Source organism: Mustela erminea, chromosome X (genome assembly GCF_009829155.1).
Source record: "Mustela erminea isolate mMusErm1 chromosome X, mMusErm1.Pri, whole genome shotgun sequence".
NCBI lineage: Eukaryota > Metazoa > Chordata > Mammalia > Carnivora > Mustelidae > Mustela > Mustela erminea.
This window is the reverse complement of record NC_045635.1, coordinates 110,859,154-111,003,332: the sequence shown is the minus strand read 5'-3', so window position 1 is coordinate 111,003,332 and position 144,179 is coordinate 110,859,154. Positions and strand designations below refer to the sequence as shown.

The 144,179-nt window shown below is 38.3% G+C and overlaps 1 long non-coding RNA gene and 1 pseudogene across 1 annotated transcript; both read right to left on the bottom strand.

Moving 5' to 3' along the window:
• Positions 1 to 34,975: 34,975 nt before the first annotated feature.
• LOC116583046 lies at positions 34,976 to 44,107 on the bottom strand. Its single transcript, XR_004282597.1, has 3 exons — positions 43,992 to 44,107; positions 41,867 to 41,954; positions 34,976 to 35,505 (listed from the first exon to the last, which is right to left on the bottom strand). It is a non-coding gene; the product is annotated as an uncharacterized LOC116583046 (long non-coding RNA).
• A 21,528-nt stretch (positions 44,108 to 65,635) lies between these two features.
• LOC116582362 lies at positions 65,636 to 129,866 on the bottom strand (annotated as a pseudogene).
• Between the last annotated feature and the right edge of the window lie 14,313 nt (positions 129,867 to 144,179).

Here is a 144,179-nt window from a genome sequence, read left to right as displayed (position 1 = left end):
ACCGCATCTCTAAAACAAAGTGATCTTATATTCTCTGCAAAAATGGCTTTTAAAACATTTGCAAGGAATATGCAAAATAATCTTCTTTAACCCTTATTCCATCCCTGACCTGTTCCCCTTTTTTGACACTCTTCATAGCTATTACTTATCACACCACTCCATTGACAAAAACCCTCAATCTCATCTCATCTCTACTCATAAACTCTTTTTTTAAAAATAAAGATTTTATTTATTTGTCGGGGGGGGGGGGGGCAGGCAGAGGGAGAGGGTGAGGCAGGCTCCCCTCTGAGCAAGGAGCCTGAGGTGGGACTCGATCCCAGGATTCTGGGATCATAACTGGAGCTGAAGGTAGATACTTAACTGACTGAGCCACCCAGGTGCCCCACCTACTCATAAACTCTTAATGAAATCCTCTACACAATAGCTTATCCTATTTAAAAATTACTGCTCTTAGTTACCAAGCAATTTGGGAAGTCAGTCTTGATACACAATTAATCCCAGAACTTCACTGTACTGCCCACCCTCTTACCTTGGAATATTTGTTTTTGAGAATGAAAATAAACGTGAGAAAGAGAAACCTGTCATTCTGTGAAAAATTCTGGGATCATTACCAAGCAATATGCATAATAGTTCAGAGACCAAAAAGGGGGTTGTAACACTGGGCCTGTTAAGTGAATGGATATGAATGGACAACTTCATTTATAAAATGGTCAATTTCAGCCCCTGGAGTCAAAGGTGGCACTTTCTGTAGACTTCTCTGTTCACATTGGGGATTGTTGGTAGATATAAGGTAGTTCCATAAATACAAATCGGGGAAAAAAAGAAAACATTTTGGGAGAATTAAGTTGGAGGTGTTAATGAATGTGGGTCTGTGTGTGTGTGACTGAATGTACGCGGGGGTGTGTGTTGTGGGGGGGGGAGTTGACTTCTTTTTTATTGTTTTACGGGGTTTTTTGCTGTTTGTTGTTGTTGTTTTTTTAATTGAAGTAGAGTTGATACCCAGTGTTGCATTGGTTCCAAGTGGATGCCTCTTTCTTCCCTCTTCCTCTCTCCTTCTGCCCTCTTCACTCTTATCTTCCCTGTAACTACATTTTACCTTCAATCATATCTTCCAAAACCTGGATGCAAACAGAGGTGTAATAGCCACTGCCCACTCCTCCCTCCCCTGGTACCCCAGATGACCAGCACCCATACAACTTTTATTTTTAAAGATTTTATTTGTTTATTTGAGAGAGAGAGAGAGAGAGAGAGAGAGCGCACACATGGGGAGGAGCAGAGGAAGAGGGACAAGTAGGCTCTGTGCTGAGGGTGGAACCTGACGTGGGGCTCCATCTCAGGACCCTGAGCTGAAATCAAGAGTCAGAGGCCCAGCTGACGGAGCCACCCAGGTGCCCCCAGACAACTCTTATTTTAAAGATACAACTATTGACCATGCTGGGAAACATCCAAGGCATAGCAGGGCTATTCCTCACAGAAAGAAGAGATTTCAAAGAACCTAACAGAGCTCTCAACATCAACGCTTTGGTTCTGTAGTTCTCAGCTGCATTTAACTCCATGGTGTCCCCAAACCAAGATCCCAGTGATCTTTTGTATTCTGCTTTGTTTTCTCGTCCTCTCAGCTTGTCTTTTGAGAGACAAATACCGGAAGAGAGAAAGTAGTTAGAACTCCAGGAGGTGTCCCCTTGATTCTGTGTGACAGTGAACTGAGAAGCTCTCCAGAAAGTGTGACCACCTACCCCCAATTCTCTATGCCTCCGCCTTTCATTCAGGAATAAATTCTGTTGCTTTCATATAAGATTATATCATAAGTTATATCTTATGTCTAGAGGTTATTCTATTATACTCCTGGGGCCTGGTCTAACATAAACTCTAGCCTGGACGATCATATGATTACTTCAGTGATGCCATCCTCATGAAGAAAAGGTGCACATTTGGCCACAGGGAGGTTTCTAGAAAATGCCCTTTCTCTAAGTAGGAAACAATGTAGATGAAGATATATTCAGTCCTAGGTGCAGCGAATAGCAAACTCTTTCTGTAAAGGGCCATATATTAAATAATTTAAGCTTTACAGGCCATATATAGTCTCTGTCACAAATTCTTTATTTTTTTTAATCAACGCTTTAAAAATTTAAAAACTGTTCTTAGCTTTCAGGCCTTATAGATACAGGTGACTGGTCAGACTAATTTGGTGGGCCATAGTTTCCCAACCCCTATATAGAGAGTCAGTCTTACCTCATAAATCCATCAAGGCCCTCCACCATTTTGTGGACTTTCCACATTATCGGCAGAGGTTTATGATGAATTTACCTTTTCTGACTATCTGAAAAGGGACCGTGGAATTGAGCTTTGTGTATAGTGTGTGGGAGGCATAAAGTTTCATTTGTACACATGCAAACCTTCAATAGCTCTGAGACCACGTATTGAAAAAGCAGTCCTTTCCCCACAGACTTGAAATGCTACCACTGTCATATATTACATGCCTCATTCAGATAGCTATGGATTTCTCATCAGTAAGTACAGAGGCTGGAAGACAATGGAAGATCCTCTGGAAAGTGTTGATGGGGGAAAAAAATCAACTCAGAATTCTGTTACCTGGTGAAAGTATCCTTCACAAATAAAGGTGAAATAAATGTTTTCAGTCAAAATGAAACTAGGATTATTTGTCGCCACCAGACACAAAATAAATGCTCTAGGACATTCTTCAGGCCGAGGAAGAATGACACCAGCAGGTTACACAGCTCTTCAGGAGCCAATAAAGAACATTAGAAATTTTCAGGATTCCTGTGTGGCTCAGTTGTTTAAGCGTGTGCCTTCAGCTCAGGTCATGTGGGATCAAGCCCTGCCTTGGACTTCCTGCTCAGTGGGGAGTCTGCTTCTCCCTCTCCCTCTGCCCCTACCCCGACTCATGGTTTCTCTTTCTCTCTCTCTCTCTCTGTCCTCTCTCAAATAAATAAATAAAATCTTCAAAAAAATTCTGAATATTTGGGTAAATACAAAACAATTTCTACTTAGTTCCTTTAAAATACAAATTAATAAAACAAATATTCTAATATTATTTTGTGGGGTTTATAATGCATATAGATGAATTACATGTGACAATTACAGCATAAAGGACACTGGGAAACGGCACATGGACCATTATTGCTGTAGGGATTCTCTATTCTGCATGAAGTGGTAAAATTTGGACTCTAGGTACATTATGAAAACTTAAGGATACATATTATAATTTTATTAATTTTTTCTATTGTTTTTCCATTTTCTAATTTATTAATTTTGGCTCTTATATTTGTTATTTCTTTTCTTTTGCTTTCGTTGGGGTTAATTTGCTCTTGCTTTTTGAGCTCCTTAAGGTGAAAGCTTCAGTCACTGGTTTTAAAACCTGTTTTGCTAATATAACCATTTTAGAGCTGTACATTTATACCTGTGTATTGCTTTACTTACATCCTACAAATTTGGATATAGTTTCATCATTTACAGTTCAAAATATTTAAAATTTCCATTATATTTCTTTTCTTAACCCATGAGTTACTTGGAAATGGGTTGTGTAGCTTCAAAATATTTGGAGATTTTTCATATATCTTTGGTTTTTTATTTCTAATTTATTTTTGTTGTAGTCAGAAAACATATTCTGAATAATTTCAGTCCTTTCAAAATTTGACACTTTTTATTCCCAAGAAAGTAGTCTTTACTTGTGATTGTTCCATGTGCATTTAAAGAGAACATGTATTTTTCCACTGTTGTGTGCAGTGTTTCTTTAAGTCAATTATATTGATTTGGTTGATACTATTATTCAAGCCTCCTCTATCCTTACTGATTTTCTGTCTACTTGCTTTTATAATTACTGGGAGAGGAGTATGAAACTGAAATTGCCAACTATAATTGTGGATTTGTAGATTTCTTACTTTAGTTCTGTCAGTATTTGCTTAGTCAAACATGTTTAAGAATGTCCAATTTCCTTGATGAATTAAGCTTTCATTATTGTGAAATATCTCTCTTCCTCTCTGAAAATATGTTTTGTTCTGAAATCTACTTTCATGATATTTATATAGCTACTTTAGCTTTCTTATGATTAGTGTTCCTATGATTTAACTTTTCCTTTTGTTTAATTTCACCCTGCTTGTGTTCAGCAGATTTAACATCTATTAAACATCAATCATATTGATGTGTTTTCCTTACTTACCCACATTGCCAGTTTCTGCCTTTTAAATATGATTGGAGTTTAGTCCATCTATATTTAATATTCATATGGTTGGGTTTGCATCTGCCATTTTGCAGTCTTGTCTATTAGTCTCATCTGGTCTTTCTTCCATCTTTTGAGTTATTTAGGTGCTGTTTAACATTCCATCTTATTCTCTTTCTTGACTTACTCGATATACCACAATTTGTGGTAAATGCTAGAGATAAAATTACAAAAATTTTATTATATTCTACTGTCAAATATTTTACTGGTTTTGGTATAAAATGATGCAGCAAAGTTATAAGAGGATGCTTTCCTACTCATGTAATCTGGTTTTATTTACAAACATTTACTGCTGCCTGTTTTATTTCTTTATTTATTCTTAAAAAAGACTTTACTCATTTGAGAGAGAGGGAAAGCATGAGTAGGGGGAGGGGCAGAGGGAGAGGGAGAAGTAGACCCCTCTGAGTGGGGAGCCCCATGTGACACGGGGCTCAATTCCAGGACTCCAAGATCATGACCTGAGCTGAAGGCAGATGCTTAACTAACTGAGCCACCCAGGTGCCCCCTGCTACATGTTTCAAATACTACAATGTATTGCTATTACTTTTATTTTATGCAGCCAATTTCCTTTAAAGAAATTAAGAATATATAAAACCTGTTTTATAATTTATCCATATATTTACTTTTTCCCAAACCCTTCATCTCTTCTTGTAGTCCAGAGTTTCCATATGTTATTATCAAACTTCAGCCTGAAGCACTTCATTTAACATTTATTCTAGAGCAGGTGGGCTGGTGATGAATTCTATCAGCTTCTGTTTGATTGAAAATGTTTTTATTTTGCGTTAACTTTTTTTTTTTTTTGCGTTAACTTTCGAAGGCTGTTTTTTTTTCTTCTGGATAGAAAATTATAGATTGACAGCTTGTTCTAATAGCAATTTATAGATGGTATTCCTTTGACTACTTTGAATCAAATTTAATGAGAAATCATCTGTGACTCTTAACAGCTGTCCTCTGTATTCAATTTTTTAATTCAGCCTACTGTTAGGATTTTCTCTTTATCAGTGGTATTCAGAAATGTGACTGTATTTTTCCTTATTTTAGTCTCCTTTGTGTTACTTGGGTTATTTGACCTGCCTCAATCAGGACATTTACCATTTTTACTGAATCTGATAAATTACTTTTATTTCTGCAGGGTTTTTTTTCTGCCCTTTATTCTTACCGTTTCTCCCTCTTCCTTCGCAAACTCAAGTGCACGAATGTTGGTTTGATATTATCTCAAGGGCCACGGAGACTCTTTTCATCTTTTTAGCCTCATTTATCTTTGTGCTTAAGATTGGATGATTACTGTTATGTTTCGTATTCACTGATACTCTTTCTGCGGTGTTGAATATGCTAGTCAGCATCCAGTGAATTTTTCATTTCGTGTAATCTTTTCTTTTTAGAATTCCATTTGGCACTGATTTTTAGTTTCTTTTTTCTAAAAGATTTTACTTATTTATTTGAGAGAGAGAGAGAGAGAGAGCGCCCGTGTGTGCGCAGAGTCCAGGGAGAAAGGGAGAGGGAGAAGCAGGCTCCCCGCTGAGCAGGGAGCCTGACAGGAGGGCTCCAGCCCAGGACCCTGGCATCATAACCTGAGCAGGAAGGCAGACATTTAACCAACTGAGCCACCCAGGCGTCCCTGCTTTTCAGTTTCTATTTGTTTATTTTTCTGTTTAGCTCCCTTGTTGTTGTCAGATTTCCCTTTAAATTGGTGAATGTAGTTATAAGAGCTGTTTTGTAATCCCTGTTTGTTCATTCAATTTACTTGGCTATATCTGGGCCAGGTTCTACTGACTAATTTTTCTCTTGGTTATGGGTCACATTTTCATGCTTCTTTGTATATCTAAAGTTTCGGATTGCACATATTCCTGTAAACATATAAGGAAATCTTCTTCAGACTTCATACAGACTAAATTGTCATCTTTATATCTCATGTCATTGATTCGGAGGAGTAAATCAAATTATTGGACCTTTGAGATCAAACCTCTCAGTTTGCCATGGAAAAGAAACAAAAACCAAAAGACTGTTTCCTCTGCTCTATGATCGCCTGCAACTTTAAACACATTTGGATTCTAACGAGTGAATATGCACAAAACAAAGGCTCTGGCAGGCTTCTAAGCAAACCACTGCTAGGAGCTACCTCTCAAGAATGCAAGGTAGATTATGTGTTAATTGTATCTCAGCAAAGCTGGGCGGAAAAAGGAATACAAAGTAGAATCTACATGTTTTAATTAAGCCTGTGTCAAGCATTGAAATTTTGAACACAAATAAGAATTACTTTTGAAATTTATAGAAAACAAGGAGAAATGGTCCCAATATAAATTTAATGAAACTGCAAGTTTTAAAGGACATTTATTGCAAGATGCTGTTTTTCTATAAAAATAGACACAGTTCTGTGTACATGCTGGAATGATTACATGTCCTATCTTTAACAATCGTGCATCCAAAGCTTTGGGCAAATTATTATTTAACATAAAATCCAGTTTTCTTAGGTATATTTAATAACATTTGAAGTGGCCTTGCCATAAGAGATTTGAGAAAAGCATGACAAAAGGAAAAATTTCAAACCACAAGAAAATCCCATATATCGATCATGTTGGTTGAAATTTCAGCAAAAAAACTCCAGTGTACAAGCATGGTAATACACACACACACACACACACACACACACACACACACAATACAATGTGTATAGAAGAAAGGGCACAATGGAATAGATTGCAATATCAATTGAGTTTATGTAATTGAAGGTATCCTCTTTTTCTTGTTTTATAATTGCTCAATCTATCATGTCCTTGCTGGATGCATATATTATCATTAGAATTTGATATAACGAACAAAGGAAATTTATGAGTATCCATTATCCAATGCTGAGTGAAGAAGCAGTGTCACAAAACTCTGCCTACACTGTAACCACAATGCAATTGAAGAAAATAAATAATGATATGTTAATCTGTGGGTGGATGTTTGTGTGTTTCAGAAACCTTGTGAGCAAATAAGGAGAGTTTATTGATGAACGGTAGGCAATATTTATTTGATTAAATAATACCACCTGTCATGAATGGTTGTACATCTTGTTTACAACATTTGAACACATGTACCCATTCAGCTGTTCATAGTGGTTCCCTTGGGATAGCTTGATTTGGGATGAAGCGTTTCCATATGTCTTTCAGAGATTTGTGTGTTCTGCAAGATTCTTCACAATGTTTATAATTCAATAGCATATCCAGAACAAATATGTACAGAAAAAGTTATTGGTGACAATTTGCTGCATTGACCACCTAAGACCTAAGGAATCTGTATGAGCACACACAACAGGATTGGGGATACACCGTATTTTACAAGTCCTTTTCTGTTTGAGATGGCATTACCTGTGAATTCCTTGCACTTCTTTATAAATGGCTGTTGTACCTGGGCTTATTGTTAAGAAGCATTTCTAATTTTGAGGTGCGCCTGGGTGGCTCAGTGAGTTAGGTGGGTGACTCTTAATTTTGGCTGAGGTCATGATCTCAGGGCCCTGGGATTGAGTCCTGTGTTGGACTCTGTGCAGGGAGTCTTCTTGTCTCCCTCTTTCTCTGGCCCTCCCCCCACAACTTGCTCATGCTCTCTCTTTCAAATAAATAAATCTTATTTAAAAAACAAGCATGTTTAATTTTGAGAAATTCTAAACATACGAGCCTACTCTTTTTAAAAATACCACTATTTCAAAGAATATTTAATGGTGTTTGGAAAGTACTCCAGTTACAGTAAGTGCAGAAAATAAACTTGAATACCAGCAGTATGAAGGAATTTTAATTTTACTTTTTAAAAGTTATTAGTATATTGTATAAGTTAGAGGTGAGAATGACATTTTAAGTCTTTATTCTTCTTGGGATTGCACTACCTTTACTTTTGGTTTTAGACTTATCAAAATTTAAACAGTTTGCCTGCAGCAACTGTTCCTTTTGTAACTCTCTTGGATAATAAGGCTCTTCTGACAAAAGAATAAAGAAATTCTAAGTTCTCTAAATATATAGGTATATGAGCATATGAAAATTGTATCAAATGATGAGGTTTTTTTTCAAGAGTATCTTCAGCATGCAATCAATTATGTTTAAAGAGAAACAAACACACCCGTTAGAACATTTGTACATATTTGCCCATATATGTACACTTGTGTAAAGATGATGTATTTTTAATCATGGTGGTTATTATAATAAGAATGCAATTAAACTTCACCCAAATTTCACCTGCTGTGTCCATATACACATGGGTGTGAGTCTGGGTTTAAGTATGTGTCTATACATGTGTGTGAGGTATATACAGGCCTATCTGATTTTATTGTGCTACCCTCTATTGAGTTTCATAGATACCTTTTGCAAATTGAAGGTCTGTGGCAACCCCGCATAGAGCAAGTCTGTAGGCTGCACTTTGCCAACAGCATTGGCTCACTTGTGTCTCACTTGTGCACATTTTGGTAATTCTTGCGCTATTTCAGACCTTTTCATTATTATCTTTGTTATGGCCATCTGTGATCAGTAGGCCAGTTCATTCAGATGATAGTTAGCACTTCTTAGCAATAATGTATTTTTAAATTACGGTGTGTCCTTTTTTTAAGACATACTGCTATTGCATATAGAACAGACTACAATATCGTGTAAATGTAACTTTTATGTGCAGTGGGAATCCAAAAAAATTGTTTGACTCACTTTGTTGTGATATTTGCTTTATTGTGGTGGTCTGGAACCAAAATCCACGATATCTCTGACGTACACCTGTGTATGTATATATATATACAAACTCATATTTAGCTTCATACACAGCAATAAGTTTATATTAACATTGAATTATTCATATATCATGTTTTGGATCATAGTTTCCTTTCTGTTTCCTAGACAGTTTGCCATTATCATGAAAAATTTGCAAGACCTAACTTTTAGTAAATAAATAACTATAAAGGGAAATATTGATGAAAGATTATTAATAACTAAAAAATGCAAATGCTTTCACCTTGGAGCTTTAATAGAATACAAGGGTTTGTGGTTGATAGAATACATCTGGATCTCAATGTTAGAATGATGTACACACAAACTTTATTTATTTATTCAGTAATGTAATCTGTTATATTTTTATAATAAAATGTTAAGATTAAATTTTATTTTATTTTGTTTTATTTTATTTTATTTGGGGGTTGGGGAAAAGGAGAGGCAGAGGGACAGAGAGAATCTTAAGCAGGCTCCATGCCCAGCTCAGAGCTCAACACAGGGCTTGATCTCATGACCCTGCGGTCATGACCTGAGCCACAATTCAAGATCTGGATGCCTAACTGACTGAGCCACCTAGGTGCCCCAAGATGAAATTTCAAATAAAAATGTAGGTTAAATTTTTGAGAAGGGGAAAAATCCTATATTTTCTGAGACACACTTGTGTAGTTGTGATTCAATGTTTGTTTAAGAATATATATATTCTTGGGGCGCCTGGGTGGCTCAGTGGGTTAAGCCGCTGCCTTCGGCTCAGGTCATGATCTCAGGGTCCTGGGATCGAGCCCCACGTCGGGCTCTCTGCTCAGCAGGGAGCCTGCTTCCCTCTCTCTCTCTCTTTCTCTCTGCCTGCCTCTCTGCCTACTTGTGATCTCTGTCTGTCAAATAAATAAATAAAATCTTAAAAAAAAAAAAGAATATATATATTCTTATATATTTAAGGGTGCCTGGGTGACTCAGTGGGTTAAGCCTCTGTCTTTGGTCATGATCTCAGGGTCCTGGGATCAAGCCCTACATGGAGCTCTCTGCTCAGCAGGGAGCCTGTCCCCCCCCCCCCCCCCCCCCCCCGCCTAGCTCTCTCCCTACTTGTGGTCTCTGTCAAATAAGTAAATAAAATTAAAAAAAAAAAAAGAATGTATGTGTATATGGGGCACCTGGGTGTCTCCGTCGGTTAAGCATCTGCCTTCGGCTCAGGTCACAATCCCAGGGTCCTGGAATGGAGCCCTGTGGTGGGCTCCCTGCTCTGTGGGGAGCCTGCCTCTCCCTCTCCCTCTGCCTGTTCTGCCTACTTGTGATTTCTTTCTCTGTCAAATAAATATATAAAACCTTAAAAAGTATATATGTTATATGGATTATAAATATATGTTAGCATAATAAAGATTAAAAATGTAGATCTTCAAATCATGATACCTGAGGGGTGGCATCATAGGGATTAAATTTCACGTTGTTAAATAAGTGTTTTAGGAACTGCACATTTCTTCACTGAAGTCCTAATATTTTTAGTGAATGTGGCAACCCACAAACACTTTGGCAGTGTTTTATTTACTAAAACTGAGGTCTTGAAAAGTTTTAATGAAAATATCCAAACCAGGACGTACAAATACATCTCATTTTAATGTAAAGTTATTGTTGTGTATGAAGCTAATATACCCGTTTTTGTGTGTATATTCAAGTGGATGCATGAGTATATGGAAACTGAGTTTTTATTTGTGTACTGAAACAAAATCCAAATGTTTATCAGTGGTAGTAACAGGTACTGTTTCTGACAGCAATTTACTCTTGATCAGCATGCGGTTATTGTCTGAATCCTTTGGAAGCACTGTGTCTTGTTACTTATGAGAAAATGATGTATAACTGATCCCGGAGACACAGTAACCTCATAGGGAAGCCACTGAAGACCATACAATAACATAGAAACTTGCCTGTGTTCCAGTGTTGAATGATGAAAGCATCAAGCTAAATCATGTCCCCTCTGACTGGAATGTATACATATTTGAGTAGGTGTATCATTCCAGGTGTAGCATGCAGTCTTGAGAACCATCTAGATACTTTTCTTAGGGTTCCAGACAAAGAATTGCTTCTCCCTAAATAAACCAAGGACTAGTGCCCTTGCCAGAAAATGGAGGAGGGCTCCTAGGGAACTTGGTAAACTAGTCCGGTCAAGAACCACTTGTATTGGTGCCTAGATTTGCTCTTCTCTAAGCCATTAGATGCAACCATCCCCCCCCCCCCCGCCCCCGCCGCCCTTAGGTCTGGATCCCTGAGGTTTGCCCCCTGATATCCCAAGACAATTTGGTACCAAGAGAAAACAGTGGGGATATAGTGCTGAGTGAAGAAGAAGTAGAAAGACAAAGACTAGGGAAGTGGAAATTGAGTTCTTGAGCGTAAAAGAGGCCAGATGAGAATGTAGGTTTAGGCCCCAGTGTGACTGCAGGTGGAACTCAAAAACAAAATCAGGATAGTGTGAGCAGGTTTCTTCAAACTGGCCAAAAAGCAAGAAAGCCATAGTTCCCGACGCCTTTGTCACTGGTCATATTTTTTTTTCACACAGGTCGGGCGGGGGAAGAGGGCATGTGGGCAGTTTTATATAGAATTTCCGGGACGACACTGCCATCGTGAGGAAATCTCTGGAAGAAGCCCCAAGGCTGCTTCTCTGAAATGACTTTTACTTTGGAGAAGTCCATTCGGGGGGGAGGGGGAGGGGCTGGGCCCCGATCCTAAGCTCAGTGCTCCTCCCGAGGCCTACCTGGAGCTCTGAATAAAGGTGGGGTCCAGGTGTAGGAGGTGGCCGGTGGGAAGGCGAGGCTGCCAGCAGCCGCCAGGAAGTCAGGGCACAGGAAGTCGTGGGGTGGGGTCTTGATATTCGCCTTGTGTGGGCGGGACCAGAGGAAACCACTAACAGATAAAGTACGGGGCATGTGAATTTCTCAGCCCCTCTGACCACGTGGCGTTTCCTGGCCCTAGGACCTGGGCTCTTTTTGGTAGCAGAGTCTGAGCGCCAAGGAGCCCACAATTTCTGGTGGCTTATAGCATGACCCAGGGTGCTTGCTGGAGGTCTCAGGTGCACCCAATTTGGAGCTGGGAGAGTCTGGCGACAAATGAAACTACCTGGCCAAGCCAAGAACTGTTACCACTCCTGATACAAGATCAGACTTTGCACAGACTGATGGAAACCAAAAACAAGTGAAGAGGATTGAAGATGAACCCACATTTCCAAAAGTCCTTGTCTGCTGGAGGTGGCACTACCTGTGACCTCGCTTCACATCTTCATACATGGCTGTTGGAGCAGGTACATTGTAAAAGAAGCATGATTGTTTCTAGAAATGCAAAAACATTTTTGCAAAATTTTAAAACATGTCGAAATTCCAAAGAATATTGATGATGTTTTAAAAAGCTTTCAAGATACGTGGCAGGAAAACTTGTTTTAATGCTTAAAGTAGAAGGGAATTTGAACATGATTTTTTAAAAGTATGTGCAAAGAGAAGAGATAATGCATGGCAAGGATATTTTTTAAGCGGTTATTTTTTCTTATCGAGGTACCATTTGTTTTCTACTTTATAATTTCTCAAAATTTGAATGCTTTGCCAATAGCAGATAAAACTTTTGTAAATTCTTGGAGTAAAAAGGTCTTCTAGGGTAAAACAAAAACGTTTTCAAGCACTCAAATACATACTGATAGGCAAGTATGCAAGAAGAGGTTTAAGAAAGTGCTCAAGACTGCAAAACTGTACCCAGTGTGCATCCAATTATGTCTAACGAGAAGCATACCTCTGTGTGTAACATTTATATATATATGCATGTACTTATATATCACGTGTATATGTATACATTTTTAAAAAGCAGTATATCCACGATTGTCAGTTTTATAGGAAGCATGCTTTTCAACGTGATATTCTCAGTCAACATATTTATATCCATATTTACATTTATATAAAAGAAGACATTAATGAAAAAATTATAGTTGCATGTAAAGGGTGTGAATGTGTCCACCTTAAAGTTTTCTTAGGCTGCACATCTGGGTGACTGAATTTAAGAGACAACCAATTTCAACCTTCATTTATTGAAGAATATTTTTCTTTACAGTTTTTGAAGAAAATTTTAAGGTAAAAAATTTGGTGTAAATTTTGAGAGGTCTTAAAAAAAGAAACCCTCTTATGTTCTGGGAAATGAATATTTAGTGTCTGTTCCAGTGTTAGTTTTAGAGCATACATATGGCATCATATTAATGATTATATGGGGCAGATCTCAAAATAAGATTCCTGAATGGTCACATTATAGGCATTCGATGTCCTGTGTATGAATAAAACCAGATTAAGTGAGAATCTTATTAATATTTTAAAATAACGCGTCAATCAAGTAGTTCTTTGCAAGTATTTATGTCGCATATCCACGTTTTTGCAAATGTTTCCTGATAATTTCAAAGTATCAGGAATCAGAAGTGAAAATTTTGAATCTAAAACATATTGCCTATGTAAACCCAATTTAAATTTATTGTAGTTTATTGCATAAATACAGAACTGTCTGTGTGTGTGTGTTGACATAATGGAAGTAAATGTGTAAAAGATTATCAGTGCTCAATACAAGATTTTATGACAGTACTTTTACTCAGTTATTTTTCTGAATTTTTTGCAAGCACCATGTTTTAGTTATGTATGAGAAAACACTACAAGATGGATGCCTAACAATTAGTGGCATGTACATACGTAATAATAATAATTTAAAAACCATAGGAAGCCATTGAAAGTCATATAATCACATGCATTGGCATGTGGTTGTGTTCCATTGTTAGATGATGAAACCATGAGACAAAAGTATGTCTCTTCTGACTGGAATTTATATATATTCCAGTGTTTGTGTCACTCCAAGTGGAACACTGTGTGGAAATCAGACTGTAGAGTGCTCTGGACCCTACTCGTAGGGTTCCAGCCAGATGGCTCCCTCTCACTCCACAGGCAAGGCCTGGTGCCCTCAGAGAAAATGGAGGATTCCCAGGGAATCTGGCCGTGAGATGAGTTGAGAACCACGTGGCCGGGTGCGTAGATTTGCTCTTCTCCATGCCCTTATTCTCATCATTTTCTTCACTGTCTTACCCCTGGCTAAGAGCTGAACCAACTGAAGCAAACAGCATGGGGAAACGGAGTTCGAAGCTGAGCGAAGAGCAGACCTATAAAGCCTTGGTAGAATGGAAATGGAATTCTTGAAAACATGGTTTATGAGGGTAGGTGGTTTAGGCTGCTGATTTTTGAGGGAAACCAGGAGCTAAAGTTCATCTGGTCCAATAGATTTCCCCCAACTGGGCAAATGGCTCGAGAACTTTGTTTCCTGACTCCTTTCTTTGTCTTTTGGTGACTTTTTTTTTTTTTTTTTTTTTTCCTATTGAAAGGGCAGGAGTGGAGGGCCCAGGAAACTGGGTTAATTGGCTTTTCCAGAGTAATACTGCCCCCAAGAGGAGGTTTCACAAAACCCAGTAGTGTTAGAACCATGAGGCCTAGCATTTGAGGTTTGGTCTTTTAAGTGGTTGGGTGGACTCTGGCCTTCAGGTGGGCTTTCTTCTCTTTAGATCTGAAGCAGCTGATCTAGTTGTCCTTGAGGTTGTTCTTGGTGAAGAGCAGCCAAGGGGGATTTGGAGATACTGCGAAAACGTGCCTCAGTGGTCAGGTATTCTATGAAGGTGTAAGGTGCCCTCTGACCTCATTACTCTGCTTCAGTTAAGGAGATAGTTGGGAAATCCTGCATCAGATAACTACGCTGCCTGTTTGGAGTTAATAGTTTGGCTTGCCCATAGGCTAGATGGGGGAAGCTAGACGTGTGAAGGCTGGGCTCTGTATCTGAAGCTAGAACTGTGGGGACGGGGCACCTGGGTGGCTCAGTGGATTAAGCCTTCTGCCTTTGGCTCAGGTCATGATCTCAGGTGCTGGGATCGAGCCCCGCATCGGGCTCTCTGCTCAGCAGGTGGGGCGGGGGGCGCTGCTTCTCTCTCTCTACCTGCCTCTCTGCCTACTTGTGATCTCTCTCTGTGTGTCTAATAAATGAATAAAAATCTTGAAAAAAAAAGAATTGGGGGTGACAGGTGTGGTAATCCTAGCCCTGGAATTCCTCAAACTCAAGAATTTTGTGTTTACATATTTCGGTTTACGTGAAGAGAAAATATTTGGCTAGGGCATGGAAGCCTAAAGCAACAGCACCTTTCTGAGCCCCAGGAACAGGAGCCTGACACTGAGACCAGTAGCGGGAGATTGATTGTACCTATTGCCAAGCCTAACTACCGCTCAGCTATTGACACTCATTTCAAATCAAAAGCTGTTTCAGGGGCACCTGGGTGGCTCGGTGGGTTAAAGCCTCTGCCTTGGGCTCGAGTCATGATCTCAGGGTCCTGGGATCGAGCCCTGCATCGGGCTCTCTGCTCAGCAGGGAGCCTGCTTCCTCCTCTCTCTCTTCCTGCCTCTCTGACTACTTGTGATCTCTCTGTCTCTGTCAAGTAAATAAATAAAATCTTAAAAAAAAAAAAAAAAAAGCTGTTTTAACCTGAAAAGCTAAAAAAAAAATAAAAAGAAACACCCAGTAGGAAAAGCGGCAGTGACAATAGCAAGCACTTCCCAGACAATAAAAGGCATGCAACACAGAAGTCTTAGCAGAGATTTTCAAACTCTTAAGTACCACATTTCAATTGTAATCCGTCTCCCATAATGCCCTTCTTCATCATACCCTAAGCAAGCCACTGAAGATGAAGCCATTATCACCCAGTCTGTGTAATGATTTCTAGAATTGGACAAGCTCCTACCAGGTGAGAAGCATTGTCAATTGGCTCAACTCTTTGGAGATCAGCTGGTGGACATCAGTTAATCTTTAACATGGGAATATCGTTTGTCCAGAGACTTTGAGTCTCAAAAGTGGTCACAGAGCCACAGTCCCACAGGAGAGCAGAGAGCTGGGGCCAAGGAGGATCACTGAGGTTTCCTTTGCAAGAGTGGATAGCAGGGAGGGGCAAAGGGTCCATTTTCTGGGTTCAGCTACAATAGGTAGTCTTTGTAAGTCCTTGGAGAGATTAAAATCCATTCTCTGAGTCTTCATCAGGAGAGATGTTCATAACTTTGATTCCAGGAAGAAAAAGCTAAGTGTTGGAACTTTGGGATCAAATCATCCTAGGTGTCTAATACAAATGCAATGGAAAAAGACTGTCTTTCTCTGCTTATCTACATGTTAATTCAAGTTGAAAATATAAACACATGAGGATTTTATTTATTTATTTTTAAAAGATTTTATTTATTTATTTGACAGATAGAGATCACAAGTAGGCAAAGAGGCAGGCAGAGAGAGAGGAGGAAGCAGGCTCCTTGCTGAGTAGAGAGGATGCGGGGCTCGATCCCAGGACCCTGGGATCACGACCGAGCCAAAGGCAGAGGCTTTAACCCACTGAGCCACCCAGGTGCCCCAACACATGAGGATTTTAAAAAGCGAATAGGCACAAGGGAAGTATTTGGAAAGCATACAAACAGCTAACAGTGATTAACTTTCTAGAGTGATGTTTCCAATGGCTTGCCTTCAAGTTTTAGTTTTACACTTGTCTAAAATCTCCAAATGCTGAAAGTGGGAAAAGCTGATAATCAAAACAAATTTTTTAAATCAAGAAACCAACATTATACCAATAAGCAGTTAAGAAAAGAGGGTATCAAAAGATCTATTTTTCTTTTTAAAATGTGCACAAGTCTACGTCCATGCAAGATTTAAAGACCTCAGACTTCATTGTTATGCGGATGGAATGGTATTTTCAAATTCTGCTTAACAGAAAATAATACAATTTTTTTTAAAGTTTCTTTTTTTAAATTTATTTATTTGTTTGTCGGAGAGAGACGGAGAAGGAGTATGAACAAGGGGAGCAGCAGGCAGAGGGAGAAGCAGGTTCCTCACTGAGCAAGGAGCCCGATGCGGGACTCAATCCCAGGACTCCGGGATCATGCCCTGAGCCCAAGGCAGTTGCTTAACTAACTGAGCCACCCAGGTGGCCCTCTGAAGCATATTTGATGTCATATGGAGAGGCTTTTGTGATGTAAGATCTGAGAAAACATTAATAAAAGGAAGCAACTTAAACTGCAAGGATATTCCGTATGTATTATGAAGTCCAAATACCAGGAAATCCTGACAGTCTGCACACATGTGCCCACACATAGCCAATTATGTAATAAATATAACATAAGAGAGTAAAATGTAATAGATCCAATATCAGAGACATAAATAATGAGTTTCTGTGAGTTAGCGTATCATTTCTTTGTTTTCTGTTCACTCAATTTACTGAATCTTTTTCGGATGCACGTTATTCTTATAATTTGATCAACAATGAAGGAATACTATGTAATTTAACCATACAACATCATCAGGTTTTTCATGAATAGTAAATGCTGTTGGCAAGTACCCGCTGTCCAATGTTGAGTCAAAAATTCATGCCACCAAACTCCATATACAGTGTGAACATGATGGATTTGAAGACATAGAAACATTTAGAGCTTGTGTGTATGAGTGCGTGTGTGTACAGCATTGTGCTGAGGAATGTAGGGTATAATGATTTTAGTCATGTTTAGTGCACCAGCTTTGCCAGTAAATACGCTGATCGTGAGATGTAGGCTAAATCTGTTTCGCTCTCATGAACAATTGTATATCACTTAGAATATTTAAACCAACGTATTCATTAAGTTGCTTATTTATAGCGGTTCCCTTGTGAAAGATGGATCTAGGATAAAGTGTTTCCATTTGTTCTTGACAGACTGTATATTCTAAGAGATTTTTTAAGAAGTCGATAATATATCTGTAATTTGAGAACCAATCCAGAACAAATGTGTACGGAAGTTACTGATGTAAACCTGATTTGTTGGCCATTTGAGACCCAATCTGTTTATATCTCTAATTGCTCACAGAAATCAAGAGGATTCAGGACGCCCTGTTTAGAAAACCCTTGTCTGCTTGTGAGATTACTTGTGATTTCACTGCACTTTATACATGGCTAATGTTATCTGGCACTTTTGTAAGCAGGAATGCTTAATTCTAAGAAATGCAAAACGATGAGAGGCAACATTAGAAATTGGAAGTATTCCAAGGAGTATTTAATGATATTTGCAAAGAACTCTATAATTGGTGAAGAAAGTATGTTTGAACACTTGAAGTATACCAGGGAACTGAGATTTTAGGTTAAAAAATATATGAGCACAGGAAGGATGTGAGAATGTATGCAAAAAGTTTAGAAGTTGTTTCTTCTAGTTTTGATTGGTGCCATTGATTTTGGCTTTATAATTTATCAAAATGTTAACAGGTTGCCAACAGCAGGTGTCACTCTTCTAATTTCTTGGGAGACCTCTTTCTAGAATAAAATGTAAAGAAATTTCAAATTGAGGAAAATATATATTGATATGGGCTATGTGATTTATATTAGTTATGCAGAAGATTTTGTGCAAAACAACACCCAGTCTGAGTCAAATTATAATCAAAGAGAAATGTGTGTCTGTGTGTATGTCTATTAAGTAAGTGGGGTGGTAAAAAGCATTTTTTATAATTTACTTTCTAAACTGAAGACTTGAAAATTTCATATAATATCCTCAAAATGCCAGGAGTCAGGAGGGAAATTTTCTTATGCAAACAATAATATAGTAAAATCCAACTTTAATATAAATTTATTGTTGTTTATGAATGTAAACAGAACTCTGTATTGCAAGGACTGGAAAGACATCATCTAAAAAGTTATTATTGGTTGTAGTAAGTTTTATGGCAGTGCTTTTTACTTGATTGACAAAGGATTATTTTTGAATCCTTGGCAAGGATGTCTTTGTCACTGATGAAAATGGTTTTCTGCCTGATCTCTAAGGGATAAATGGTAACATACACACTTTCAATAAAGTCATAGGAGAACAACTGAAGGCCATTTAGTGACATGGGCAAATGCTTGTGGTCAAATGGTAAATGGGAGCATGAGACTAAATTCTCAGTAACCTCTGATTGGAATATATATCCTGACATGTGGCACAGTGTAGGTGTGGCAGATAGTAATGAAAGTGATATTGGCCACCCCTCTTACCGCACCAAATGGCTGCCAACCATTCATTCAACACATGCCTACATCTATAATCAGAAAATGTAGAATTCCTTAAGAGCAGTAGAGAAGAGCCAGGCAAGGAAACATGGATTGATACCTAGAGATGCACTCCTGGTTGAATTTCCAGCATTTTCTTTTTCTGTTTAGGCCTGGATCCTTGAAAATTGCCCCCAGAACTAGACTAGACAATGGAAAAATACTGTAGATGTAATGCAGAGTGAAGGAGAATGAAACTATGACCACTAGGCTTAGTGGAAGCTGAATTCTTGGAAGAAGAGTCCTGGTAAGAGTGGTTAGTTTTAGGCCCCAGTTTTATTTTAGGTGAAAACCAAAGCAAAAGTGCCTCCTTGTGAGCAGGATTTCTTAAACTGGGCAAGATACTAGGTAACTGCGTTTCTGAGCGCCTTTGCCACTGAGTAGCGTTTTTTCAGAAAAGAACGGGCGGGTGAAGATGACTTGAGGTAAGGAGGTGGCCTGTTTGTTGCCAAAGCTGGTGCACTACTGCCATCCTGAGGAAATCGTTTAAAAACGACCCCCGCCATTATGGCCATTTGCGTGAGGACTTTCGGTTTAGATAGGTGCGTTCAGTGGAGAGGCAAAGCAGGCCGTGACCTCAGATTGGACCTCTCTAGTTTCTCTCAGTTACTCCAGGAGTTCTGACCGAAGGTCTGATAACCATATGACAAAAGTGAGGCCAGGAGTAAGAGCTGATCAGTGGGGAGGCAAGCCCGAACCCGCCGCTACCCGGAAGTCCCGGCACCGGAAGTTGTGGGGGCAGGGCTTTGGTTTCCCCTGAGCCTAAATGAACAGAGAAAGAGGGCCTGGGATCTTAGTGTGGGCGTTGTTGACGTTTGTCTCCTGTCCCTGCTCTTCAGAGGGTCAGGCAAGCCTGTTCAGTATCCTGGAGCTTTAGAATCTGAGCTCCCTGTGCTAGGAGCACCGCAGTGTAAAAGCAGTCTAATTTGAGGCAGATGTGCTTGCTGGGAAATCTCAGATACAGGATTCCAGAACCTACTGCTTGAGCAAGGGGGACAAATAAATGGAGGAGCATTAGAAGCCATCCTACCAAGCCAAGAAGACCCCAGACTTCTGCTAGGGGATCGGAAGCATATGCACAGTGGGCAAAAACAGGAATTCTCTGAGCCCAGAGGCAGCAAAGGCAGTTGCTTCGTTCTGACTTCTCAAATCTCAGGCAAAGGCCTGCCAACAGAGCTCTGCTCTGATCTCAGTTCTCTTGCTGGGTTTGGAGGAGAGGGAGGACTTACAGCTTTAGTTGTCTCAGAGGATGCTGAGGTCCTTGATATCCTAGCTTTCTCCTCATACTTGTTCTTCTCTGTCACTGCTTCGTAAGTTCCAGATGAAGATGCCTAATAAACTTGACAAGACTCTTAAGGTGTTGAACACTCTCAGACCCATGCTTCTTGTTTCCAAAATAGTGATGGATGCCTAGAATTTCTTGGGATTCTGCCCTAATTGAGGACCTGCCTAGTACCCTTCTTCCTTCCTTACTCTGTCTTCATTTGACCTTTTAGAATAGTTGAAGGTGCTTTTGTCTTGTGCTTGGGTGGTAGCTTCCTGTGACTGAAAATATTCATTTCTGTTCCTACTCCATTTAAACCAATGGCAAATGGGTAAAGAATTAAAGAGACAGTTTACAAAAGAAGAAATCCAACTATTCATAAGTGAAAAGACACTCAAATTTACTAGTGTTCAGGAAGCTGCAGTGGTCAACAAACATCGTGTTTATGTGTATACCATTAGTTTATAAATATATGTGCCAATGCTTGCATATATTTATTTAGCTATACATACATATGCATGTTACACATATATTATGTGTGTGTGCATATTAGTTTATTTCTTACTGCATATAGGTATGTATATGTACATGTATGTGTACATATGTGTATGTGTATATATGTACATAAACACACACAAATAAATTCTGTTAAATCTTTTTTTTCCCCAAGGCCTAAAGCAAAGTCTGGAAGTTGGCAGGAACTAGTTATATATTTTCTGGATGAATATATGATTGCCTGTACATATTGAGAGATCTGGAATGAAAAGCATCAAAGTGCAAGTAGTACTTACCATACTACCATATACTGTTTAGGAAGGGGTGATCATGTCCCTTTTTTATTTCTATTATTTCGGTTACTTTTTTTTTTTTTTTTTACAAGAAAATGTGCTTTAAAAAAAATTAAGGAACATTTATTTCAATGTACTTAAAAATAAAATCCCAGGTTATTAAATATCATCAGTAATAAGTCATTTTTAAATGCATATCTACTTTATGCCTGTCTGTTTCTCTTACAGGTATTTTAATAGTTTTAAAAATTAAGTTTCGCATTTAAAAAATTGTCTTCTGAAGTTTGACATTATGAAAAGTTAATGATGTCAAGGGACTGTGAAATTGAAATTCAAGTTTTCCCCACGAATAATAATACACATCTAACCCACCCATACAGATAATATATAAGAAAAGAATAGAACAAAACAAAACCTATCAGTGCCTGTATTAAGATGATACGATCACAGGTGCTCCTTAAATGCTCCCTGGTAATAACTTATTTTCATGGTGCCTATATTACATGTGAAATTGAGACCAAATGTAAAGTGATTTCCAAAATAAAGGGCTAAAAGAATTATTAAGCTTACAAAGGGTATTACATTACAGAAGGTATTCATGATATGATATAAGATGCAACCGAGGTAAGATTTCTAGGTAATGTGACAAGTTGAACACTGGCATGTAATTTTTTTCTCCTAATTCCCCTCCAAAGTAGATACAGAGATTTTTCTAAAAGGTATAAACTCTGTACAAAGTAAGAGAAGAGACATCAGAAATATTTAGAAGGTGAAAGCAGATGGAAAATGGTAAATGAATAGTAGACAAGAGAAAAATCAATCCTGATATAGAAGAGAAAGTAGTGAACTAACCTGATTTAAACCAAACCAGATTTTCACCGTGTTCAAATTATTTCTCAACAAACCTGACAGTGCCTCCCAAAGAAGGAGGAGGAGGAAAAGAGAGATGAAGAGGAGGAGTAAGGAGAGAAGGCAACTGTGACATATAATGAGAAGATTCTTATATAATGAGAAGATCAGAGTGCCTCCCTACCTAAAGAAAATACTGGTGATTATTCTCTAAAAAGGCTAAAATAAGGATTCTCTGGACTGAGGACCAGTACACACAGTGGCAACCTGGGTCACCTTACTGGAAACAGCATGAGTAAGTGACGATGGTGGTGTGCTAGATGCTGATGAGCATATCTTCTTCTCTATTTGGTTTCTAGAACACGACCAACAAAGCTTTTCCCCTCTAGAGGGAAGGATGGTCAAAGCCTTCTCTGGCGAATTAAACTTCCAAGCCAGATCACTCTAAAATGAAGTCCAGAAGCACCAAACGACATTTAAATCAGTCTAGGATTGAGTAGAAAACTGAGGACTCTCAGATACCTAAAAGGAGGCATAACAGAAAAGATACAGACCAAAACATAGAAGAACTATCTTGGAGAAGACCAACTTAAAGGAAGAAGAGAACTTCAAAAATTCATTATTATCAGTATGGTCAAACAGGCCTGAGGTAATACTGCAGCTGTGATAGAAGAAAAGGATACAATGAAAAAGATAAAGTTACATTGAAAAGGAACACCACAAGTAAAAATAACATAACAGAAATACAAAACATAATAAGGAGGTTGGAAAAAGACTTGTAATATCAATAACAAGAAAAAAGAAAAACTAAGAGAATTAGAGTATATCTGTAAATGCGTTTGATTATCTCAGTAATAGGAGTTCCCAAAAATTTCACAGGAATGTGGAATATGATATCCCATATTGAAAGGGGCCATCAGGTTGCCAACACCATTGGTGAAAATATGAGGACATATTGGGAAATTTCAGAACCCTGGTAACAGAGGGAAGATCATATAATTAACACACAAATATGAAGAATCAGAATGACTGAAATTCTGAATATCAACCCTGGAATCTGGAATGTAGTGTTATCTTCAAAACTCAGGGGGAAAAAACCACATTATTTCCAACTTAGAATTTTATACACAGAGAAATTTTTCACTGAAATGTAAGGGTAAAGGTATTCTCAAATATGCAAGGCCTTAAAGATTTACTTCCCACAGAGTTTTTTTTTTTTTTTAAATGCTGCTGTAGCTTGTGCTTAGAAAGAGGAAAAAAAGATTTAGAAACAGGAAAATACAGGTTTTATGAAACCAGAGATCCAGTAGAGAAGATATAAGAAGGGAATCCTCAGAATGTTGATGAAAGGAGTATCAGAATGATGGTTAAGCACCAGATACTGGCAAAAGCAGAACACATTGGAGGTGGTCAGAAAATTTTGGCAAGAAAATCAAATTGATACAAATATTTAAGATGAGTGAAACCCTTGAGATATTTTAGATAGCTTGTATACTTTCGTAGAATATGAAAAAAATTTATTATCATTATGCATGAGTGAAATAGAATTTTGAATAACCTGTTTTCATGATCATATATATGAAATATGTGGATTTTTTTTTTTTATTTTTGATGTAGGCTTCACACCCATGATGGGGTTCAAACTCAAGCATGAGATGAAGAGTTGCATACTCTACCAACTAAGCCAGCCAGATACCCCATGGATATTTCTTAAATAACCATGATAAATTAATTAAATAGGCGGAATTATTTGTTTAATGTCTGGAAGACAAAACTCTGAGACTAGGAAAAGATTTTGGCAAGATGTTAGTTATACAATATGTGAACAAAAAAAACCATTAAAATACATATTAAATAGAAACCCATTTTATAAATAAAAGCTTCAGGTTATATTTGCAGGGAAAAAAGCCATGAAATTTTTAAAATTCTGCATAAAAAATAGAATCATGACGATTGATTTCTTATTCAAAACTAAGTAGTTTTAAAGTGGCCACTATCTTCTTTGTATATGTGGGGAAATAAAGCTATTCTCATCATAAAAAAGTAAGAAATTTGAAATTATGTAAAAATATGGATTCATATAAAATAATGAATACATTAAAGATGGCACAAAATTAGTTTCAGTATGATCCAACACATATTTTTAAAAGTTCACACATAGACACACAAATATATCCACCAAATGAATACATTTCTATTGACGGAGTTATTAAAAAATATGCTAATGTGTGTAAACACATTAAGCAAATATGTATGAAAAATATTAAGACTGTATATAAAAGAGAATGTATTAGTTCCACTTGAAAAGTGGAACTTTTGTGGAATGTCCAACTTCCACATTGGAAACAACATGAAAATTCAAAATGTAGACATGACTGCAGTTGAAATCTTAAAGTCTAAGGTATGTTCCCAAGATTCACTAGAAACAGAATAATCTTTGATCTATTCTAAGATGGAGAAGCAGAAGTTAGCTCCTGCTTGGGATACCTGGATGGCCCAGTCAATTAAGCATCTGATTCTTGATTCTGGCTCAGGCCATGATCTCAGGATCCTGGGATTGGGGTCTGTGTCAGGCCCGCTGCTCAGTGCAGAGTTTGCCTGAGATTCTTCACTCTCTCTCCCTCGCTGCCCCCCCACCAACATATGTACTGTTACTCTCTCTCTCAAGGAATAAATTAATTCTTACTATAGAAGTGATAGAAACATGGGAAAAATCATCAATACACACATTTTTCTTCATTAAAAAATAAATAAAGTTACATTTGGTATCCCACATAGGACATGTCACAAATCAGTTAAGAGTTATATAGGCCTTCAGAGAAGAATCTTTGGATCTGAGCCAAACAATAGCCTTCCACTAAGCATAGAAGGACTAGTGTGTCCTAAGATTCCCTGGGAAACAAAGAAACCAAATAAAGGCCTGAAGAACAAGTGACAAGAGAAGGCTTCCTCTCAGCATGGAATTCCAGCATCTTCTTCCATTCAGTCCTGATTGCCTGAGACTTGTCTCTAGAAAACACCTTGATAATTCGGAAAATGCTAGAGAACAAACGTTGAGTGAAGAGTTGAACTCTTCTGAAAAGGTGAGAAAAGGTAACCCCTGACATAAGATGTCTGATGATACCAGTGGTTTAGGCTTCAGTTCGATTATAGATAGAAATTGAAAGCGAAACACAGTAGCGTAAGAAGGATCCTCCAACCTGCCAATATATAAGGTAGATCTGCTTTCCAGTACCTTTGTCTTTTGTAGGCGTTTTTTCAGACTGGATGGGAGGGAGAAGGTGGCCTGGGGGAGGGGGAGGGCAGGGCTGGGTGACGTTTCTGGAGCACTACTGCCATCATGCGGAAATTGTTTGCTGACTTCCCAAGTCACGGTATTTCTTCCAGGGAAGACCCAGAAGGATGTTGGACCTGGAGGGAGGTTGAGCATCCCCTGGCTCCAAGCATTGCATTCTTGCATTCATTTCTAAGGCCTTCCAGGATATGTGGACAAAGGTGTGCTATAATTCTAAGAGCCGGCTAGTGAGACACCAGGACCATACGAACAGCTACCAGGAAGTCCAGGTACAGGAAGCTGTGGGGAGGAGCTTTGGTGTCCACCCAGTGTGTGGGCGGGATTAGAGGAAGTGACTCACGACTGAGTGCCTGGCGTGTGAGCCTTGGCCTCCTTTCCTTGCCCCTTGCACAGGAGTGAGGCACATGAGGCAGACAGTGTGGGTCATAGAACTCCAGCACAATCCATCTGGTAGCACTATTATAGAGCTCGCAGGGGGCAGGGTGAGGTGTGGGGGATAATCTTACAGATCATCAACTGTTAGAAAATTAAAATCCAAAGGAAAGGGAGAAAGAATGGAGCATGAACTTCCCAGGTGAAAAAATGCCATGAAACTGAAGTCTGTTGGCATAGATTCTCTCAAATCACCAATACCCAAGTATATTTAGAATTTAAGAAGTTCTCAAATATCTCCTCCTCTCCCCCATCCCTCACCCACCCACCGATATATCCTGAGCAAACTGCTGAAAATGAAGCCATCAGTATTGTACAGTTTATATGATCATTTGTAGAAACGGACAAGCTCCTTTGTGTGGGAAGCATTGTCGGTTCATTTAACTTGTTGGAGGGTTATGACTGTGCCCCAGTTAACTTTTGACGTGAGCATACCCTTTGTCCAGAGACTGCCTTTCAAAAGTGATCACATAGACACATTCCCAAAGGAGACATGCAAGCGTTCACATGAAATAGAGGAGGAAAACAGAGTGGAAGAAAGAAGATAAAAAATGCCCAAGCTTGTTTCTATGGATTGCTCAGCCTTTCTCAAAGTTGTATATTGAGATCATCTCAGATACGGAAGAGTGAGTGGCTCTTAAAAAAGCAAGGGTTCGGGGCTCCTGATACGTTCAACTCCACAGGGGAGGGTATCTTGTCAAGTCTATAAGGAATGTCCATTGGTAAAAGGCTAAGAAGCAGCCATAGAATAATACTTGCAGACCTGAAGGGCCTCATCTTCCTTAGGGGAAAACCAACTGTGAAAGGAACTGGTTCTGTCCTTTGTGAGAAATGAGATGAGGTCTCTGTAAGTGGGTAGGCCCTCACACTGAGCCCTAGGAAAAAGCTGAAAAGCCATTACCTCCTGGGTTCAGAAAATACCTGCAGGCCTTCTCCATTCTTGGTTTGCATCCGGTTGTTTACTGACACCTAACACGAACTGGAGGGTAACCAGTTCACTCCTACTGATGTTCTGGAGTTTATTGGTTTGGCATGGCGGAGGGACCGGCACTCCTGGTCAGGCTGGCCTTGCTTCAGGCAATGGGAGCATTTGACTTCTGTGTGAACCTGAGAACTTCAGGTTGCAGACTGGCTGTTGTTAGATGTCACATGGAATGACATTCCTATCCCCCATCCCAACTCTATGTTCATACAGAGAGGGCCCAGGCCCCAGAGTACAGGGACACATTGTGCCAGCCCAACTGCCTCACTTTCTTGGGGGCAGGGCCAGGAGACAAATGCTCACAGACAAAGGCTCTGAGTGGTTTCCTTTAGTCCTAACCACTGGGAAGAAACGAAGGCCCTGCTATATACAGTCCTTGCCCCTCACTCAGAAGCTTTTCTACCAACGTTCTAACTTTTTTCCAGAGTTTCTGGAAAGCCTCAGCATTCAAGTAAAGGATGCCTAGGTTGGTCACGATGAATTCAGTCGTTTAATTAGCCAGACTTGTTAACTGCTAGATCGCAACAGGAATGCGCACTAACAGCTTTGGCTTTTGTAAAACCACTTCCTCGTGATGGCAGTATGGCTCCAAAGGAACCAACCAACCCTGCCCCCAGGGCCTCTTCTCCCGCCCATCCGGTTTGAAAAAAATGCCGCCTAGCGACAAAGGCAGCAGCAAACATGGCTGCCTTGAATTAAATCCAATTTGGGGAAACTGCTGACAGTGTTGCACTTTTGCTTTTGGTTTCTATTTGAAATTGAAATCCACCCAGTTCCAGCTGTCCTGTCAGGGTGTTCCTGGAACATAGTACTGTGGAGCTCCGGGCCTGTGCCTTCACCAGCTCCAGCTAGTCCACCAGGGTGACCCTGGGGTAGAGTGCCCCATGACCCTCAGCCCACGCCAGCCACAGCTTCAGCCAGACAGCTTAATTGTCCGGCACATGCGGTATACATGGACGATACTACATAAGGCCATTCTTTCAAGACTGGAGAGGTAGTTGGTTCATTTACTTTATAGAAACACAGAAGGTGAAACAAAATGAGACAAAAATATGCTCCAAACAACAGGACAAGAAAAATCTTCAGAAAAAGAACTAAACAAAACAGAGTAAGCAATCTACCTGACAACGAGTTCAAAGTAATGGTTATGAAGATGACAGGAATGGATGAGCTCAGTGAGAACATCAACAAAGAGATAAAAAAAAAGAACTAATCAGAGTTGAAGAATAAAATAACTGAAATAAAAAATACACTTGCGGAAATGAATATCAGATCAGAGGATGAAGAATAACAGTCTGGAAGACTGAGTTAGGGAAAACACCCAAGCTTTACCAGTAAAGAAAAATTAAAAAGTAAAAGAAATTAGGATAGGTTAGGTTAAGGGGCCTTTGGGACAACACCAAGTATACTAAAATTATCATTACATGGGGTCCCAGAAGAAGAAGAAAGTGGTGGAAGACTTATCTGAATAAATAATAGCTGATAATTACCTTAACTGGGGGAAAGAAACAGATATCCAAGTCGTGAAAGCACAAAGAGCCCCAAATAAGAGGAACCCATGGAGGGCCACACCAAGACACCTAACAAGTAAAATGTCCAAAGTTAAAGATAGAGAATCTGAAAAGCAGCAAGAGAAATGCAATTAGTTACATACAAGGGGAACCCACCCCCCATAAGGCTATCAGATTATTTTTCAGCAGAGGTTTTGCAGACTAGAAGGGAGTGGCATGACCTATTCAAAGTGCTGAAAGGAAAAATCAACAACCACGGCTATCCTATCCTGTGAGGATATCATTCAGGATTCCAGACAAACAAAAGTTAAAGACCAGTAAACTGGCTTTACAGGAAATGTTAAAGGGACTTTAAGCATAAAAATAAAGGCCATAATGAGAAGAAAATTTTGGAAGGAAAAAATTTCCCTGGTAGAAGCAAATATTTACTAAGGTAACAAGTACATCAATCTTTTATAAATTGATATGAGGGAGTTAAAAGTACTAAAGTCAATTATATCTTTTTTTTTTTTTTTAAAGATGTATTTATTTCAGAGAGTGTGAGGGGGTAGAGGTAGAGGGAGAGAGAGAACCTCGGACTCTGCTGAGTGGGGAGCCTGAAGCAGGACTCTATCCCATGACCATGAGGTCATGACCTGAGCAGAAATCAAGAGTCAGATAGATGCTTAACCAACTGGGCTACCCAAGTGCTCCAAATCAATTATATCTTAATTAGTTAAGGCATTCACACAATAAAAAGATGTAAAATCCATGGGACACCTGGGTGGCTCAGACAGTTAAGCGTCTGTCTTCGGCAGAGGTCTTGATCCCAGGGTCTTGGGATCAAGTCTTGCATTGGGCTTCATGCTCAGCGGGGAGCCTGCCTTTCCCTGCGTCTGCTTCTCTCTCTGCCTGCTGCTCCCTGTGTTTGTGCTCTTTCTCTCTCTCTCTCTGCAAAATAAATAAATAAAAAGGTTTAAAATTCAGTATCCTATATGTAAAACATGAAGAAAGGAATAAAAAGGTAGTGCTTTTAGAGTGAGTTCAAACTTAAATGAACATCAGTGAAATATAAACCACTGTATACATAGTATGTTATATATGAGCTTCATGGTAACTACAAACCAAAACCTATAATGGGTATTATTTTTCAATATACTATTCAGTATATTATTTTTCAGTATACACAAAAAATAGAAAATAATCCAAGCATAACACTAAAATTCATCAGTTATGAGGGAAGAGAGCCAGAGAGGAAAGGAACAGAGAAGAACTGCAAAAGCAATGAAGAAAACATTTTTAAAAAGTCAATAAGTACATACCTGTCAATTACTTTAAATGCAAATGGCCTACATGCTCCAATCAAAAGACACAGAGTGATGGCATAGATTTAAAAAAAAAAAAAAAAAACAAGGCCCATCTAATATGCTGCCTAGAAGGCACTACAGACCTAGACATACAGATTTAAAGTGAAAAGATGGTATCCATGAAAATGGGTACAGAAAAAAACTGGGGTAGCTGTACTTACATCATGCAAAAAGACTGTAACAAGAGACAAAGAAGGGCATTACATAATGATACAGGGATCAATTCAGCCAGAGGAGAGCATTATAAATACCTATGCATCCAACATAGGAGCACCTATAGATAAAGCAAATCGTAACAGATGTAAAGGGAGAAATTGGCAGTGATACAATAATAGAAGATCATCTAGATGGAAAATCAATAAGGAAAGAGTGGCTTTAGATGACACAATAAACCAAATGGACTTAACAGATAAATACAGAACATTCCATCCCAAAATAGCAGAACACACACTTTTCTTTTTCTTTCCTTCTTTTTTTTCTTTTTTTAAGATTTTATTTATTTATTTCACAGAGAGAGATCACAAATAGTCAGAGAGGCAGGCGAGGTTTGGGGGGGAAGCAGGCTCCCTGCTGAGCAGAGAGCCTGATGCAGGGCTCAATCCCAGGACTTTGAGATCACGACCTGAGCCAAAGGCAGAAGCTTTAACCCACTGAGCCACCTAGGCGCCCCAGAACACATACTTTTCGAGTGCACACAGAACATTCTCCAGGGTAGATCACATGTTAGACCACAAAACAAGTCACAGTAAATTTAAGAAGATTGATATAATATGAAGCATCTTTTCCAACCACAATGATATGAACCTAGAAATCAATTAAAAGAAAAAAAAACCTGGAAAAAAAAATCTGTGGAGGCTAAACAGCACGGTACCAAACAACCGAAGGGTCAAAGAAGAAATCAAAGAGGAAATCACAGAATTCCCAGACACAAATGAAAATGGAAACACAGTGGTTAAAAATCATGGGGAGGCAGCAAAGCAGTTCTAAAAGGGAAGTTTATACAATATAGTCCTGTCTTCAAAAACAGAAATCTGAAATAAACAATCTAAACTCACACAAAGGAACTAGAGAAAGAACACATAAAGCCCAAAATTAGAAGGAAGAAAAAAAATAATAAAGATTAGAGAGGAAATAAATGAAATGGAGTCTAAAAAAAACTTTAGAAGCAGTTCTTTGAAAGGATAAATGAAATTGAAAAACCTTTAGCCAGACTCCTCAAGTACAAGAGAAGATTTGAATAAATAAAATCAGAAATGAAAGAGAAATTAAAACCAACAGCACAGAGCGCCTGGGTGGTTCAGTTGGTTGAGCGACTGCCTTCAGCCCAGGTCATGATCCTTGAGTCCCAGGATCATGGGCTCCCAGCTCCATGGGGGAGTCTGCTTCTCCCTCTTACCTTCTCCCCTCTCATGCTCTCTCTCTCAAATAAATAAATAAAATATTAAAAAAAAAAAGCCCAACAGCACAGAAATACAAAGGATTATAAGGGACTACTGTGAAAAATTATGCCAACAAACTAACTGGACAACCTGAAATAAATGGGTGGATTCCTAGAAACATACTCTTTCAAGACGGAGTCAGAAGGATATAGAAAATCTAAACAGAGCAATTACTAGTAACAGAATTGAATCAGTAATTTAAAAAAAACGATTTTATTTATTCATGAGAGAGAGAGACAGAGCACAAGCAGAGGAAGAGGGAGAAGCAGACTCCCCACCCTCCCCAACTGAGCTGGGAGCCTGACATGGGGCTTGATCCCAGGACATGTAGATCATGAACCGAGCCAAAGGCAGATGCTCAACCATCTGAGCAACCCAGGTGCTGCTAGAACTATTAATTTGAAAAATCCAAACAAACAAAAGTCCAGAGCCAGATGGCTTCACAAGTGAATTCTACCAAAACTTTAAAGAAAATTTAATAAAACTATTAAAAAAAATAGAAGAATGAATTGTTCCAAATTCATTCTATGAGGCCAGCATTACCCTGAGAAGAAAATGAGATAAATACACTACAAAAAAAAAAAAAAATTACAGGTAATTATCCCTGATGAACATAGATGTAAAAATGTTTACAAAATATTTGCCAACTGAATTCAATAATACTTGAGAAGGAACCTTCACCAGGGTCAAGTGGGATTCATTCTAAGGATGCAGTGATGGTTCAATACCTGCAAATCAAAAAATGTGATACATCATATTCACAACATGAAGGATAAAAGTTACATAATAATCTCAAGTGAAGAAAAAACATTTAACAAAATTCAATATCTGTTCATGATAAAAACTCAACAAAGTGGATTTCGAAGGAATATACTTCAACATAATAAAGGAGGTATACAACAAGCTCATAGTGAACATCATACTCTGTAGTGAAAAGGTGAAAAAATTTCTTCTAATATGAGGAACAAGATGAGGATGTCCACTCTTACTATTTTTATTCAACATGGTACTGGAAGTTCTAGCTGCCGCAATTAGACAAGAAAAAGAAATAAAAGGTACCCAATTGGTAAGGAAGAAGTAAAATTGTCATGATTTACAGATGATATACTATACATTAGAAAACCTTTAAAGACTCTACCAAAAAAATATTTGAATAAATAAATAGAGTAAAGTTGAAGGATACAAAATTAATATATGGAAATCTTTTGTGTTTTTATACATTAATAATAAGATAGCAGAAAGAGAAATTAAGAAAACAGTCACATTTATAATTGCATGAAAAATAATAAAATACCCCAAAATTAAGAGGTAAAAGACCTGTGCTCTGTAAAATATAAGACAATGATGAAATTGAAGATGACCAAAATAAATGGAAATGAATACCATGTTCATGGATTAGAGAATTAATATTGTTAAAATATCCATACTCCTCAGAGTAATCTACAGACTCAATGCAGTTTCTATCAAAATACCAAATAGTATTTATCACTGGAGTAGAACAGATAATCCCAGAATTTGTATGGAGCTACAAAAGACCTTGAAAGGCCAAAGTTATTTTTAAAGAGGAACAAAGCTGGAAGCATCACAATCCCAGATTTCAAATTATACTACAAAGCTATAGTAATTGAAGTAGAATGCTACTGGCAGAAAAAGAGACGTGTAGATCAGTGGAACAGAATAGAGAACCCAGAAATAAACCCATGCTCATATGGTCACTTAATCTACAACAAAGCCGGCAAGAATATATATAATGGGTAAGAGACAGTCACTTCAATAAATGGTGTTGAGAAAACTGGACAGATAAATGCAAAATACTGAAACTGCACCACTTTCTTATGCCATACACAAAAATAAACTCAAAAAAGATTAAAGACCTAAATATAAAGCCTGAAACAATAAAACTACTAAAAGAAAACATAAGCAGTAATCTCTTAGACACCCACTTTAGCAATATTTTTCTAGATCTGTCTGAAGCAAGGGAAACCAAAGAAAAAATAAACAATTGGGACTACATCAAACTAAAAAGCTTAAGTGCAGTGAACAAAACCATCAACAAAATGAAAAGGCAACCTAACAAGGGACTGCTGCGTGGCTCAGTTGGTAAGCATCTGCCTTTGGCTTGGGTCCCAATCCCATGGTCCTGAGAGCCAGTCCCACAGTGGACTCCTTGCTCAGCGAGGAGCCTGATTCTCCCTCTCTGCCATTACCCCTGCTTGTGTGCTCTCTCTGACGAATAAATAAAGTATTTTTAAAAAAGAATGCAAGAGCAACCTCATAAATGGGAGAAGATATTTCCTAGTGATCTGTCTGATGAGGAGTTGATCCCAAATACATGAAGAATGTAGAAAACTCAACACCAAAATCCAAATAATCCAATTAAAAACAGGCAGAGGACCTGAATAGGACATTCAGGTGCCCAACAGGCACATCAAAAAGAATGCTCAACATCACTAATCATCAGGGAAATGCAAATCAAAACCACAATGAGATATCAATTAGTACCAGTCAAAACGGCTAGTATCAAAAAGATAAGGGGCGCCTGGGTGGTTCAGTGGGTTAAGCCTCTGCTTTTGGCTCAGGTCATGGTCTCAGGATCCTGGGATTGAGCCCCACATCAGGCTCTCTGCTCAGCAGGGAGCCTGCTTCCCCCTCTCTTTCTGTCTGCCTCTCTGCCTACTTGTGATCTCTCTTTCAAATAAGTAAAATCTTAAAAAAAAAAAAAAGATAAGAAATAAGTTTTTGCAAGCATGTGGAAGAAGGGGAACACTTACGCACTGTTGGTTGGAATGTAGGTTGGTGCTACCCCTATGGAAAACAGTATTAAGTTTCCTCAAGGAATTAAACATAGAAATACCATATAACCCAGTAATCCCACTTCTGTGTATTTAGCTGAAGAAATCAGAGCACTAATTCAAGGAGATATATGTAGTTCTATGTTTATTGCAGCATTACTTAGAATAGCTAATATATAGAGTCAAACTACATGCCCATTGATAGATGAATAGGTGAAGAATAGCATAGTACTTCTCAGCTATAAAAAAAACCCCAAAATTTTGTCATTCATGACGACATGGATGGACTTGAAGGGTATTATGCTAAGTACAGTAAGTCAGACAACAAAAGACAAATACCACGTTCTCACTTTATTTATTTATTTATTTAAAGATTTCACTTTTTTTAAATTAATTTTTTATTTTTTATAAACATATATTTTTATCCCCAGGGGTACAGGTCTGTGAATCACCAGGTTTACACACTTCACAGCACTCACCAAAGCACACACTAAAGATTTCACTTTTAATTAGAATTTAGAAAACAAAACAAATGAACAAACAAATGAAAGTTGAAATAGACTCATAAATATGTAGAACAAACTGTCGTTTTCCAGTTGGGAGGGGCTGAGGGGTTGGGTGAAATAGGTGAAGGGGACTAAGAGGTACAAACTTACAGTTTTTTTAAAATAGTGTACAAGAATGAAAAGTATAGCATAGGGAATATAGTCAATAATGTTGTAATAACTTTGCTAATTTATGCTAACAATGCTTATCACAGCATTTTGTTACATAATTTGTTGAATTACTGTTGTACACCTGGAACTAATATAATATTGTATGTAAAATATACTTCAGTAAGAAATAGGAATGGTGTATTTTTAGAAAGGAATTGGATAATTAAGTCGAGAATATAAACAGTATAATCTACTTCAGTGATTACATAGTTTATCAAGTTGGACAACTGCCATAAACTGTGACTTTACCTGTGACATAAGAGGAATGTTGATCCTATTTATAATTCCAGTCTTGAGGGAAACTCTGACCACATCTTTATGATTTCCTTATCATGTTTTATATTTACCTAAGTATCTTGATACATTTAAGTTTACATATATATATATATATATACACACATTATATATATATAATAGTTTATTTTCTTGCATACATTTTTCATTTTATAGCTTTTTTGTATTTCATGAGCATTTTGTAGTATACTTTTGTTATCACAAAATATGATTTAAAAATATAGACAAAAACTATTTTTCTATTTATGCAATGTAACTTTCTGTATGGAGTATTTAGTTAATATGGAATTCTGATAAGTGAACACAAAGTGACCTAAAGTATCAGTGTAATCTGCGTGTGTTTTTTCTTTAATATATAACTTGCATAATAATGTATGTTGTAATTTTTTTCTTGCTCACTTCATTTCCTTTTCTTTACACATTCTTCATTTTTATGCACTCCTTCTCTATTCAAATGGCTGACCTGTACTGACTACATAATTTGGCTGTATTGTTATAGTCTGCCTTAGAGGGTTCTGGTAGGATTTCAAAGATAGGCTGAGGTACATATGTAACCAGATGTAAGGGTTTGGCTTCATGTCTTGATCAAGTATCCCCACTCATCTTAGCAGTATCCCAGAGGAGTAACAGAAATCTTTGGTAAATAGCCAGAATGAATACCATAATAGTGTAGCAAGGAAAAAGACTTTTCCATCTTGCCTTCTAGGTTTGTGGCTGAGACACCCCTGTCATTAAAAAAAAGGAAAAAAAAAAAGATTAACAGGAGAGAAAAAAAAAAGATTAATATATAAACCACCTGCATACAAGGGAGAGACCCAGGAAAACTGAGTTACTCCTGGAAATGGCTACCTTAAATACCACCTTCAGTGAAAGACAAAAGGTGTTGCGGATAGGGAGTCAGTTACATTTACCAGGAAAAGCACAGTAGACAAGAGTATGGTTGTTAGGCAGATTTAAGTCTTTGTCTTGTCCATTGATAAGAGTTTAGAGATTGAGTCAGATCCTTACCAGTATAGCATTAAAGACACCTTTACAAATGGTGATTTTCCATACAAATGTAAATTTAAAAAAATGTAAATGTTTTACAAAAGAGTAACTTCAGCTTGGTTTTTAGAGTTTCTCTCCTCTTTTTTCAATAGATTCTTTATTTCTCTACTGAGAGAGAGAGAACCAGCAGAGCAAGCATGAGTGGGGGGAGGAGCAGAGGGAGAGAGAGAAGCAGACTCCCTACTGATCAGGGAGCCAGATTTGGGGCTCAATTTCAGGACCCTGGGATCATGAGCTGAACTGAAGGCCACCCAGGTGCCCCTTCTGTCTGATTTAAAACAAAACAAAACAAACAAACAAAAAAAGCAATCCTTATGCCAAGGATGCATACTTTGGAGTGTCTAATTATGCTCATCTTCAATAGCATATGAAAAAATACAGAAATAATATCAACACACTTGCATCCATATATACAATTAAGCAATGCCAGTATTTTTCTGACTCTTGAAAATTTGGAATGTGAATGTGGCTCCATTCCTTTCCGTTCCCAATTTTAATTAATTTGTTCTTTCTGAGCCAAAGGAGTTTTTGGATCTACAGGTGGCTGATATGTGTCTTTTCTGGGAATTTCTCCCTTGGGCTGGTTAAGTCAAAGAAAATCAGCTTAGGGGGACTTTGCGAAGTTTCAAAGCTTCCATTGAAATGCAACACATGGTGAAAAGGGCTTGACCTAGGAAACAGGTGGACTAATGGTTGAAGGTCAAACAAGTCTGACTTACTTCTCCCTATTGTTACTATATGCCAAAAATCCCAAAATAGAACTGAATTTGTTACCTGAATTGTCCCTGCACTTAAGGCTCAGAGAATGCAAGAAAACCAGGAAAAGTTGCGAATTGTCCTTACAGTGCCTCAGGAGTGGGCTTATAACTTGCCTCCTTAGTGCCTAATAGTGTAATCTCTGAAGTCAGGCTAATGTAATTTAAAATTTGTCTCTAACTTTTATTAGCTCTGTGACCTTTGACAAGCTATTTAAACTTTCCCTGCTACCTTTCCTTATTTATTAACTGGTAAGAATCATACTACTTATCTAGAGGTTTATTGTAAAGACTCAATATAAGAATCTTTATCAAGAGCCTTGAAATATTCACTGGTACATCATAAGTGCTCAATAATTGTTAGCAGTTGTTGTCGTTGCCTAGAAATGTGCTAATCCTGCCCTTGAATTTTCAGAATTTTCTTATTCCTTTTAAGCTTGGCTCCTTGAGACTTGCCCTTAACTACTTTATAATTGGGAAAATGCATGAAATGTAAAGCTGGTATGAAGAAGAACAGAACTAGGTCAGTTTGAAATTGAGTTCTTGCATAAGAAGATCCCTGGTGAGGGTGGATAGTTCAAAACCTCAGTTTTGATTTCAGTTGGCAACTAAAAGCAAAGAACAACAGTGCTAGCATCTTACAACTGGGCAAAATTTAAGGTAGCTATGTGTCATAGTGACTTTGTGTCTTACTGGTATTTTTTTCAGACTGGTAGGGAGTGGGAGATGAGAGCTCAAAGCCTTTTGAGGGTTGTGGGGTGTGTGTGTGTGTGTTTTCATATCTGGAGCAATACTGCCGTGATTGGGAAATAGTTTGAAAACACCATAAACCGTTACAGCTTCCTTCCTTTTTGCCCAAAAGTTGAAGGTCATGCCTATGCAAAGTTAGAACGGGCTTGGACCTAAGCTAGGTTTCCTTCGTGTTCTTTTTTTTTTTTTTTTTTTTTTTTTTAAGATTTTATTTTATTGGGATGCCTGGGTGGCTTGGTGGTTTAAGCCGCTGCCTTTGGCTTGGGTCATGATCCCAGGGTCCTGGGATGGAGTCCCACATTGGGCTCCTTGCTCGGCAGGGAGCCTGCCTCTCTCTCCGCCTCTGCCTGCCTCTCTTCCTGCTTGTGTGCTTTCTCTCTCCCTCTTTCTGACAAATAAATAAATAAATAAATAAAATCTTAAAAAAAAATTTATTTTATTTATTTGACACAAAGAGAGACACACAAGCAGGAGGAACAGCAGGCAAAGGGAGAGGGAAAAGCAAGCTCCCCACTAAGCAGGGAGAGCAGGGATCCTGATGTGGGGCTGCATTCCAGGACCCTGACCCTTGCATCATGACCTGAGCCAAAGGCAGACCTTAGCTGACTGAGCCACCCAGGCTCCCCTACTCCCTTGCATTCTCTATGTATTTACAAGAGAGTTCAACATCAGTGAGATCTTGGTGTACAACTTGGAGAGGGAAATGCTAGAACTCAATCAGTAGCTGCCAGGAGGTCCTGCACACGAAGTCATGGGTAAAGCCTTTTTTTCCATCCAGTGTAGATAAGATTAGAGAAATCCACATCATATGAGTTGCAGAAGGTGGGGAGATATATAGGGGAAGAAACAATAAAAATATATAGTTGAAGAAACAATGGCCAATGTACACATCCAAGAAGCTGAACAAACTCTGTAAGATAAAAACAAAGATGGTCCATATTATAATCAAACTGGCAAAATCCACTGATGAAGTGAAAAATTTGAAAGTGTCAAGACAGTTTCATCATAAACAAGGTATCCTCAATAAGATTAACAGCTGGTTTCTCTTCAGAAATCACAGAAGCCAAGACATTTAGAGAACATATTTCAAATTATAAAAGGAAAAAACCCAACCCTGTCAACCAAGGATTCCATAACTAGCATGAGAAGCTTTCAAAAACCCCAGTGAAACTAACACATTCCTAAAAAAGAAAAATTGATGGAGTTTGGTACTAGAAGATTTCCCATACGAGAAACACAGAAAGGAGTCCTCCAAGGTGAAACGAAGACTCTAGACAATAACTCAACACTGTATGAAAAAATAAAGAGCAAGGATAAAGGTAGCTACAAAGATACATATAGAAGCTAGAAGTGTTGTATTTTGTTTTCTATATGAATTTTGTTTTCTTTCTTTTTTTTAAAAAAGACTTTATTTATTTATTTGACAGAGATCACAAGTAGGCAGAGAGGCAGGCAGAGAGAGAGGAGGAAGCAGGCTCCCCGCTGAGCAGAGAGCCCGATGTGAGGCTCTATCCCAGGACCCTGGGATCATGACCTGAGCTGAAGGCAGAGGCTTTAACCCACTGAGCCACCCAGGCGCCCCTGAATTTTGTTTTCTATATGTATTTTGTATATGTATTTCTATATGATTTAGAAGGCAAGTACACAAACAATAATTAATTGGGCACACAATGTTTGAAGATGTAATTTGTGAAAATAACATAAAAGATGTTGAACCTGTGTAAATGAGCAGGTTTATGTACTCTAAAAACTATTTGTTATTTAAGCAAACTGATGGTTATACTATTAAGATAGTAATTGTATTACCCAGTGTGACAATTAAAGAAAACATTTTAAATATACAGAAAAGGGAATGAGAAAGGAATAGAAGTGCTACACTGGAAAAAATGAATCACAGAAGAAGGCACTAACTGAGGAGAAAAAATTTTTGTAAGACCTAGAGAAAAAAATAGCAAAATGGCGCTATGTCTTTCCTTACCAATAATTACTTTAAATGTAAATAGATTAAAATCTGCAATTTGAAAGCAGCTATTCGAAGAATGGATTTAAGAAAATACGATCCAACTATATGCTGTCTAAAAGAGATCACTTTTACATCCAGTTTGCACATAGGTTAAGAATAAAATGATAAAAAAATTCTATGCAAATAGTTATCAAAAGAGAGATAACACTTGATATAATACACTTTTTAAAAAGATTTTATTTCTTATTTATTTGAGAGAGAGAGAGAAAGAGACAAAGCTTGTCTGACCAGGAGGAAGAGCAGAGGGAGAGGGACAAAGAGGCTCCATACTCAGTGGGTCTCCATCCCCCAACCCAGAGATCCTGTCCTGAGCAGAAATGAAGAGTCAAAGGCTCAATGAACTGAGCCACCCTTTGGCAACTGACATAATACGCTTTAAAACAACAATTCTTTCAAGAAAAAAGGAAGGACATTCTATATTAATACACTTTCAGTGTATCATGAAGACGTAACAGTTACAAACACCTGCACTTGACCAGCATCCCAAAATTTATGAAGCAAAACCTGAACCAAACCAAAGGGAAAAATGAGTTCTATAAAACTAGATGGGGACTTCAGTACCCACTTGAAATATGGGATAGAAGACCTAGGCTGAAGATAATTATAGAAACAAGAGAATGTAACATTTCTCAAGTATGCATGGAATATTCTCCAGAATAGATGGAATGTTAGACCAGAATTCAAATCTCACCCAATTAAAAAAAAAAAAAAAACCCAGATTTGAAAAAAATTAAAATCCTACAAAGTATCTTCTCTGACTACTTCTACTGGAAACTGTAAATCAATAAAATAAAAAATACTGAAAAAGTTGCTGTTTTGTTCTTCTGAGAAACAAAAATTATAATATATATAATTATATGATGTGTTAATAATAGTATATATATAATGATACAATATAGTATATATGTTAGTATATATTTGACAGTTAATTGTATTATTTAAATACATCTATTATGCCATATATGTTATTGTATAAATTTGTTCAGGTCAAAATTGAAATCAGGAAATGAGTAGATGGCCAATGAAGGTAGGTGTCTCAGCAGTTCCATTTGTTACCTAATGGAAACCAAAAGCAAAATGCTAAGAGAATGAGCAAACTGAGCAAGATGCAAGGCTGCCATATTTTCTGGCGTCCAGCGCTCCCTGGTATTTTTTCAAAACTCGAGGGGCGGGAGAAGAATGCTCCGCAGTAGGGCCACTAGGCTTTTCTGGGGCAATACTGCCATCGTGCGGAAATAGTTTGATCAACCCCAAGTCCCGAGTGGTTCCTCCCTGTAAGGCCTTCCAGTTGGGGGATTGCAGGCCAGTGGGAGGCTGAGCAGGTTCTGGACCCATGCCTGGCCTCCCAGTACCTTCTTCTCTGTGGCCCAGCAGGAGAAGTGGACAAAGTCAGGGTTTTGGTGTGGCATCCGCTAGGTTAGAGGCCCGCATCTAGGTTAGAGCCCGTTTGGATTTTGCAGGAAGTCCAAACACAGGAAGTAGGGAGGTGGGGCCTCGGTTGCCTAACAGTGTGGGCCAAGACTTCAGCCAAGTGCAGGCCTTGGGGGCAATTGTCTTGAGAATATGGACTTTGTAGGTTTCTACAGGCTGGCTTTCCCCATGTTGGTGGGTCTGGGCTCACTGTGATGGCAGTGACAGAGCACAGGCCACTGCTGGGCGCCATATGTAGCCAACGTCATTGATGGAGTTTGGCACACCAGAAGTCTAGAGTAAGTCTTGTCTGGAACAAGAAGGGCCTGTATGGAAGGAATGGGGGTACACTGACGTTCCATCATGACCCAGAGCATCTCCTAGGAGACTGGAGTGGATGAAAACCACAAACAGAATGGAAGGCCTTGAGGGATTATCTGAGCCCAGCAGCTAGCCATTCTTGTGGCTCTGCAGGCTCACGGTCAGTTCCAGGGCTAATTCCTTTCTCCTGACAGGACTCTGGTGCCACTGAGCTCTTGCAAGAACAGACAGGTGGTGTGTTTTGGGTAGTATCCCCTTAGAGGGATGGCAGTATTTAGGCCTGCCTATATACAGCTAGTGTTCTTCTCTGTGCCAGCTTCGTACATATTTCCTGATGGAAAATTCCCCAGTGACCTTACAAGATATCCAACCTTTTGGTGTGGAGACCTCCAGATAGGTCATGACTTGTAATTGTAGAGTCAAGAAGGGTGGCTATGGTTTCATGGGTGCCTCTCCGCTTGTGGTGTTTTTCTCACTCTCTGTTACGTCAGTGTCTCATTCTTAAAGAAAGGGAAAGACGCTGGCCTGGTGCTCTGCTGTGGCATTCCAGTGGTTCAAGATCTGTTTTAGGTATGGTCTCTGCTGGCTCTGATGACCCAGGCAAGCATTCCACTTTGAAAAGTATGCTTTTATCAATACAGAGAAAAAGAACTAGCTTTTGTGATAGCCTCATCTGTGCCTGGCTCTCTTGTAGGGTAGTCATGGCTGAGTTCTGATGGTGAGTGGACATTGGTGCCATTAGCCACTCTAAGTTCCTTGGAGATCCTTTGAGAAACTTACCTCATTTCTTGTGTTGGAATGAAATGACCTCTAACCTTCCCCTCCTGTTTCAGCCATAGAATCTGGACCAGAGGAGCTGGGCTTCCTCCTGTAGGGGAGTAGTTTGACATGAGTGTTTCCTTGGAAGGGTACAGCCGTGTGTATAGAGATAGTGTCCCATATCTAAAGCTAGAAATGTAGTTGCTCTTGGTCCTGGAATTCTTTAGGCTCAGGACTGTTGAGTTCATTCTTTGCAGACTGTCTTTTTTAGTGGCCATGTTCCTGGTGGTGCCTGCAAGCATGAGGCAGTCCCACTTACTGAAGTCCCACGTGGTAGAGCCAAGTTTTATTGATATTTCCTTTGTAAGCATAGCTAGTGTGTGTATGTATGTTTGTGTGTGTGTTTGGAGAGTGCTCAATGAGTCTGTCATTCTGGTTACTTATGGATCAGTTCACTTGAGGTATACCAGATATTCCCTTTAGCTTTTACAAAGCCTGAATTCCATTGTTTTTGTCCTGATAGGCAGACATTTTGTGGTGTGATTTAGGGAGAAAAGCACCAGACTTTGAGGATCAAACCATAAAAGTTTGCTGATAACCGGTAAGAGAAATGGCAAAGTAAAGTGTATTTTACTCCATGTCTAACATATGTGATAACATTGAATGAAACACATAAACCTGTGTTCTAGAGAGACAAAAGCACTTCTGATTATATACCAATTCAAACAAAATATTGAATGTACTTAGATCTAACATGTAACTTTGCAAATCAGTCTTTTGAGGGTGTGTTTCAAGTGTTTGCATCATATATATCTATGCATTATGTACATATGTAATAATTTGCATCATATTTATAATACCATCTTGAAGTACTGAAAAACAAGGTTTTTATCTGGTAACGTGTGAATTCATTCTCCTCAGAGTATGGTCTGATCAAGCCACAGTGTAATACATAAATTCAATTTTAGTACAGATTTTTTTTTTTATGTGTGTGTGTGTGAACCTAAATCTGAAAACATATGCATTGATAAATTATATAAATAATGCAAAATGTTATTGGTTATCTTAATAGGTTTTAAGATAATTTTTTTTAAGTTATTGATCATCACATTGGTTATTTTCTGGATCTTTGGAGTCACTATTCCTTAGTTTACTAAGGAGAAAATATAATCCTACATCTAAGAGATTAAGTGTAATACATACAAACATACACAAAACCACCATAAAGCCACAGGAACTAATTGAATAATGTTTAATGGCCTAGGAAAGACTGTCTTAATGTTAAATGATGAAATCAGGAGATAAAACTCTGAAGACCTCTATTTGGAATTTATGCATATGTAAACTGTATGTCTCATGCTGTGTATTGCATGCAGTAATGACAATTGTCTGGTCTCCTTTTATGGCTTGTGCCAAATGGTTGTCTACAATTCAACACAAAAAAATGACAAAATGAAGAAGACTCCCAGGTTGTCTGGGAGGTGATCTGGTCAAAGACCACTGGAATTTGTGAATTGTTGGCTTGAGATTTTCAGCCTTCAGGCAGTGTCTTTTCTTTTTTATGTCTGAATATATCCAATTTATCTCTTTTTTATTTTTTTATTTTTTTTTTTAAAATCTTTTTTCTTATTTATTTATTTATTTGACAGAGAGAGATCACAAGTAGGCAAAGGCAGGCAGAGAGAGAGAGGAGGAAGCAGGCTCCCTGCTGAGCAGAGAGCCCGATGCGGGACTCGATCCCAGGATCCTGGGATCATGACCTGAGCCGAAGGCAGCGGCTTAACCCACTGAGCCACCCAGGCGCCCAATCTCTTTTTTTTTTTAATTAAAAAAAAGGTTTTATTATTTATTTGAGAGAGAGAAAGAGAGCACACAGGTGCGTGAGCTCAGAAGAGGGGGAGGGGCAGCGGCAGAGGGAGAAGCCTACTCTGCACTGAGGCGGGGCTTGATCCCAGGACCTTGGGATCCCGACCTGAGCCAAAGCTTAACTGACTGAGCCACCCATCCCAGCAAGCATACGATTTATCCCCTGAAGAAGGAAATTCGGTGCCATGGGAGAACACTGGTCATGTAAACCTGAGAGTAGTCAGGCAGACCAGCCTAGACAAGGTTGGGTGGAAATGTAATTTCTGAGAGAAGAAGGTACCTGATAATGGTAGGTGGTTTACAGTCTCCGTTTCATTTCAGGTAGAAGATAAAAGTGTGGTAGTGTGAGCAAGTTTCCTCAAACCAGGCAACTTGCTAGCCGCCATGTTTCTTGGTTCTTTTGTCTCTTTGTGGCGTTTTTTCAGACGGGAAGGGCGGGGGAAGAGTTCTTTGAAGACAGGCCTGGGGCATATTTGGAGCACTACTGCCATCGTGAGGAAATAGTTTCAAAACATCCTAAGTTGTTACAGCTTCCTTCCCTTGAGGCCAACCAGTGAAAGAAGGTCTGACCTATGTGAAGTAGACCAGGCTTGAGTTCCAAGCTGAACTTCTTGCCTACTCCTCTAAGGCCAAACAAGACACTAGGACTTTGGCAGTATCTGGATGTAGAGCCTAGAGACCTGGAGAATGAGGGGGCTGCAGTGAGTTAGTGGCTTCCAGGAGGTCCAGGCATAGGAAGTCAGGAGACAGGGCTTAGTTTTCAAGGGCAAGACTATAAGAATCCACCCAAAGACAAATGCAGGTTCTTGTGGCCATTTCTCTCCTGTTCTTGCCCCTTGCAGCAAGAGTTAGCAGGCTTTCACATGCTGTCCCTAAGCTATGGTGATTAGGTCCCTTGTGGCTAAAGTGTCAGAGTAGGGTGGACAAGCTTATTCCAAGGGAAGTTTAGCAGCCTTTGGTAGGATTGCTGTGGATCTCAGATCATAAAACATTCTGGATCCCCACTGCCTGATTAGAAGTAGAGGCTAAGCCATTCCATCTAATTTTGGCTAGTTGAAGAAAAAAATAAATAAAAGACCTACCCGAGGTGGAATCTTGATTTTTAAAGTATCGCAAGAGGGGAGGGCATAAAACTATTTACTGGCTTTTCCAAAGGAAATCCAAAATCCATCACAGGGGCTCCAGCAGCCTTCTCTAGCAACACCCCATGCCCCATGACAGTGTTCCACTTTAGCATATTAATGATTTTGAATGAGAAGTAACTTAAGAAAAAGCCAATGTCAAAAGAACACTCTGGGGCACCAGGATAGCTCAGTTGGTTGAGCAGCTGCCTTCTGCTCAGGTCATGATCCTGGAGGCCTTTGGTCTGCTCCCACATTGGGGTTCCCAGCTCTGTGGGGAGTCTGCTTCTCCTTCCGATCCTCCCCCTTCTCATGCTCTCTCTCAAATAAATAAATAAAATCTTAAAAAAAAAAAAAAAAGGAACACTCTGACTCCCCTTTGTGTCCAGAAATCAAGAAAAAAATCACTCTGTGAGAGGTCTCTTCCCTGTACGAGGTTAAGAGACATCCCTATCACCAAAGATAAAAATTTTAGGGCCAAGAAGTCTGTATAAACAAACTTTGTTACTTTTATTTATTTATTTATTTTTATTTTTAAAGATTTTTATTTATTTGTTAGAGAGAGAGAGAGAGAGAGATACAGAGCGCAAGCACAGGCAGACAGAGTGGCAGGCTAGAGGCAGAGGGAGAAGCAGGCTCCCTGCCGAGCAAGGAGCCCGATGTGGGACTCTGGGATCATGACCTGAGCCAAAGGCAGCCGCTTAACCAACTGAGCCACCCAGGCGTCCCAAAACTTTGTTACTTTTAACTGATTTACTACTCCAGTCTAAATTCTCTCTAGAATTCCTCACTAATTGAAGCCCCTGAGCATATGTTTTCTTTGTCCTGTCAATTTCTTACAGATTTATTGTCTTTGTCTATAAAATATAAAAACTGCCTGACTGGTCATTTTTTTAGTTCTCAATTTCATTATTGGGCCTCTGTGAGCACATAATTAAACTTATTTTTGCCTCCTATTAGTCTTTCTCATGTCCATTTAATCCTTATACTGGCTGGATGAATCTTGAAGGGCGTAGTAAAAATTTTCTTCCCCAACACCTTGAATCCTGCAACCACTAATCCTATTATATCAATCAGCGTTCTCTATTCTCTGGTTTATAGCTGGTTGGAGATAAAGGTGTCTCATAGGCTTGTCTTGTGATACCTGAGATTAGATGAAGACTCCCGTCAAGCTTTTTATCTAGGCTTGGGAAATCAGCTACAAATCTATTGTAGCTAATTCCTCCTAGACTTAAAAGAATTTTTCCTGGTCTTCCTCTCCACTTGGCCAACCCATTTAGGTGTATGCATCTGTCCTGCTAGCCAAAGTTACAGTGGGCTCTAGTATTTTGTGTGGTCTGTGATCCATAAGCATACCAGATGTTCCTAAACTTCCCTTGGAACAAGCTTGTCCACCCTACTCTGACACTTTAGCCACAAGGGACCTAATCACCATAGCTTAGGGACAGCATGTGAAAACCTGCTAACTCTTGCTGCAAGGGGCAAGAACAGGAGAGAAATGGCCACAAGAACCTGCATTTGTCTTTGGGTGGATTCTTGTAGTCTTGCCCTTGAGAACTAAGCCCTGTCCCTGACTTCCTATGCCTGGACCTCCTGGAAGCCACTAACTCACTGCAGCCCCCTCATTCTCCAGGTCTCTAGGCTCTACATCCAGATACTACCAAAGTCCTAGTGTCTTGTTAGTCCTTAGAGGAGTAGGCAAGAAATGCAGCTTGGAACTCAAGCCTGGTCTACTTCCACATAGGTCAGACTTTGGCCTCAAGAGAAGGAAGCTGTAACAAGGTGGGATGTTTTGAAACTATTTCCTCACAATGGCAGTAGTGCTCCACATACACAAACAATTCCTGCTGCCAGTCCTTCTCTTGTCCTTCCAGTCTGAAAAAACCACCAGTAGACGAAGGCACCAGGAAACATGACTGTTTAGCATTTTGTCCAGTTTGAGGAAACTCGCTCACAGTGCTACATTTTTACTTTCAGTTTTGCTGAAAAACAAAATTCAACTGAGTAAATGTGAAAATCTAATTGAGTTTATGCTATGCCTGACGCATGAATCAGGTTATCATCCCATCCAGTAAGTAGAGAGTCTGAGGAGTTGTAGAAAATGGAAGGTTTTTTTATAGGCAGGTGGGTGTGGCAAGTCAGTTATTACCAAAAGAAAAGAAAGAATTTTTTTGAGACTAGGACATCTTTTTGGGGGTAGAGAGACTGACAGCCTTTTTATCATGCAGATGACCTCAATTGTACTGATCTGGAATTTCAGTTTGAATGTTAAAAGATCACATTCCTGAGACAAATTGAAACTACAGTTGAATCTTGTTTGCTGTCTTGGGGGTAGAATGACTTCATTTGGGGCTTCTTTTTAAACTTTTTTTCATTTGAAGTCAAACTAAGGCCTTAAGTCAGCCACCGTCATCAGACATCTTTGTCTTTCAGAAATTAAATTTTTATTTTACCTACCTTATGCATTTCTGCTTTTCTTCATTTAAGCATTTTATATCCAGTATTTTCCCTTGGCATCGTGTTTTCTGCCTCAAGGGCTAAGTCTGAGACATCCACTTTTAAGAGAGAAGAAAATGTTGGAAGTTCCCTTAGAAGAGGGTATCTCTAGACATCCCCCTTAATTCTGAGGCTTTCAGAGATTCTGATTTCATTTTGTTATCAAGCTCTGATACTTTCCTTTTATGGGGAATAATCTTTTACTAAGTGCAATAATAGGGCCTCATTAGTGGTCTTCACTATATTCAAAACAATATTTCACATGGAGTGACACATTTCTGTACATTCCTTTCATAATAGATATGTTTTTAAATGATGGTGTATACTTGCTATGGGTGTCATTTAAGATTGCAACAGAAGTACTTTCCAATTTCATTAAATAGCTTTCTCTTCCTTCTGTACCTTAGGATATTTTCCTTATTATTTATTGATCTGTGTTGCCAGTTTTTGAGTAGAAGATACATTTTATTTGTAAATGGATCGAGAAAATAAAGGAATTATCTGCAAAAAAGAAAAGCACTGATATAAATGGACGATGTTAAAATTAGCACTGATTGGATTCATGGATATTCACTTCTGATTCCTTTGCGTTACATCATTAGTTTCTTGTAGAAGACAGAATTGAATTATTTGATCAATAAATATAAATTATTTATTAAACATAGCATCATATATTCTCACAATTAAAGAATGAGAATTTTTAATAGTCTCAGAATATTTATATAGCTTAATCATTTGTTTGGTACAGAAATCATTTAATATATCAAAGTAGATATTTTGTAGTCTACACTGTCCATTGACCAATAACTTTAGAAATAAGCAGTGAAAAGTTACCAAATCTTACCTAATATGAAATTAAGTAACATGGTTTAGATTTCCTTTGACTCAAATAGGAAATAAAAAGGGAACTTACATAACATCCTGGAAGGAATTAAAAAAGATATCAAGTCAAATTTTACTATTTAGACGCTGTACGCAAAGGACAGTTTTTCAGGCACTTGGCTGGCTCAGTCAGTAGAGCCTGCAACTCTTGATCTTGGGGTTGTAAGTTTGAGCACCATGTTTGGTGTGGAACCTACTTAAAAATTTTTAAAAACATAAATACAAAGGAAAGTTTTCACCTATAGGCCATTATAAGTTTTTTTAATTAAAGAAATAAGACAGAAAATAACGAGTTTATTTTATTAAATGTTAATAAACAAAGAACCCCCTCCCAAAAATGGAAGGGTCTTCTCAATCATTATAAAAATCAAGTCAAAAAGACAGATAGCCAAAAATGCAATAGAAATCTTAAATGAATTCTAATTTGATTCTTTGAAGACATCAGTAAAATATAACAACCTATTGTAACAATGATTAAGAAATAATATGTTAATATTCACAAAACATGATTCAAAGTTAGGCTTCCTTAAATAGGCAATGTTAACTTTAAAAAAGGCACTTCTAGCTCTGGCCAAGTGAGGATATTAGAATATTCTCTCTCCCAGGAACAAATACAAAGCTGTATGAAATTGACAAAAACAACCGTTTCTGTGCTCTGGAAATCAACTAGAAGCATTTGAGAATGATAGTCTTCAGATAAGAAATGTTGGAATCTGTGTTACTCTGGCCGGGACTGTTCTCATCCACCTCTTGCTCAGCTCCATCAATAAGTTTCTACCCAAGTGAAATAAAGACCTTTCTAGATAAAGACTGGGAGAATTCTGTGCTAGCAGATCCGCATTATAATAAATATTAAAGGAAGTCTTTCAAGCTGAAAGGGAATGACTGTAGATGGTGACTTGAATCCAGGAGGAGAAATGAAGAACACAGGAAATGGTTAATAGCTGGATTAATATAACAGACTCTATATTTTTTTTCAATAACTGACACAAGACTATATAAAGCAATAATAATTACACTGTATTGTTGGCTATATATCATATATTGATGTATGATTGATATATATCTATATCTATATATATAGATATATATAGTAAGTAGAAAAGTTCAGGGGTATAGAGCTATATAGAAGGAAAGTTTCTCCATTTTACTGGAAGTAAGTTAGTATTAATATGATGAATATTTTTATAGGTTCAAATACATACTGCATTAGAACAAACACTAAGAAACTAACTAAAATATGTAGTCCAGAATTAAAAGAGATATTAAGGGGTACCCATCTGGCTCAATTGGTAGAGCATGTGAGTCTTGATCCTGGGGTTGTGAATTCAAAAGACCCATATTGGATGTAGAGATTACTTAAAAAAAATCCTAAAGAATATTTAAAAGAGAAATTAAAATGGTGCCTGTAAAAATAGTGAACATAAATGAAGGCAATGAAAGTAGAATAGAGCAACAAAAAAGGGCAGTACACAGTAAACAAATAGCAAAGTGGCAAACTGAAATACAACTATATCAATAAGTACATTAAATTTTAGTGGCTTAAACACCCAAATTAAGAGGTGGGTATTATTAGACTGGATAAAAAAGTAAGATCCAAGTACGTGGTGTTTACAGGAGACATTAAATTCAAAGACACAAATAGGTTGTAAGTGAAAGGATATAAAAATATGTAGCATGTCCATGATAACTATAATAGGGTTGGTGTGTCTATAGTAATATTTGAAGAAATAGATTTAAGATAAGACTTCAAGGGGCACCTGGGTGGCTCAGTCAGTTAAGCATCTTCCTTTGGTTCAGGTCATGATCCCACGGTCCTGGGATTGAGCCCTTTGTCAGGCTTCCTGTTCAGTGGGGAGTCTGCTTCCTTCTCTCCTTTTCCCCCTCCTTCCCCACTTGTGTGCTCTCTCTCACAAATAAATCAAACCTTTTTTTTTAAATCAAGACTTTAAAACAAGGAATATCATGAAATGCAAAGAGGGAAGTTACGTAATGAGAAAAAAGTCAATACAGAAGGAAGATATAACAATTATAAATATATACATATCTAACAAAATATGCAAAGCAAAAAGTGGCTGAAGTAAATTGAGGACTAGATAGATCAACAATAATAAGTATTTTGAAAGAACTAGACAGAAAATCAAGATAGCCTACACGAACAGCATCAACTAACTTGACCTAACTTACCACACAAAACCTGCAGCATATACATTCTTTTCAATTACATGTAGAACATTCTTTATGGACCAAAATATAAGGCTCAGTATTCTTAAAGACTGAAATCATACAAAGTATATTCTTGATCACAATGGAAATAAATTTGAAATTAAAAAAAAAGAATCATAGGGTATCCATAAATATTTGGGAATTATACAACACATTATTAAATAATTGATAGGTCAAGGAAGAAATCATAAAATTATAAAATATTTGGAAACTAAGGCAAAATTCCGAAAGAAATTTATAGCTTTAAAGACCCATGTCAGGGGCGCCTGGGTGGCTCAGTGGGTTAAAGCCTCTGCCTTCGGCTCAGGTCATGATCCCAGGGTCCTGGGATCAAGCTCCGCAAGAGGCTCTCTCCTCGGCAGGGAGCCCGCTTCCCTTCCTCTCTCCCTGCCTGCCTCCCTGCCTACTTGTGATCTCTCTCTGTCAAATAAATAAATAAAATCCTTTCTAAGAAATAAAGACCTATGTCAGAAAAGAAGAAAGATTTCAAGTGACTAATTGTATTTATCCTTTAAGAACCTAGAAAAAGAAGAGCAAAGTAAACCAAAAGCAAGCAAAAGAAAATAAATAGTACAGATACAGTCAAAATCAATTAAATATAAAAGTAAAGCAAGAGGGGAAATCAACAAAATATAAATTGGTTCTAAGAGAAAAAATACTAAGTTGACAAATCATTAGATAGATAAAAAAGAATAGGCTCAGAATATCAAAATTAGCAATGATTGGGAGATCATTACTGATCTTACAAAAATTAAAAGGATTGTGAAGTAATATTATGAATAATAGTATGCCAGCAAATTAGACAACTTACATGAAATGGACAATTCCTGGGAAGGTAAAAATAAAAAACACATTTAAGAAGAAATAAAAAATATGAATAGACCCATTACACAAGTAGTTTTAGTGATCCAAAATATTTCCACTAAGCAAAGCCCATATTCTGCTGACTTAACTGCTAAATTCTGTTAAATATTTAAAAGAAGTAATACCAATATTTCACTAATTGTTTCAGAAAATAAAGGGTAAGGAAACATTTCTTGATTCATGCTATGAGGTCAGTATTCATCTGACACCAATGCCAAAGACCTCAGAAGAAAAGACTATAGACTAATATACTCCTCATGAACATAACACAATGATACTTAAAATATTAGTAAACTGAGTGCAACAGTATATAAATAGGATGACATAACCATAAACAAGTGAGACTTATCCTATGAATGTAGTAATGGTTTATAATCAAATGATCATGTGCTGTGTAATATTAATAGAATAAAGGATTAAAATTACATTATTTTCTCAGTAGATGCAGAAAAGTATTTGATAAAATCTAACACACATTTATAATAAAAAGGCTCAAGAACCTGGGAATAGAAGGAAACTTTGTCCATCTGATAAAAGGTGTATATGAGAAACCCAGAGGTAACATTATACTTAATGTTGAAGAAGTGTATTATGTTCCCTTAAGATTGCTAACAAGGTGCAGATGTTCACTTTTTCCACATCTGTTTCAACATTTTACTGGATGTTCTAGCCAGTGCAAGAAAAGAAAAAAAAAGACATTAATTTTAAATTAAATATATCTAGATTGGAAAGGAAGAATTAAAACGCCTTTGTTCTAGAAAAAAATCAAGGAACAAAAATTACTAGATGTAACAATGGAGTTTAATAAATTCACATGATACAATATCAGTATATAAAATTGGTTAATTTTTACATAGTAGCAATTAACAATCTGAAAATTGAATTAAGAATACACTTCTCGGGGCACCTGGATGGCTCAGTCATTAAGCGTCTGCCTTTGGCTTAGGTCATGATCCCAGGGTCCTGGGTTCTAGCCCTGCATGAGGCTCCCTGACCGGCGAGAAGCCTCCCTCTCCCTCTCCCACTCCCCCTGCTTGTGTTCCCTTTCTTGCTATGCCTCTCTCTGTCAAATCAATAAAATATTTAAAAAAAGAATAAAAAAAAGAATACAATTCTGTTTATAGTAACATCAAACAATACAATACTTAGGGTTAAATTTGATGTAAGAGTTGTACACTGAAAATTACAAAACATTTCTGAGAGAAATCAGAATATCTGAGTATGCGGAGACACATTCCATGTTCATGGAGTGACATACTTATTGTCAAGGTGACATCATACCAAATGATCTGTAAATTCAAGTCACTCTCTGTTTAAATCCCAATAGATGTTGATAGGGTGGTCCCAAAATTTAGATGGAGATGCAGATAATCTGGAATAGCCAAATAAATTTTAAAAAGTACAAAGTTGGAAGACTTACACTACCTGTAAAACTTACTATAAGACCACAATAATCAAGACAGTGCCATATTGGCAAAATTACAGACATGGATCAGTGAAATGGAATTAAGATTCCAGAAATAAATCCTTACATCTACATTCAACTGATTTTGGCAAAGATACCAACTCAGCTCAGTGGGGGAAAAGATGGTCTTTTTAATAATTCATCCTGGGACATTTGGCTACCCACATGAAAAAAAAAAAAAACAAATTTAAACCCTTACCTCATATGACAACTACAGAGAAAAGTTAAATACATAACTTTTAGAAAGAAACAGTAGGAAATACTTGTTTTGGAGTTAAATAAAGATTGACAAATTGGACTTGGATTTCATAAAAATTAAGAACTGCTTTTCAAAAGATACTTAATAGAATGAAAAGGCAAGCCACAGTCTGAGAGAAAATATTTGCAAAACATATTTGGTAGAGGACTTGTATGTAAAATATATAAGGACCTGTCAAAACTCAGTAAGAAAATAAAAAATTAAAATGAGTATCTTAGTTTGGGCTACTAGATCAAAAATACCATAGATTGGGTGGCTTACACAAATATTTTTCCTTTTAAAATATTTTATTTATTTATTTGACAGAGAGAAAGCAAGAGAACGCTAGCAGGAAGAGCAGTGGAGGGAGCATCAGAGAGGGAAAGCACAAAGGGAGAGGGAGAGGGAGAAGCAAGCTCCCCGCTGAGCGGGGAAGCCTGATTCGAGGCTCATTCCCAGGACCCTGAGACTGTGGCCTAAGCCAAGGGCAGATGCTTAACTGACTGAGCCATCCAGGCACCCCCAAACATTTATTTTAACAGTTCTGGAGACTGGCAAGTCCAAGATCAAGACACTGCAAGTTTGGCATCTGGTGAGAGCCCTCTTTCTGGCTTGTAGAGGGCTACCTTGTCATTATATCCTTACATGGCCAAGAGAGAGATCATCTGTAGTTTCTTTCTTCTTCTTCTTTTTTTTTATTTAAAGATTTTATTTATTTATTTATTTGAGAGAGAGCTAGAAAGCACAAGTCGGGGGGAGGGGCAGAGAGAGTGGGGAAGCAGACTCCTTGCTGAGCAGGGAGCCTGATGCAGGGCCTGATCCCAGGACTCTGAGATTTTGAGATGTGCCAAGGGCAGATGCTTAACTGACTGAGTCATCCAGGCACCCTCTTGTGTGTACACTTACAAGGGCACAAATCCATTCATGAGGGTTCCACTCTCATGATATAATTACTTTCCAGTGGCTCCACTTCCAGCCATTTCCATCAAGTGCAAATTAGGCTTCAACATATAAATTTGGGGGAACAAAAATATTCAGTACAGGCACTCCCCTGGCCTGCCGCTCCCCCTGCTTGTGCATCACTTAACGACTGAGCCACCCACGTGCCCCCTTAACCTTTAACCTTAAGAAACTGTAAAAAGAAGAGCAAACGAAACTACATCAAGCATAAAGAAATAAAGATTAGGGCAGAAATAGAGGATAAATGACAGACCAAAACCAATGACACTAAAAGTGGTCTTTTGAAAGATCAACAGGATTGTCAAAACTTTAGCTAGATTGGTCAAGAAAAAAGTAGACAATTCAAATTACTCAAGTCAAGAATGAATGAGGAACATCAAGATGACCACTGCTGAAACAAAAGGGATTAAAGAGAATACTATGAGCAGACTGATGCCAACAAATTGTGTAATGTACATGAAATGGACAAACTGTAAGAAAGACATGAAAGACTAGAACTGACTATAGAATAAATAGGAAATCTGAATAACTATAACAAGGAAAGAAATGGAATTAGTAATCAAAAAGTTTTCTACAAAGAATAACCCAGGGCAGAGGTCTTCACTGGTGAATTCTACTGAATGTTTAAAGATTACCAAAATTTCACAAACTCTTTCAAAGAATAATAGAGTGACACTTCCCTACTCATTTTATGAGGACAGTGTTACCTAGACACCAAAGTTAGATAAGATGTCACAAGAAAAGTAAGCTAATGTCCAATATCTCTTGTGAATATAGATGCAAAAATACTCAACAAAATACTAGTAAACTAAATTCAGCAGCATATTAAAAAGAGTTATGCATCATGACCAAGATGAGGGATGTATCCCAGTAAAACAAGTTTGGCTTAACATATGAAAATAAATCAATGTACTATATCATATAAATATAGGAAAAAGAATTATAGAATAAACTACAACAAATAGTCAGCTCAAGAGATAAGGAAAAAGCATATGAGAATATCCAATGTTCTTTCATGATAAAATCATTCAACAAACTAGGAATATAAAGAAATGTTCTTAGCCTGATAAAGAGTATCTATGAAAAACCCACTGGTAACATATTTGATGGTGAAACAGTGAATATTGCCTCCCCTCAGGGAAACAAAAATGTTTGTTCTCACCACTTTTATTCAATGTTGGACTATGTATTTTAACCAAGTTTGTGAGGCAAGGCAATTAAATATAAGGCGTATAGATTAAAAAGCAACAAGGAAACCTGTGTCTACTTGCATATGGTGTGATCATGTATAAAGAGAATCCCAGGGTAAATCCACTAAAAAAAATCTACTGCTCTAATAAACCAATTCCAAAAGATCATTTAAGACATAAATTTAATACATAAAAATCAATCTGAGTTCTACACACCAGATACGACATTCTCAGAGTGAATGTAAAGCAATTCTAGTCACAATAGTGTAAAAAATTAAAATAGTTATAAATTTAATAAAACAAATGCAACTCTTGTACACTGAAAGTTGCAAAACCTTACTGAAAGCTTTTAAAGGTCATTATTAACAGAAAGTCAACCCATGTCCAGGGGTTAAAATATTTAATATTGTTAAGATGACAGTATTCCCCAGATTAATCTTCAGCTTCTGCATGATCCCTATTAAAATCCCAACTGAAGGAGTTAAAATGGCAGAGGAGTAGAGGAACCCTAAGTTTGTCCCATCCCTGGAACAGAACTAGGTCTCAAATCATTCTGAACACCCAAGAATAAATTGGAGATCTGAGAAAACAAATGCTGCAAGTCTACCAGTAGGAAAGCGACCACTGTTTCAAATACACAGCCTAACCTACACCTAAAGGAGTTGGAAAAAGAATAGCAAATAAAGCCTAAATCCAGTGGGAGAAGAGAAATAATAGGATTAGGGCAGAAATCAATGATTCAGAAATTAAAATAAAAAAAACAAAAACAAAAGAACAAATCAATGAAACTAGGAGCTGATTCTTTGAAAGAATTAGTAAGACTGATAAACCCCTAGCCAGACTTACCAAAAAGAAAAGACAAAGGACCCAAATAAATTAAATCATGAATGAAAAAGGAGAGCTGACACCCATCACTGAAGAAATACAATTATAAGAGAATATAATGAACAATTGTATGCCAACAAATTAGGCAATCTGGAAGAAGTGAATGCATTCCTAGAAACATATAAACTATCGAAACTGAAACAGGAAGAAATAGAAAACCTGAACAGAGCCATAACCAGCTAGAAAATTGAATCAGTAATCAAAAATCTCCCAAAAGAAAAGAGTCCAGGGCCAGATGGCTTCCCAGGGGAATTCTACCAAACATTTACAGTAGAATTAATACTGATTTTTCTGAAGCTGATTCAAAAAATAGAAATAGAAGGAAAACTTCCAAACTCATTCTATGAGGCCAACATTACCTTGATCCTAAGACCAAAGACCCCAAGAAAAAGGAGAATTACAGACCAATATCCCTGATGAACATGGTTGCAAAAATTCTCACCAAGATACTAGCTAATAGGATCCAACAGTACATTAAAAAGATTATTCATCATGACCAAGTGGGATTTATTCCTGGGCTGCAGGGATGGTTCAACATCCACAAATCAATCAGTGTGATACACCGCATTAATGAAATAAGGCACGAGAACCATTTCATCTTCTCAATAGAAGCAGAAAAAGCATTTGACAAAATACAGCATCCTTTCTTTTTTTTTTTCTTTTCTCAGCATCCCTTCTTGATAAAAACCCTCTACCATATGGATAGAGGGAACATGCCTCAACTTCATTAAAGTCATATGCAAAAGACCTACAGAGAAGTGAATGCAGAGAAGTGAATATAATCCTCAGTAGGAAAAAACTGAGAGCTTGTCCTTTAAGGTCAGGAACATAACAGGGATGTCCATGCTCACCACTGTTCAACATGGTACTGGAAGTCCTCACTTCAGCAATCTGACAACAAAAAATAAAAGGCATTCAAATCGGCAAAGAAGTAAAACTTTTATTCTTTGCAGAGGACATGAAACTCTATCTAGAAAACCCAAAAGACTCCACCAAAAAAATTGCTAGAACTGATAGAAGAATTCAGCAAAGTCACGGGATACAAAATCAATGCACAGAAGTCAGTTGCATTTCTATATACTAACAATGAAGCAGCAGAAACGGAAATCAAGGAATTGATGCCATTTACAACTGCACCAAAAATCATAAGTTACCTAGGACTTAACCTAACCAAAGAGGTGAAAGATCTGTACTCTGAAAACTATAGAACACTTATGAAAGAATTTGAAAAAGACACAAAGAAATGGAAAAACATTCCATGCTCATGGATTGGAAGAACAAATATTGTTAAAATGTCTATGCTACCCAAAGCAATCTACACATTCAATGCAATCTCTATCAAACTACCATCAGCATTTTTCACAGAGCTGAAACAAGCCATCCTAAAATTTGCATGGAACCAGAAAAGACCCTGAATAGCCAAAGGAATGTTGAAAAAGAAAACCAAAGCTGGAGGCATCACAATTCTGGACTTCAAACTCTATTACAAAGCTGTCATCATTAAGATGGTATGGCACTGGCACAAAACCAGACACATAGGTCAATCAAACCAGATAGAGAACCCAGAAATAGGCCCTCAACTCTATGGTCAACTAATCTTCGACAAAGCTGGAAAGAATATCCAATGGACAAAAGGCAAAAAACGGTATTGGGAAAATTGGACAGCCACAAGCAGAAGAATGAAACTGGTCCATTTCCTTATATCATGGACAAAAATAGACTAAAAAATGGATGAAAAGCCTAAGTGTGAGACAAGAATCCATCAAAATCTGAGAGGAAAACACAGGCAGCAACATCTTTGACCTCGGCAGCAACAACTTCTTGCTAGACACGTCTCCAAAGGCAAGGGAAACAAAAACAAAAATGAACTTTTGGGACTTGATCAGGGTAAAAAGCTTTTGCATAGCAAAGGAAACAGTCAACAAAACTAAAAGGCAACCTACAGAATGAAAAAAGATATTCACAAATGACATATCGGATAAAGGGCGAGAATCCAAAATCTATAAATTTATCAAACTCAACACCCAAGAAAACCCCCCAAATAATCCAGTTAGGCAGAAGGCAGGAACAGACATTTCTCCAAAGATGTACGAATGGCCAATAGACCCATTAAAAAATGCTTAATATTAGTTGGTATCAAGGAAATAGAAATCGAAACCACAATGAGATACCACCTCACACCTGTCAGAATGGTTGAAATTGGGGTTGCCTGGGTGGCTCAGTTGTTTAAGCATTTGCCTTTGGCTCAGGTCATGATCCCAGAGTCCTGGGATCGAGCCGTGCACCAGGCTGCCTGCTGAAGGGGAGCTTTCGTCTCCTCTGTGCCTCTCTTTGCTCGTGCTTTCTCTCTCTCTCTCCTTCTTTCTCTCAAATAAATACATTGGAAAACAGTATGGAGGTTCCTAAAAAATGTAAAAATAGAACTACCCTTTGACCCAGCAATTGCACTACTAGGTATCCATCTAAAGGATACAAACATAGTGATTTGAAAGGGCACATGCATCCCAAAGTTTATAGGAGCAATGTCCACAATAGCCAAAATATGGAAAGAACCCAGATGTCCATCGACAGAATGGATAAAGAAGATATGCTTAAACGCTTATATATGTGATATATATATTATATATGATACATAATATATATATCACATATATAAGCATTTAAGCATATCTTCTTACATGCACACTCATCTATACACACATATATATACACACACATATATCATGGAGTATATATAATGGGATAAAGAAGGTATATATATATCCTATGATATATTTATATATATACACATATAAATATGTATATATATATATAAAATGGGGAATATTACTCAGCCACAAAAAATGAAATCTTGCCATTTGCAACAATGTGGATGCAACAAGAGGTTATTTTGCTAAATGAAATTAGTCAGAGAAAGACAAAGAACCATATGATTTCACGCATGTGGAATTTAAGAAACAAAACACGTGAACATAGGGGAAGAGAAGGAAAAATAGTACAAGATAAAAACAGGGAGGGAGGCAAACCATAAGAGACTTGTAACTATAAGAAACAAACTAACAGTTGCTGGAGGGGAATTGGGTGGGGGAATGGGGTAATTGGGTGATGGGCATTAAGGAAGGCACTTGATGTAATGAGCAGTGGGTGTTATGTGGAACTAATGAATCACTAAATTCTACCCCTGGAACATACACTGTATGTTAACTAAATTGAATTTAAATAAGATTAACAGAATCCCAACTGGCTCTTTTGTGGAATTTGACGAATTAATCCTAAAATTCATATGGAAATGGATGGTACCCCAAATTGTCAAAATAATTTTTTAAACAGAATAACAAAGTTGGAGGATTCACACTTCCAGTTAATTGGAAAACATTACAAAGTTACAGTATTGAAGAGAGGGAAGGCTAGCATTAGTACGGACATATAGATCAATGGAATATAATATAGAGTCTGGGAATAAACTCTAACATCTATGGTCAATTAATTTATGGCAAGGATGCCACAGGAATTTAATGTGGAAAGAATAGTATTTCAAAACATGATGCTAGGACAACTAGATATCCACATGCAAAAGAACAAAGTTGGAAAATTAACCAAGGCAAAAGACTTGTACACTAAAAACCAGAAAGCATTGCTGAAAGAAATTAAAGAAGATGTAAATTGATGGGAAGACCTCTTATGTTTATGGATTGCAAGACTTAACATTGGTAAGACGTCAGTACTACCCAAATCAATATACAGATTCTATGCAGTCCCTATCAAAATCCTAACGACTTTTGCAAAAATAGAAAAATCCTTCCTGAAAACTTATATTTATCTCAAGGGACCTTGATAGCCAAAACACTTTTGAAAAAGAAAATCAGATTTGATGTTTTAATGATTTCTGATTTAAAAACTTACTGCAAAATGACAATAATAAAAGAATGGTGGTCCTGGTATAAATACAGACATATAGACCAATGGAATAGAATAGAGAGCTCAGAAATAAATCTTTGTATATATAATGATATGATTTTTTAAAAAGATTTTATTTATTCATTTGACAGAGAGACAGCGAGAGAGAGAACATAAGCAGGGGGAGTGGGAGAGGGAGAAGAAGGCTTCCTATGTGGGGCTTGTTTCCAGGATCCTGAGATCATGACCTGAGCCGAAGGCAGAGGCTTAACCAACTGAGTCACCCAGACACCTCTGATCATAATATTTTTGACAAAGTATCAGTACCATTCAATGGGAAAAGTAGAGTCTTTTCAACAAATGGTGCTGGGCAAAGTGGATATCCACATGCAAAAGAATAATTCTTATCTTATGCCATATACAAAAATTAACACAAAATGGATCAAAGACTTAAATTGTGAAACTCTTAGAAGAAAACATAGTGGAAAATCTTCATGCCATTGGATTTGGCAAAGATTTCTTGGGTATGACACCAAAGTATAGGCAATAAAAGTACAAATAGATAAATTAGACTATATCCAAATTTGAAACTTCTCTGCAGGGAAAGACACAATTGACTGAGTGAAAAGGCAATCTACAGAATGGGCGTAATATTTGCAAGTCATATTTCTGAAAAGAGGTTACTATTCAGAATGTATATGGGACTTCTAAAACCATAGACTTTCTTCTAAAAATATAGACCTGTTAAGTGAGATAAGTCTGTCTCTAAAAAATAAATACTGTATAATTCTAATTATATGAATTATCCAGAGTAGTCAAACTCAGAGAGTAAAATGGCGGTTGCCAGGAGCCGGGGGGAGGGACAATTGAGAAGTTGCTGATTAATGGATATGAAAAAGTTCCGGAGATTGGTGGCACATCAATGAAAATATACTTCCTACTGAACTGTACAATTAAAGTGATTAAGTTGGTAAACGTTATGTGTATTTTGCCACAGTTTTTTTTAAAAAGATTTCATTTATTTATTTGACAGAGAGAGAGATCACAAGTAGGCAGAGAGGCAGGCAGAGAGAGGGGGGAAAGCAGGTTCCCGCTGAACAGAGAGCTCTGGCTCGATCCCAGGACCCTGCGATCCTGACCTGAGCCGAAGGCAGAGGCTTTAACCCACTGAGCCACCCAGGCGCCCCTATTTTGCCACAATTTAAAAAGTTATTCTTGGGGCACCTGGGTGGCTCAGTGGGTTAAAGCCTCTGCCTTCGGCTCAGGTCAGGATCGCAGGGTCCTGGGATCGAGCTCCGCATCGGGCTCTCTGCTCAGCAGAGAGCCTGCTTCCTCCTCTCTCTCTGCCTGCCTCTCTGCCTACTTTGTGATCTCTGTCTGTCAAATAAATAAATAAAATCTTAAAAAAAAAAAGTTATTCTTATGTATCAAGACCAGTGAATTTAAATCATGTTCTGGAGATCACCAGCCTAACCAGGTGATAAAATTGCTTGACCACTCACTTTGTATTGCTCACTCTAAGTATAAATACTGTGTGTTTGGTATTATGCATTATTTCATAGAATCAAATTTGAATCACATTCTCAATCAAGATTTAAACAATATTTAGAATGGTGAAGTCATCTGATCTGAAGTCAAAGGGACGATAGTGAGTCCTGTCCTTCCAGGGAATAAGCCCCTTCCTGAAGGTGAATATGGCCCTTTATATGCTGCTCCAGCTCTTGCTGACTCATTAAATGCAACAACAACAACAACAACAACAACAACAACAAATATAGCCAAGTAGATTAGTGGAAACAAAAAGAAATTTCATATATGGATCCCAGTGTATATGAATTAATATATGACAAAAGGTGTTTTGTGTCTGCTAGCAAAGGGTGGTTTCTTTATAAATGATGCCGGAATAATTGAATATTTATGGAATAAATCTAAGCCAGCCTTTTTCCCTACGCCTTTAGAAAAATAACATACAGATGGATTGATGCCTTAAATAAAACAATACAATATTATAAGAAAACTAGGGATGCTATTTCATAATCATATAGGAAAAAAGCTTCGTAAGACAGGTGACCCAGAGGCCACTAGTTATAAAAGCATTGAGACATTCAAATCCACTAAAATTAACAAACTTTATATATCCAAAATCACTAAAGACAAAACCAAAAGATAAACAGTAAACTGAAATATATGGCATACATGTTACACAAAGACTAGTGTATCTTGTTCAGAGTAAAGCAACGGAACCAATGGAAAAATGGATAATCAACAGGATATTTTCAGAAGAGAAAAGACAGATGTGTGTAAACACACGAAAAGAGGGGATGTCTGGATGATTCAGTTGGTTAAGTAACCAACTCTTGATTTTGGCTCAGGTCATGAATTTGGGGTCCTGAGATTGGGTTCCATGCTCAGCTAGGAGTCCATGGGAGATTTTCTCTTTTTTTCTCCCCTTTCCCCTCCTCCCAGTCAGGTGCTCACTCTCTCTCTCTCAAATAAATACATTTTAAAAAGAAAACACATGAAAAGGTGCTTCATTATCCATGAGGGAATTGCAAAATGGAACAATAACTGAAGGAAACAAAACATCCCCTGCTGGTGAAAATGGAGAGGGAAGGAGCCGTGTGCATGCTGTTGGGGTGCATATGGGGGCGGGGGGTAAATTACTGAAAGTTTTTTATGAAATTGTTATGGTAATGTATGGCAACAGTAAAAATACACGTGTTCTTTCATGAGTCATACTCACTTTGGGGAAGCAATCTTTTGGGAATAAAAACACTAATGCACAATAATATATGTACAAAATGTTTATTTCAGCTTTATTTGTGCTGTCAAAAACCTGAAACCAAACTGAAGTTTCACATAGAAGGGAAAGGAGTAGTTGAATAAAATAGGTTTCAATCTGCTATCAATTATTATGTAACTGTTTAAAACAAGTATGTATATGTAATAGATAGAACCAGTTGACTTGGATGAATGTCAATCCTATACTAAGAAAAACGATTCACAGACTAAACGATTGCATTTTGTAAAAACAAGTTGTTTTTTGTAAAAACAACAGAACAAGTTTTGTAAAAATTACAAGTTTTGTAAAAACAAGTAACCATCTATTTCTCTTTATATAGCATTATGTTTGCTTTGAAGAAATGGAGAAATGACTTTTTCTTCATGCATCTTTTATAGCATATGTAATTTTGTAATTACATTTTAAAATAAACAATTTTAAATTGTAAATAAATGTTACTTGTCTTTATGTTCATATATATATATATATATATTTTTTTTTTTGCAAGACAGAATTACCATTTACTAAACTTCCACTTAACTTTTATCTACGCATTACAGTTCAGCATTTCTCCAGTGGAGAGTTGTATTTGTGGGTATGTGTTAAATGACCCGGGATGGGTTTTGTTTTTGTTTTTATTTTTATTTTTTTAGGGTTTATTTTTATTTTTTTTTAATGTTTTAATGTGTAACTGCCTTTGTCCTTTCCTTCCTCCGACCCTTCCAGGGATGATGGGTGCAAGTGGGCAGGGCATTTGTATTTTTTAAGTTTTATAAGCATTTCTGCAGTCCCTGGTTGACAACTACGAAGTCCATAGCTGCAGCTGCCCTGATTGAAGCTAGGAATGGTGGCTGGGTTTTAATAAAATAATGCATTTTCCTGAGTAAGAAAGGTCATGGCTTATTTTTCTTGGAAGTGTGTTCTCTGGAGGAAGAGATTGCCTTATAATTTTCACAGTTTGTTTAGTAATTTTGTTCTCTGTGAGAAACTTTATGACATTTTAAATAATCACCTCTAAGAGAAATGCTTTGAAAGCATTAACCAAATTGAATCATAAGAAATATATTTCTGAATCTCATTTTTATTTTTTTTAAATTTTTGAAAAATATTTATTTATTTGAGAGGCAGAGGGGCAGAGGGAGAGAGAGAGAGAAAGAGAGAGAATCTCAAGCCGACTCCTCACTGAGCGTGGGGCATGCAGTGGGGATCCTTGCACAGGACTCTGTCTGAGGACCTGAGATCCAGACCTGAGTGGAAACCAAGAACCCCTGGCTTAAGGAACTGAGCCGCCCAGGTGCCCCTCTGAATCTCATCTTCAGTGAGGTTACCTTCAGCGGCTCTCAACACACTGGGTCGTTCACACCATATGGAAACAGCCCTCAGACTCCTTTGTGGGATTTAGTTTCATTCATTCTGAGCAGTCCTTGTTCCCTGCTCACTTTGGAATCTTTCTGCTTTCTCACCTGAACATCCCATTCCCTTGGTTTATAGCAGTGTCCCTTCTTTCCACTGAGCTGATGTGGAACCAGATGTTTCATATGGCTTTTGAAGTTCTAATCTTTGCTTTTGCTCATTAATTATGGTTCATGCTGACCTACTTGATTACATGGGTCCTAGGAGCAACTGTGAACGTATCTTGTCCATTCTACCAGGCTCCTCAAGCCCCTCACCCAGCGCCACTCTCTGTGAGCAGAGAGAGCAGTGCTGGGGCCCCGGCTGCAGCCTGTCTGCCCACCAGGGTGAGGACACAGTGCGCGGGCCCTCAGCCCAGAGCCAGCTTCTCCGGGACACCACTTCCTGACCCTCCACCTCTGGTTCTGACCTGGTACGCGTCCCAAAAGCCACGGCGGACCCGAGGACAGCTACGGGGAAAGGCCCCAGCGTTGCTTTCACAAATGACTCAAGGAGGGGGGGACTTGCACAGAGCCTCCCGCCCTTCCTCTGCACCCCCAAGTGTAGGACCCTGCTCTGCCCTCGCATGCTCCCAACTGGCCAGCATCACACAGGCTCAGGCTCCGCCTGCGTGGGTTGTCCTATGCCCCCGTGACCGCTAGGTGCCGACAGAGACCTGGCAGGACGCCTGGCCTCTTCCAGGGATGAGGGCAACCTTTCCATGGGTCCAGTTTGTCCTTGCCCAAGGGGGGAAATGAGGGCCCAGGACCAAAGAGTGACCCCAGATCTGCCCCCTCAATCGCTCCCAGGGAGTAAAGGTTGGAAAGTACTCCCTGCTCGCACCTGGGACATTCTCCTTTTGCAGTCCTCTCCCTGCCCTGATCACAGTGTAGGGTTAGCCCCACCGCTCCGATCCACTAGGACAGGTGCTGCCAATGTAGCTGCCTTTGCTGTCCCTGTGTTCCCCAAACCTGCAGCCTCCCTCCCCCAGGTGGTGGCGGATGGCGAGCCAGGTTCTGTCTGGACTCCAGCATAACCCACCATCTAGGAGCACTGTGGGCGGGACTAAGGACAAGGGCCACATTTTATAGTAGATGTGAGACTGAGCTCATCATTTAGCCTCTCTGTGCCTACCTTTCCTCATGTACACAATGAGAATTGTAATGGTACCTACCTCATGGGGCTATTCTGGGAATGAAAGGATTCCTTGTTTCTAAAACACTTTTGACAACACCTGGCACGCAGTAAGTACTCAGTATACGTTAGCCATTCCAATTTGTCCTATTGGATCCTTGCAGTAAGGTCTCAGAATTATTTATTTTATTTGGCATTCTGCAATTGTAGCTCCTAATTTTTGATTATGGTTTGTAATTTTTCTTTTAATTCAATGGTTTGCTTATTCTTTTTATCTGTTAGAATGGATTCGCTCCAATAAAGTACAAGTTTGGTTCTATAAAATTTTATCTAGGTTCCTTGCTTTTTCAACTGTGTCTAACACTTGTTTGATACTTTTTGATTCTGGTTATCTACACAGCCTTGGCTTTGATGGTGGTGCTGCTGTCCTCTGGGTTGTGACAGCTCTGAGAGTGTATTACTGGAGTCAGTATTTTCTGGGAACAGAAACAAGAGAAACTAGAATCTTATCCCTTCAACCACAGGTAGAAAAGCCTCCCTTCTGATATAAAGATCGGACCCTGGAAATATAGATTCAGAGATCCTATAGAAAATGCTGACCCAGAAGATCCTGTGCCACCCAAGTGCACAGTACTACTTGATAATGGCCATTCCTGGGCCCCAGGATTCCCCAAAGCTGACCTGCCACACAGAATTGTGCACCAAATTCAGGGTTGCCCAAAATTTCCATCTTGGGTCTGTCCTGCATTTTCTAATTTGTCTTTTTAAAAATTAAGATATAGGGGCGCCTGGGTGACTCAGTGTTGGTTAAGCCTCTCCCTTCAGCTCAGGCCATGATCTCAGGGTCCTGGGATCGAGTCCCGCATCAGGCTCTCTGCTCAGCAGGGAGCCTGCTTCCCTCTCTCTCTCTCTCTCTGCCTGCCTCTCCGTCTACTTGTGATCTCCCTCTGTCAAATAAATAAATAAAATATTTTAAAAAATTAAGATATAATTCGTATACTATAAAGTTCATTCCTTTAGAGTACATGATTCAGTGTTTTTAAGTATTTCACAGAACTTTGCAGCAGTCACCACTGTCTAACTCTGGAACTTTTCATCAACCCCCAAAGAAACACCATGCCCATTAAAAGCATATTCCCAATCCCCATCCCTACCTCCAGCTCCTGACAACCACCCATCTGCTTTCTGTCTCTAGGGATTTGCCTGTTCTTAACTTTTCATATAAATGAAATCATAGCATGTGTGGCATTTTGTGTCTGACTTCTTAGACATAACGTCCTGTTTTCAAAGTCCATCCATGTAGCCGCAGATATCAATACTTCATTCCTTTTCCGTGGCTGGTAAATGGATAAACAAAATGTGGCAAGCCGCCTTTTGGAGGCATATGAGTAGGCAGACCATAACTGACTTTCTAGGATTGGTGGAACAAGTCCCCATGCAACCTATGCCTTCTGTTTCAAGACCCGAACCCCATGTTCTCGCAGTCTTGCCATTTTCAGAGTCCTTTCAGAGCTCAGAGTCCTTTTGTTTGCACACTGCTGTGGTACGGCAGCTCGATTCCTCACCTCTACCCCCAGTTGCCTCCCATTGCTACTGGAAAGATCCGGCAGGGATTTACCTGGGCCCTGGCCTAAACTCCTCAGAAGGAGTCACTTGCTCAGCCCAGCTCCAGCCCAGAGATGTGCCTTTGTAAGCAGAGGCTAGGCTCCTGACGCTCCTGCCTATGGGCCAGTGTACCCACAGAGTCCCAGGACAGAGCCGCCAAGGTGAGAGAATGCTGGCTCTCCACCTACCACTCGCCACCAAGCTTCTTTTCTCCTTTAACCACCTTTTAAAGTGAATTGCTTGTCCCCAGTCCTATTTCTGGAGTTGGGCGTCATGTGTGATTATGACCACAAGAGGCCAATAGAGAGCTTGGCTGGAAGTCTCGCCTTTGTTTTCTGGGGCTGACAGCGGCTGTTTTGTTTGACCGAATGATATTCATTCCGCAACACATAGGAAGCACCTACTATGTCATTGCTCTGGGTGAGACCGGATCACAGAGTTCACAGAATGAGTCAAGCTACAGTAGGTGCGATCTGAACTCTAGAAACAGTTTCCACAGTCCACAATCTCATTCTTCTCTCCAAAGGGATGAACTAGAGAAATGGAACCTCCTACAGTGAACATTATAAAGACCCCTAAGCATGTCTAGGTCATTTTTATTTTCCACAGCCTTGTCCCTCCCTGCAGAGCCACGTGTCACAATGCTCTCCGAATCACATCATACCTAATTAGTTCTCCTGTGTTATTTCTCTGACCCCAGAGATGCTCATGTGTTATTGTGGAACATGAAGTTTATCCGCGGGCTCAAGAGAAATTCTCATGAGGTCCAAATATTGTGTATTGCAATATTTTCGAGGGCAGGAGTCATGCATTTGTCATGTTTTATTCATATATTATGTCAATTTTTTTTTACCTACTACTTGCCAAGCATTCTGTTAAATTATGTATATACAATAATGAGTTAAAACAGCATCCTCAGGGGCGCCTGGGTGGCTCAGTGGGTTAAGCCTCTGCCTTCGGCTCAGGTCATGATCCCAGGGTCCTGGGATCGAGACCCGCATTGGGCTCTCTGCTCGGCAGGGAGCCTGCTTCCTCCCTCTCTCTCTCTGCCTGCCTCTCTGCCTACTTGTGATCTCTGTCAAATAAACAAAATCTAAAACAAAACAAAACAAAACAAAACAACATCCTCACACTCATGGAGCTTATTGTGTTTCTATCTATGCCAGGTACAATGCTTAATATATATTAGAAACTTAGTCAGTGTTTATACCGTCGTTTCTTTACACTTTCATTGTAATTATATTCAAGGTGTGATAATGATTTTACCTGGCCCATTCTAGTAAAATGTCTGAGTAGCAAAACACATTAATAGCACTTTCAGTGAGCTCCAAAGATTTGACTGAAGGACATATATTTAATAGATTTAAATGTTAGCGAATCTTACTAAGAGGATTACCACGGGCTGTTTCAAAAGATTATGATTTAGGGTTACTAAGGGAGGTGAAGGATCCTTAGCATCAAAATTTTTTTTTTTGCAAGCTTGATACTACTGTCTTTAACATACTGAAGATCTGATATTTTGGCCAGTATAGACTGCAACTTTTCTTTAAATTAGGTGGCTTGTTTAATCTTATTTTCTGTTAGAATGGATCTACTCTGATAAAATATAACTTTGGTCTATAACATTCTGCCCAAGTCTGGTCATCTTCCTAAGAAGTTTCACAGATGTAGGTGTTTTTTAACCTAGCCTCTGAAAGAATGAGAAAATTCCATTTTCCTCCTATATTTCCATGTATGTCACCCAGAAATTACCAGGTGAGCCAATATATACACTGAGGTAAAGCACTGGGTTTTGTATAAAAACATTTGAGTTCAAGTCTTGTCTATTCCATTTACTAAATGTGTAACCATTTTAAGAAGAAATATGTTACAGAAATACTGGAAGTACCAAATGAGGTGATTCATGGGGAAAGTGTTTTGTAAAATGGCAAACTTAGGTCTAAGATTTGTTGTTCTCAAGAATCAGGCCAGATTAATTAATAAATTCAGTAAATATTTATTGGGGACCTACTTTGTACTAGGTCCTGTGCTCTGTGCTAGGCACACAGTAAAGATTTCCACGCCTTAAACTCTAGCAACTAACAGTCTATTTGGGAGGCACTCCAATGAACAAAGAAGGTAGTCATGCATTGTCAGTGATGTGATAGAAGAACACAGGATATAGAGTATGCCTGGCCAGGCAGACTTGTGTAATGGCAAGGCAGGAGAACATGATTATTGAGAGCATGCTCATTTAAATACTGGACTGCCTATGCGACCCAAGTTCTCTGTGTCTAAGTTTCCTTACCTGTGAAAGAGGAGATAATAATGGGTACTTAGTTTATGGGATTGTTGTTAGAACCAAGTGAGTGCCTCACATGCAAAGCACCCAGGCCAGTACCTGCTATGGAGTAATGACTATATAAATGTTAGCTGTGTTGTTTTTCTTCTGTTTTTCTGGCTGCAGTGTTAGGTAGAGCTTCACAGAAACTACAACCCATGCACTTCATCTTGAGTGATGAGAAGTTTCTTATCAGGTGGACATTGGGAATAAGGTGCTGTAAACAGAGAATGGTGAACTTAGGAGGCTCATAAGAAGATGTGTAGAAGGAGGCATACAGCATCCTGCAAGGAGATTGCAGTTCTTGAGGGGAACCTCACAAGAAGGAAAACCACAAGTGGAGTTGTAGAGATGGCAGGAACTGCGGCGTGGAGGTCATGGTTCCTCACGTTTCAGTGTTCAGACTTTGCCGGGTTGGTGATGGGGAGGAGATGTGGAGGTTGAACAAGAGGGAAATGTCCAGGAAGAACCTTCAGGTTTGTGACATGTAGAACTGGGATTATGGTGGGTACCTATGACCAAGAGATACAAGAGGTGTGGCCTAGCCTGAGTTCACTACAAAACAGAGACTGAAGTAAAGCTGTTGTGCTAAGGGTACCTTGAAGACTGCAATTACAGAGCAGCTAGAATGCGTGGAGAAAGGAAATGAGGCAAGGGATGAGAGAAAGCGAATACAAAGCAGCACATTACAGAGATTTCTACAGCTTCTTGAGCAAACACAGCTGGTTGCTTGTTCTCACTGGATGTGTCTGGGTAAGCACTATGAGACCACCTTGGTGCAGCTGATTAACTCCTTTGAACTTCTGAGTTGTGTCACCTCACTCCTTCCAGTAATCATCTGAAAGTTGGAACCCACAGCCCATGTTATGGCACTACATCTGAGGCCAGAGTGGGGAAGCCAGAGTTTCCATGAGTGTGATAGGATCAGAACTCTGATGAAGCTGTTGTCATTTATGTTTTCCTTTTTAATTTTTAAATTTTACACTAATAACATTTTTTGATGTCTTTTTCTTTTTTAAAAATTTTTTCAATTTATTTTTTATTTATTTTCAGCATAACAGTATTCATTATTTTTTTTTAAAGTTTTTATTTATTTATTTGACAGACAGAGATCAGAAGTACGCAGAGAGAGAGAGAGGAGGAAGCAGGCTCTCCGCGGAGTGGACAGCCCGATGCAGGGCTCGATCCCAGGACCCTGGGATCATGACCTGAGCTGAAGGCAGAGGCTTTAACCCACTGAGCCACCCAGGCGCCCCTATTCATTATTTTTTGCACCACACTCAGTGCTCCATGCAATCCGTGCCCGCTCTAATACGGAACCAGGTGGTGGGTATTAGAGAGGGCACTAGTAAAATTTTTTAAGTGTTATACTAGTTTCAGGTGTACATGGGGATTTGACAAGATTATATGTTATGCTATTACCGCAAGTGTAGCACCCTTCTGTCACCATAGAACGCTATTACAATATCATTGACTATATTCCTTATGCTCTACCTTTTATCCCTGTGACTTATTCATTCCATAACTGAAAGCCTGTATCTCCCACTCCCCTTCACCCATGCTGTCTATCCCCCTCCCACTTCCTTCTGACAGGCATCAATTTGTTCTATTTATAGGTCTGATTCTGCTTTTTGCTTGCTTGTGTATTCATTTTTTTTTTCAGATTCTACCTATGAGTGAAATAAGGTATTTGTCTTTCTGAGTCTGACTTATTGCACACAGCAGAATACCCTCTAGGTCCATCCATGTTGTTGCAAATGGCATGGGCTCATCTTTTTTTATGGCTGTGTAATTGTCATTTTCATTGAAACAGTTATAAAGAAGGATCAGCTGGAGCTTGGATCTCAGCCCAGGGGATTCCATGAGAGCTGATGTTGTTAGTGGACCAGGTGACAGTGGTGACTGCTAGGGAACCCCTTTGAGCAAGTGGCCAAAGACCTGGGAGGCCAAGGACTCCTCTTGTGTAAACTGAACAGGGCATAAATTCAAGATGCTATGATCTACCCCTTCATACTATAATTCGGAGCCTCCTTTTTTGTGAGAACAATGTATTCTCATTTCTTCTCTGGATGAAGAAGCAGTCTTTCACATTAGTGGCCAGTTATATTCTCCTGAAAAGGAGGGTTATTCTCCTAATGACTGTTAGTATGCCTGCTATTATATCTGGTCTCAGAAACATAATTTATATTAATCATCTCCCTCTACAACCACTATGTTTATACTTTCCTCACAATAAACTAGCACCTTGGCTAATTTGGATTGCTTGCTTGATGGGGTGACCCAGACCTTCATCCCAGAGGGGTTTAAGCATTTAGTTTCTTTTCTCTTTTGGCGTTCTGGTTGCTACAATTTGATATTTACAGTTATCATTGGGATAGAGGCATGAAGAGATGCTGAGTTTCAAACAGAATTCTCCCTATCTCTGTGCATAGTACAGCCTTAACTGGTTTTTTTTTTAAGGTTTTATTCATTTATTAAGCAGAGAGGCAGGCAGAGAGAGAGGGAGATGCAGACTCCCCGCTGAGCAGAGAGCCTGATGCGGGGTTCGATCCCAGGACCCTGAGATCATGACCTGAGCTGAAGGCAGAGGCTTAACCCACTGAGCAACCCAGGCGCCCCCAGCCTTAACTCTTAATGGAAATTAGAGTAATTACTTCAGTAAGTACAAAAATGTCTTCCTTTCCTGTTGTTCCACTGGCATTAGGATCCCAAAGTTGCAAGATGGGAGTTGCAGCTTCTGGATCGTTGAAACTTACTGTGTTATCAAGTGGAAGTGCCTCCCAATCTTGGAACCAGTATCTCAAACCCGGCATAGCTTCGGTTTGCAGGCATGGGGAAACAAAAATTCCACAAGTGGGTCACTGGAGTGATAGTCAGAGGAGCTGCTCCTACTACTGCCCTTCAGTTCCTGGACCCAAGTTTTTAAGCTATTCAAGAAAATAATATATAGGCTATGATATAGTGATTATACTACATCTCAAGATGTTGTGACTGAGCTGGTGCCTTAACTTATCCTTTGACGGGTCTATCTACCATGGTCTTAGACTTCCTGATTCTGGGTGATGAGGTACATGGTGACTCTAGGGATTCTCATGTCCATGAGGCCATCTTGTATCTCCTTTGCTGCAAAGTGGTCCCTTTGATACTGGGTATTATCATGTATAGTTCAATGTCAGTGGATCAGGAATTTTCTCAGCCTTTGCAAGGTGCGGATGCTGGAAGTTCTACAGATAGAGAAGGCAAATGCATATCTGCCTTACATATCTATTCAGATAGAGATGAATTGCTGCTTTCCCCAAATTGAAAGGGATCTGATGTAACTGATCTTCAAATAGCTGTATGGCTGATCTACCTGAGTAATGGGGCCATACTGGAGAATAATACTGTCCATTTCTACTACTGAAAGTTTGGCATATTTAGCAGTTGTTAGGTTCATGTGTAGTTGGCATATTCCTTTCTTCCATGGGCACATTGTACAGATACTGGGGAAGCTGAAGAGGGACATAGGCTTAGATCCACTGAATGAGTTTCTTGTCCACATAGTGGTTAAGAGAGTTCTCTGTGGTGTATATTATTTGGTGGGTATTAACTTGAGACAAATATCTGTATGTTTTGTGTCCATTTCCATAGATCCATCCATATACCTCTTCCTTATACTCAATCTTCCAGTTTTGGCCACTTGAATGAAGTTGTAATATGACAGCAGCTATCCATTTCTGGCTAGTGCTAACATACTATGCTGACCTATCTGTAAATCAGGCAACAAAGTTAGGTGGAACAAATCAGGCAACAAAGTTAGGTGACATGGGCATCTTGACCACCTACTCATGTAGTTGATTTATACCTTCCAGACCTGCTTGAACCTGATCCCAAATACATTGCTTCAGTGTACAGGGGGTTAAGTGGATAGCTGTTATAACTACCGAAACTTATGACATGATGGACTTGTTAACACCTTGATGTTATTATGGGCATCTCTCTTTGTAAAGTCTCTTGGTATCCTGTGGTCAGATTCCCAGTGTTGACTGGACATAGTAACATAGCAGATGTTTTGCAAACAGAGAGTATTTCTCTGCCACAGAGGGCTTGTTATTTCTCTAGAATTCTAGGTGTCTATTTTAGGACTGTCCTATTGGGGACAAATAAATACAGCTCCTCTCTCAGTGGTAAGAGTTACAAGGTGCCACAACTTGTTCTTTAGAAAGATACTAGTGTCTTCCAAGACACACCCTGCCTTTGTTAAAACTTCACCAATATGGCAGGCATTGAGACCTCGTGTGATTTATTTATCACTTTTTGGCATACAGGTGAACCCCTAAAGTTTCAACAATATGGTAGGTCCAAAAATCTTATAGAACTTATTTCCCATCTCTTAGTATGTAAGTGTCTTAACCAGGCATCTAGGGTATCTGTCATTTCCAGCTCAATACGTCCAATTAAAATGAAGTGGACCAGAATGATTTTCTGAAGAATTTCAAGATATTCAAGGTCCCTGTGGACAATATTATGTCAAAGAGCCAGAGAGTTAACATAGCACTCAGGCAAGAGGATGTATGTACTCTGCTATTTTTGACATGCAGAAGTAAATTGCTTTCAATCCTCCCTACTGATGTGTGTCACAAAGAAAGTATTCAGCCAAATCAACAGCTTTGTACTAAGTGCCTGCAATGATGTTGATCTGCTCTTGTAAAGAAAGTACATTAAAAAAGAAAAGTACATCCAACATAACAACTGCAATCAATGCTCCTATTTTTTAAGTTTGTATTAGTCTACTGTCACCAGGCATGAACCACCTGATTTTGCAAAGGCCAAACTGAAGAACTGAGAAAAATGTAAGTGGATCTGTCTAGTCCATCTTTTAAATCTTTGATGGTGACACTAGTTTTTGTAGTACCTTTAACAATGTAATGTTTCTTTTTATTTAGATTTCTGGAAGGGGAAGTTTTGGGGACTTTGACTTGGCTTTTCCTATTAAAATGGCCCTTAATCCACAGGTCAGAGAAGCAATGGGAGAAATCTTGCAGAATCTAGGAATGTGCATCCCAATTATACATTCAGGGACCAGAGAAAGAGAAACAGTGTTGGTGTGTGACCCTCTATGTGATGGGTATTACTTTATGGACCAGAGTTTGCATTAGGTTGAATCACATGAAATTTTCCTAGCTTGAAGAATTTGAAGGACTTCTAAGTCCTACAAATCTGTACCTAAATATCCATGACCTCAGGCCATCAAACAATGCCCAGAGAAGGTATGTGAATTAAACAATTAAACATAGTACTTAAGAGTATATACATTTCTAACCACTTGTCCACAAAAAATGTCCTCCTTGAAAGCCATCAGGAGTTTCATCCTTGCATTTTGCATCTATCAGCCAACACCACTTTGACATCAAACACTGGTCTATATCAGAAGGGACTACATGGTCTACAGGATGATCTTGAGTTGGACTGAGGATCTTTCTGTAGTTTCTATCTACAAGCACTGCTAAGCAGTGTGAACCATTAAGAGATTCAAGCTGGTTCTTTTGTCACATCCACTGCACCTGACCTTGTTGCAAATTCTAGGGCCTGTCCTAGGTTCACTGCAAGTTAGACAAGTTACAAAACCTATCACATTTCACTTCCAGCTCCTCAATTTCTTTACATGTAGTCCCCAACTTCTTATAACCACCTTTTGTAGAGCTCACTCATTTCTCACACATTTATATTTGATCTGAATAATCAGAGACCATAAACTGGAGTATTTATTGGACAGTATCTATGTCTTGCCACTTTTAAGACCCACTGGCAAAAGGACTGAAACTGATATGAATAGTGATGTTGATTCCCATGAGCATTCTTCTAAGGTATGACTGTGCCATATGGCAACTTTCCATGTTCCTGTGAATCTCAATCCAACCCTACCAGAAATAGAACTGCTTTTTAAAATAAGTAATTCAACTTATTTCTACTTTGACAGGAGGGGTAGAAATGCAATTTTCATCACTTTGGGTTTTCCCCCATTTTTTCCAAGATTGCATCTAGGTTTGAAGGAAGGGGTTCAATGCATTGGGTAGGAAACTAGTCTCAGTAATTTTCTAGTCCTTGGATGTTTGTCACTCAGGTTTTTGCTGAGTAAATCTCATTGCTGTTTTAAAGATCCCTTCATATCTGACAACTCTTCATACTACTTTCCCCTGTATGTACATTTAATTGTGATAGTAAGAATACAATAATTGATACTGAGGTTAAAAACTCATGAGTAATAGTGATACTATTTGTAAATATATTCTTTGTATTATTCTGAAAATAATTAATTTGAAATTGGTGTCTTAAACTGGAAGAATATGAGCCTCAACAGTAAACTATTGTAAATAAAATCTTCAAAATGTCAAAGTATTTCAAAAAGTTTTAAATTGTGGCAAAAACACATAACTTGCAATTTACTATCTTTGCCATTTTAAAGGATATAGTTCAGTATAAGTGTATTCCCATTGCTATGCAACAGATTTCCAGAACTCTTTTCATCTTGTAAAACCGAAGCTCCATACCCATTAAATAACAGCTCTCTATTCCCTCTTTCCCCCAGGATCTGGTAATCATTCTCATTCTTTCTATTTCTATGAATTTAACTAGATACCGCATATGAGTGGAATCAAACAATATTTGTCTGTTTGCTACTGGATTATTTAACAGCATAATGTTTTCAAGGCTCATCCATGCTGTAGCATGTGAAATGATCGTCTTCCTTTTAAAAGCTGCATAATATTCCATTGTTTGTATATGCTGCATTTTATTTATGCATCTATTTGCTGCTGAATATTTAAGTTGTTTTCACCTCTTGGCTATTATAAATAATGCTTTTATGAGCATGCAGGCGCACATTTCTTCAAGACCTTTCTTTCAGTTCTTTTGGTCATCCAGAAGTGGGATTGCCAGATTATATGGTAATTCTGTTTTTAATTTTTCCAAGAAACACCATCCAGTTTTCCATAGCAGCTACACCATTTTACATTCCCACCGATGGGGCATAAGGGTCCCAGTTTCTCCACACTTTTGCCATCATTTGTTATTATTATTATTATTTTTGATAGTAACCACCCTAATAGGTATGAAGTATTCATGCTACTTTTGTTTCTCCTTTTCAGTGAGTGGGAAAAAACCTCAATTGCAGAGTCTGTTATGGGAAACTTAGAGTTATGGTTAAGCCTTCAGCTACATACTTACATTATTTGTATCCTAGTAAATTATGCAGTATTGGCCCCATAGTTCACATACCTCCATATTTCCCCAATCTCAAAGACACACCAGGGGGATAGAAGCCCATGCACTAGCATTGCCATCTTGATTTGGGGTTCACATTTATGCCCATGAGTAGGATGAGCCAAGATTTGACTAGAGTACAAAATGGGGTTTCACATTCAGTGAAACTTTTTACAGTGTTCTCTAAACTTTTTTACAGTGTTCTCTAAAGCAATGTACACATATTTATAATATTTACTACACTACTACTGTGCAAAGTGCAATATCTGAAATACATAAACTTTAATGAATATTTATTTACCACTGTAGGTGGAAGAGAAGGAGAAATGATAGAAAAAAGAACTAAGGAGAATGAGAGTGGCAGGAAGGAATGGTGAAAAGAATAAAATAAGGAAAAAGAAAGGAAGGAAGAGAGGGAGAAAGGAAAGAAGGAAGGAAAATAAGTCTATTGATTATAATATTCAGGTATGGAATCTGGTTAAAAATTTTTTAAATGTTATGTAAGTGATTTTTGAAGTGTAAAGAATAACTGGTATAGTCTAAGGAAATAAGAAGTCCTGGGAAGGGTAGCTCCATGAGAAATACCAACATTTTCATAATGGAGAGAGAAAGAGACTCCAGTAAAGAGAGAAGGAAAAGCAGTATATAAGGAAATAAGAGTATAACCATGAAATTGTGGTGTAATGGAACCCAGGGAAGAGGAAACTTCTAGAAAGTAATATTTAACACCATCTAAGGTTGTGAGAAGTCAAATAAAGTTAGACCAAGGCATGCTCAATCACAATGGCAAAATGGAAGACATTTCTGAACTTTTCCAGAGCTATTATTGTGGAAGTATAGGTGTTTAAGTTGTAGAATTGAAGCAAATGGGAATTGAGTAACTTTATAAGTGTAGAGTTCTTATTGAAGAAGCCAGTACAGAGCAAAGGGTTGAAATTATAGGAAATAAAGCAAGTAATTAATGGATAGAAATTCCAGAAGAGAAAGGAAGTGGTGTGACTAAGAAAACAAGTAGATCTCTCAATGTGAAAGAAAGAAGATACAGCCATGCAGAGCCAGGTGTCTCAGGTGCCTAAGTTTATAGTTAAGCAGGTGGCAGGTGGAAGAGAGTTGAAAGGGTTAATATTTAATTGCTTTAATTGTATTAATGGCATGATATTCACAGTTACTGAGTGAGAACATAGGAAGTATAAATTGGGCTGGGAGGCTTGAGAGAAGTCACAAACATTTGGAGTGTTGATTACTACAATGTTAGAGTGGAATAGAAACTGACCTGAAACAAGTCAAAAAGAGAGGACCAGTGAGGCCCAGTTGAGTTTGGAGGTCCTGAATCAGAATCAGCCTTTTTCTCCAGCAGTGTCCAGAAACTCAGACACAGGAGAAGAGAAATGTGGGTATGAGAGTAACACTGGGGTTTGATTTTGCAAGGGAGGCATCCTTTAGCCTGTTGGAGCAGAAAAGCAATTGTGGATGTATTGGCAAGTATACTGCAGGTGAACAGTGTACACCTGTTGCAGGTGAACACCTGTAGGCTCCAGTAACAGAGGAAGGGATGGCAAACAGGGAAAATGTTAGGTGGGCAGGGGACTGCAGGGGTCTAATGTGGTGAAAGAGCAGTGTTCTAGGTCATTAATGAATGTTGACAAGGGTTAAGGCATGACCATGAAGATGGGTGACTAAAGTGATAATCATCTGCTGATAAGTCCCACAGTTTATATGTAGGGATGGAGAGCTTAGACTGATGAAGTGTACAGTAGTAGAACTTAGAACAAACCCTGTTAGTTTTATCTTCCAAGTGCATCCTGAATCCAATTTCTGCCACCAGGTCAGATGTAGAAAGTTTCATGAAACTGTCACTCTTACTAAAAACCAAAACAAACTGACTAAATTACACAATCATAGTGGTTTTTTTTTCAACGATTTTATTTATTTGAGAGAGAGAGCAAGCACAAGTGGGTGGAGGGGCAGAGGGGAAGGAAGGGAATCCCAAGAAGACTCAATGTTGAGTATAGAGCCTGACATGGTGCTTGATCTCCTGAGTCTGAGAACATGACCTGAACTGAAATGGACTTAGACACTTAACCAACTGAGCCACATAGATATCCTCACAGTCAGAGTATTAAAAAAACATGACAGTGGGCTGAAGACACAAAGTAATCCAGTGAACTAAACTCCAGAAAACAAAAAGCCCTGTATAAAAGGAAGATGCTTTCTGCTGTGCTTGTCTCTGGTGGAACCACAGAAAGAAGAATTCTGTAGTGTAGGGAGAAACAAGGAAAAAATACAAGTTTTTAACAGCTCCTGTGATAGCATCAGAGAGGCAGGGAAGGCTGAAAAGTGTATGTATTGAATATATTTTTATTAACATATATTAACATATAATGTTATAATATTTTTATTAACATATATTAACATATAATGTATTATTTGTTTCAGGGGTACAGGTCTGTGATTCATCAGTCTTACACAATTCACAGCACTCCCCATAGCACGTACGCTCCCCAGTGCCCATCACCCAGCCACCCCACCCACCTGCCTCCTACCCACCTCCCCTCCAGCAACCTCAGTTTGTTTCCTGAGATTAAAAGTCTCTTATGGTTTGTCTCCCTCCCTGGCCCCATCTTGTTTTATTTTCCCTATGATCCTCTGTCTTGTTTCTCAAATTCCTCGTATCAGTAAGATCATATGATATTTGTCTTTCTCTGATAGACTTATTTTGCTTAGCATAATACCCTCTAGTTCCATCCCTGTCATTGAAAATGGCAAGATTTCTATCTTTTTTATGGCTGAATAATATTCCTGTGTGTGTTTGTGTGTGTATCTATCTATCTATCTCTCACATCTTCTTTATCCATTCGTCTATTGAAGGACATCTAGGCTCTTTCCATAGTTTGGCTATTGTGAACACTGCTGCTATAAACATTGGGGTGCAGGTGCCCCTTTGGATCACTACCTTTGTATCTTTAGGGTAAATCCCTAGTAGTTCAATTGCTGGATGATAAGATAGCTCTAAACCTCCGTACTGGTTTCCAGAGTGGCTGCACCAGCTTTCATTCCAGCTAACAGTGTAGGAGGGTTCCCCTTTCTCTGCATCCTCACCAACATCTGTCATTTCGTGACTTGTTAATTTTAGCCATTCTGACTGGTGTGAGGTGGCGTTTCAGTGTGGTTTTGATCTGTATTTCCCTGATGCTGAGTGATGTTGAGCATTTTTTCTTTTGTCTGTTGGCTATTTGGATGTTTTCTTTGTAGAAATGTCTCTTCCTGTCTTCTGCCCATTGCTTGATTGGACTATTTGTTCTTTGGGTGTTGAGTTTGATAAGTTCCTTGTAGATTTTGGACACACATCCTTTATCTGATATGTCATTTGCAAATATCTTCTCCCATTCTGTCAGTTGTCTTTTGGTTTTGTCGACTGTTCCTTTGCTGTGCAAAAGCTTTTTATTCTGATGAAGTCCCCAAAGTTCATTTTTACCTTTGTTTCCCTTGCCTTTGGGGACATGTCTAGCAAGAATTTGCTGCTGCCAAGGTCAAAGAGGTTGCTGCCTGTATTCTCCTCTCGGATTTTAATGGATTCTTGTCTCACATTTAGGTCTTTCATCCATTTTGAGACTATTTTTCTGTATGTTGTAAGGAAATGGTCCATTTCATTCTTCTGCACGTGACTGTCCAATTTACCCAACACTTTATTTTGAAAAGACTGCCTTTTCTCCATTGGATATTCTTTCCTGCTTTGTTGAAGATTAGTTGACCATAGAGTTGAGGGTCCATTTCTGGATTCTCTATTTGATTTAATTGATCTATGTATCTGTTTTTTCCCCCAGTGTCATACTGTCTTATGATTACAGCTTTGCAATAGAGTTTGAAGTCCGGAATTGTGATGCCACCAGTTTTGGTTTTGTTTTTCAACATTCCTTTGGCTATTTGGAATCTTCTCTTGTTCCAAAGAAATTTCAAGATTGTTTGTTCCAGCTCTGGGGAAAAAAGTTGATGGTATTTTGATAGGGATTGCATTGAATGTGTAGATTGCTTTGGGTAGCATATACATTTTAACAGTATTTTTTCTTCTAATCCATGAGCATGAGACATTTTTCCATTTCTTTGTGTCTTTCTCAAATTCTTTCATAACTGTTCTATAGTTTTCAGGGTACAGGTCCTTTGCCTCTTTGGTTGGGTTTATTCCTAGATATCTTATGGTTTTGGGTGCAATTGTAAATAGGATCAACTCCTTAATTTTCCTTTCTTCTGTCTCATTGTTATTGTATAGAAATGCAACTGACTTTTGTGTATTGATTTTAATCCTGCCGCTTTGCTAAATTTCTGTATGAGTTCAAGCAATTCTGGGGTGGAGTATTTTTAGTTTTCCACATAGAGTATCATGTCATCTGCAAGGAATGTGAGTTTGAGTTCTTCTTTGTTGATTCAGATGCCTTTTATTTCTGTTTGTGTCTTATTGTTGAGGTTAGGACTTCTAGTACTATGCTGAATAGCAGTGGTGATACCTGCTGTGTTCCTGACCTTAGTGGGGAAGCTCTCAGTTTTCCCCATTGAAAATTATATTCTTTGTGGGCTTTTCATACATGGCATTTATGATATTGAAGTATGTTCCCTCTGTTCCTACACTGTGAAGAGTTTCAATCAAGAAAGAATGCTATAGTTTGTCAAATCCTTTTAGTACATCTATTGAGATGATTATACAGCTCTTGTCTTTTCTTTTATTTATGTAGTGTATCACATGGATAATGTTGAACCAAATTTGCAGCCCAGGAATAAATCCCACTTAGTCGTGGTGAACAATCCTTTTAATGTGCTGTTGGACCCTACTGGTTAGTATTTTAGTGAGAATTTTTGCATCCATGTTCATCAGGGATATTAGTCTGTAATTCTCCTTTTTGTTGAGGTCTTTGTTTTTGGGAACAAGGTAATGTTGGCCTCAAAGAATGAGTTTGGAAGTTTTCCTTCCATTTCTATTTTTTGAATCAGCTTCAGAAAAATCAGTATTAATTCTTCTGTAAGTGTTTGCTAGAATTTCCCTGGGAAGCCATCTGGCCCTGTACTCCTGTTTGTTGGGAGATTTTTGATTACTGCTTCAATTTCTTTGCTGTTTATGGTCAATTTATTTGCTGTTTATGGTCAGTTCAGGTTTTCTATTTCTTATGTTTCAGTTTTGTTAGTTTATAACTCTCTAGGAATGCATCCATTTCTTTAAGAGTGCCTAATTTCTTGGCATATCGTTACTGATAATACTGTCTTATAATTGTATATATTTCTTCTGTCTTGGTTGTGATCTCTCCTATTTCATTCATGATTTTATTTATTTGGGTCTTTTTTTCTTTTTGATAAGTCTGGCCAAGGATTTATCAAACTTATTAATTCCTTCAAAGAACCAGCTCCAAGTTTTGTTGATCTATTTTACTGTTCTTTTGGTTTCTATTTCTTTGATGTCTGCTCTAATCTTTATTATTTCTCTTCTCCTGCTGGGCTTAGGCTTTATTTGCTGTTCTTTCTCCAGCTCCTTTTAGGTGTAAGGTTAAGTTGTGTATTTGATACCTTTCTTCTTTCTTGAGAAAGGCTTGTAGTGCTATATGCATCCTGCTTAAGACTGCCTTTGCTGTATCCCAAAGGTTTTGAACAGTTATGTTTTCATTTTCATTTGTTTACTGAATTTTGAAAATTCTTCTTTAATTTCCTGGTTGATCCATTTATTCGTTAGTAGGATGCTCTTTAGACTCCATGTATTTGAGTTCTTTCCAAACTTCCTCTTGTGATTGAGTTCTAATTTCAAACCACTGTGGTCTGAAAATCTGCAGGGAATGATCCCAATCTTTTGGTACTGGTTGAGACCTGATTTGTGATCCAGTATGTGATCTATTCTGGAGAATGTTCCATGTGCACTAGAGAAGACTCTGTATTCTGTTGCTGTAGGATGGACTGTTCTGAATATCTCTGAAGTCCATCTGGTCCAGTGTGTCTTTCAAAGCCCTTGTTTCCTTGTTCATCTTCTGCTTAGGTGATCTGTCCATTGCAATGAGGGGGGTGTGTTAAATTCCCCTACTATTATTGTATTATTATCAATGTGTTTCTTTGGTTTTGCTATTAATTGGTTTATATAACTGGCTGCCTCCATGTGAGGGGCATAAATATTTACAATTGTTACATTTTGTTGGATGGACACTTTAATTATGATATAGTGTTCTTCCTCATCTCTTATTACAGTCTTTGGTTTAAAATCTAATTTGTCTGAAATAAGGATTGCCACCCAGCTTTCTTTTGGTGTCCATTAGCATGATAAATGATTTTCTACCCCCTCACTTTAAATCTGGAGGTGTCTTGGGGTCTAAAATGAGCTTCTTGCTGACAGCATATCAATAGGTCTTGCCTTTTTATCCAATCTGATACCCTGTGTCTTCTGAGTGGGGCATTTAACGTGTCTACATTCAGAGCAACTAGTGGAAGATATGAATTAATGCCATTGTATTACCTGTAAAGTGACTGTTACTGTATATTGTCTCTGTCCCTTTCTGGTCTATGTTACTTTTGGGCTCTCTTATTGCTTAGAAGATCCCATTTATATTTCTTGTAGGGCTGGTTTGGTGATCACAAATTCTTTTAGTTTCCATTTGTCCTGGAAGCTTTTTATCACTCCTTCTATTTTGAATGACATCTTCGCTGGATAATGTATTCTTGACAGAATATTTTTCTCATTTAGCACCCTGAATATATCATGCCAGTCCTTTCTGGCCTGCCATGTCTCTGTGGATGGGTCTTCTGCCATATAATGTTTTTACCCTTGTAAGTTACAGACCTCCTGCCTTGAACTGCTTTTAAGATTTTCTCTTTGTCTCTGAGTTTTGTAATATTCACTATCATATTTTGGGGTATTGACCTATTTTTATTTATTTTGAGGGAGGTTGTCTGTGCCTCCTGGATTTTGATGCATCTCCTTCCCCAGATTAAGGAAGTTCTCTGCTATAATTTGCTCTGATCTACCTTCTACCTCTCTCTCTCCTTCCTCTTCTTCTGCTATGCCAATTATTCCCTTATTGTTCTGATTTATGGTATCACTGACCTCTGGAATACTCCCCATGTGATCCAGTAGTTGTTTATCTCTTTTTCTCAACTTCTCTATTCTCCATCATTTTGTCTTCTATATCACTAATTCTCTCTTCTGCCTCATTTATCCTAGCAGATAGAGTCTCCATTTTTGATTGCATCTCACTAATAGCCTTTTTGATTTCAACTTGGTTAGATTTTAGTTCTTTTATTTCTTCAGAAAGGGATTCTCTAGTGTCCTCTATGCTTTTTTAATGCCCAGCTAGTATCTTTATAATCCTTATTCTGAACTCTAGTTCTGACTTCTTACTATGTCCATACTGATTACGTCCTTGGCAGTCAGTACTACCTTTTGTTCTCTTTTTTGAGGTGAGTTTTTCCATCTTGTCATTCTGTCCAGAGAAGAACAGATGAACTAGAGAACAAAATACTAAAATGGCAACAACAAAATACACACTAAACAAATCAGAAGAGACCTAAAACCAGGGGAAATAAAAAAGAAAAAGTAAAGAGAATATAATTGGACAGATAAGCAGAATACCAGGTTCTGTGTGTATTTTGGTCTGGTTTTTTTTTTTTAAGGAAAACTAGGTTCCAAAATTGTAAAGAAAGGAAAGACTGTTTTGTACAAAAATAAAATTAAATACAGTGAAAGAATAGAGTGTAACTACAAAAACGGAAATTAAAAGACAAGAAAAAAACAAAAAGAAAACAAAAGAGAAAGCAACAAAAAGGAAGGGATGTAAACAGACAGGTGAACAGACTGAGTAATGCACTATCTCCTGAGTGTATTTTGGTCAGTTTATTAGAAGAAACTATATCTCAAATTTGTAAAGAAAAATAAATTTACATATAGAAAAATAAATTTAAATACAGTGAAAGGATAGAATGTAATTGTAAAGATAAAAAAATACTTCAATAAAATTTTAAAAATAATGGAAGAAAACAATAGAAAAGAGAATATGATAGGACAGGTGACTAGAACAGAGCCATACACTGAATTCTGGGTGTATTTTGATCTGTTAGAAGAAACTAGATCCCAAAATTGTAAAGAGGTTTGAAGTGGCGGGGGGGTGAGAGGTTGGGGTACCAGGTGGTGTGTATTATAGAGGGCACGGATTGCATGGAGCACTGGGTGTGGTGAAAAAATAATGAATACTGTTATGCTGAAAATAAATAAATTAATATTAAAAAAAGAAAGAAAAACATATATATACAAAAGTAAGATTAAATACAATGAAACGATAGAATGTAATGTAAAAATGAAAGTTAATAAAGAATGTGAAAAAGGACCTGATAAAATAAGAAATTGGTTGAAAAAGGAAAGATAAAAAATTAAATTTGAAAAAAATGAAAATTAAAAAATTGGAGTTCGAAGACTAAAGATTCATGGGAAAGAAACCATGAATTCTATGTGTTGTATTCCCCTAGGGCTGGAGTTCTGCAGTTCTCATTGATTGGAAAACTTGGTACTGGCTGGATGTTCTTGCTGATCTTCTGGGGGAGGGACCTTTTGCACTGATTCTCAACTGTCTATGCCCCAGGCAGAATTGCCCCACCCTTGCCAGGGGGCCAGGCTAAGTAATCTGCTCTTTTTTGCTTTATGTGACTTTTGTTCCCTGAAGGCTTTCCGTATAGCTTTAGAGGGTGAGAATAAAAATGCCAGCCTCTCAATCTCTGCCCCAGAGCCAAAAGCTCAGAGCCCTACTCCTCTGTAAGCCCTCAGAGAAAAGTAGTCAATCACTTCTGTCTCCCTGGTCTCTGGCTGCACTCTGTGCTCACTTGGCCTGTGACCAAGCATTTCTATCTCAGGCACATGACCCCGTTTGTAGTCTCCAATCCCAGCAGATTCCTGTGGAGTGCTCCTGTGCCACTCCTCCCAGGGGAGGAAAGGGGAGTCTCTCCAGTTTTGCCCCTTTCTGGGCCCTTGCTCAGAGAGCAGTCACACAACTGTGCTGTGGTTCAAGGTTTATGGCAACCCTGAGCTGAGAGGCCACTCCTAGGCTCCATCTTTGGAGCTGGCTACCCTGCTCTGATGCTTGGGAGATCTGCTGCATTCAGACAGTCCCAGTCTTTCTGTGACCCTGAGGATCCTGAGACCACACTGTTCCAGCAAATGTTCCACCTGTATTTCACTTAGCAACCTGTGTGACACACCTCACAGGTGCAGACTTCTTAAAGTTCTGATTTTGTGCTTCACTGCTCTATCACTTGCCATTAGCCAGCTGATAGAAGCTCCCTCCCCACCCCCACGGTCTATCGTCCCATATATCACCTTGGATTCACTTCTCTGCACCTCCTACCTTGCAGAAAGTCATCACTTTTCCATTCATAGAGTTGCAGCTATTCTTTTCTTAGATCTCTGAGTTTACAGGTGTTCAGAATGATTTGATAGCTATCCAGCTGAATTCCTGGGACCAGAAAAAATTAAGGTCTCCTACTCCTCTGCTATCTTGAACCATGTACTCCTTTGCCTAGTTTTAAAATCTAATTATTTCTTTGCTATTGAGTTGTATGAGCTGAGTGCTGCTTGCTCTATGCCCTGCCCCCTTTCTCAGTTTATCTGATCTCTAGTGGTTGAGCCCTACAGATTCCCCCAGTGACCCCCATGAGGAAAGACTTGACTGGGCCTCCTTGGAAGTGTCATGCAAACTCAGGGAGCTGGATGTCCATCTTGGGCTCTCTTTTCCTGCTGGAGAAACGGTAGGCAAATGGAGGCACTGTCAGTGTACTACTGTGTTGGCTGGTGGGAAGGGTAACGTGGTCAAAGTGAAACTTCTTTTCCTGTATTTCCAATGTGGTCTTATGTGGTCTTTCTCAGTCTCTGTGGCCCAGGGAGGTACTTTAGCCTCACCCTTGGGGTTTGGGATTCTCACAGTGGAGTCTTTTCTTTGGATAGCTGCTAGTCAGTCTTCTTGTAAGGGAGACTGAAATCATAAACAACCTATGTTATCATCTTGATGATGTCACCTCAACAGTGTTAATTATGATAGGATTATTATAGGACCCATGAGTCAGCATTTCTTGCTTGGGTGATGCAAATAAAAAAAAAAGACCATCAATTCTCAAAACTTGTTCCTCTTTGAGAGTTAGCTAGTTGGATAGCAAGGAAGTTTGTGATAATACTGTCAGTTGGTAGTAGTATGGCAAATTGAGAAACCTCAGGGTGACCTTTGATGGTTGGCTGGGGAAAAGCAGGTCCATCTAGGACTTAGCCTATATCACTGTTACTTGCTTTCACCTGCATCATTCACCATGGAAAATATATATGCCACAGGGACTTGACCTCAGGCTGCTCAAAATTCATACTTTTTCTGGTTTCCATGGAGATGGTTGCAATGAGGCCAGCTTGGGTCATGTACAAGGCTGTGTCTGGGGAGTATATTAGAATTGTGTCTGTGACCAATTCCACTCCTTTTCCAGGACAGAGCATACATTACTCTTATTTGGTGCTAGAATAGTTGGGGGGCATAGAAAAGGCCAAAGGGCATGCCTTGGTTTTTGAAATGGCCAAGCCTTCCGTGAATTGTAGGAGAACACTTTTCAGAATACAGACATAAGGCAGGAATATTGAGAACTGGAAAGGAAGGTAAATTTTGTTATAAACTGGAAAAGCTTAGTGGGAGAGGAGCCACAGACTCTGAGGAGCAGTGTGAGTAATAAAATACCCAGAGGCATAGTGGTGAAGGGGTTACTGTGTCTGGATTGCCTCAGAGACACCTGCTGTCCACTGGAGAAAGGGACATTCAAGGCACCGCATCTTGTATTCAAGATGAGAACAGGAGCTTTCAAGGGACATAAAATATACCTGGAGGTGGCAATTAAGAAATTGGGTATGGGAGGAAAGGAGGGAGCACCATGTACTGGGGTCAAAGACCCAACTCAGAATGGCGTTTTGAATGATAGAAAATGGGGATGGTGAAAACTCCGTGTTCTATAACACACTGATACTCCTCCAGGTCTAATACAGTTCATATATTCTATTTTCCAGTATATCTCCAGTAAAACCTTTAAACAGGAAAGATCCTGTTTCTGCAGTATTCTCTTTCCATGCTTAAAGGGAGAAATAGAAGATGAGAGAGAGAGAGAGAGTGAGAGATGACTAAAACCCCCAAGATCTTAAGCCAAAGAAGGTAATGTAGCCAGAAGCAGTTGATCAACAAAAAGACCTCATCAGACTACCCCGGCATCTGGTTAATAGAAGAACCATGAGACCAAGCTACTACAAAAGATAAAGAAGAGCCTATCAAAAACTAATTTTTATGAACACAAACCAAAAATCTATCATTTTCATGAATGGCCTATGGTGCTTTGGTGTGCTAAAAAGTAACTTCTTGTAGATCTGTGTGAAAATAGACACTAATGTAAAGCCGAATAACATCATATTTGCTAAATCATTTAATTTCAACAACAGTTCCAAGAAATGGGTACTGTATTTATATTATCACCTTAGATATTAAGAAAACATCATCAGCTGGGTTGAGTCCCAGATAGGTGATTTACCATATACGATAGAATTAATAAGTGACAGAGCTGAGTTTCTCTGGACATTTTTCTCTGGATTCCTGGTTAAATGCTCCATCCTTTTGACCACAGCCTCCTCATATGGTTTCCTGTAGAAATTCTAATTCACAATTTTTTATTTTTAAATTATTTTTTATTATGTTATGTTAGTCACCATACAGTACATCATTAGTAAAAGACACATTTAATGAAAAGATGTTTCAACTGGCATAAGTGGGCAGGTTGGCCACTTAAGATAGGCTACTATAAGAAACCATTGTCTTGGTTTTTTTTTTCATATTAAGACCTTGCCTTACCCCTCAGACTCAATGATGGGTACTGCTTTTCTGGCTCTGACTTCCAGCATTCCTCATTGATCATAGTTTAAACTCTTCTTCACTGCTTTGCTTTAGGCTGCTCTGGGTAAACACCTCATTGAACCAGACAAGTTTCAGCGCTCTACAACCTAAACACACTGGCTTCTTTGGTCATGAGCTCTGCTGGATTCACTCCAAATCCATAGTAGTACTTGTGGATGTATGGCCTTTATAGACATGTATCTTAGGTGACAGGTAAGCTTGAGTTATTCCTGACTATGCTACTGAGGTTTCTTAGAGTAATGAGGTAGACACCCTCTCCATAGTTCCTAATTAATCAGGGATATCTGAGGTCTAATGTGGGAGCAGTTGAAACTAGCTCATAAACAAGAAATTATTTAAATAAGATATGATGCTAGAAGAATAGCCATGAAAGAAAATTGGGGGAAAGAGTGTTTAAGGAGGAATGGAGCAAATTGTTATATATTTTTTTAAGTTTTTATTTGAATTTCAGTAAATTAACCTACAATGTAATATTAGGTTAGGTGTATAATATAGTGATTCAGCACTTCCATACATTACCCAGCTCTCCTCACAACAAGTGACCTCCTTAATGTCCATCACCTATTTAGCTCCTCCTCCACCCACCTCCTCTTTGGTAACCATCAATTTGTTCTCTGTAGTTAAGAGTATGCTTCTTGGTTTACCTTTCTCTCTCTTTCCCTTTGCTCATTTGTTTTGTTTCTTAAATTCCACATATCAGTGAAATCATATGGTATATTTCTTTCTCTGACTGACTTATTTCACTTACATAATACTCTCTAACTCTACCCATGTCATTGTAAATGGTAAGATTTCATTCTTTCTATGGTTGAGTAATATCCATTATATATATACCACTTCATGTTTATCCATTTATCTGTTAATAGACTCTTGGGCTGTTTCCATAATTTGGCTATTGTAGGTAAAGCTGCTATAAATATTGGGGTGCATATATCCCTTTGAATTGGTGTTTTTGTATTCTTTGGGTAAATACCCAGTTGTGTGATTGCTGGACAATTCTATTTTTAAGTTTTTGAGGAATCTCCATACTGTTTTCCACAGTGGCTGCATAAGTTCACATTCCGACCAACATTGCCAGATGGTTCTCCTTTCTTCACATACTTACCAACACCTGTTGTTCTTGTGTTTTTGAATTTAGCTATTCTGACAGGTATGAGGTGGTATCTCATTGTAGTTTTTTTTCTTTTTCTTTTTTTAATTAAATTGATTTATTTATTTTCAGAAAAACAGTATTCATTATTTTTTTCACCACACCCAGTACTCCATGCAATCCATGCCCTCTATAATACCCACCACCTGGTACCCCAACCTCCCACCACCCCCGCCACTTCAAACCTCTCAGATTGTTTTTCAGAGTCCGTAGTCTCTCATGATTCACCTCCCCTTCCAATTTACCCCAACTCCCTTCTCCTCTCTAACACCCCTTGTCCTCCATGATATTTGTTATGCTCCACAAATAAGTGAAACCATATGATAATTGACTCTCTCTGCTTGACTTATTTCACTCAACATAATCTCTTCCAGTCCCATCCATGTTGCTACAAAAGTTGGGTATTCATCCTTTCTGATGGAGGCATAATACTCCATAGTGTATATGGACCACATCTTCCTTATCCATTCGTCCATTGAAGGGCATCTTGGTTCTTTCTCATTGTAGTTTTGATTTGCATTTCCCTGAGGATAAGTGATGTTGAACATCTTTTCATGTGTCTGTCTGGTTTCTTTGGGAAAATGTCTATTCATGTTTTTTACCCATTTTTAATTGGGTTATTTGTCTTTTTGGAGTGTTAAGTTTTTAAATTCTTTATATATTTTGCATACTAACCCATTATCAGATATGTCATTTGCAAATATCTTCTCTCCTTCTGTAGGCTGCCTTTCAGTTTTGTTGATTGTTTCCTTTACTCTGCAGAAGCTTTCATCTTTGATGTAGTCCTAATAGTTTATTTTTGTTTTTGTTTCCCTTGCCTCAGGAGACAGATCTAGAAAAACGTTGCTATGGCCAATGTCGAAGAGGTTATTGCCTACGTTCTCTCCTAAGATTTTTATGGTTTCAGGTCTCACACTTAGCTCTTTAATCAATTTTGAATTTATTTTTGTGTATTCTATAAGAAAGTGGTCTAGTTTCATTGTTTTGCATGTTGCTTTCCAGTTTTCCCGGCACCATTTGTTGAAAAGACTGTCTTTTTCTCACTGGATATTCTTTCCGTGTAGGTTTTACATTAATACATGAATACTGTAGTGGATTCTGTGTGTGCTGTCCCTATACCCTATTTCCCATCTCAGGACCAAGGTGCTTATTACCCTAGCTGCCAGTAGTCTTGCATGTTGACAGCTCAAATCTGAATTCCTCCCCACAAATTGCTTTCAAACAAATGGAGCAACTGGTTCTAATATTATGACTTCCTCTCCAGGGGTAGTCAGCATCCACTGACTGGTTGGGGTAGGAGTTTATAGGCCCAACCCCCTTGTCTTGATGTATGCCAACTTTCCAAGTCCATCTCTGCTGAGCTTTTCTCTCTTCTCAACCTATTTTCCTCACTCCTTTGCAAGTGTTGTTAACCACACTCCCCAATAAAGGTCCTATGTGCAAATCAATTTTTCAGAATCTGCACTCTGGGGAACCCATCTTGTGGGAGTTAGTTCCAGATGTGGTCCTGGGAAGCAGCACTAAGGTAGGATTTTCAGTCAGACATTTGCTGGCTCTCAGACAAATAAGAACCCATCACTGATGGTAGGTGGAGCACTGATAGCCTCTGTCATGCATTTGTTAAAACTTTTAGTGGTGGTGAACTGGGATGGGATATTAATGCAAGGCACCTACTAGTAGGTAAAATACCTTCAATATTTGAGAGATATGGAAGAAATAATAAATATGAAGACTAACATTAAATGGCTATTATTGGAGTTGTTGATGTTTGGAGAAAGATGCCCAAAAGCTGAGAATGATTAAGCACTAAGTAAAGGCTGTGGCGCCTGGGTGGTGCAGTCAATTAAACTTCTGACTCCTTGCTTTTGGTTTAGGTTGGGGTCTTGGGGTTGTGACATGGAGCCCAGTGTGGGACTCTGTGCTTAGGGTGGAGTCTGCTGGAGATTCTGTCTCTCTCTGCCCTCCCCCCAAATAATAATAATAGAAAAAAATCTCTACAGGCTAAGTGTGCAAGCCAGAGATCTGCCTTAGCAGCCTCCTCTCATTAGATCCTCATCCCTTAGATGCCATTTCTTTCAGCCTGAGGAGAGACAAAAACTGAAGATTAACCCCAGTATTGAATTAAAAATAACAGAGCAGAGAATGTTGAATTCTCAGCCCTGGCAAGTTTGCTATGCCATGCTCAGGGCCCTGGCTCAGAAAAAAATGCAAAGGAGGATATTGGGGCCAATATACATAAAAACTTTGAATCTAAAGACTCCTCTGCACATTCTGAGTCTGGAAAAGTGACCCAGTCCTCCATGTTAAGGATTGATGTTTGTGGATAATCACATAAGGGCAAACCGTTCCCACTCCCCCTGCTCCTAGAATCTACACTCACCTCCTCTTTTTACCACCAGACCAGCAACTAGCATTAAATTCACTACCTAACCCAGCCAGGGAATTGCTAGTCTTGCTAGGATAAAGAAGGAATTATATCACAAAACAGTTAGAGTGCCCAGTCTATATTTATTGATAGTAGCTAAGAGAGTATGTATGGAGTTGGATTCTGATGGTGATGGATAAGATGTAGATGGAACATAAATTTGGAGAAGGGATATTTTTAAAATATGGGAGTACTCCAATGATACAGTATTTAATATCTTGGTAAAGATACCAAAGACCAGTGCTAAAGTGCCGATAGGTTAGCTTTTAGTAACTTGAATAAAGCTGTGTAAAGTAAAAAGGCCTGAGCTGCTGTGGCAGATGGTGAAAAAAGGAATCAAGGCTTAAAGAAATGAACATGCTAGAGTACATTCTATGTTTAGAGTATAAATGTTATGTAGGCTGGAAAACTTATCACATAATTATGTTCTTTAGGAGAGCCCTAAGAACACTCCATTAATCAAAGCAAAAGGAGTTGCACCAACAGTCACTATGAAAAACAGTACGGATGTTCTTTAAAAAATTAAAAAAAGAATCACCATATGATCCAGTAATTCCACTACTGGGTATTTATCCAAAGAAAACAAAAACACTAATTGAAAAGATATATGCATCCCTATGTTTGCTGCAGCATTATTTACAACAGCCAGACTATGGAAGCAAACCAAGTGTCCATCCATAGGTAAATGAATGAAGAAGAAGTGATACACACACACACACACACACACACACACACACACACACACGAATATTGTTCAGCCACAGAATGAATAACATTTTGACATTTGCAACAACATGGATGGATCCAGAGGGTATAAGTTAACTGAAATAAGTCAGTCAGAGAAAGAAAAATACTATATGATTTCACTCATACATGGAATTTAAGAAACAAAACAAATGAGCAAATGGAAAAGGAGAGAGAGAAATCAAGAAACAGATTCTTAGCTATAGAGAGCACACTGATGCTTACCAGAGTGGAGGTGATTGGGGGGATGGGTGAAATAGGTGATGGGCATTAAGGAGTGAGCTTGTCATGATGAGCACCGGGCAATGTATGGAGTTATTGAATCATTGTACTGTACACCTGAAACTAATATAACACTGTATATTAATTATACCATAATTTAAAAAATTAATTAAAAAATAAAGAAAAGAATGTAGGGGTGCCTGGGTCAGTTAAGCTTCTTTCTTTGGCTTATGTCATATTCCCAGGGTCTTGGGATGGAGCCCCACATCAGGCTCCCTGCTCAGTGGAGAGCCCGCTTCTCCCTCTCCCTCTGCTTCTCCCCCTGCTAGTGTTCTATGTCTCTCTTATTCTCTCTCTCTCTCAAATAAATAAATAAATAAATAAATAAATAAATAAATAAAATATTTTTTAAAAAAAGGAATGTGTGTTTTGTAATCATTGTATGTGGTGTCCTATAAATATCAAAGCTACTTCATTGACAAGGTTGATAAAATTTTCTATATCTTAATGAATTCATGCGTTCTTTTTCTGTCAATACTGAGATGAGTGTTTACATCTCCAAATACATTTGGGCATTTGATTTTATCTCCTTTCAGCTTTGCCAGTTTTCACTAAATATATTTTGAAGCTCTGTTTTCTGGGTGTAGCATTTCTAGATCTCCTTGATTATTCTTTTATCATTATGAAATCCCCTTTTTATCTAGGGTAATAATTCTTGTCTTGAACTCTATTTTGTCTGATATTAATACAGGTGCTTCAGCTTTTTTTAAAAGATAGGGGTATGAAATATTTTCCATCCTTGATTTTATTTTATAAGGTATGAATGACATACCTTATATTAGCCTTAGGTGTGCAACATAATGATTAGCTATTTGTATATACAGCAAAATTATAATCACAGTAAGTCTAATCAAATATATTACCATATGTATATGCAAAATTCTTGTCATTATGATAAGTAATTTTAAGATTTACTCTTTTAGCAAATATGCAGTACAGTATTAACTATAGTAACCATGCTATATATTACATCCTTGAATAACCTGTGTCTTTATATCTAGTGTGTTTCTTATAGATTGCATATAGCTGTCTTTTCAAATCCAATCTTAAAATATCACCTGTATTTTTTTTTTAATTTAATTTAATTTAATTTTTGTGTGTGTGTATGTTCTAAAATTCATTGTATGCACCTCACCCACTGCTCCATGCAATATGTGCCCTCCTTAATACCCACCACCAAGCTATTCCAACCCCCTCCCCAAAACCCTCAGTTTGTTTCTCAGAGTCCATAGTCTCTCATGGTTTGTCTTCCCCTCTGACTTCCCCCAACTCACTTCTCCCCGATCTCCCAATGTCCTCTGTGTTATTCCTTATGTTCCACAAGTAAGTGAAACCATATGATAATTGACTCTCTCTGCTTGATTCACTCAGCATAATCTCCTCCAGTCCTGTCCATGTCTTGCTGTTTCCTTTCTAATTGTTTTGCATGTTCTTTGTTCATTCTCCTTTCCTTAATTTTTCTTGATTCTTTTTTACTGTTCCATTTTATCTCCAATTGGCTTATTACCTATAATTCTTTTTTACACATTTTTTTTAACTTTTTATTGGTATCTCTGGGATTTAAATATGCATCTTTAACTTATCATAACCTACTTTCAAATACTATAATAAGATGCGACTTCATGTATAAATAAAAAACTTAAAAGAGTATAACATCAACTCTTCCTTCACATCTTCTGTGTTATTTTACATTTTATAGTTACACATGTTATAAATTCAACAATAAATTGTCGTTAGTTTTGATGTAAACAGCCAATGAAATTAAAAAAAAATTCACTTAAAAAATAGTTACTCATGGGCGCCTGGGTGGCTCAGTGGGTTAAGCCGCTGCCTTCGGCTCGGGTCATGATCTCAGGGTCCTGGGATCGAGTCCCGCATCGGGCTCTCTGCTCAGCAGGGAGCCTGCTTCCCTCTCTCTCTCTGCCTGCCTCTCTGACTACTTGTGATCTCCGTCTGTCAAATAAATAAATAAAATCTTTAAAAAAAAATAGTTACTCATATAGAGATGACCCCTAATTTCTGATGGTATGACTTAGGATTTTTTTACTTCACCATAATGTGAAAGTGTTATGCATTAAGTAGAATCTGTACTTCAAATTTTGAATTTTGATCTTTGCTTGGACTAGTGATATGTTGTACAATACTGTCTTGTAATGCTAGGCAGAAGCAGCCAGCCACAGCTCCAAGTCAGCCATGTGATCACAAAGGTAAACAACAAATATACGATCATTCTGCACTCATAAAACCATTCTGTTTTTTCACTTTCAGTACAGTATTTAATAAATTACATGAGCTATAAAGTAGGCTTTATGTTAGAAGATTTTTGCCCAACTCTAGGCTAATGTAAATGTTCTGAGCACATTACAGGTAGGCTAAAATAAGCTATGATATTCTGTAGGTTAGGTGTATTAAATGCAGTTTTGACTTACAATATTTTCAACTTATGATAGATTTATCAAGATATAACCCTATCAAAAGTTGGAGAAAATCTGTACACTATTTCTGATGCTGTTCATTCCCCTTTGTATATATCTAAGATTTTAATCTGCTATCACTTCCTTTAGACTAAAGACCTTCCTTTTATCATTCTTATAGCTCAAGTCTTATGGTATCAAAATGATTCAGCTTTTGTTCACCTGAAAATCTATTTCTTTTTGCCTTCACTTAAAAAAAATCAATTGTATTACTCACCACCAGGCTCACCCATCCCCCCACCACTTTCCCCTCTAAAACCCTCAGTTTGTTTCTTGGAGTCCACAGTCTCATGGTTCATCTCCCCCTCTGATTCTCCCCTTTCACTTTTGATGTCCTTCTCCTAATGTCCTCCATGTTATTCCTTATGCTCCACAAGTAAGTGAAACCATATGATAATTGACTTTCTCTGCTTGACTTATTTCAGTCAACATAATTTCCTCCAGTCCCATCTATGTTGATGCAAAAGTTGGGTATTTATCCTTTCTGATGGCTGAGTAATATTCTATTGTATATATGGACCATATGTTCTTTTTCATCTGTTGAAGGGTATCTCAGCTCTTTCCACAGTTTGACTACTGTGGACATTACTACTATGAGCATTGGTGTACATATTGCTCTTCATTCCACTACATCTGTATCTTTGGGGTAAATACCTAGGAGTGCAATTACTGGGTCATAGGGTAGCTCTATTTTTGATTTTTTGAGGAACTCCACACTGTTTTGCAAAGTGGATGCACCAACTTGCATTCTGCCAACAGTGTAAGAGGGCTCCCCTTTCTCCACATCCTATCCAACATTTGTTGTTTCTTTTCTTGTTACTTTTTGCCATTCTAACTAGTGTAAGGTGGTATCTCAGTGTGGTCTTGATTTGAATTTCCCTCATGGCTAATGATGATGAACATTTTTCATGTGTCTGCTACCCATTCATATGTCTTCATTGGAAAAGGTGTCTGTTCATTCATGTCTTCTGCCTATTTTTTGACTTGGTTATTTGTTTATACCAATGATGTATTATATGATGACTAACGTAGCAGAATAAAAAAATATAGGAAAAAAATTAATTGTATTGACATATAATTTACATATCATAAAATACATTCATTTACGGAGTTCAGAGAGTTTTGATGAATGTATATGCCTATGTTACCAACACTGCAATCAATATATAGTAAATTTCCATAACCCCAAAATTGCCTTTGTGCCCATTGCAATCAATAATACCTCCCAATCCCAGGAATGCATATCCATTGATCTACTTTCTGTCACCATAGATTGTCCTTATTTTTTCTAGAATTTTACATAAGTGAAGTCATTCAATATGTGTATTTTTCTTTTCACTAGCTTCCTTTACTCAGCATGTTTTTGGATCTACACACATTGTCAAGTATATCAATATTTGTGGTGGATAGAATTCAAATATGGACCTCAAGATTCCTGACCCCTAATGTATATACAGCTTTTTTTAAGTTATGCAGTTAAGCCCTCTTCTAGGTGGTATTCTCAAGGGATTTTGCGGATGTAATTAAAGTCACAAGTCAGTTAACTTTAAGACAGGAAGATTATACTAGATGAGCTTGTATTTTACTTAAATTCCACTTTGATTCCAATTGACCACTGTTAATATATTAAAATACCATTGATTTTTGTATATTTAACTTGTATTTTCTGTCCTTACTAAATTCACTTGTTAATTCCAATAATTTTTTTTAGATCCTGTAGGATTTTCTATATCCACAATTATGGTGTTTTCAAATAAAGACATTTACTTCTACTTTTCCAATCACAATGACTTATACTTCTTTTTCTTATCTTATTACACTGTTTCGACTGTCCTGTTGAATGCTGAAAGAAAACAGTGAGATTGAACATCTTTAGCTTTCCTGATTAGGTGGACAGCATAAAGACTTTTATCATTAAATATGATGTTAGCAGTACATATTTTATAGGTATTCTTTATAAAGTTGAAGAAGCCTCCTTATAGTCCTAGTACACTGAGAGTTTTTATCAGGAATAAGTGTTGAATTTTGTTAAATGACTTTTTTTTTTTTAATCTTTAGAGATGGCACTTTTTTCTCTGCCAATGTGGTTGTCATAATTTGAGGAACTATTATAAAAATGTTACAGACTCCATAGCTTATAAACAACAGAAATTTATTTCTTATAGTTCTGGAGGCTGGGAAGTTCAAGATCAATGTGCTGGTAGATTCTGTGTCTGGTGGGGACCCACTTTCAGGTTCATAGATAACTGTCTTTTTGCTGTATTCTCACATGGCAGAAGGGGAAAGAGAGCTATCTGGGGTCCATTTTACAAGGTCAGTAATTTCATTCCTGAGAGCTCCACCCTCATGACTTAAATCACCTCTCAGAGGCCTCACTTCCTAATACCATCACAATGAGGATTAGTTTTCAACAAATTAATTTTTGGGAAGCATAGACATTCAGTCTACAGCAATGATGAATTGCACAGATTGATTTTTTTGTTGAGATATAATTCACACACCACAAATTAACCATTTTAAAGTGTACAGTTCAGGGGCATCTGGGTGGCTCAGTGGGTTAAGGCCTCTGCCTTCAGCTCAGGTCATGATTCCAGGGTCCTGGGATCGAGCCCCACATCGGGCTCTCTGCTCAGCAGGGAGCCTGCTTCCCTTCCTCTCTCTTTGCCCACTTGTGATCTCTGTCCGTCAAATAAATAAATAAAATCTTAAAAAAATAAAGTGTACAATTCAGTGCATTTAGTATATTCACAATGTTGTGCAACTATTGCAACTAATAATTAAACATTTCATCATCCCCAAAAGAAATTCCATTCCCATTAGCAGTCACTCCCCTTCCCCCCATCCCCCACTCCCTAGAAACCACTAGTTTACTTCCTGTCTCCATGGATTTGCCTATTCAGAACATATAATATAAAAGGAATCATATAATATGTGGTATTTTAAGTATGTGATTTCAATTTACATTTTTTGGTATTTTTTGTGTATTTATTTTATTTTTTTAACATCTTAATTTTATTTTTTTCAGTTTTCCAAGATCTTTAAATTATTTTTTGACATATAAAAAGATGCACATAATTAATATATATTCCTCCAAGAGTTTAGAGGTAGGGGCGCCTGGGTGGCTCAGTGGGTAAAGGCCTCTGCCTTTGGCTCAGGTCATGATCTCAGGGTCTTGGGATTGAGCCTCAAGTCGGGCTCTCTGCTTGGCGGGGAGCCTGCTTCCCTTCCTCTCTCTCTGCCTGCCTCTCCTTCTACTTGTGATCTTTGTCTGTCAAATAAATAAATAAATCTTTAAAAAAAGAGTTTAGAGGTAATTTTACTATGAAACAATCACAACAATCTATCTAGCTCAACCTTAACCATTTATCTATTGATGGACAATTACATTGTTTCCATATCTTGGCTGTTGTCAGCAATGCTGCAATGAACATGGGAGTGCAAAATACTCTTTGAGATACAGATTTAACTGTCTTTGTACAAATACTCAGAAGAGGGATTGCAGGATTGTATGGTAGTTCTATTTTTAATTTTTTGAGGAATCTCTATACTGTTTTTGATAACAGCTGTAGCAGTTTACATTTCCAACAACAGTATACAAGGTTCTCCTTTTCTCCATGTCCTTGCCAATACTTGTTATCTTGTGACTTTTTGGTAAGGGCCACCCCAACAGGTATGAGGTGGTATCTCATTATGGTTTTGATTTACATGTCCCTGATGATGAATGATGTTGAGCATCTTTTCATAAAGCTCTTGGCCATTTGTATGTCATTTTGAGAAAAAGTGTCTTTTCAGGTATTTTCCCCATTTTTTTTGATGGGGGAGATTATTCCTCTTGCATATTTTTCTTGCATATGGTTGGTTAACCATTACAACTATTACATTAGTGTTTAATAACATACATATTCTGGTTACAAGTGTGAAAAAATATAAGCAAAACAGTCTGCTAGGCAGTCAGCTCAGTATATCATTATAGTACAAACTTTATTATGGATTATTTTGAGTGAAAATGGATACTTCCAAAATTCTCAGTTAACATTGGCTTTCTTACTAGAGTACAATTAACTTATTTTCCCTCCAGCTTCATTGAGATATAACTGACATATAACATTGTGTATGTTTAGGGTGTACAATGTGATGATTTGATACCTGTATGTGTGGCAAAATTGTTACCACAGTAAGGTTAGTTAACACATCCTTCACCTCACCTCGTATAGTCAGTCACCTTTTCCCATATACGGTAAAAACGTTTAATATTTACTCTCTTAGCGACTTTCATGTGTACAGTATAGTATTGTTAACTATTGTCACTATGCTGTATATTACACCCCCAGAATTGACTCATCTTATAACTGGAAGTTTGTACGCTTCAACCACATCACCCATTTTCTCCACCCCCATGCCCTAGCAATCCCCCATCTACTCTCTGATTCTATGAGTTCGATCTTTTAGCTTCCATATATAAGATCATAACCTTATCTGTCTTTCTACATCTGACTTATTTTGCTTAGAATAATGGCCTCAAGTCTATCCATGTTGCCACAAATGTCAGGATTTCATTTTTTTTTTTAATTTATTTATTTATTTATTATTTTTTTTATTTCCAGCATAACAGTATTCATTATTTTTGCACCACACCCCGTGCTCCATGCGATCCGTGCCCTCTATAATACCCACCACCTGGTACCCCAACCTCCCACCCCCGTCCCTTCAAAACCCTCAGATTGTTTTTCAGAGTCCATAGTCTCTCATGGTTCACCTCCCCTTCCAATTTCCCCCAACTCCCTTCTCCACTCTAAGTCCCCATGTCCTCCATGCTATTTGTTATGCTCCACAAATAAGTGAAACCATATGATAATTGACTCTCTCTGCTTGACTTATTTCACTCAGCATAATCTCTTCCAGTCCCGTCCATGTTGCTACAAAAGTTGAGTATTCATCCTTTCTGATGGAGGCATAATACTCTATCCCCAGGGGTACAGGTCTGTGAATCACCAGGTTTACACACTTCACAGCACTCACCAAAGCACATACCCTCCCCAATGTCCATAATCCCACCCCCTTCTCCCAAACCCCCTCCCCCCAGCAACCCTCAGTTTGTTTTGTGAGATTAAAAGTCACTTATGGTTTGTCTCCCTCCCAATCCCATCTTGTTTCATTGATTCTTCTCCTACCCACTTAAGCCCCCATGTTGCATCACCACTTCCTCATATCAGGGAGATCATATGATAGTTGTCTTTCTCTGCTTGACTTATTTCGCTAAGCATGATACGCTCTAGTTCCATCCATGTTGTCGCAAATGGCAAGATTTCATTTCTTTTGATGGCTGCATAGTATTCCATTGTGTATATATACCACATCTTCTTGATCCATTCATCTGTTGATGGACATCTAGGTTCTTTCCATAGTTTGGCTATTGTGGACATTGCTGCTATAAACATTCGGGTGCATGTGCCCCTTTGGATCACTACGTTTGTATCCTTAGGGTAAATACCCAATAGTGCAATTGCTGGGTCATAGGGCAGTTCTATTTTCAACATTTTGAGGAACCTCCATGCTGTTTTCCAGAGTGGCTGCACCAGCTTGGATTCCCACCAACAGTGTAGGAGGGTTCCCCTTTCTCCGCATCCTCGCCAGCATCTGTCATTTCCTGACTTGTTGATTTTAGCCATTCTGACTGGTGTGAGGTGATATCTCATTGTGGTTTTGATTTGTATTTCCCTGATGCCGAGTGATATGGAGCACTTTTTCATGTGTCTGTTGGCCATCTGGATGTCTTCTTTGCAGAAATGTCTGTTCATGTCCTCTGCCCATTTCTTGATTGGATTATTTGTTCTTTGGGTGTTGAGTTTGCTAAGTTCTTTATAGATTCTGGACACTAGTCCTTTATCTGATATGTCATTTGCAAATATCTTCTCCCATTCTGTCAGTTGTCTTTTGATTTTGTTAACTGTTTCCTTTGCTGTGCAAAAGCTTTTGATCTTGATGAAATCCCAATAGTTCATTTTTGCCCTTGCTTCCCTTGCCTTTTGCGTTGTTCCTAGGAAGATGTTGCTGCGGTTGAGGTCAAAGAGGTTGCTGCCTGTGTTCTCCTCAAGGATTTTGATGGATTCCTTTCGCACATTGAGGTCCTTCATCCATTTTGAGTCTATTTTTGTGTGTGGTGTAAGGAAATGGTCCAATTTCATTTTTCTGCATGTGGCTGTCCAATTTTCCCAGCACCATTTATTGAAGAGGCTGTCTTTTTTCCATTGGACATTCTTTCCTGCTTTGTCGAAGATTAGTTGACCATAGAGTTGAGGGTCTATTTCTGGGCTCTCTATTCTGTTCCATTGATCTATGTGTCTGTTTTTGTGCCAGTACCATGCTGTCTTGATGACGACAGCTTTGTAATAGAGCTTGAAGTCCGGAATTGTGATGCCACCAACGTTGGCTTTCTTTTTCAATATCCCTTTGGCTATTCGAGGTCTTTTCTGGTTCCATATAAATTTTAGCATTATTTGTTCCATTTCTTTGAAAAAGATGGATGGTACTTTGATAGGAATTGCATTAAATGTGTAGATTGCTTTAGGTAGCATAGACATTTTCACAATATTTATTCTTCCAATCCAGGAGCATGGAACATTTTTCCATTTCTTTGTGTCTTCCTCAATTTCTTTCATGAGTACTTTATAGTTTTCTGAGTATAGATTCTGTGTCTCTTTGGTTAGGTTTATTCCTAGGTATCTTATGGTTTTGGGTGCAATTGTAAATGGGATTGACTCCTTAATTTCTCTTTCTTCTGTCTTGTTGTTGGTGTAGAGAAATGCAACTGATTTCTGTGCATTGATTTTATATCCTGACACTTTACTGAATTCCTGTATAAGTTCTAGCAGTTTTGGAGTGGAGTCTTTTGGGTTTTCCACATATAGTATCATATCATCATAGGATTTCATTTTTTTAATGGTCGAATATTTTACACACACACACACATACACACACATGCATATGTGTGTAAACACATTTTCTTTATCTATTCATCTGTCAGTGGACACATAGGTTGTTTCCATGTCTTGGATATTGTAAATAATGCTGCAGTGAACATGGAGGTGCAGATACCTCCTTGAGATAGTGATTTCATTTCCTTTGGATATATATTTAGAAGTGGAGTTGTTGGATCATATGGTAATTCTATTGTTAATTTCTTGAGGGACCTCCATAATGTTTTCCATAGTGGCTATACCAGTTTACATTCCCACTAACAGTGTCCAAAGTTTCCTTTTTCTCCATATGTTCATTAACATTTGTTATTTCTTTTTGATTTTATCAATTTTGAGAGTTATAAGATGGTGTCTCATTGTGGCTTTGACTTGCATTTTTAAAAATTGGGTTATATGTGGGCTTTCTATTGTTACTGAGTTTTAAGAGTTACTTATATATTCTACTATTAACGCTAATCAAATATATAGTTTGCAAATACTTTCTCCCATTCTGTAGGTTGCCTTTCATTTTGTTAATTGTTTTCTTTGCCATGCAGAAACTTTAAGTGGGTGTAGTCCCATTTTATTTACTTTTGCTTTTGTTGTCTGTGCTTTTGGTTTCAGCTAGAAAATTGAGGGAGCGCCTGGGTGGCTCAGTAGCTTGAGCTTCAGATCAGGTCACGATCTCAGGGTTCTTGGATTGAGTCCCACATGGGGAATCTACTTCTTCCTCTCCCTCTGCTCCTCCACATTGCTTGTGCTCTCTCTCTCTCTCTCAAATAAATAAATAAATAATCTTAAATAAAAAAGAAAATTGAGTAAATTTCTTTAGAGTGATAACAAGTATTTATCACAAGTTCAGAAGAATGAGTTAACTTTTGTATAATCTGTGTGTCTTTGGCTGAGGTTCACTTTTTTCCCTTTGGATTTCTAACTGCTCCAATACTATTTATTTTTTAAAATGCTATCTTTCTTCCAATGAATTGTTTTCACACCTTTGCCAAAATTATTTGGGCATATTTGTGTATATCTATTTCTGGGTTCTCTATTTTGCTTCATTGATCTATGTGTCTATCACTCTGCTAATATCATCACACAGTCCTCATTACTGTAGTTATAGAATAAATCTTGAAATTGGATAGATTGATTGCTCCCACTTTGTACTTTTTTTAAAGCTGTTCTTAAGTTATTCTATTTCCTTTGACTTCTCATACAAATTTTATAATAATTCCTACCAAAAATCTAGGCAAGAATTTTTGTAGGCATATTGTTTATATCTCTCTATATAGTAGATATACTGTAAAAAGATTTGTGTTTTTGGTAAGAATTATGTTATATACAGATATCAATTTGGGGAAGACTGACACCTTTATTCTTTTGAATCTTTCAATTTATAAACGTGCTATATTTTCCCATGTATTTTTAAAAAGATTGGATGTTTCTTTTTTTGTTGTTTAAAGATTTTATGTATTTATTTGACAAACAGCGATCTCAAGTAGGCAGAGAAGCAGACAGAGAGAGAGGAGGAAGCAGGCTCCCTGCTGAGCAGAGAGCCCGATGTGGGGCTCGATTCCAGGACCCTGGGATCATGACCTGAGCTGAAGGCAGAGACTTTAACCCACTGAGCCACCCAGGTACCCCTCCCATGTATTTTTAAATTTTTAAATTGTTTTTTTTTTTCCTTTCTTGAGTAGTTTCTAGCATACAATTTCTTTACATGTTGTTTGGTTTACATCTAAGTCTTTCACTTTTTTTTATAATGGTAAATGATACTATATTTTTAAATTTAAATTTTGATATCTACTTGTTCACTAGCTATTTGATAGCAAGTCAGTCATGAAAGGAAGAGCGTTTTGTCCTTACTGGAATAGATATTCTGGCTAGGGTTTGCCTTCTCTGTATGCCATGATTCTGCCAAATCTACCATTCATGCACCCACAGAATTCCTCATGTACCTTAATGCTATTCCATACATAATTTCTTCTGATCAAGGAATTCACTTTCCAGCAAAAGAAATGTGTCAATGGCTCCTGCTCATGGATTTCACTAGCCTTAATATGTTCTTCACCATCTTGAAACAGCTGGCTTGATAGAATGATCAAATGGCCCTTTGAAGCCTCAATGCAGTACCAACTAGGTGGCAATACCTTGAAGAACTGGGGCAAAGTTTTCCAGTAAACTGAATATACTCTGAATCAATGTCCAATATATAGTGCTATTTCATTGATAGTTATGATTCACGGGTCCAGGAATCAAAAGGTGGAAATAAGAGTTGCACCACTCATTTTACCCTTAGTGACCCACTAGCAAAACTTTTTCTTCCTGTTCCTGTGTACCAAGCCAGGAAGGAAAGCTACGGCATTTATCAACCTAAGCTGCTGTGTTCTTCCTAGCCTACTAGACTGTGATAGACCCATCCAAATTCCAGGATGGGCAGGCCAGAAGTCAGTCCTCTGGGGAGATCTCTCAGGAAAGTTGGGGGTGCTGGATGTGAAAACCATCTTTTCCCTTCCCCCAGAAAGGCCAGGAACCTGAGGGTCTCTTTTTGATAATATGGCATTGCCCTAGGAATAAGGACTTGGACAAGGTGTCTGGAATCCCCCCTTTCCCCGGCTTCAAAGAGTCTGGTTTCACAGTAAGAGTACAGGAAATAAATCAATTTATCCATGAACTGTTGTTAAATTGGTATGTTTGCCAGGGGAAGGATGGTGCAGAACTTCCTACTCTGCCATCTTGCTGATGTCACTCTCAAGGCTTTTTTAAAGCTTTGTTAGGATGGATCAAATATAAGCCTTACTCTAGCTTTATTTTAACCTTACTACTAGGGTAATATAGGCTGAAAATACTCCCTTTTCCAAAGAGAGATTCACTTCTAAATCCCCAGAATCCGTCAATATTACCTTTTGTGGTAAAAGGGTGAATATTACTATATATGTAAAATATGTGATTGAGTTTGGGATCCTGAAAGAAGGAGCTTATCTTGACTTAACTGGAAAGTTTCCGAATGAAATCATATGTAGCTTTTTAAGAGAGAGACAGAAGGACATGGGCGGTTCAGGGGGGTTAGGAAAAGAATAAATGAAACAAGATGGGATCGGGAGGGAGGCAAACCATAAGAGACTCTTAATCTCACAAAACAAACTGAGGGTTGCTGGGGGGAGGGGGGAGGGAGAGGGTGGTTGGGTTAAGGACACTGGGGAGAGTATGCACTATGGTGAACCTGGAGATTCACAGACCTGTACCCCTGGGGCTAATAATACATATATGTTAATTTAAAAAAGAGAGAGAGAGACAGAAGGAGTTTAAACATACATGCACACACACACACACACACACACACACACACACACACACACACACAGATGATGTGAAGATGCAGGCTGAGATTGGAGTGATGCAGCCACAAGCTAAGGAAAGCCAAGCCATCCATTAGTCACCAGAAGCTAGAAAAGGCAAGGGACATATTCTGTAGAACCTGTGGGGGGAGTGCAGCCCTGATGGCACATTGATTTTGTGCTACTGACCTCCAGAACTGTGAAAGAATAGATTTCTATTGTTTTAAGCCATCAAGTTTGTGGTAATTTGTTACAATAGCCATAGGGAACTAATTCTTCTGAAATCTGAGTGCTCCAGGTTTCAGTAAAATTTATCCATTTTAGCTGGATGGAAGTCAAATGTGTCCCATCTCTGTGTGTAAGCACTAGAAATTATTCAACTGAAATCTTTGTATTAACTGTTATTTGCCCAATCTTTTGGCATTTCATCCTATGCATGCACATCTTGGCATTCAACAGCATAGTCCCAGGGGATCCTTGGCAGATTTCTGGTTTCTTGGCAGAAATCTTGGCAGATTTCTGATTTCTCTGCTCCCATACTCTGCTTTGAAAATTCGAGCTGCCTTAACTTTTAAAAAAATATTTTAAAAAATTTTTATAAACATATAATGTATTTTTAGCCCCAGGGGTACAGGTCTATGAATCGTCAGGTTTACACACTTCACAGCACTCACCATAGCACATACCCTCCCCAATGTCCATAACCCCACCACCCTCTCCCTACCCACCTCCCTCTGGCAACCCTCAGTTTGTTTTGTGAGTTTAAGAGTCTCTTATGGTTTGTCTCCCTCCCAATCCCATCTTGTTTCATTTATTCTTTTCCTATCCCCTAACCCCCCCACATTGCCTCTCTACTTTCTCATATCAGGAAGATCATATGATAGTTGTCTTTCTCCGACTGACTATTTCGCTAAGCAGGGATGCCTGGGTGGCTCAGTTGGTTGGACTATTTCGCTAAGCATGATACCCTCTAGTTCCAAGAGGGTATCATGCTTAGCAAAATAAGTCAATCGGAGAAAGACAACTATCATATGATCTCCCTGATATGAGGAAGTAGAGATGCAACATGGGGGGTTAAGGGGGTAGGAGAAGAATGAATGAAACAAGAGGGGATTGGGAGGGAGACAAACCATAAGTGACTCTTAATCTCACAAAACAAACTGAGGGTTGCTGGGAGGAGGGGGTTTGGGAGAGGGGTGGGGTTATGGACATTGGGGAGGGTATGTGCTATGGTGAATGCTGTGAAGTGTGTAAACCTGGCGATTCATAGACCTGTACCTGTGGGGATAAAAATATATTATATGTTTATAAAAAATTTAAAAAAATTAAAAAAGAACTAATACAACATCCAAAAAAAAAAAAAACCCTCTAGTTCCATCCATGTTGTCACAAATGGCAAGATTTCATTTCTTTTGATGGCTGCATAGTATTCCGTTGTGTATATATACACCACATCTTCTTTATCCAGTCATCTGTTGATGGACATCTAGGTTCTTTCCATAGGTTGGCTATTGTGGACATTGCTGCTATAAACATTTGGGTGCCTGTCCCCTTCAGATCACTACATTTGTATCTTTAGGATAAATATCCAGTAGTGCAATTGCTGGGTCATAGGATAGCTCTATTTTCAACCCTTTGAGGAACCTCCATGCTGTTTTCCAGAGTAGTTGCACCAGCTTGCATTCCCACTGACAGTTTAGGAGGGTTCCCCTTTCTCCACATTCTCACCAGCATGTCATTTCCTGAATTGTAAATTTTAGCCACTCTGACTGGTGTGAGGTGGTATCTCATTGTGGCTTTGATTTTTATTTCCCTGATGCTGAGTGATGTGGAGCACTTTATCATGTGTCTGTTGGCCATCTGGATGTCTTCTTTGCAGAAATGTCTGTTCATGTCCTCTGCCCATTTCTTGATTGGATTATTTGTTCTTTGGGTGTTGAGTTTGTTAAGCTCTTTATAGATTTTGGATACTAGCCCTTTATCTGATATGTCGTTTGCAAATATCTTCTCCCATTCTGTCAGGTGTCTTTTGGTTTTGTTAACTGTTTCCTTTGCTGTGCAAAAGCTTTTGATCTTAATGAAGTCCCAATAGTTCATTTTTGCCCTTGCTTCCCTTGCCTTTGGCCATGTTCCTATGAAGAAGTTGCTGCCGCTGAGGTCGAAGAGGTTGCTGCCTGTATTCTCCTCAAGGATTTTGATGGATTCCTTTCGCACATTGAGGTCCTTCACCCATTTTGAGTCTATTTTTGTGTGTGGTGTAAGGAAATGGTCCAATTTCATTTTTCTGCATGTGGCTGTCCAATTTTCCCAACACCATTTATTGAAGAGGCTCTTTTTTCCATTGGACATTCTTTCCTGCTTTGTCAAAGATTAGTTGACCATAGAGTTGGGGTCTATTTCTGGGCTCTCTATTCTGTTCCATTGATCTATGTGTCTGTTTTTGTGCCAGTACCGCACTGTCTTGATGATGACAGCTTTTTAATAGAGCTTGAAGTCTGGAATTGTGATGCCACCAACTTTGCTTTCTTTTTCAATATTCCTCTAGCTATTTGAGGTCTTTTCTGGTTCCATTTAAATTTTAAGATTATTTGTTCCATTTCTTTGAAAAAAATGGATGGGATTTTGATAAGAATTGCCTTAAATGTGTAGGTTGCTTTAGGTAGCATAGACTTTTTCACAATATTTGTTCTTCCAATCCATGAGCATGGAACATTTTTCCATTTCTTTATGTCTTCTTCAATTTCTTTCATGACTATAGTTTTCTGAGTATAGATTCTTTGCCTCTTTGGTTAGGTTTATTTCTAGGTATCTTGTGGTTTTGGGTGCAATTGTAAATAGGATTGACTCCTTAATTTCTCTTTCTTCTGTCTCGTTGGTGTAAAGAAATGCAACTGATTTCTGTGCATTAATTTTATATACTGACACTTTACTGAATTCCTGTACAAGTTCTAGCAGATTTGGAGTGGAGTCTTTTGGGTTTTCCACATATAATATCATATCATCTGCAAAGAGTGATAGTTTGACTTCTTCTTTGCCCATTTGGACGCCTTTAATTTCTTTTTGTTGTCTGATTGCTGAGGCTAGGACTTCTAGTACTATGTTGAATAGCAGTGGTGATAATGGACATCCCTGCCATGTTCCTGACCTTAGTGGAAAAGCTCTCAGTTTTTCTCCTTTGAGAATGATATTTGCGGTGGGTTTCTCATAGATGGCCTTGATAATATTGAGGTATGTGCCCTCTATCCCTACACTTTGAAGAGTTTTAATCAGGAAGGGATGCTGTACTATGTCAAATGCTTTTTCAGCATCTATTGAGAGAATCATACGGTTCTTGTTCTTTCTTTTACTAATGTAGTATATCACATTGATTGATTTGCAAATGTTGAACCAACCTTGCAGCCCTGAAATAAATCCCATTTGGTCGTGGTGAATAATCTTTTTAATGTACTGTTGGATCCTATTGGCTAGTATGTTGGTGAGAATTTTCGCATCTGTGTTCATCAAGGATATTGGTCTATAATCCTCTTTTTTGATGGGATCCTTGTCTGGTTTTGGGATCAAGGTGATGCTGGCCTCATAAAATGAGTTTGGAAGTTTTCCTTCCATTTCTATTTTTTAGAACAATTTCAGGAGAATAGGAATTAATTCTTCTTTAAGTGTTTGGTAGAATTCCCCTGGGAAGCCACCTGGCCCTGGGCTCTTGATTGTGTGGAGATTTTTGATTATTGTTTCTATCTCCTTACTGGTTATGGGTCTGTTCAGGTTTTCTATTTCTTCCTGGTTCAGTTGTGGTAGTTTATATGTCTCTAGGAATGCATCCATTTCTTCCAGATTGTCAAATTTGTTGGCGTAGAGTTGCTCATAGTATGTTCTTATAATAGTTTGTATTTCGTTGGTGTTGGTTGTGATCTGTCCTCTTTCATTCATGATTTTATTTATTTGGATCCTCTCTCTCTCTATCTCTCTCCTTTTTTTTTTTTTTTTGATAAGTCTGGCCAGGGGTTTATCAATCTTACTAATTTTTTCCAAGAAACAGCTCCTAGTTTTGTTGATTCGTTCTATTGTTTTTTTTTTTTTTGGTTTCTATTTCATTGATTTCTGCTCTGATCTTTATTATTTCTCTTCTCCTGCTGGGTTTAGGCTTTCTTTCTTGTTCTTTCTCTAGCTCCTTTATGTGTAGGGTTAGGTTGTGTACCTGAGACCTTTCTTGTTTCTTGAGAAAGGATTGTACCGCTATATATTTTCCTCTCAGGACTTCCTTTGCTGTGTCCCACAGACTTTGAACTGTTGTGTTTTCATTATCATTTGTTTCCATGAATTTTTTTCAATTCTTCTTTAATTTCCTGGTTGACCCATTCATTCTTTAAATGGATGCTGTTTAGTCTCCATGTATTTGGGTTCTTTCCAAATTTCCTCTTGTGTTGAGTTCTAGCTTTAGAGCATTGTGGTCTGAAAATATGCCGGGAATGATCCGAATCTTTTGATACCAGTTGAGACATGATATATGACCCAGGATATGATCTATTCTGGAGCATGTTTGATGTGCACTAGAGAAGAATGTGTATTCTGTTGCTTTGGGATGGAATGTTCTGAATATATCTGTAATATCCATCTGGTCCAGTGTGTCATTTAAGGCCTTCATTTCCTTGTTGATCTTTTTCTTGAATGATCTGTCCATTTCAGTGAGGGGAGTGTTAAAGTCCCCTACTATTATTATATTACTATTGATGTGTTCCTTTGATTTCATTATTAATTGGTTTATATAGTTCACTGCTCCCATGTTAGGGGCATAGATATTTAAAATTGTTAGATCTTCTTGTTGGACAGATTCTTTGAGTATGATATAGTGTCCTTCCTCATCTCTTTTTATAGTCTTTGGCTTAAAATCTAATTGATCTGGTATAAGGGTTGCCACCCCAGCTTTCTTTTGATGTCCATTAATATGGTAAATTGTTTTCCATCCCCTCATTTTAAATCTGGAGGTGTCTTCGGGTCTAAAATGAGTTTCTTGTAGACAGAATGTTGATGGGTTTTGTTTTTTTTTAATCCATTCTTATACCCTGTGTCTTCTGATTGGGGCATTTAGCCCATTTACATTCAGGGTAACTATTGAGAGATATGAATTTAGTGCCATTGTATTGCCTGTAAGGTGACTATTACTGTGTATTATCTCTGTTCCTTTCTGAACTACTACTTTAGGCTCTCTCTTTGCTTAGAGGACCCCTTTCAATATTTCCTGTAGGCCTGGTTTGGTGTTTACAAATTATTTTCATTTTTCTTTGTCCTGGAAGCTTTTTTATCTCTCTATTTTCAATGATAGCCTAGTTGGATATAGTATTCTTGGCTACATGATTTTCTCGTTTAGTGCTCTGAATATTTCATGCTAGTTCTTTCTGGACTGCCAGGTCTCTGTGGATAAGCCCACTGATAATCTAATATTTTTACCATTGTATGTTACAGACTTCTTGTCCCGGGCTGCTTTCAGGATTTTCTCTTTGTCGCTAAGACTTGTAAGTTTTACTATTAGATGACAGGTTGTGGACCTATTCTTTTTGATTTTGAGGGAGGTTCTCTGCACCTCTTGGATTTTGATATTTGTTCCCTTTGCCATATTAGGGAAATTCTCTACAGTAATTCTCTCCAATGTACCTTCTGCTCCCCTCTCTCTTTCTTCTTCTTCTGGAATCCCAATTATTCTAATGCTGTTTCATCTTATGGTATCACTCATCTCTCCAATTCTCCCCTCATGGTCCAGTAGTTGTTTGTCTCTCTTTTTTGCTCAGCTTCTTTATTCTCTTTCATTTGGTCTTCTATATCACTAATTCTCTCTTCTGCCTCATTTATCCTAGCAGTAGGAGCCTCCATTTTTTATTGCACCTCATTAATAGCTTTTTTGATTTCAACTTGGTTAGATTTTAGTTCTTTTATTTCTCTGGAAATGGCTTTTATTTCTCCAGACAGGGTATCTCTAATATCTTCCATGCCTTTTTCAAGCCTGGCTAGCACCTTGAGAATCATCATTCTGAACTCTAGATCTGACATATTACCAATGTCCGTATTGATTAGGTCCCTAGCCTTTGGTACTGCCTCTTGTTCTTTTTTTTTGTTGTCAGTTTTTCTGCCTTGTCATTTTTTCCAGATAAGAATATATATTATAAGGAGCCAATAAAATACTAAAAGCGTGGCAAAGACCCCAGGAAAATGTGCTTTAACCAAATCAGGAGAGACCCCAAATCATGGGGGGAAGACAGGGAGTAAAAAGAAGTTCAGAAAGCAAATTAAAAAAAGAAAAAATATAAAAAAGAAAATATATATATTAGACTGGTGACTAGAATAGGGTCACCCACTTAATTTGGGGAGTATTTTGGTCTCTTAGAAGAAACTACCTCCCAAAATTTTAAAAAATGAAAAACATATATAAGGCTAAACATGATGCAGGGATGGAATATGACTATAAAGATGAAAATTAAAAAAAAATTTTTTTTCTAAAAAAGGAGTTGATAAGATAAGTTGGTTGGGAGAATAAAGAAAAAGAAAGTGGAGAGAATTTGCTCAGGCTGGAGACTAGAACGAAGTCTTGTGCTAGATTTAAGGTGTATTTTGATCTATTAGAAGAAGTTGTACCCCAAATTTATTTAGAAGAAAAAACTCTATGTGTATACAAAAAATAAAGTTAGATACAGTGAAGGATAAAATATTACTATAATAATGAAGGCTCAAAAAAGATTTTTTTAAATGAAAGGTATTGTTAAGATAAACTAGTTAAAAAATGTTAAAAGAGGAAAGGGTAAAAGTTAAAAATATTTGGCAGAAGAAAAAAAAATTTTTTAAATTAATTAACTTTACAAGACTAAAGAATCATGTGGAGAACTCCTCTGGAATTCTGCTGTTCTCCTTGGTAAGTGAACTTGGTCTGGGCTGGATTTCTTGTTGATCTTCTGGGGGAGGGGCCTTTTGTAGTGATTCTCAAGTGTCTTTGCCCAGGCGGAATTGCACCGCCCTCACCAGAAGCCAGGCTAAGTAATCTGCTTGGGTTCACTTTCGGGACCTTTTGTTCCCTGAATGCTTTTTGTAGAGTTCCAGAGGATGGGAATGAAAATGGTGGCCTCCCAATCTCTGGCCTGGAGGAGCCGAGAGCTCGAGGCCCCACTCCTCAGTACACCCTCAGAGAAAAGCGCTCAATCACCCCCATCTCCCTGGCCTCTGGCTGCGCTCTGAGCTCACCCAGTCTGTGACCGGTTCAAGGTAACCCGGAGTTGAGAGCTCACTCCTCAGCTCTGTCTCTGTAGCCGGCTTCCCTGCTCTAACCCCTGTGAGCTCTGCGACACTCATACACCCCCGATCCTTCTGTTACCCTGTGGGACCTGAGGCCATGCTGTCCCCTTGTGGGCTTCACCCTGGTTTAGCCTCTGAAGTGATGTCCCTCAGTGGAGCAGACTTTAAAAGTCCTGATTTTGTGCTCCATTGCTCTGCCACTTGCCGAGAGCTGGCCCCTCCCCCCAGGGTCTATCTTCCCGTCTCTTTGGATTCACTTCTCTGCTTTTCCTACCTTTCAGAATGTGGTCGATTTTCTGTTTCTAGAATTGCCGCTCTTCTCTTCAATCTCCTGTTGGATTTGTAGGTGTTCAGAATGGTTTGCTAAGCTATCTAGCTGATCTCCTGCTACCTGATGTCATCTCAGCCTGCTACTTCTCCACCATCTTGACTCCTCTCCAGCTACCTTAACTTCTATAGAATACAGTCTCTGTCTTTTCAACTTATTCATACTGTTTCACTTTACTTGGTTTCCCTCTACATGTACCACACTTCAGAAATTTCCTGCAGACAAAAGATAATGGTGTGGTTATAGGGCTCATCTTAAAGTCAGTTGGGGAACTTAATATTATATAGCTTGAAAGCTAGCATAAAATGGAATTATAGCAGAGATATGCAAAGTCATCTTTAAGAGTGAATATAGGCAGAAAACCTACTGAAGGCATTAATAAGGAAAAGAATGTGTCAATCCAGAGTTGGTTTGATCCTGTCGAAGGTGCCCAAAAGAAGATGAATTAAAAAAGAAAATGTTGGCAGGGGCAATTCTAAACTTGTTCAGGAAAGAATGTGTCCAAGAGTTACAGTTAAGTTATCTTAATTTCTGGTATTTGTAACTTACATGAAAAACCAAGAGCTTCAGGAACCAAAGATAGCTAATGCAAGAGGAGGTTATTTGAACTAGAATTCAGATGCTTGCTTTGTCTTTTTTTCCCCCTAGAGCTCTTTGATGCAGTTACAGACATGGTAGGTAGGTAGCACTGAAATATTTTGACATTATCACATTACTTCATTACCTTTTTCTTTGGTAGAGGCAGGTCAGAAATTTGACTTGTGGAAAAACAGTGCCTTCTGGAAGATTTTTCTGAAAGTATGTTTCCTTCTTCTTTCCTTTTTTTTTTTTTTTTTTTGCAATGTGATATTTCGTTTTTATTTTTTCCTCTGATATCAGTCTGATTGTTCAAACTCCACTGCTTTAAATCACCATGGCATCTTCTGCCCCCGTAGAGATCCAGAAGTGTATAATTCTACATCTCAGGCTGATTTCATGAGTGTTCAGACTGTTCTTTCTGGTAGATAATCAGCTCACTTTAGGGGACTGGTTAAAACAGTGTCTCCTACTTCTCTGCCATCTTGCCCCCCCTTGGTTTTTATTTTTTTATGTAATCTATACCCCTAAAGTGGGGCTCAAGCTCCAGATCTTATTTATTTATTTATTTATTTATTATTTTTATTAACATATAATATATTATTTGTTTCAGTGGCACAGGTCTATGATTCATCAATCTTACACAATTCATAGCATTCAACATGGCACATACCCTCCCCAGTATCTGTCACCCAGCGATCTCATTCCTCCCATTCACCTCCTCTTCAGCAACCCTCAGTTTATTTCCTGAGATTAAGTCTCTTAAGGTTTGTCTCCATCTCTGGTTTCATCTTGTTTCATTTCCCCCCTTCCCCTATGATCTCCTGTCTTGTTTTTCAAATTCCTCATATCAGTGAGATTATATGATAATTGTCTTTATCTGGTTGACTTATTTTGCTTAACATAATACCCTCTAGTTCAATCCACATTGTTGAAAATGGCAAGATTTCATTTTTTGATGACTACACAATATCCATTGTGTGTGTATACATATATATGTATATATATATATACATATATATGTGTGTATACATATGTATACACACTACGTCTTCTTTATCCATTCATCTGTTGATGGATATCTAGACTTTCCATTCTTTGGCTATTGCAGACATTTCTGCTATAAACATTGGGGTGCAGGTGCCCCTTCAGGTCACTACATTTGTATCTTTAGGGAAAATACCCAGTAGTGCAATTGCTGGACCACAGGGTAGCTCTATTTTCAACTTTTTGAGGAACCTCCCTACTGTTTTCCAGAGTTACTGCACCAGCTTGCATTCCCACCAACAGTTTAGGAGGGTTCCTCTGAAAATATGTTTCTGTGGCTGCTTCTGTGCAAAATAGTTTTCTTAATTGGTTTTGGTAGTTTCCCTGCCAAAAGTCTAGCCCTTTCTCTGTGATGTACTCTGGTTCTCTTTGCTAGTTTCTTGGGTCTGTTTGAGGTCTGTTTGAGGATGGTTAGTGGCCCTAGGTTCCCAGAGAACAGACATTCTAGAGAATGGTCGAAAGTAAAATGTATGTAAATGAAGAGGGCAGTTGGCATCCAAAGAGCATGGCAGTTGACTATCACCTCAAAAAGTCTCAAGTAACCATACTTCAGCACGGATGATAGGTGCTTGCCTATATGCAGTTATATAGAATTTCTCATATGAATATCCTCCCCCAATATGTATCAGTCCTTGGCTTCAAGCCTTTTTGAAGATCTTGCAGTTCTCATAGTACTTATCAGTTAGTGGGTATTAGTTGTTTGGGGGGTAGAAAATATGATTGCTTTGTAGGAGATGTCTCATGTAAAAGAATGTGTTATGTTGCAGCCAAACTCTTCTGAGTTGTCAGTAGATAGGACATCAGAAGTTATTCCTCAAAAATTTGTTGTGGCCATTTAGTCATTAATAGTGGATACCATTATGAAGGGCTTTCAATAGTACTCTTCAAACTTGATCTTATAGTTGGAAACTTCAAAGATCCTGGAAGCTAAGTAGATCAATAGTTTGAATTACTATAGATGCGAAAGGATTGAGAACCAGAATAGTGATAAAGTGTGCCATCTTTAGTGAGAAAATTCCATAATCATCAGATTGAAGTTATGGCAGTGGAAATGGAACAAGTTAAAGTCTAATGTTATGGACTCTTAGAGATACATATAGGGGCTGTGGATGGTATATTTTAACCTTGATTACCAAAGGTAATTCTTGTTTTAGCTACAGGTCTCCCTGATGCTATTATATTGGAGAATGTTATAGTAGATATAAATCCCCCCAGAAGTCTATGTAAACTTTAATCAATACCTTGAGCAATTATTGGGCATAAATGTCTTTGCCCAGACATGGTGTTTAAGGACACGACTTCTTTCTTTCTTTCTCTCTTTCTTTCTTTCTTTCATTCATTCATTCATTCATTCATTCTTTCTTTCTTTCTTTCTTTTTCTTTTTCTCCTTCTCCTTCTTTCTCTTCCTCTTCTTCTTTTCTTGTCCTTCTCCTTCCTCTCCTTCTTCTCTTCCTCTTCCTCCTTTTCCTCCTCCTCCTCTTCTTCTTCTTCTTTTCTTGTCCTTCTCCTTCTCTTCCTTCTTCTCTTCTCCTTCCTCTTCTCCTCCTCCTCCTCTTCCTCCTTCTTCTTTGTGTGTCTCCCCACCCCAGCTTTATGAGGTATGATGGACAAATAAAAATTATATATATTTAGGTTGTACAATGAGATTTATTTTAAAGGTATACAACGTGATGATTTAATATACATATACATTGTGAAATAATCACCACAATCAAGTTAATTTACACATCATTGCCTCACATTGTAGCTTTTTGTTTTAAAAGCTCTAACATGTGCAAGGTATTCTATTAAGCCATCAATATTGTATGATGTTACTTACTTCATCATATTACATTACCCATCTACATCCTTTATGTGTCTCATTTACTCTTCACACTAATCTATGAATTAGGCACCAGTCTTTTTTTTTGTAATTTATTTTATTTTATTTTTTTCAGTGTTCTAAGATTCACTGTTTATGCACCACACCCAGTGCTCCATGCAATACGTGCCCTCCTTAATACCCACCACCAGGCTCACCCAACCCCCCACCCTCTTCCCCTCCCAAACTCCCAGTTTGTTTCTCAGAGTCCACAGTCTCTCATGGTTTGTCTCCCCCTCCGATTTCCCCCAAGTTACTTCTCTCCATCTTCCCATGTCCTCCGTGTTATTCCTTATGCTGCACAAGTAAATGAAACCATATGATAACTGACTCTCTCTGCTTGACTTATTTCACTCAGTATAATCTCCACCGGTCCCGTCCATGTTGATACAAAAATTGGGTATTCATCCTTTCTGATGGGGGTATAATACTCCGCTGTATATATGGACATAGCCTCTTTATCCATTCATCTATTGAAGGGCGTCTTGGCTCTTTCCACAGTTTGGCGGCTGTGGCCATTGCTGCTATGAACATTGGGGTATACATGGCCTTTCTTTCCACTACATCTGTATCTTTGGAGTAAATACCCAGTAGTGCAATTGCAGGATCATAGGGTAGGTCTATTTTTAATTTCATAAGGAATTTCCACACTGTTTTCTGATGTGGCTGCACCAACTTGCATTCCCACCAACAGTGTAAGAGGGTTTCCCTTTCTCCACATCCTCTCCAACACTTTTTGTTTACTGTCTTGTTGATTTTGGCCATTCTGACTCATATAAGGTGGTATCTCAATGTGGTTTTGATTTGAATCTCCCTGATGGCTAATGACAATGAACATTTTTTCATGTGTCTGTTAGCCATTTGTATGCCTTCTGCCCATTTTTTGATGTGATTATCTGTTTTGTGTGTTGAGTTTGAGGAGTTCTTTATAGATATTAGATATCAGCCCTTTTTCTGTAGTGTCTTTTGCAAATAACTTCTCCCATTCTGTGGGTTGCCTCTTTGTTTTGTTGACTATTTCCTTTGCTGTGAATTAGGCACCATTCTTAACGCTGATTTTGCAGGTAGGGAAACTGAGGTACAGAGTGCAATAAAATTGCCAAGTACTGTGTTGAAGACTCTATACCAGTGGCTATCGACTATCAGTGATTTTGTGTCCCTGTTTCCCCCAAGGAACATGTGACAATGTCTGGAGTCATTTTTTGGTTGTCACATAATGTTGAGAGTGCTGTTTCTGGCATATAGTGGGTAGAGACCAGGGATGCAGCTAAATATCCTATAACGTACAGGACAGCACCCTCGGACCTGCCCCTGACAAAGAATTACCCAACTTGAACGTCACTAGTGCCTGGGCTGTAAAACCCTGTTTTTTTACAGGTGGTATACTTTACTTTTAAATTTTTTTGTACCACTCATAAAAAGCTCTTTATTCTTTTCTTCCAAGATTTTACTTAAATTCAAGTTAGTTAACATATAGTGTAGTATTGGTTTCAGGAGTAGAATTTAGTGATTCATCACTTACATATAAAACCCAGTGCTCATCACAAGTGCCCTCCTTAATCCCTATCACCCAATTACCTGTCACTCACCTCCCTCCCTCCATCAACCCTCAGTTTGTTCTCTTTCATTAAGAGGCAAGCCATAACTATAGAGGACAGGTTTTCTAAATAGAGGGAAGCCTATTAGTCTGTTCTTTTCATTTTTGTGTTTGGGTATACCTGACTTTTAGTCCAGCACCAGCATGAATTTCCTCTGCCAGATCATTTTGTTTAATTATAGCTGGAGATAAGTGCCCCCTAAAGTTATCAGTTTAGATAATTTACCAGGACATGCTTGTTAGGGTGATGATCTGGCCTCAAAACCTGACGGTCTGCGCTGTCTTCTAAAAATCAAAGGATTCCAGGAATGTGACCTTCCTAGTATTGTACTGGTGCCTGATACTTAGTAAGCACTCTAATAATTGTACAGCTGGCACAAGCTGAGCTTCTGGGTCTGCCTATTAGAGGGACCTGATGTGTTTCTGCCACAGTTGTTATCTATATATAATTGGAGGGACTTGGTCTCAGGAAACGATTAAAGTGCTTGATGTAACCATGAGCCCTGGATCCCAGATTAATCATAATCACATATAATTTTGCCTTAAATTCTGAAAATGCCTTCTGGTAACTGGCATATTTGTCTGGAATCCCAGGTAAGGAAGTAACAGTTGGTGTAGGGCCATAGTGAGCATAGCTAGAACTTAAGATGGAAGTCCAGTATAAGATGAAGAACATAGATTTCTTTAAGATATAGTTAGGTACTTGGATCTTACTCTCACAAGGCAATAGACCAGGAAGTGGATGTGAGCAGTAACACACTGATAATACTGTTTTTTTCACGTTATCTCTTGAGCATGTCAATTCAATTATCTCTGCCCCTCCCAACATGGGACATCTAAGACAGTGTCCATTTAAACTAAGATGACCTTGGTATCTGGTTACCAGAATAAAGGCCAGATCATACCACCCAGAATTCTGTTATAAAATGCTCTCCTCACTGCCTTTCACAGGTAAGGGTAAAAAACGAATCTCCCACTCTCACATGAGACCCTAGTTAGTATACCAACACTTTTCCAGTAGTGGAGGTGGTTACTTGTGAACAAAGTGATTAGCTTTGTTTTAGTATGCATTCAGAGTCTAGTGTGTCCGGGAGGCCTCTGGCATGGGTTCCTTTGTTTCTCTAGTTTTGCAGACACATCTGTGTTCATGCCCTGAGACTTGTTACTTCTGAAAAAATAATAGGATTCTGACCAATCCATCTTGTAATTTCCCCTAAGACTTTCTGAGAACCCAGACCTGCAGGGCTTATTCTTTCCACTTAACAAATGGTGTTATAGGTTATCTTCTACCTGGTGGGGCTACTGAAAAAAAAATATTGCAAGCTCAACTCTCCTCATTCCTTGCCAGAATCTGAAGTACCTACAGTCTCTCCTAATCTGGGGTTCCATGTGGTTTGTGAATTTCCCCAAAAGCGAGAATGACAGGGCAATGGTGCTGTTTAAGAGCAAAGGTCCCTAATTCTGTTCACTCTTTGCCCCTGAATGCATCACACTGAACACCGGAGGGCACCTTTGTGCCATTAGAAGTTCAGAGTTCCAGGTATCAGTAGAACCTGCAATAACTCTGTGGAATGAAGAGAATTTTCCCCGGTTTCCTGAGGGATTTATCAGATGGTGCCATTGAGGCCTCGCTGGGTTTGGTGACATGAGGAAGAAGATTACTGCTTTAGGAGTGCAGGTAATGGTGGCCTAACTTTTTAGGCAGAGCTCCTTGGGCCACAGATATGAGAGGAGACATTGAAAGAGCCAACTAACAGGGACATATATACTTTGAACTACCATCTGAATACAGATTTCAAAATATGTATTTCCAGATTTTTCTTCTGAGCTTCAGGTATATATGCAACCAGCTCCCAGATATATAGTCACCTGCATGTCCATCACACATCTTCAACTCAAAATTTCCAAAATGAGACTAGTGTTTTCCTTACTCTCCTCACCACCCACTCTCCTCACACTTATACCCTATGCCAAAACCTTACCTACCATACTCCTTCTTTGCCTCACAGATTTGTTCATTTCCCCGTATTCCCCATCTTAGTAAATAGTACCATCTTCAAGTCATAAAACTGGTGGTATCATCTTTGACAGATTCTTCTTTCCATCTTCTTTCTCATCCAGTTACTGCATTCCTTTCATTCTATTTCCTAAGTATCTCTTGAATTCACACAGTTTTCCAAGTTCCTCATCACTGGCTACCATCTTCTCTGGAGTACTACAATGGTCTTAAAGATGTTCTCCTTATATGCAATGTTGACTTCTTCCATTTATTCACCATCCAGCAACCAGAGTTTATCTCAAATGTAAATCTAACCATGTTACTTCTCTGCTTGAAATCGTTTAATGGACATTCTTAGCCTTCAGGATAATGTTTAAATTATTGCTTTAGCTTAAAATTCACTCATATTTCTTTGGGGGCATCTGCTCTGTGCTGTGTACTATATTAGAGACATTGAGGAGGAATTCATGAACAAAACATACAATTTCTGCTTTCACAGGCTTGATTATTATGCTCATAACATGTATGGAGTTTACAGTATAGTGCCACTGAAGGCCCCATGTGATCTGGTTTCTGTTCCTTGCTCTAGCCTCTTGCCGTTCTCTCTTCTGTCCTATCTTGCCATCTCCTCATTACTCCTTCAAAATCTGTATCCAGCCAAGCAGAGCTTCTTGCAGTTTGTACATGATTTTCATTTTTCATGCCTTCACTCCTTTGGATAGGCTATTTTCTTCCTTTGTGGAACACCTGCCACAACTTCTCCATCAGATAAAATCTTATTCATTCCTCAGATCTCATTTCAGATGTCATATCTTACAGGAAGCCCTCCTTGGTTACCCCATCCTCTATGTCCCTGTTATATGTCACCATAATCCTATGGACTCTTGTGTTTACCTGTGTTGTAGCATTTTCCATACTGCATTGTAATTGTTTACTTCTTTTTCATTCCCCTTTTTGTGAGAGCGTATTTCACACAGACTTTACTCAAGAGTATAAGTAGAGAGTTACTTAAAGTTTCTCATGTTTGGCATTTCTCACTTTCTTTGTTGGCAGCTAGTGCTTGGCCTTATCAAACTTGAGGTCTTTAACCCAGTTGCAACTTGTGGCCCTTTGTTCAGTGTCTTTTATTTTAAGTTACTTCCCCCAGCACTGCTTTTCAGAAGTGCAAGGAATAGACCAATAACAGGCTATGGAGAAGATTCATCTCCCTGCTTTCAACATTCCAGGCTGGGGACAATTTTCTCAACAACTAGCAATTGAACAGTGGTGATGTAGGACTTAAAATGGTACTCCTTCATCTCTGACTATCTAAACAAGTTCTGGGAGACCCAGTTATTCTTCAGTTTGGGATCTGAGTAGACATAAAATGACTTCCTATACTCAAAAGACTAAAGATGAAAGCAGACTTTCCCATTCCAATTACAGTGTGATAAACCTTTGGTTTATGCAGTGTTCCAGTCACATTTTAGTATTTCTTGAATGATACTCTAGAATTGGGACAAAAGTTATGTTTGACTGACCTGCCCATTCAAACTTCCATGTATAGCCTCACACTACCTTCTACTCTAGTTGGTTACATCTAGTTCACCATTAGAACAACTAAATTTATGTCTACCACCAGAAGTAAACCTTTCAGTGTCCCAATAGTTGAATTTCTGGGGTCTAGCTACTGCAGATTTTGCTTGTGGAAGAGCTCTTTATGTGATGGGATTGGAGAGGCTTCTTCCACTTGGTAACTTTTTCAGGTAGTTGTATGTGAGGCGTGAGGGAAACTATGGATGTAACATATTAATATATGACATATAGGATGATATGAGGTTTATTTGTACTTACAGTATGGCAACCATAAAACACATGATTTAAGAAGCAATTTATGTGTGGTGTGGTTTTATTTGTCAGGAAAATGCAGTCTTATTTGAGGGACAGCCTCTGCCATTGGTGTAAGTCTAGTGCCAGTCAGCTCAGTGGTGGGACAAGAGGCAGGGAAGGTCCTCCACACAATGTGATCTAAACACACAGGGTACTTAAAGCACAGTGGTTTATTTAGTGATATTTGGGGAGTCACCTCTCTGCAATGTGGGTTGCTATGACTTCAGTGCAAAGGCAGGAGCAGGCTGTGACACTATAAAACTAGCCCTGGGGGATGCAGCCAAACCTGGGAAAAGCACTACATGAACACTGATATAATAGCAAAGATACTATTAGCAACAAAACAATGGAAACAGAACTAGCTACCACTTTTTGAGTATTTACTATATACTAGGAGGTGTTCAAACCACCTACCACCTATACATGTTTTCAGTATTTCACTTAAATCCAACAATGCCTCTGGAAAATAGATATGATCCTCTTTTTACGCAGGAGAAATTAAAGCTCAGTGAAATTATCTATGCCAAACCATGCAGATAGTAAGCAGTGGACATGGGTTTAGAACCCAGGACTCTCTTACTCCAAAGCCCATGCTCTTTCTGTTAGACTGTACAAGTTTCAAGAATACCGTATGAGTTTTACATGCATTTAGTTCTAATATTTTTCCTCTTGGCTTTTACCAGAGGAGGGATCATTATCAGCTGCAGAAGAGAGTAATAAGGATCTGTCGGAAGAAGTACAACAATTAAATGAACTAAAATCTCATTTAGTCACCAAAGTTTCTCAATTATCCTCAACCAAACATCTCTGTAGTTCTCTCCAATCCATTTCCTCTTCTCTGTGCCCACCTCGGTGTAGGTCCTCTTATCTGTACTATTTAAATAACTTTGTAAGTAGCCTCTACCTCCAATATCTCCTTCTACCTACTCTCCACAGATATCCTTTAGTGGTATTTTCAAATCAAGTCATTCTCATCCTCAAAACAATTCGTTGAATACCCATTGCCAAAGGAATTGAGGACATAAATAGTTAGGTTCCTCATAAACTTTTCGAGCTTCATTTATTATACTTTCAGTCTTAACAAACTCCTATAGTTTCTCAAGCACAATGTACTCTAGTGAGACATTGGAATCTATCTCTATCTTAATTTCCCCTGAATTAATGCATCTCTTTTTCTATACTTAGATTATATTCAGGCCATTGTTTTCTATATGAAGGCTTCTAAGTATTGCTAAGATGAGATATCCCAACTATATGGATTTGTATTTCTAAATACTTATGGCTTTTAGGCTGCCTTTGACCCTCCATGCTCTGTGATAATTTGATGTTTTTCTAGAGTACTCTCTTCTCCATTTCCCACAATAGCTTGTTGGAACCTCCATGAGCCTCCTTCCATCTTCTACTTCATCACTTCCACCTTTATTTTCAGTAATTGACCTCCCTACTATTCCAGATAATTGAAGTCTTTCCCTGCTTCCTACAAACATGTACACATTTGACCCATCACTAACTACTTTCCCTCCTGCCTCAGTGGAAAAGTATCCTCATTACGCCTTAGAAAAATCCTTCTACCTGTGCTCTGGGTTTCATTTCCTTCCATTTGCTCTAGACTCAAGCCATTTGCTCTGTCTTGTTTTGTTTTTAATTCCTCGACTTCCTTTTCTACTGACTTTTATCCTATAAATACATTCAAGTTTTTTCCTGCTATGCTATCCCTTCTCTGGAATTCACTTTCTTTAACAGTTCAACCTTTTGAAAAATGTAGCAGTCACTAGCTATAATTTTCACTAATCAGGAAAGGTCTACAAAAAGAAGTTAGAGAAACAGGAACTAACTTGTGTGGATCATGTGTTTATTGAGAGACAGAATAAAAATGGATGTTATGTAAGGAGAGAGAAAGAAGTAAAGGAAAATAATGAAAGTGAAAGGGCAGCAAAAAACAGCTGGAGTAAACTAGTAGTTACTGAAAGAAAGGGACAACGTGGATTTGCTACGTAAAACATCCTCAGAGCAGAAAATGAGAGACACAGGCTTAAGAAAATAAATACTACACATTCCTTGAAGATGGAGTCCTAGACACAGAAGTAGGAGGACCAGAGATATGGGTAATAGAAATTCAGATTGACAAAACCACAATGAGATACTACTTCATGCTAGTCAGAATGGCTAAAATTTACAATTCGGGAAATGACAGATGCTGGCGAGGATGCGGAGAAAGGGGAACCCTCCTACACTGTTGGTGGGAATGCAAGCTGGTGCAGCCATTCTGGAAAACAGCATGGAGGTTTCTCAAAAAGTTTAAAATAGTGCTATCCTATGACCCAGCAATTGCACTACTGGGTATTTACCCTAAAGATACAAATGTAGTGATCCAAAGGGGCACATGCACCCGAATGTTTATAGCAGCAATGTCCACAATAGTCAAACTATGGAAAGAACCTAGATGTCCATCAACAGATGAATGGATCAAGAAGATGTGGTGTATATATATACAATGGAATACTATGCAGCCATCAAAAGAAATGAAATCTTGCCATTTGCGACGACGTGGATGGAACTAGAAGGTATTATGCTTAGTGATGTAAGTCAATCAGAGAAAGACATTATCATATGATCTCCCTGATATAAGGAAGTGGAGAGGCAATATGGGGGGTTTGGGGGTGTAGAAAAAGAATAAATGAAACAAGATGGGATCGGGAGGGAGACAAACCATAAGAGACTCTTAATCTCACAGAACGAACAGGGTTGCCAGGGGGAGGGGGGTAGGGAAAGGGTGGTGGGGTTATGGGCATTGGGGAAGGTATGTGCTGTGGTGAGTGCTGTGAAGTATGTAAACCTGGTGATTCACAGACCTGTACCCCTGGGGTGAATAATACATTATATGTTAATTAAAAAAAGAAATTCAGATTGATTAGAGAGGAATGTCTATTTGTTTATTTTTCTCCCTTAATGTTAACTTTTTCCTGTATCTGAACCTATCCTTTTTTTCTGCCTCTGAGAAAGAAGTTCCTACATGCCTTCCTATCAGAGCTAATTACTGCATGTACATGGTCAACTGATTCCACATCTTGATTTTTCACGATCTTGCTTCAGTAATTATCCTCACTTCACATGCTACAATTTTTTTTTTTTTTTTTTTAGATCTTGGTTACTATCTTTATTTTTTTTTTATTTCCAGCATAACAGTATTCATTATTTTTGCACCACACCCCGTGCTCCATGCAATCCATGCCCTCTATAATACCCAACAGACACATGAAAAAGTGCTCCATATCACTCGGCATCAGGGAAATACAAATCAAAACCACAATGAGATATCCCCTCACACCAGTCAGAATGGCTAAAATCAACAAGTCAGGAAATGACAGATGCTGGCGAGGATGCGGAGAAAGGGGAACCCTCCTACACTGTTGGTGGGAATGCAAGCTGGTGCAGCCACTCTGGAAAACAGCATGGAGGTTCCTCAAAATGTTGAAAATAGAACTGCCCTATGACCCAGCAATTGCACTATTGGGTATTTACCCTAAGGATACAAACGTAGTGATCCAAAGGGGCACATGCACCCGAATGTTTATAGCAGCAATGTCCACAATAGCCAAACTATGGAAAGAACCTAGATGTCCATCAACAGATGAACACATGCTACAATTTTTACCCTATATTTTTATTCCCTCCCTCTTTCCCTTCCCTTCAATTTCCTTCCCTTCCTTCTTCGCCTCTCACTCTTCTTGCCTTTATTTCTCTCTAAATACACACATACACATGTATACACACATATGTGTATATATCTATATATGTACATGTGCGTGTGTGTGTGTGTATCCTACTTTGTACCAAATTCCTTTCCTTATGCCTACAATCACACAAAGGATTCTCCAGGTCTAAGAGCATTCATCCCTTAATCCTGATAAATTCGTGAGTTGTCTCATTTCTTACCTTCCCTTTACCACCAAACTTCAATGAGGAGTAGTCTACAATTGCTGCCTCTACTTTCTCACACCTGCTGTCTAGCTTCTGTACCTTCCAGTCTACTGAAACATCTTATTTGAAGATTACTGATGACTTCCTAATTGTTGAACTTAATGCTTCTTAGAACTCCTCCTCCTCTGTATCTTGGAAACGTTCATTTGGAAACATTTATTTCTTTGGCTTCAATAATATTTCAGTCTCTGAATTCTTCTTCTAACTCAGGACAACTTTTCTCCTTAACTTGCTTCTTTCTCTCCCTACCCCATAAGGGTAAGTATTCCTCTTGGATACTCCTTCTCATTTTTTCTCTCACTTTGGGCTTGGTGATTTCACTCATCTCTACAATTTTAACTATCCTTTCTATGTAGTGGACTTCCAGTTTTTATCTGTATGTCCAACCTCTCAGCCCTGCATCTCTGTGTATTTGATGAACAGCTAGATTCAGATGACTTTCAAGCACGTTACATTCAATTATATCCAAAGCTGAGCCCTTTGACCAAAGCCAGCATGTCCCCTTCTGTCTTTCCTTTGTTAAGTTTTGCTCTCTTCCTAGTCACCCAAATAGAACATTTGGATATCTCTTTGATTCTTTCGTTTATTCTTTCAGTAAGGATTTGAGAATCAGTTATGTTACCACCACCAGTTAAAAAACTTCCAATGGTTTACTCTTTACTATACAATAGAACTGAAATTCTTAGGTTAACAATATGCTCTAAAACATGCCCCCACCTTATATTTCTTAATTTACAACACTTGCTTTCAGCCAATGGGAACTAGCCATTCTGAAAATGCATCCTATGATGAGCATTTACACTTTGGTGCATTTTTTTATTGCCATTTGGAATATGATCATTTCCCATACCACATTTTGCTTATTAAAATCTTATTTATGCTTTTGCGTGCCCCTGTGTTAGCCTCTAAAATCTTACTAAAAATCTTATATCTATTTATAAAATCTTATTTATTTATTTATTTATTTCAAAACCACCTCAAATTCTTATTTCATATAATTAATCCATGTTTTCCTTACCCACAAATAATTTAATTGACTTCTCTATTTCCACAACATACTGTTGCTTGCTTATAGTACTTGTCCATTATTCATATGGTATGGCTTTGGGTTTTCCTGTTACTGAAAAGGAGAGACTACAACAGAGGATTTTTGGTAAAATATCATCATGTAAATGTTTGAAAGATAGGAGATCTGAATTGGAAGACATGACGGAGGATATCATTTAGGGAGAAGAACAGTTTGGATTTGTAAATTAAGGATGCAGTGTCCTTTCTTCATTCTTCATAAAGTAGAGTGGTTTTGGAGTAGAGGGACATTTCAGTTTCATCTCAGAAAAGGGAATAAGGCCAGAGATAATTGGAAATTAACCAGGGAAGCCGAATACTTAGAAAATTGTGTGCAAAAGTGTAGACTTGAAAGATTATTTGGAAGTGTATGCTAGTCCTTGGCATTATGCTTACATAAAAGGGAAGTCATCCAGTAGGGTTGACAGGATTTATATGCAAGAGAGAGTAGAGGTCTGACGTATAAAATGAAAGATAGCACTTTTTCTGATCATGCAATGGTAATAGCTGAAATTAATTTCTTAAAAGCTTGGAAATTTGGCAGAGGTAAATGGGAGATGAGCAAATTCCTTTAAGTAAGAAAAAGCATTGAAAAAGATGAGGAATGGTCAAGGAGAGAGAAGCCCAGCTTTCATTTCAAGCTGTCAGAGAAGATTGGTACAGATGAAAAAATAATTTGTAGAAAGCTCTCAAGGAAAGAAATGAAGCCAAATGCTTTGAAGAGAAAAATAGATATTTTCAATTTTAGAACAAACTAATGGAGAGCAGAGAAAAGAAATAAAAAAATTCGAACAGAAATAAGGAAATCAAAGAGAAGATGACAAATGCTGCAATAGATGAAGAGTCTGGATGATATCAGGAAGAAGCAAAAGCAAGCAAGTCTACTTACATATTCTCATGCGCAAGAAGGGAAGACGGTTGTCATGTGTTTGAGAAATTATAGACAGATAAGTTACGGTGACTTGAGGTCAATTATGAGAGTCCTTTATGGAGCTGTAATGCAGGAATGGATATAGGCTAACCTAGTGGCACATAAAAGCAAGCAGAGTGACTCAGCAACAGACTTCACAGCCCAAAAGTGAGTGAATGTCATGAACAAGATGTTGAGAAAATCTGAATCTGCTTCTGGTATGGATGTGGCGCAGCGGGAAATTTACATGCTCTTGGGTCAGAGGTGGTTTTAGTCCCACTTCTACCACTTACCAGCTTTGCGAACTTGGAAAAATCTCTCAGCTTCCAGCTCTTTGAATTTCTCATCTGTAAAGTGATTTCACATTGTTGTGAAGCTCAAATGAGACAATATTTGTGAAAATATATTGAGCAAAATTTAGATATTATTATTCTAGGACTTTTTTTTGCATGAGGCAAGCTAACATTTATTTGTGGGTTTCCTTTCTGCTCCAGCTTTATTGAGATATAATGGACATGTAACCTTGTGTTCATTTAAGGTTTATGACATACTGGTTTTTTTTATATCAATATATTATAGAATGATTATATCTGTGGGTTTCTATCTACAGTAGATAGAATAAGAAGGAAATCACCAATATGATTTAAAAAAAGGAAAGCGAATGATATATGAGCAAAGAAAAACTTAGAAACTGGAAGTCTCGGGGCGCCTGGATGGCTCAGTGGGTTAAGCCTCTGCCTTCGGCTTGGGTCATGATCCCAGGCTTATGGGATCGAGCCCCGCGTGGGACTCTCTGCTCAGCGGGGAGCCTGCTTCCCCTCTCTCTCTCTGCCTGCCTCTCTGGCTACTTGTGATTTCTCTCTCTGTCAAATAAATTAATAAAATCTTAAAAAAAAAGAAACTGGAAGTCTCTGACCTTATGTATATATGTATTACATATAAGCAGTTTTACATGTTATTTATATATAAGCAGTTTTATATATTTATTATATATATATAGTTGCAAGTTGCCAATGGCACTTTATTTTTCTTTTCAACACCCTGTTCTACAGCTTCCTTGGCCCTTTTTGCCCAGGTGCCAAAGAGCCGGGCATTGGCACATGCCATTCGAAGACTGGCAAATGCCTTGAAGTTCCTCTTCTCTGTAATGACTCTGGCTTTCTCCTTACTGACATTCCATATGTGCATGACTGGTCCTGTCAGCTGGGTAGTCAATTTGAATTCTTCAGCAGAGCTGTCTCCCTTCTTCGGGTCTAGGGCTTCCTGGGGAAGAGAATGAGCTTGGAGCCTTTCTCCTTCAGCCACTTCACATTGGTCTGTGGCAATTCTGTGGGGTTTTTCTGCCTTCTTGGATTCACTGAGATTCTAGTGATCCATGCCACCTTCTTGTGGAGACCAGCCACCCATAAATTCCATGCTGAAGGCCCTGCCAGCTTGCAGTTTGGTGTGATACCTCACCATAGGGCACTTCAGGATGGGCTGGATGGGACTGGATGCGAGTGCTCCAGGCCATGTGGTGTGCCTTGGCTTGCAGGCCTTGAGCCTGTGGATCTTCTCTGCTGGCTGGTTGAACCATGTGGCCATGACACTGCCAGGCCTTGTGGAAGTGGGGCTTCAACATCATGGCATTTGGGCTGGGTGTCATGGCTGTTGCCTACAGACCTCCTCCAAGTGAGAAAGGCCAGCAGGAAAACAACAATATATGTATTTTTTAAGTTTTTATTTTAATCACCTGGTGCTCATTAGGACCAGTGCACTCGTTAATTCCCATCACCTATTTCCCCCATCCCCTCTCACCTCCCCTCTGGCAGCCATCAGTTTGTTCTCTATAGCTAAGTCTGTTTCTTGGTTTCTCTCGTTCTCATTTCCCCTTTGCTTGTTTGTTTGGTTTCTTAAATTCCACATATGAGTGAAATCCTATGATATTTGTCTTTCTCTGACTGACTTATTTCACTTAGCATAATACACACTCTTGCTCCATCCACATTGTTGCACAGAGCAAGATTTCATTCTTTTTTATGGCTGAATACACACACACACACACACACACACATATGCATATATATGCGTATATATATACATATACATCTTTTGTCTATTCATCTATGGACACTTGGGCTGCTTCTGTGTTTTGGCTATTGCAAATAATGCTACTATAAAGAAATAGTATTGAATTAATATTTTTGTATTCCTTGGGTAAATACCTAGTAGTGCAGTTCAGCAGATCGTTTGCTATAGCTCTGTGAAAAATGCTGTTAGTATTTTGATAGAATTGCATTAAATGTGTAGATTGCTTTGGGTAGACATTTTAATACTATTTGTTCTTCCAGTCCACCACATGAATGTCTTGCCATTTCTTTGTGTCATCTTCAATTTCTTTCATCTGTGTTTTAACAGTTTTTATAGTACAAGTCTTTCACCTCTTTGGTTAGGTTTATTCCCAGGTATCTTATTATTTTTGGTGCCATTGTAAATGGGGCTTTTGTCTTAATTTCTCTTTCTGCTGCTTCATTATTGGTATATAGAAATGCAACAGATTTCTGTAGAATGATTTTGTATCCTGTGACTTTGCTGAATTTATCAGTTCTAGCAGTTTTTTGCTGGAGTCTTTCAGGTTTTCTTACTGACTTTTTTTTTTGTGTGTGTGTGTTACGTTAGTCACCACACAGTACATCCAGGTTTTCTATATGTAGTATTATGTCATCTGCAAATAGTGAAAGCTTTACTTCTTCCTTACGGATTTGGATGCCTTTTATTTCTTTTCTTTTCTATCTTTTCTTTTTGAGAGAGCATGTGTGAGTGGGGTGGAGGAGGGACAGAGGGAGAGAGAGAGAAAATCTCAAGCAGGCTCCACACCCAGCACAGAATCTAACATGGGGCTTGATCCTACAATCCTGAGACCATGACCAGAGCCAAAATCAAGAGTTGGTACTCAAACAACTGAGCCATGCAACAGCCCCTACTTTTTATTTCTTTCTGTTGTCTGCTGTGGCTAGGACTTCCAATATTGAATAACTATAACTATAACTAAACTATATACATAAATATATATAAATATGTAAAAAATATAAATATATATATATATTTATATATAATGTATTATTTGTTTCAGGGGTACAGGTCTGTGCATCATCAGTTTTATACAATTCACAGCACTCACCATAGCACATACCCACCCCAATGTCCATCACCCCGCCACCCCATTCCTCCCATCCCCCTCCCCTCCAGCAACCCTCAGTTTGTTTCCTGAGATTAAGAGTCTCTTAAGGTTTGTCTTCCTCCCTGGTCTCATTTTGTTTCATTTTTCCCTCCCTTCCCCCCACGAACCCCCTCCTTGCCTCTCAAATTCCTCATATCAGAGAGATCATATGACAATTGTTATTCTCTGATTGGCTTATTTCGCTTAGTATAATACCCTCTAGTTCCATCTACATCTTTGCAAATGGAAAGAATTTATTTTTTGATGGCTGCATAGTATTCTATTGCCTATATACACCATCTTTCTTTAATAATATTTTTTTATTTTTTAAAAATATTTTATTTATTTATTTGACAGAGAGAGAGAGAGAGATCACAAGTAGGCACAGAGGCAGGCGGCGGGGGTGGGGGGGGAGGCAGGCTCCCTGCTGAGCAGAGAACCCGATGCGGGGCTCGATCCCAGGACCCTGAGATCATGACCTGAGCCGAAGGCAGAGGCTTTAACCCACTGAGCCACCCAGGTGCTCCAATAATATTTTTTAGAAAAAAATTTTTAAGGTTCATAGTGGTACTATTCATGATGCATGAAATGTAACAGTATGTCTAAAAGAGTAAAATGTGATGAGTGAACTTCAGAAATCATGAAAGGAGCCAGAGGACATTCATTATATTTAAATAAACATTAAAATAAACATTAAATAAACATTATTTCTAAATAAACAAAGTGCAATTTTATATGCCACACAAAGTTATACTGGGTCAGAGAAGGGGGCTGTCATATACAAATAAAACATAACTATGTGACTCTAGACCCTACTCTCTATATATCTCTATGTGCTCATTGAACGTTGAAAAGAAGTGAATAATGTTCAGGATGAGATCACCCAACCCTTGAGGCCCTTTATTATATCTGTGTTAAAGAAGCTGTTTCTGAGAAAATGCACATTGAAAGTAAATGAAATTGCATGTAAAAGTGGAAATGGAAGGGGTACTCGAATGACCCAAGTTTTTTCCAAATCCTTGTTGCTAAAATCCTTAGGCTAGTTCTGCATTAGGTCTCAGATTATTAATAGCCTCCCAGCTGACCCTATGTCCAGTCTTAAAACTCTTTGATCAATAGTATACTTTTGGTGTAAAAGTGAGCTTTTAAAAACACAATTCTGAACATGTTACTTACTGATCTGCTAAAAAAATCTTTAATGGTTGCCCACAATCTATAGCAAGGCTCGGCAAACTTGTTCTGTAAAGGGCCAGATAGTAAATATTTTAGGCTTTGTTGTCTAGACACAGTCTTTGTAGAATAGGCTTCTTAGTTGCTGTTTCTCTTACATTACTTAACAATTTAAAAACTAATCTTAGCTCATGGGCTTTTTAAGCCAAGAGCTGGATTTGGCTATAGTTTATTGACTTGTAAATAAAGTGCTAGCTCCTTAATATAGCATAACAGTCTCCCTATAATCTGGCCTACTGCTTTCTTCTCAAGTTTTATGTATTGCCAAAACACTTCCCACACCTTCTGCTGTGGGAATTAAATTGTTGGCACTATTTGGAAGTACACCAAGCTGGGTTTTGTACTGCTGTACTTGTTGGTATTGCATCCGCTAAAATTGTCCTCCTTTATCCAACTGGCAAGCTACTTCTCTCTCAAGACTACAAAAGGTGTCATCTCTTCTATTAAATATTTCCTGACTGCCCATTTAGAATTGGTCTCCATAACCTGTACAAATATGGGTCACATATTTGTATCTATAGCACTTCACTGTGCTTATTTACTCCCCAACTCGAATGTGAGTCTCTCCAAGGCAGAGAATGACATACTTGGATTCATATCTCTGACATACAATAGCCTTTTGATAAATGTTTGTTAAATAAATGGCCCCAGGCATTGTGTTAGGAAGTCATCCAACACAAGAAACAACATAAAGAGAAATGAAGAGAGATAGGCAGCCCTCTGAATTGTGCATGACCCCCACACAGAAGCAAGTTATTATATTTGTTGTCTGTAGAGAAGTTCCCTGATTTCCACTTTTATATCTTGTCACGATTTCCCCATACACTCATCAGGGCATGAGGGTGGTTACACAGATCTTCATGGCAGACTTTTTCTTGAAGCAGTAATGCCATCTAACAGTGCCTGTGTTTTTAGAATCCTAATGTGGACTCAAAACCTATCTTCCAATAAACATACTTTAAAAAAGTATTCCTAAGGGTTTTAGTATTATTAGTGATAGAATGGTGACCTAAATAGGTGTTGGTGAGCTGCCTTTGGAATGTAGCTACTCTGTGTCAGTGGAGAAAACGTGCTCTGAGTTCCTTGCTGATGACTTATGAGTTAACTTTTGGACATAACTCATTCCTAAGTTTGGGGCCGTCTTTACTTAAAATATATCAAGCATAGGTCAGAGGAACTGGAATAGGAGTCAACCAGATTAAAAGCAAAGCCATAAAAGTGAGAGCCAAAGAGAAATGTGATATAACTGTGTTTCTAAAACTAGAGAATGGGGTGGTGAGGCTCCTTGTTGTACAGTCTGGAGAGGAAAATGCATAAAGGAAATTGACTTTGAAAAACAAATTATATATATATATATTTTTTTATAGGAGTATTTGGCAACTTTCAGAAAATTGCTATAATATCTCAGCAGTTTTTTAAAAAATTGCTCTTCAATAAATAACAATTTATTGAATTCTTATTATGTGCCAGGAACCACTCTAAGAATTTTTTTTATTATGTTCAGTTAGCTGGCATATAGTACATCATTAGTTTTTTGATGTAGTGTTCAGTGATTCATTAGTTGCATATAACACCCAGTGTTCATCATCACACCTGCCCTCCTTAATACCCATCACCCGGTTACCCCATCCTCCCACTTTCCTCCCCTCTCTAACCCTCAGTTTTTTCCCCAGAATCCAGAGTCTCTCATGGTTTGAGTCTCCCTCTTATCTTTTCCTGTTCAGTTTTCCCTCCCTTCCCCTGTGGTCCTCCATGCTATTCCTTATTTTCCACATACGAGTGAAACCATATGATAATTGTCTTTGTCTGCTTGACTTATTTCACCCAGCATAATCCCCTCCATCTTCCATTCACATTGCTGCCAATGGTGGGTAGTCATCCCTTCTGATGTCTGAGTAATATTCCTTTGTCTATATGAACCGCATCTTTATCCATTCATCTGTTGAAGGGCATCTTGGCTCCTTCCACATTTTGGCTATTGTGGACATTGCTGCTATGAATATTGGGGTGCATGTACTCCTTCTTTTCGCTACATCTGTATCTTTGGGGTAAATACCTAGTAGTCCAATTTCTGGGTCATAGGGTAGCTCTATTTTTAATGTCTTGGGAAACCTCCACACTGTTTTCCAAAGTGGCTGTACCAGGTTGCATTCTACCAACAGTGGTGAGGATGTAAAGAAAGGGGAACCACTCTAAGAATTTTATATAAATTATCAATTACACACACACATACATACAGAATAATTTCTTTACCCCTACCGGGGCAAATGGAGTGTGAATTCTACTCCCTGATTATTATAATTTTTTGCCCAAATATTTTATACACACACACACAAACACACAATGATCAACCTTCAGAAAGCAAAGAAAGAGGTCAAGGATGGAAAATAGTGTGCCCAGATATCTATCTACCCAAGAGAAGAGTGTGGGAGGAAAGAAAACTTTAGAAGCAAGACATAACTATCTTCTCAATGTGTTATGACAGAAAAATTCCAGAGTCAGTCAAAGTTGAGAAAAAGAATCAAAAATTACCATAATACAAAGTGTACAGTACATGTTGGCTGAAGTGCATATGGCATCTTATTAAATGGGGAAGAAGGAGAAAAGTAATCACAACCTTGGCCATGAAGACTCTTGGGTAGAGCAGAAATACTAAGGCTCATGAATGTGTATGAGAAGTAGGAGTAGAAATGGCCAGAGGGTCGCTAAGGCACATCATGGAAGAGAAGACAGAGAAATAGGAGAAGGCAAAAGAATAACAATTTCAGTTTAGACATTTTTGTAAGAAATTGATATGATGAAAATTAATATTTGTAGAAGCAATGTTGGTTGGGAAAAGATTTATTAGTATGTATAATATGCAAACTACTTTAAAATAAGAAATTATTGAGTATAAACTAGCACAATTTATTTAAAAAATGCTTTTTAAAGGATAAAGTGCTTTATACATACAAAAGATACTTCTTGCCATGAAATGTTAACACCTAAATATGGGAATTAAGGGGTTATTTGTTCGTTAAGTTCAAATTGAGGCAGACACCTGTAAAATGTGATATGAGGAACAAATACTATATGATGGTTGTATAACTAGTGTGCTACATATGAATTTTATGCAGTTTGTGTGGCAAGAAAGATGTTTGGTCAAAAATAACTTGCTCTGGGGCACCTGGGTGGCTCAGTGGTTAAAGCCTCTGCCTTCGGCTTAGGTCATGATCCCAGGGTCCTGGGATAGAGCCTCACATCCGGCTCTCTGCTCAGCAGGGAGCCTGCCTCCTCCTCCTCTCTCTCTCTGCCTGCCTCTCTGCCTACTTGCGATGTCTGTCAAATAAATAAAAATCTTAACAAAACAAAACAAAACTTGCTCTTTAGACCTCAGAAAAGAACCTGTCCCTGATGGACTACTACAGTTGTAGGATTCACCTTTGCCTATCTCCTACTATTATGCTCTCTCTGAACTATTCATAGCTTTAGATCATATTCATAGCTTTAGATCATAGTGTAACTTGAAAAAATGTTAACATTTATGGTGAATTTGTTAAAGAGTGTCTAGTAGTGACCTTGTAGAATATTCACCAAGATTTTTGATGTTGTTTGTTTTTAGATTCAAAGCACATTCATATCTTTAGATCATAATGTGATTTGAAAAAATGTGAACATTTATGGTAAATTTGTTAAAGAGTGTCTAGTAGTGACCTTGTAGAGTTTCCACCAAGATTTTTTATGTTGTTTGTTTTAAAAAACATAAATTGAAATTTTATGGACAAAGTTTTCATTGTTTTTCCTACACATTGAAGAGGTTTAAAGGGAGCCATTAAGATTTTTCCTTTTCTTTGGTAACTTCCTAAGTGTGGCTCTTACATCCTTGTTTCTCAGGGTGTAAATGAGGGGAAATAACATGGGAGTAACTGCTCCATAAAATGTTAAAAAGAATTTGTATTCTTCCTGAGAGTCCTTTGAAGTTTCAGGTACATGTAGATGGCTATACCATTAAATATGGTGACCACAATTAGCTGGGGTCCACAGGTGGAGAAAGCTGAGTCTGGCCTGAACAGAGTGGACCCTCAGCACGATGACCACAGTGTGGAAGTAGGAAATGAGGACAAAAGTGAACGGCAGGGGCAGTGTGAATATACTGACAACCAGATCCAGACTCTGACTGACAGGAGTGTCAGAGCAGACGTGCTTCTGAATCTCACAGGTAAAATAGTTGATGGTATTCTGTCCACAATAACAAGCAGGCCTTGCAATTACTGCTAAGACTGCTACTAGAAAGGCACTGGCCCAGGTTCCCAAGGCCAGCTGTATGCAAACCTGATTATTCATAATGGTGGTATAATGCAAGGGATTAGAGATTGCAACAAACCTGTTACAAACCATGACAGCAAGGAAGAGACATTCTGTCATCCCTGGAAAGAGGGATGGGGTCATCTGGGCATAACAGCTGGTATAGAAAATGATGGGGAAGTCCCTGAAACATTGGGCCAAGACATATGGTTCCCAGCTGGTTGAGTAGCAGATACCAAGGAAGGATAAATTACTGAGGAAAAAAATACATGAGGATATGAAGTTGAGAATCCCATCTCACTACAACAATAAAGCTGTTTCCAAACATTGTGATCAGGTAGAAAAAAAGCAGTCACAAGAAGACAGTCTGGAGTTGAGACTGTTGGGAAAATTCAGTGAGCAGTCACCTTAGAGACATTGTCTCCAGGCTGCCCTTTTAGTCATCTCAAGTACTGGGAAAAACAACAAAATGTAATGTCACCTATATTAGGAAGTAAGAGGAATACCATCTTAGTAGCCTGTTAGAGTTCACGTTCTAGACTTCTGAGAATTATTGTGTGTCATTTGTTTTACTGGGTTAGACTCAGCTGCTCAAGTATCCAATGATGAAAATACAGGTTCTCTTTGCTTTTCTATCTTATAGAAACTTAAAAGGTTAAGTTGTTTGGACTGTGTTAGATCCCAGTAGAGGTACTTACTTGATCAAGTAAGACAGTCATTAACACTGAGTTAAACAAAATTATTTTGCTCATAAAGGGGCATTCTAGATGCTTGACTTTATTCTTGAGAAGAGACAAATATGCTACATCTCCCTACCAAACATGTGCATTTATAGATAACTTTATTGAAGTTGGTTCACCAATTAACAAACAATAATTTTTAACTTTAAGCCCAGTGATCCAATTGTGAATGCCTTGAAATAGTTATTTGCTTTTTTCAACTTTTTTTTGCTTCTTCTGGTCATATTAAAACCACATATGGATGGCACATTAGAAAGTTTATATGTAGCTAAAGCAATCAGTCAATTCAATGGAAAAACACCACCAGCCAAAATAACATGAAATACATGAAGTTACTCATGGATTTACTAAAATCTCACTCTTTGTTCAATTGTTCTGACATATCTCTTCAATGACAGAAGCTTACTATGTGCAGATCACCATCTCCATATAATTCCAAACAAGAGCTTAAAGAGTGATGGGAAAATTTTATTAGATTAAGGATTTTGCGAAGACAATGGTTACCAGAAATTTTGAAGAGACAAATCAAATTTTAGAATACATGTGTCCAAAAATGTAGAAAGAAAGAAAGAAAGAAAGAAAGAAAGAAAGAAAGAAAGAAAGAAAGAAAGAAGGAAAGAAAGAAGGAAAAGACAGAGCCCTGTCAGTTTTGTGTGATTTTGGTAGGGAGTGAAACAGATGACCCATTGAAATCTATTTTGGCTTTAGGATTTTCTCATTAAGACATAGAATCAAATATCTCCATACTGTATTGGTATATTAGTGCTGCATATAATTGGGTAATTGTTCATACCTCAAAAGCAGAATGTTAAAATACAGTAAGTGAGGGAGTCAGTGGAATCTAAGCCTAAATTCTGATTCAGCCACTAATAAGATGAACAATAATGAGCAAGTCAGCTTCCTCATATATGAAATGGGAATATCACCTAGCCTCTTGCAGAATTGTTCCAAGAGTAAGATAAGATTATGTCTGTAAATAGCCTAGCACAGTACCTGGCACAACAATTAGCCACACAAACTATGTTAGCTCTGTGTTCACTTTCACATCCCAGGTAGACTTTTCCTTCAGCTTGAATTTCATCCTTGTAAACATGTGTCAAAATGTCATTTCAGCCTGCCTTTCTTTGTGAGATTATCATGTTACCAGAAATAATACCATCTGAAGTTTTAGGTTTGAGTAACTATTAAAGAAAGTTTGACTGTGTAAGTCATTAAAATTTGTTCCTGATGGTAGGCGGAGAGGACACATAAAAAGATGAAAATTACTCACTGACTTAGGGTTGGAGGACAGCAACAGAGAAGTGCACCTCATTCATAACAGAAGCATTTTGCAGTTGGCAACACCCCCACAAATGACTAATCTCCAAGAAGAAATTTGATTCCTTCAACAGCAAGGAAAAGAAGTTTAATACAAGCAGCTGTGGTAATAAATCTTCCTATCAGTTGTTGTTATAAGGTTGGAAAATCTTGAGTTAACTGTGCTGGTGAATCATGCACATTTATTTCTACTTGTTAAATATATTTTTCTTTTATTTACATAGAGATGGCTTGTAATAAGGCTTCCATGAAAGGTTGGTGTCCAAAAGACAATGGAGAAATTCATTGTCTAGCATACATAATGATAATACAGTTCATGTCAGTTCATGACATGGAATTTTTCTTTGCCTGTACAAATATGAAAATGAAATTTCTTCTTGAGGTGTCCAAAATTCTGTTACTTTGTTCCCAGGCACAAAAAAATAAGTTGAGGCAATGTCCTTTCTGAATACATCTAGATATTTTCAAAATATCAGTGTTTGCCAAAAAATGTATAGTGTACTTACAGACTAAAAATATTTAAGTAGCATTAAAAGAAGACACAATTCCAATGCAAGAAGGAACTTTGGAAATTTGGATAATGGTTTGGTGGTTGAAGGATTCATGACTTCAGTCTTGAAGAATAGTTTCCACTTTTGGGATTTAGGGGATATCCCTGCTTTGTAATTTAGTTGCCTAATACAAACATAGAGAGAAAAAAACAAAGAAGGAGGAGGAAGCTTCCACTGTATTTCGCTTATTAAAATAATGTTCACTTTTCTCCTAACCTGGTTGATGCGAATTTCAGTGAATGTTCTATATAGCATGGTCGTTAGATATGGTGGTGTTGGATAACCACAGCCAGTCTTTCTCAAAGAGAAACTTTCTTCTGTCTGAGCAGTTCTTCATTAATTTACTTTCTTTTCTGCTAGCAAATTAAATGTTCAGGCAGTACTATGAAGAATTTATATTGAGGAATTTTGGAGAACAAGATGTACATCATAGGATGATTGCATAATTTTTGTGTTCACTGGGTTCTGCAAATGATATGTTGTGTTGGTCAATCCAGTTCTCTTCCAAGAATGATAGTTGGTTCAACAGAGATTAGATGAAGTTTTATTTTTATTTAGTTTTTTTTTTTTTAACTTAGGGGAATTTAGATCCTTAAAGTAAGAAGTAAGACTGAGTGGACACTTTAGAGGCTGTAAGCCCCTGGATTTAGTGACCGTAACTGAGTTGCCTCTGCTTTCTCTGGCATTCTACTTTGCACAGAGGAAAGTCTTGAAAAATGTTTGCTGAAAGAAAAGCTCCCTATGTCACTTTGAATGTATTCTTCCATTAAGGTGTTTTTTTTTTTTTAAATATTGCATTTAATGATACTGTTTGAGGTCACCTGACCCTGAATAACTATTTTCCCTGAAATTTGTACTTATCAATTTTTGGTACCAAAAAAAAAAAAAAAAAAAAAGCGTTGGCTGATAGAGTAGTGCTCTGTAGAAAGACAACGTAAGAGGATGACTTTCAGCCAAATAGTCACTTCTTACTGGGCATTTGTGGTTCACTCTTTCCATAGAGGGTTGATGGTAAGGGTCTGCTTATGTGAGATACTCATTCCTCAAGAATTTTCTTTGTGATTCTATCCAAGGGACTCTCATCCCCAAATATATTAAAAAATATATTAAACTTGTATGGAAATCCACAAAATATGAAGGAGGATAAGATGGAGAATATTTACAAGAGCATACAAATTTGGGGAAATTGTAGTGTTATCCAGGAAATATTTCACAGAGGACATGGTTGATGCTTCCCTAATGAAGATTACAGAATTGACATAGAGGCAAACTACACAAACTATAGTAGGAATGGAAGGCTTCAGCTGTCCGGGCATCTGATTGAAGTCTCATTCTGCTAAAAACAGAGCATCTGATACATTTGAGATTTGCCTTACTTACAATTTCATTTCTCAGAAGGTTTAAGAAGCTTTGAGGGTAAATGATGCTATGGACCTAATTATGGTAGAATGGACCAGAATCTTGGGAGAAAATAACTATATCATCTGGGAATTCTTAAAATAAAGAAATTCTATGGCTAGTATTTCTAAAATGGAGGTTGGCTGTGAGGCCATAGACCTCTCTTTTCTAAATCTTTTAATTTCAAATTTCTTAAAGTCTTTGATGATAGCTTGACCAGAACAGACTCACAAGAGATTTAAGATGAAAATAGTCTCTTTCACTTTAAATACACAGCACAGAGCATGGAAACAGCACAGACTCAGCTCTCCTGGGTGTAGACAATACTTATTCAGCAATTTTATAAGGTCTAATTGACAGCAACTTTCTTGTCCTACAATCGGAGTCTACTAGACCCATCCCTATTGCATACTGATCTGTGACCTACTCTGAAACTTTACTAGGAAGCTGAATTTTATTTATCTTGTGGATATTTTTTTCCTCAGAGCTTTTTGATGTGTATATGGAAGGATTCAATCTAGGCTTCATGGTCATGTAGAATAATTCATTCATTTATCCATTCAACAAATATTTATTGATCTCTTACACTGTGTCAGTTCTCTTCTATTTGCTGAGGATATAGCAATGAACAAAAGAGACAAGATTTTCCTTCTTATTTAACTTGTATTCTGTGGGAATGAGACAGGAAACAAGTAACAAAGTAATTCAGATAGTAATGGCTGTTAAGATGAAAACAAAATGGTCATATGAAAGAGCAGTGGAACAAGATTGTTATCATAGGTGTTTGCTTTTAAGGAAGGTGATGTTTGAGTGGGGACCAAAACGATACAAAGTAGCTATTTGAAAATTTAGGGGAAGAGAGTATGCAGGAGAGGGAACAGTAAGTGCTAAGACTCTAAGGCAAAAACAAGTTTAGGGGTGCGTAGGTGGCTCAGTCGTTAAGCATCTGCCTTCAGCTCAGGTCATGATCCCAGGGTCCTGGGATTGAGCCCCGAATTTGGGCTCCCTGCTCTGTGGGGAGCCTGCTTCTTCCTCTCCCACTTCACCGGCTGTGTTCCTTCTCTCACTGTCTCTCTCTCTGTGAAATAAGTAAAATCTTAAAAAAAAAAAAAAAACCCCAAAAAAACCCCAAGTTTAACTGTTTGCCAGATAGGAGGTAAGTGTAGGTGAACACAGTGTAGGGTGACCAATCTTCCTGGTTTGTCCTGAGCTTTCTTGATTCTTACTACTGAAAGTTTCATGTCCCCAGAAACTCTTTATTTCCTGTGCCAGGTTTAGGATTACTACAGAAACTAATTAATGATATCCACCTCACAGAATAGTTTTTCTCCAAGCTAACCATGCTGTGGTCCTTCACTCTCAATTCAGATGATGTAGTTCATTCCAAGACCTCTCAATAACAAACCCAGATTTACTCCTGAAAATGCCTAAATCTACTTCTGATTTTTTTCCCCAATGTCCTCTTGAAGAGTGGTCCTTTGAAGTAGAGACCCTTCGGAAAGCATGAAACGACCACTGTCCATCATGGAGAAACTACAATTTGTTGCAGCATTCTTGCACTAATCTTGAACATCCTAGGATAGCCAGTTTTTTTCTTTTTTAACTTTATTTATTTATTTATTTATTTATTTATTTAAATTTTTTTATTTTTTATTTTTTATTTTTTTAATTATTATTTTTTTAATTTTTTATTTTTTATAAACATATATTTTTATCCCCAGGAGTACAGGTCTGTGAATTGCCAGGTTTACACACTTCACAGCACTCACCAAAGCACAAAACCTCCCCAGTGTCCATAACCCCACTCCCCTTCTCCCAACCCCCCTCCCCCCAGCAACCCTCAGTTTGTTTTGTGAGATTAAGAGTCACTTATGGTTTGTCTCCCTCCCAATCCCATCTTGTTTCATTTACTCTTCTCCTACCCCCTTAAGCCGCCATGTTGCATCACCACTTGCTCATATCAGGGAGATCATATGATAGTTGTCTTTCTCCACTTGACTTATTTTGCTAAGCATGATATGCTCTAGTTCCATCCACGTTGTCGGTTATTTTTAATAGTATTATGCTTAGCAAGGAGGTAAGACCCCTAACCTTGATTTTTCCACACAGACTACTCTCAAACCAATTATCTCATTTCCCCTGTGACTGTTCAACTGATTTTCTTTAATCCCAAGGCTCAGCTTTATGATTTGCTAAGCAGTGCTTCATCTTGTTCAGTTTGGCTTGGAGTTCCCTTCCACTGAGGTCAATTTGGATGCTAATTCTGGTATCCAAAACTTTACCTAAGCACTTCTTATTTTCTTTATATCATTCAAAATTTGGCAAATTTGTCTTCTGGGTTTTTATCTAAGTCATTTGACAAAAGTGTTGAACAGAGCAGGGCCCCGGGCTTGTAACTGGAGACATACTTCCAACATAGCATTAATCCATTAATCAATATATTAAGGGAAATTTGTTTAAGCAAGTATTAAATCTTAAAATTCCAAGCCTACTATGTTACCCATGATTTGGGATAAGGCATGTAATCATGAGACCAAAATATTGCCTAAAGATAAAGTTCTTCTCATTTGCTCTTGCAGATTACTGGCAGTAAAAGATGACAAGACTGGAAATGTGGCTGGAACAGGTAAAGGACAGTAGGTACACCTTGGAGGGAGAAAAAGAACCCTTGAAGCTGGTTCACATAGGCTTAACAATTTGGGAAAGACCAGAAGAGGAGGGGGCTTGAGGAGAAATGAAGAGTTAAATGACTTAGCCTTTTATTAAAGTTTTTTGTAATAATCCTACAGCTATAGAAAATATATAAACAAATGGGTATGATTGTCTTCCAGTAAAACTTCCATTAAAGAACCACACAATGTCCCAGATTTGATGGCCAGGCTGTAGTTTGCCAACTTCAGCTTTAGATGATTCAGAATCAACTTTATAGAGATATCCTCATCTAGGTCTGTGTGAATCCAGGAACACAGCTTCCACCCGCTATCCTACCTCCTCCTCCGTTAAGTTCTCCCAATTCTGAGATTCCACACATAGTTTGGGATCCCCTTAACCTCTCTTTTTATCCTGGCTGCCTTTCAGAATTCTTTCTTTAAAAAAAAAAAAAAGACTTTATATTTATTTGACAGAGAGCAAACAGGAGTGGGGGGAGGGACAGAGGGCAAGAATATTTCTTTTTTAAAATTTTTAAAAATATTTACTTATTTATTTTTAAAGGTTTTATTTATTTATTTGACAGAGAG